Source organism: Cricetulus griseus, chromosome X (assembly GCF_003668045.3).
Source record: "Cricetulus griseus strain 17A/GY chromosome X, alternate assembly CriGri-PICRH-1.0, whole genome shotgun sequence".
Lineage (NCBI taxonomy): Eukaryota > Metazoa > Chordata > Mammalia > Rodentia > Cricetidae > Cricetulus > Cricetulus griseus.
This window is the reverse complement of record NC_048604.1, coordinates 68,882,625-69,004,520: the sequence shown is the minus strand read 5'-3', so window position 1 is coordinate 69,004,520 and position 121,896 is coordinate 68,882,625. Positions and strand designations below refer to the sequence as shown.

General features: G+C 46.8%; 5 protein-coding genes and 2 pseudogenes across 13 annotated transcripts; 4 read left to right on the top strand and 3 right to left on the bottom strand.

The window, feature by feature from the left end:
• Positions 1-4,351: 4,351 nt before the first annotated feature.
• On the top strand, positions 4,352-11,464 carry Foxo4 (forkhead box O4). Its single transcript, XM_027431745.2, has 3 exons — positions 4,352-5,241; positions 8,707-9,766; positions 10,054-11,464. Exons 1-3 carry the CDS (start codon positions 4,789-4,791, stop codon positions 10,059-10,061), a joined length of 1,521 nt encoding a protein of 506 aa, XP_027287546.1. The 5' UTR covers positions 4,352-4,788; the 3' UTR covers positions 10,062-11,464.
• A 538-nt stretch (positions 11,465-12,002) lies between these two features.
• On the bottom strand, positions 12,003-14,672 carry CUNHXorf65 (chromosome unknown CXorf65 homolog). The gene is made up of 6 exons (XM_027431749.2): positions 14,648-14,672; positions 14,443-14,529; positions 13,948-14,082; positions 12,851-12,919; positions 12,251-12,417; positions 12,003-12,095 (listed from the first exon to the last, which is right to left on the bottom strand). Exons 1-6 carry the CDS (start codon positions 14,670-14,672, stop codon positions 12,003-12,005), a joined length of 576 nt encoding a protein of 191 aa, XP_027287550.1.
• Positions 14,673-15,207: 535 nt separating this feature from the next.
• Positions 15,208-18,834, bottom strand: Il2rg (interleukin 2 receptor subunit gamma). The gene is made up of 8 exons (XM_027431747.2): positions 18,720-18,834; positions 18,366-18,504; positions 17,966-18,147; positions 17,623-17,762; positions 16,995-17,157; positions 16,429-16,525; positions 16,167-16,236; positions 15,208-15,841 (listed from the first exon to the last, which is right to left on the bottom strand). The coding sequence occupies exons 1-8, from the start codon at positions 18,832-18,834 to the stop codon at positions 15,656-15,658; spliced, it is 1,092 nt and encodes a 363-aa protein (XP_027287548.1). The 3' UTR covers positions 15,208-15,655.
• Positions 18,835-25,005: 6,171 nt separating this feature from the next.
• Positions 25,006-48,897, top strand: Med12 (mediator complex subunit 12). Of its 9 annotated transcripts, XM_027431721.2 has the most exons (46): positions 25,006-25,298; positions 25,815-25,919; positions 26,135-26,326; positions 26,459-26,618; positions 27,238-27,419; positions 27,580-27,690; positions 27,802-28,056; positions 28,563-28,709; positions 29,032-29,131; positions 29,245-29,381; positions 29,605-29,736; positions 30,524-30,650; positions 31,761-31,990; positions 32,572-32,652; positions 32,770-32,940; positions 33,145-33,289; positions 33,457-33,507; positions 33,803-33,921; positions 34,108-34,251; positions 34,682-34,845; positions 35,046-35,177; positions 35,526-35,753; positions 35,929-36,073; positions 36,227-36,347; positions 36,782-36,883; positions 36,983-37,096; positions 37,356-37,531; positions 37,693-37,872; positions 38,906-38,977; positions 39,432-39,565; positions 39,705-39,866; positions 40,534-40,645; positions 40,810-40,899; positions 41,420-41,529; positions 41,719-41,854; positions 42,428-42,589; positions 43,922-44,299; positions 44,514-44,664; positions 44,801-45,006; positions 45,168-45,245; positions 45,337-45,554; positions 47,273-47,510; positions 47,662-47,665; positions 48,023-48,159; positions 48,354-48,435; positions 48,617-48,897. In XM_027431721.2, exons 1-46 carry the CDS (start codon positions 25,200-25,202, stop codon positions 48,658-48,660), a joined length of 6,564 nt encoding a protein of 2,187 aa, XP_027287522.1. In that variant the 5' UTR covers positions 25,006-25,199; the 3' UTR covers positions 48,661-48,897. The 9 variants fall into 9 exon arrangements, with proteins under 9 accessions (XP_027287522.1, XP_035305824.1, XP_035305822.1 ...); XM_035449933.1 differs by lacking the exon at positions 47,662-47,665 and having other exon boundaries at positions 44,801-44,997; positions 48,028-48,159; XM_035449931.1 differs by lacking the exons at positions 47,662-47,665; positions 48,023-48,159; positions 48,354-48,435; positions 48,617-48,897 and having other exon boundaries at positions 45,171-45,245; positions 45,337-45,391; positions 45,467-45,554; positions 47,273-47,549.
• A 3,437-nt stretch (positions 48,898-52,334) lies between these two features.
• Positions 52,335-74,158, top strand: Nlgn3 (neuroligin 3). The gene is made up of 6 exons (XM_035450283.1): positions 52,335-54,038; positions 58,555-58,614; positions 60,254-60,403; positions 67,408-67,593; positions 70,751-71,540; positions 72,242-74,158. Exons 1-6 carry the CDS (start codon positions 53,582-53,584, stop codon positions 73,083-73,085), a joined length of 2,487 nt encoding a protein of 828 aa, XP_035306174.1. The 5' UTR covers positions 52,335-53,581; the 3' UTR covers positions 73,086-74,158.
• Positions 74,159-79,199: 5,041 nt separating this feature from the next.
• On the bottom strand, positions 79,200-79,570 carry LOC100755206 (annotated as a pseudogene).
• A 28,172-nt stretch (positions 79,571-107,742) lies between these two features.
• On the top strand, positions 107,743-108,185 carry LOC107977722 (annotated as a pseudogene).
• The last annotated feature ends 13,711 nt before the right edge of the window (positions 108,186-121,896 follow it).

Sequence of the window (121,896 nt, the reverse complement as noted above, 5' to 3'; positions counted from 1 at the left end):
CAAACACCTGGTTCTACAGCATATCATTCATGTGTATGTGTGTGTGTGTGTGTGTCTGTTCCAGACCAGCCAGGACTACATTGTAATACTCTTTCTCAAATATATATATATATATATATATATATATATATCATCTTGTGACAGCTTAACAAGTTTCTGTTGATTGATGGAAGAGTTCACAGTCTGATGAAGGAGACAATAATACTCCCATGAAATAAAAAGTCATGTAACGGGACTGGAGAGATGGCTCAGAGGTTAAGAGCACTGACTGTTCTTCCAGAGGTTCTGAGTTCAATTTCCAGCAACCATATGGTGGCTCACAACCATCTGTAATGTGATCTGGTGCCCTCTTCTGGCACCCACTGTATACATGATAAATAAATAAATAAATCTTTTTTTAAAAAAAGTCATGTAACTACAACCACAACATTCAAAAAATATAAACCAAGTTTATAGTGGTTCAGAAGGTACAAAATAAATAAAAGATTTGTTAGATTGGACTAGTTAAGGAAAGTTTATATGAGCACTCAAGTTTGGAGATTTGAATTGGAGCTGTAAGGGGGTAATGGACATGAGTTAGAAGAGAGGTGGGCCTTTTCAAACAAATACACAAAGGAGACAATGAAAGACATAACTCAAGCCAGGACAGATTCGTGCCCCGCCCTACCATTTCCCCATCTCAGCAACTCTACATGATCTGACACCACACCTGTTTCAGTTAGAGAAAAGCTTCCTGTAACGTAATGCCCACTAGACTCTTGGCCATCAAATTTGATATTCACGAAGCAATTATCACGAAGGACTCTAGGCGGAGCTGCAGGAGGAAGAAGCATATGCAGAAGATGTTTACAGGCATTGTGAGCAAGTATTTCCCATCTTCCTACTCTAGACCTCATGTAGAAACATATGGCCTTCCGTATGCAACCAAGGTAGTCCATAGGTAGGGAACAAATCCATGTTGGAGAAGGACAAAAGAATATAGAGGGGCTAGTTCAGGGCTTGATGTACATGCACGAGGACCTGAGTTCAAATACCCAACATTCAGATTAAAACAGAGCTCAAGGTATACATCTATACCCCAAGATTTGGGAAGAAGGCAGAGACAGAAGGGTCTTGCTTGCTGGCCAGCCAGTCTAGCTGAATCAGTTCAGTTAGATCTGGTTTTAAAAATAAGGTGGAGAGTGAGTGATCGAGGAGAACACCTGACATCAACCTCTGGCCTCCCCACACATATATACACAAACGTGTACACAAATATGCATGCATTCATACACACACACACACACACACACACACACACACACACACAAATACACAAATATACCCCCAATATTATTTTAAGAATATGGAAAATCAAGACAATTTCTCAGGGCTGGAGAGATGGCTCAGAGGTTAAGAGCACCAGCTGCTCTTCCAGAGGTCCTGAGTTCAATTCCCAGCAACCACATGGTGGCTCACAACCATCCCTTATGAGATCTGGTGCCCTCTTCTGGTGTGCAGATATACATGGAAGCAGAATGTTGTATACATAATATATAAATACAATCTTTTTTTAAAAAAAGACAGTTTCTCATACCATGAACAGGCTAATACCACTTTGAAGGCCCAAAGTGTCAAAATTGCTGAAAAATCATGGTTGTGTGGACATTCTTCCTCACAAGAGGAGAATCTTAACATAACAGAAAATCAACTGAGCAGGTAAGATGGCTCAGCGAGTAAAGGCACTTGGCCCCAAGTCTTACAACCTGAGTTTGATCACGGAAACCCACATGGTGAAAGAAGAGACACCCCACACACACACACCCTGCCCGGTGGTGGCACATGCCTCTGATCCCAGCACTTGGGAGGCAGAGGCAGATGGATCTCTATAAGTTTGAGGCCAGCCTGGTTGCCAGAGAGAGTTCCAGGATAGCAAAGGCTGTACACAGAGAAACCCCATCTCAAAAATACAAAAACAAAACAAAACAAACGAAACTATTTTTTTTTTTAGTTAGCTGTATAAGTGCTGGACAAATGACCTATTACACCAGGACTTGAGAGGTGGAAGCAGGATGATCAACAGTTCAAGGCCACCCTGGGTTTGTTACATGAGATTCTGTTTCCAAAAACCAAAGAGGAAGGAGAGGAAAATAATATAGACAGCAACAATTCAAACAGTAAGCAAATTAAATTACAGTCTCTCTAGAACCTTGCTATCTAGCAGAAAAATTGCAATATGACCAGGCAAAGAAACACGTATTTGTATCTAAGTGTAATATTTAATTGTTGATCTTATTCATTCATTCATTTGGCCAACATTAACTGTGACCCAGAGCTGAGATCACAGATACATAAGACTTGTTTCTGCCCTCAGGAACTCAGTTTTTTATAAGACACAGACCAGCAAGCAAATATGGCCTGCAGCTATATAACAAGAGCTTGCCAGAGGTGCTTTAAAATGCACAAAGGGAACAACAAGCTGTACCTGAGGAAAACATGAAACAATGGATGGGACTTTTCCCAATATAGAAACTTGAGGGAAGGATGAGAACCGAAATCCATTTTCTTAAGTAAATCACTTCATCTCTGAAATCAACAACATTTTCATCTATAAAATAGCATTATCTACCTTGCAGGGTTATGTGTGGAGTAAGTGAGCTAACATTGGTGTGGTAGTTTAAATATGAATGCCCCCCCATAGGCTCATATATTTGAATGCTTAGTCACCAGGGAATTGCACTATTAAAACTATTTGATTAGAAGGATTAGAAGGTGTGGCACTGTTGGAGGAAGTGTGTCACTAAGGATGTCACTTTGAGCTCAAGCTATGCCCAGTGTCATACACTTTCTCTCTCTAGATCTGCAGACCAGGATGCAGCTTTCAGTGACTGTCCTAGAGCCACATGTGCCATTATGCTCCCTGCCATGATAATGATGGACTAAACCTCTGAAATTGTAAGTAAGCCCCCAATTTTCATAAGAGGTGCCTTGATCATGGTGTCTCTTCACAGCACTAGAACAGTGACTAAGACAATTGGTAAAGCAATTAGAACAGTGACTGGTACATGTTTTAACTGTTATTTACTAGATGTTTTTTAGAAAGGTAATCTTGGTAGCAACATAAAACAACCTGTAGTGGGGGTAGTGGGATGAAGAATGAAAGGAGATCCAGTTAGGATAATAATGCCATTTAAATGCAGAGATTGTTATTGTTTGTTGTTTGGGGTTTTTGTTTGTTTTTTCGAGAGCTCAGGCTGACCTGAAACTCACTATATAAATCAGGATGGCATCTAACTCACAGAGATCTGTCAGTCTCTGCCTCCTGAGCGCTGCAATTAAAGACGAGCACCACCATTCCACGGCCCTTAAATGCAGTCATTATGTCTCCATTTGGGATTTGGAAGTAGCAAGTTACAAAAATGGAAAGGTGACAGGCAAGTGTGATTTGGAAGGCTATGTAGACCCAGGACAGCTGCTAACCAAACTCAGAGGTTAGGAGTAGCTAGAGGGTAAGGGTGTGGGTGCAGGAAGAGATTGCTGAAAAAGTTCAGTTGAGCTTCTATTGAATGAGAAGCTGTTGAAGATCGGGAAAAGCAGACTATCAGTATTTCAGAGGAGACCGGTAGAGCCGACGGAGGAAAATGGCTTAAGATGTCTGTGAACTGCACAGGGAGGGTGGAGAGGCTAGGCGAGAACACCACCATCAGTTAACATCATTTGTTATGCTATACAAGTTCCCCACTCAATGCCCCAGCATTCGTGAATGTATCGTATTTTCTAATCAGTTCCCTACTTGTTGCTACTCTTCCTGCTTTTTATAGGGACAATATTTTTCATTTTGCTTTCTTAACTAAAGACGGAACGTCTAGTGTCTCTCAAAACCGTCACTTGGGCGACCCCGAAACTCGAGTTAGCGGGTGGTAAGGGAAGAAGCGAGGGAAATGATTTTTAAGAAAAGAAAGCGAGTCCGGGACGACCTCTAATCATTAAAGTTCCACCTCCCCATATCCTGCCACGCGCCTCGGTCCTGCTGCCGATATCGGACTCCTGATCGCAAGGTAGGACGGGAGATGTAGTCCTCGAGACCGACCTGGGTGGCACGACTGAAGAACTCGGTTTCCCAACTGGCTCTCGAGGCGCGTGCGCAGATGGCTGCCCCAGCGAGTGGTAAACAGAGACGTCAGGCGGGGGCTGCTGCTTGGAGCAAAACAAAAGGGAAACCCGGGGGGCGGGGGGTGGGGGGGTTCGATAGGGGATTCTGTACTGGAAAAAGAGAGGCTGGGGCCGCGGGAACCTTGACCCTATCAAGAGTGACCTGGAGGGAAGAGGCGGGGGGAGGGGGAGCCAGGGGAGGGACAAGTGACGCCGGGGAGCGGGGCGTGGGGGAGGGCAGCGATCCGGGTGGAGGAAATTTGGGAGGAGTGTCCGGGGGGCAGCAACTTAAAAGGGGGAGGGAACTTCGCTGAGACGTTCGGTGATGGGAGCGCAATGTATGAGGGGATATGGTGCCTCAGGTTTAAAAGAGCAGGAAGCTGAGTGAGAGGGTGCAGAAAGTGCCTTCGCTAGGCGGAGGTTACAGGTGGTGCCTCAGAGTAGCGCTCTGAGGCTGCAGCCTGTAGTCGGGCAGGAGATCGGAGACCTGAGTGGAAGGGACAGTTTGGGGTCTAGAATCCCGAGACTTTCGTGACTTTCTGAGAACTGGCAGGAATGTGCCTCCTGGCCCTCGTTGCTTCCCCCCTGGGGGGAGGCATGGTGAGGGACGGTGGCAGGCTCCACTGAACGCTCAGCTGCAGAGGTTCAGCTCCACGTATGGATCCAGAGAATAAAAAGTCAGCCACAGAGGCTGCCGCGATCATAGACCTCGATCCCGACTTCGAACCCCAGAGCCGTCCGCGATCCTGCACCTGGCCCCTTCCTCGACCAGAGCTCACTACGGAGCCACCCGAACCGTCCGAGGTGGAGCCAGGTCTGGGACAGAAGGTACACTCGGAGGGACCCTCCGAACCCATCCTGTTGCCCTCTAGGCTCCCAGAGCCGGCAGGGGGCCCCCAGCCGGGAATCCTGGGGGCTGTAACAGGTCCTCGGAAGGGAGGCTCCCGCCGGAATGCCTGGGGAAATCAGTCGTATGCAGAACTCATCAGCCAGGCCATTGAAAGTGCCCCGGAGAAGCGGCTGACACTTGCCCAGATCTACGAATGGATGGTCCGCACGGTGCCCTACTTCAAGGACAAGGGTGACAGCAACAGCTCGGCGGGATGGAAAGTAAGTATAACTCCCTTACCTTCACGCCATCCACCCTTGAACCCCCTCTGGTTAGTCTCACTCCGGGGGGGCCCATTATCGCCTCTCTACTCGGTTGGGAAGCCCAAAGATCCACCTTCAATCCTCAGTTAGACAAACATTTACTTAGTACATAGTATATGCCACACTCAGAGCTTGAAGCGGGAGGATCAGCGATGAATAAGACACTGTCCCTGCTCTGAGGAAAATCGAATTCTCTACCCGCTACTCAGCACTTTGGCTTGAGCTGCTCCAAACATTTATTCCCACAGAGAAGTCTTTATCCTATGTACAGCAGGAACTGTGTGGATTCTCCACCCGCACCTAGCCTTCCCCCCTCCCTCACCTCCCACCCAACACCTTTTGGCCCATTCCTGCGGGATTACTCGGATTCCCTGCTCGCCTCCCAATACCTCAGTGAACAGGAACTGTTACAGGATTGCTCTGCCCAAGGGGGAGTGGGCGGTGAAGGGGGGGAAAGTGGTTGGTATCCATGAGGAAAGGCAGCTTATATTGTGCACTAAGGAAAAAGGCTGTGAACTGCTATCTGCCTCAATTTACCTTCTGTTATCGAAAATTCTTCCTTGCAAGGAGCTATCCAAACTCTCGGCGAAAGTCTTTGTTGCTGGGGAATACTACTCATGAGAAAAGAGGTATCATAGAACTCTGATTTTAGAGTCCAGGTTGGGAGTTCTCTTGGTCTTCTTGAAGAAACTGGGAAGATCTCAAACATAACCGAAAAAATTTGCCAGAGAAATACAGACTCTAAGGAATCAAAGAGTTCAAGCATATCAATGCCTTGTACCTCTGTAGGTAGTTAGGATTGGTGTACCAAGTACAGAGGACAGAATGAACAGAGGATCTTCCTGTAGATGTTAGGGAACAGATCTGCAGTATGTGTAGAGGCCAGACAGAACAGAAGATGGGACAGCTGACTGAGACCCTTGGCACTATTTCTGGGTAGACTGCCATGCCACAATCTCAAGCTCACAAAGAGCTCCCCTCCTTGGACCCAGCCCGCACAGCTGTTTTTCTTTTCTCTTAAGTTGATTTTCCAGGGTAGAATGACCACGAGTTGCTTGTTATACTGTGGGAGTAGTCCCTCCTTATGATTTACGCTTAACACGGCCTTTATAGTTTATGAAATTCTTTTTTTTCCCCTTTTGGTTCTGGGAACTGAACCCAGGGCAGTGCGGTTGCCACTAAGCTGACTCTAAAACTGTGAAATAATGTTAAGATTCTTTTCATTTTGTTAGTCTGCGTGGCAGTTCTGAGAGTCTACATTATGAGGAAATTAAGGCACTGGAGGTTAGGTACTTAGCCTACTATCAGAGTGAGGACTTGAATGCAAGTTTTGCTGAAGATGCTGTTTCTCTAAGGAAAGCCTGGCTTGCTTTCATTGCCAAACATAGTCAGAAGGGGTCTAGAGCTTCCAAAGCCCCCCAGCAGGAAGCTTCACACTTCCCTGGTATTGTGCCAAGGTCACTCCCACCCCACCAGGGGGCGGCACTCACTTGAACAAGAACGCTTAAGTTAGGTGGCTGTAGTGAGCAGTTTGTCAGCCCCTCCCCCACACACACCTCAAACAGTTCTAGGCACCTGGAAACTGACCTCTCCTACTTGCTTGTTCGCCGGAGAGGGGATGTGGACAGAAGTATAGATTAGTAGTTAATCCTTTGCACAGCATATGTGAGTCTCTGGACTTGAACCCCAGCACTACACACACACACACACACACTTCTGTAAACCCACAATTAGAGAAAAAGAAGGGAGAAAAATCACGGAGCTAGAAGACACAATGGTGCTCAGTCACTAAGAGCCCAAGGTGGATGGATGGGCTCAGGGAGGCAAGGAAATCTTTCTGGCACAAGAGGCTGGTCAAGCCATGCTCTTCAAGACAAGGGTTGCCCTTTTACCATTCAAATAGAAATGGTTTCTCGATGTCTAGAGCCTCGGTTTCTTAGTGGTTCCTATCATGTCTCCGCTTCCTCCTGAATTTATTTCTAAAATAAAGAGATCCGTATGGGAATCAAATGATCTTTAGTGTAGAGAGATTATTCTCAAATACTTAGACTTCCAGGGTGAAAAACTGGGAAGAAGGTAGGGAAGCGATGGGAGGTGGGGGGCACAGCATATACCAACCAGTAAAAACAAGTAGCACAAGGGACTCAAGAAGTGTCAACCTCCATCTTGAACCCTGGACTACTAGGGGGGAAAAGGTATATTTATCTAAATGTCACTAGTGAAGAAAAACAAATAATAGGTAGGTCCCAATATCCAGGGCACCCAAGAGCTGACAGAGCTTCAAGGAAAATGTCACTATAGACATCTAGGGGCTACCTACTGGTTGGACAAGTATCGATTATGTATTGTGTACTTGATATGCTGTGGCCTTGGCACTCTGAGGGGGCATTGTTGGGGACAGTGGGACTGGAGGGCATTGTTTGTGCCTTTAGTACTTACAGTTGACATGACTAATTACATGAAACCATAAACCATGCCATATAGATTGGGTAAAACTGTGGGAAACAGATACAAAATACTACAAGAAATTTGGCTATGAAAGATAAGCAAACTTTATTTAAAAGGCATAGGATTTAAGCTTGGCCTCCAGTAGAATTTAGAGAAGGAAATGTCTCCCTAGGAAAAGGGGACAGAGAAATTACACCTCATAAAAGTATTGAGTAGGTCCCAATTGGCACAAATATGGATAGGATCTTTTTCTCTCTCCCTCTCTCCCTCTCTCCCTCCCTCCCTCCCCCCTCTCTCTTTGGTGTTTTGAGACAGAGGACAGAGTTTCTCTGTGTAACTTTGGAGCCTGTCTTGGAACTCACTCTGTAGACCAGGCTGGCCTCAAACTCACAGACATCTACCTGCCTCTGCTGTCCAAGTGCTAGAATTAAAAACTTGACTTGGGATCCAATTTTAGAGAGTTATCTGGCTGGCCTAAAGACCTAGGGAAGAATGGAGTACCAGCTGTACTAAGCTTCTAGCCCCTAGCCTATTTAGAGAACTGACCCAGGACAGGTCATTCCTGGACTGGTATGGCCACCATCCTGTATTCTCCACCCAAGCCTGCACATCAGGAAAGGAATGGTGCTATGGAATGCTTTTCCCCATCTGAGCCTAGTTCTTCTAGGTGGAATAATCCACCATGCCCACCAACCCAACACTACATTCAGAGATTTGGGAGGAGCCTTTCTAGGGAAGATAGTAGCTCTCCCTGGAAAGTATGTTGTTACTTTGTCACCCTATGAGAAGCCTGGAGAAGACACTGAGCTTGGGAACTTTGTATAATTTCTTCTCCTTGGCACATTCTAGTTTCCTTCCTGGATTTGACTTTGGAGTCTTCTGCTTTGTCCCAGCCTCCCCGTAGATTAGACTGCTGCCCACCAACCTCCCCTACACGTTTCAATGCCCCTTTTTCTACACCTCTGTCCCATGCAGAATTCCATCCGTCACAACCTGTCCTTGCACAGCAAGTTCATCAAGGTTCACAACGAGGCCACTGGCAAGAGCTCTTGGTGGATGCTGAATCCCGAGGGTGGCAAGGGTGGCAAGGCACCCCGCCGCAGGGCTGCCTCCATGGATAGCAGCAGCAAGCTGCTCCGGGGCCGCAGCAAAGGCCCCAAGAAGAAACCATCTGTCCTGCCAGCTCCACCTGAAGGTGCCACTCCAAGGAGCCCTCTAGGCCACTTTGCCAAGTGGTCAAGCAGCCCTTGTCCTCGAAATCGGGAAGAAGCTGATCTGTGGACCACCTTCCGTCCACGAAGCAGTTCAAATGCTAGCACTGTCAGCACCCGGCTGTCCCCAATGGGGCCGGAGTCTGAGGTGCTAGCAGAAGAGGAAATGTCAGCCTCAGCCAGCAGCTACTCAGGGGGTGTCCCTCCCACCCTCAGTGAAGATCTAGAGCTGCTGGATGGGCTCAATCTTGCATCTCCCCATTCCCTGCTGTCTAGAAGCAGTCTCTCTGGCTTCTCTTTGCAACATCCTGGGCTTGCTGGCCCATTACATAGCTATGGTGCCTCCCTTTTTGGCCCAATAGATGGGCCTCTGTCAGCAGGAGAAGGGTGCTATTCAAGCTCCCAGTCTCTAGAGGCCTTGCTCACCTCTGATACACCACCACCTCCTGCTGATGTTCTCATGACCCAGGTAGATCCTATTCTGTCTCAGGCTCCCACACTTCTGTTACTGGGAGGAATGCCTTCCTCTAGCAAGCTGGCTACTGGAGTTAGCCTATGCCCTAAGCCGCTAGAGGGTCCAGGTCCCAGCAACCTGGTTCCCACCCTTTCTGTGATGGCTCCACCTCCCATCATGGGAGGTGCTCCGATCCCTAAGGTCCTGGGAACCCCTGTGCTCACATCTCCTACTGAAGCTACCAGCCATGACAGAATGCCTCAGGATCTAGATCTTGATATGTATATGGAGAACCTGGAGTGCGACATGGATAACATCATCAGTGACCTCATGGATGGCGGTGAGGGACTGGACTTCAACTTTGAGCCAGGTATAGCACCCCCTGATCACTACATCATCTCTGTTCTTGAATGCTCAGCTAGTTCTATGATCTGAGCTAGAGAGAGCCTTATAGCTGATAACAGGAGTTACTGGGGAGTTGATGGGAGGATGTCATATTCTAAGTGGGACTTCCCAGCGGCTCCTCATTGCAGAAGGGAGAGCTGTGGCACCGGGAGGGGGGAGGGGTGGGGGGAGTGCCTTTGCTTAGTATGAATCTGGATCTGGATGGTGCCCCAAATGAATCTTTTTATCTTGTCCCCCATTTTTTCCTCACAGATCCCTGAGTCACAGCCAGAAGCTTTGTCCCCTGCTTCAGAGGTGGAGCCAGGCCTGCCCTTATCTACTTTTTCTCCTTGAGCCCTCCCCAGAAGTTTGGGACCCTGCTTTAGAGCCAGGGTTGGGTGGTCACATACATGAGTGTTGAGGAAATTATAAAGATAGAGCTATGGCATGTGGGGATTGTGGAGGAGGGTGATGGGAGGAAGAAGGGAAGAGGGCTTATTCTCACTGTGCCAATTAGGGGGAGTAATTATGGCCCTTTCTCAGGAGCCATCATTGATTTCCCCATTCCCACCTCCAAGGCCTTGTAGCAGGGGCCAGCAATGCTATTAGAAATGTGAAGTCACCAGTGGCCTTATTACCCCTGCCTTTGGGAGCAGGATTATTATTTTTTTTGTAGAGAGTCTTACTAGAGCTGGGCCAGGCTAGGTCAGGCCTGGGTTTTTATGCAGTGGGTGGGGGGCGGGGGGTTGGGGGAACCTAGAAGGGCCAAGTTTTGAGCACTGGAGTGGCTCACCAGGCCAAATCACTTTTGGAAGGATGCAGATAACAGACAGGCTTTTTATAAACTTTTAAAGAAATATAAACACAAATATAGAGATTTTTAACAGTGGTGAGGTGCTAGTAATGGGAGAATGCTCTTTTTCTTTCTGAAGGCTTTGTCATAGTGACATGATACAAACACTACAGATTCTAGGAGGGAGACAGACACAGGAAGCTGGGGAGAGGTGGGTAGCAAAAGTGACTGGAGGGAAACCTTCCCTCTTGGACCAGGTCTAGGCAAAGCTCTCTGCAGACTTAGGTTAGAGTTTAAGAAAAGAATACAAAGCCAGGCCCCTGCATTGTGTGCCTAGAAGAGGGTGCTGTTGCGGGGCATGCACACTCTTGTTTGACCAGTGCGGGTTAGTGCTACCAGAGAGCATCCAAGGCCTGGAATTGGCTTGGGGCCTGGGAGGGGCGTGAAAGAAGGAAGGATTTAGGGTAGTAAAGTTAGGTACAGAGACCTCCCTGTTCAGGGCTTGTGACAGCTGTCCCTGCCCTTCTTCCCAGTCATGGACTGCCAGGGTTATGTGGGAGACTGTGTGGTGACAGGCAGGGCTGTGGAGAGGAACAGGGAAGGGGGAGCTTGGAGAGTTTGGCCGAGGGTCTGGGAAATGAGCAGGGATGGGGGGAATGTGGATCAGGTTTACTAGCACCTGCCAGAGAGGCCATCTGGGGCTCCTCCACCCCAGCCCCCAAGCAGCCCCTCCCCCAGTGCCCTTTGCATTGTCCCCTCCCCCACCCCTGCTGTGGGTTCCCATCATTTCCTGTGTCAGCGCCTAGCCTACCCAGATTGTATCATGTGCTAGATTGGAGTGGGGAAGTGTGTCAAATCAATAAATGAGTTCAATAAATGTCTATAATCAGATCTGGTTTCTGGTTTCTGCTGCCTTGCTGCCCCCCTCCGATATAGGGGAGGGAGGGAAGGAGGGAGGGAGGGAGGGAGGGAGGCGGAAAAGCGAAGGGCAGTTAGTTGAAGGGCCGGTGGGAGGGACTGCCTACAGGCTGGGAGGTGGGGGAATTTCGGCCTGGGAGGTAATGGTGTGTGGTGGGGGAGGGACACCTAACCCCAGCAGGAGTAGGCGGCTGCAAGATCGGCCTCCCTCGAGGGGAGGTAGTCTGGTTTGAGAAGACCCCACCCCCTTCTCTGGCCCTCAAAGGCTCATTGTACTAAAAGTCTAGTAACCAGACTTCACAGTCTCCCTCCCCAACTCCAAGTGCTCACTCCAGCCCTCTGTTGTTGCTCTGGTCCACCCTCAGCCTCCCTGGTGCCTGCAGCCTACTGAAGCCTTTGTGCAGATATTTGGGAGAAGGAGTCTTTCGAGAAAAAGAAACCTCACGTTAAATTCCAGTAATTTCATACTCTCCCCTAGTAGTTGCTGCTCTCACTTGGTCACTTTATTGAGTTAACGATGTCTCTTGAGAAAGTCTGCTCTAGTCTTATAAAATGGTCTGCGGGTGGCAGGTGGTCCATCTTCATCGGATCGTGCAGATTTAGACTAAAAAAGAGAAATAAACATATTAATGTAGAGGCTCTGCAGGGAAGGTTTCTACTGTCTAGGGCCAAGTGAGGGAGAAAAGAACTTGGAGTCAAGTGGTGAACATAGACATCAGGGTTAGAAAGGAACTTCTTGGGGGTCAGCAGTGCACGGACCTTCAGTTGGCTGCTTGGACTAGGGGTCTGCTGGGTTCCACCACTCTTGGGGGATCTTGCTGGGAGATTTACAGAGGATTCCATGGCTGCCAGTCTCTTAGCTTCTAGAGTTCTAAGCATCTTTATTCGGCTCCTCTCCAGGAAGTCACATTGTGTGCGCAGGGACTCTAGAAAACAGTAAAAAGCACTGTCACCTCTGAAGAACAAGAGACAGAAGCCATCGTGATCATTCAGTTATCAGTCAGAGTAACTTGGCCGAAGACCGAAATGATGAGAGGGTGATTGGGAAACTGAAAACATGACAATGAAGTGGGGAAGGAGTGACATATATGGCTCACATAATTTCAACTAGATAGCCCCCAAAGTTTACCTAGACCCGTGTCCCCCTTTTCCTTGGCTCCTATGATCCCACCTACTCCACTATGCTAGTCCCATCCCTACATTCATACCTTCCCTTCTCTGACAGAGTCCTCCACACTCAGCCAAGGCTGTCTTTAACTCCAAATCCCCTGGAGAACTGGGGCTTCCAGTGTATGGCACTATGCCCAGCACACAGCTACATGCACCACTTCCTATGCCCTCCCCCATCACATGCCTTACCAACTAGTTCAGGTTCTGGATTCTTCAAGAGGGGTACAACAGCTTTGTAGGAATTCTCAATCTTGGTACCTGTAAACATAGCGTTGTGCTATTTCCAGCCCCTAATACATACCAAGTCTCTGCCTTTTTGAAGCCCAAGATTTCAGAATTCTAACACTAAATATCTTCTTGAGCTGGTGCACTTTTTCCCCTCCCCTTTGGCATAGACCTACATGAACCCTAGGATGAAGTAGGGTGACATGGTATATGTGAACCTAACCTAGTGCCACCAAAGCAATGCCTTTCTTTGAGCTGACTAGGCATGGTCAATTTGGATCTGTTAAGGATGCCCTATTTTACTTACTAATTTGTTTTTTTTGGGGGGGGTTCTTGAGATAGGATCACATAGAGCCCAAGTTGAACTCCTAATGTTCCTGGTTCTACCTTGTGGGTGTTTTCTGAGGTAGTGTCTTGCTATGTAGATGGCCTCCAACTCTCAATCCTCCTTACCTCAGTTTCTAAGAATGTATTTATATTGGGTGGTGGTGGCACACACCTTTAACCCCAGCACTCAGGAGGCAGAGACAGGCATCTCTGTGAGTCTGAAGCCTAGCCTGGTCTACAGAGTGAGTTTCAGAACAGCCAGAGCTGTTACACAGAGAAACCCCACCTTAGAAAAAAAAAGAATGTCTTTATTTATTTTGAGACAGGGTCTTATGCAACCCAGGCTGTCCTCAAAGTTGCTATATAGTTAAAGATGACCTCGAACTTCTGATCCTCCTGTCTCCACCTCCCAATTGCTAGGATTATAGGCAAGCCCCACTACACCCAACTTTATGCAGTGCTGGGGATGGGACCCAGAACTTCATGCATGCTAGGTGAGCACCCTGCCAACTGAGCTACATCCCAGCCCTGCTTTATGTTTGGTGGTGGTGTGTATATGGTGTTTGTGTTTGGAATAAGATCTTGCTATGAAGCCCAGGCTGCCTTTGAATTTACAATCCTCTTGCCTCAGTTCCCTGAGTGCTGGGATTACAAGAGAAAGCTGCCTTATGTTAAGGGCAAGTTTCATAATCCATCTTGAGAAACTCCATGGAGTGTACCCCCCAAGCCTCTACCTGGTGCTCCACGTTCCACTTTACAAACATAGTAGATACTTCGAGCTGTAAGGAATTTGCTGGCATAGTCTCCAGGTGTCTTTGACAGGAAAAGTAACTTCATGGTCCCAGTTTCATCACACAAATCAATGGTGTCTAGAGTAATTGGGACAAGTAAGAATAGAGAACAAGCCAAGCAGTGGTGGCTCACACCTTTAATCCCAGCACTGGGGAGGCAGAGGCAGGCAGATCTCTGTGAGTTCCAGGCCAGCCTGATCTACAAAGTGAGTTCCAGAACAGCCAAAGATACAGAGAAACCCTGTCTTGAAAAACAAAAACAACAACAAAAGAATAGAGAACATGAGTAAAAAGGGCCACTGGTCTTCTACAGAATGGGTTTGAAGATGGTTCAGGGATATGAGGATAACTCTTCTTGCTGGGAGGAAAGTTTAGTGGTTAGAGGCAGCCCATTGCTTTTGACCTTCAGTCACCCATATGCCTCCCCAAACCACTAACCTGTTTTACGCAACCCCATTTTCTTTTTGGTGTAATGTAACAACAGGAGAACAGAGCAATTGGTGTTGACCAGAAACTCTTGATTATCTGAGAAGAGAAGTGATGAAGGTATGCAAGTCCTTCTCTGGTTCCATCTCCTCTGTGATCTCTGCTGTCCTCAACCCTCCCATGTCCCTGCCCAGACTTGCTCTGTGCTGCCCCTCACCTCCATGTTTGATGAAGATAAACATGCTATCAAGATCATCTCACTCTTCAAAGATCCCTTGATGAATCATGCAGAAAGCAGGTGTTCTAGTGGCCCTGGGGGCCTGAGGGTGCCCATAGGGTTGGATGACCAAAGGGGCAGGTGTATCTCATAAGTTCAAGGAGGCCCAGCCTAGGCAGACAGGAGAGCGCTTTTGGCAGTTGGGGGATGGTCAGAGTCTGTAGGGGTGGGGCCTGAGACTTCAGTTGAAGGATTGTGATGTCAGAAGTGATATAAACAGTAGAAGGTAAAGCCCAAGAGAGAAGACACTGGGTGGGATCTGTAAAAGAGCTCGTAGGAATTGGGACAGCACAGCAAGTACGACTAAATGGCCCCTGGAATGAGCACAGAAATTTACCAGAGCAAAGTGAGTTACCAGAACAGTTAATTTGTAGGGCTCTTGATTCTGCAGTGTGACTGTACTGCCCCTTTTTCCTACCTTCACACCAGTCCTCCCAACTCCATGTTTCCCCTGCTTCCCAACCCCACAACAGATATTCTTGATCATCATTGGTAGAAACTTTATTTCTCGTTGATTCAGGAACAATTGAATGGTAGGTGGGGAAAGGGAGGGAGGATCCTGTAAAAGAGAAGGACCATGCCAATAACCCAAACACTCTGGAGGCTGAGGCAGGAGGATTGCCTGTGTGTTATAGGCCAACCTAGCCTACACAGCGAGTTCCTAGCCACCCAGGGCTACAGGGTAAGACTGTCTCCAAAAGCAGGGGAAGGTGCCAGACTTGGGGGTGAGGGTGGGGCTTGCGCAGGGAAAAGGGGCAAGGGGCATTTCTCAAGTAGGGCATATTGAATGAAGGAGCAGTTACATGGATCGTGAAATTGAAAATTAGCCACTGGGGGGGGGGGAGGGAATGGGCATTGGATCCAGATTGTCAAGATGAGCAGGGGGAAGTTAGCGTCTCTTAGAGATATAGGACCCTAAGTTTCCATCAAGGGATTGAGGCTCAGGCTTCAAGCATCAGGTTTCAGAGAATAACATGGGGGAGGCCAGTAGGGGGTATGCAGACTGCAAGGAGAACCTCCTGGCCCCTCTCCTAGGGCCCCTCCTTTGGGAGGAATCTCACTGACGTGGCAGAACCGTTCGCTGTAGTCTGGCTGCAGACTCTCAGTCAGCCCTTTAGACACACCACTCCAGGCCTAAAGACAGATATCTCCAGGTCAGAGGTCAACGAGGGGCAGGAAGCAAAAAGACTCAGGCTCCGGCCAAAGGAGCTCTCACAACTCTAACTATTGTGATTACAGAAGGGTTACCAGGCTCCAGGGCCCCTAATACCACAGTTTCCATCTGCATCACACAATCTCTTTTGCTCTGTCTCTCTGCCTAGCCCACCCTCCATTCGGTCAGCCACATCCTGGTGGTGTAGGCCCCCTCCTCCCTCCACCCTGCCCCCCTCACAGTCTGTCTTGCTAGCTGGCAGTTGGCAGTTGATCGACTGCAATATGTGTATGGCAGTGTTCTCACCGAAAAGTTCCCGTGGTATTCAGTAACCAGATCCTCTAGATTCTTGATGGTGGGAATTCGAGGCATTGCTCTGAAGCAGAGAGAAAGAGGGGAGCAGAAGCATTAAACTAAAGCTCCTTTATTACCCTTCATCCAACTGACCAGTGTGGAACCTATAGCTTCCTTTCAACACCCTCATCCTAGCTCTTGATGATCTACCACTGGAGATCCTGAAATAACCCTGCTACCCCCACCGCATTTTAAGGGCTTCCTGAAATCTCACCGTTCCAGCCAACAATACACAAAAATCAGGGTAATAATCAATCCCATGAAGCCAACTGGGATGAGCACAGCTTCCAGTGCAAACACAGAAAGAGTCTCTGGAGAAAAAAGGAAAGGAAAATGAGCCCTGCATTTATGACACTCATAAGACATGGATGCCAGGCACCATGCCAAACACACTCCTTATGCTTACTTTCCACACAGCTCCTGAGAGGGAGGAACAGTGTTTATCTACATTTTACAGATGAATAAACCAAATCAAAGAGGTCAGCCCAGATCCAAGGTCATCTCTACTATGCAGACTCTATGGAATGTTGTAGAGACCTCCTACACATTCCATATTCTCCTTGAGTACCCTTTGGCCTCCTTGGGGAGCCACTCTCCTATTCTGTCTGCACCCCTTCTCATCCTACATAGAAAACCCTGCTTCTTAGTGATTGAATTTTAACAGTGGGTGGTGGTAGAGGCTTGGGGATAGAGAGATAAAGCAAACAGTGATGGTAGTGTGTTACAAAGGTTGGGGTACTGGGTTCATGATTTAGGGGTCATATATTTAGGGCACTTTACCCTTTGTAGTATGACTGCCCCAGTGAATAGGTTGGCTCCATTTACTCCAGTGTTGAGCACTTCCACAGAGTGGGTTAAAGCGGCTCCGAACCCGGAACGTGTACAGTTTCTGCCCATCCACACTAGGCAGGGTGAATCTAGGGTTCTGATCCACTATTTGTTCCTGGGGAGAAGGGTGAGGGAAAAATGGTTATCTTTAAAGGAAGAGAGAATGGAAACATTCTTGCCTATACCTGAATGTCATTTTCTGATTCTTCCAATTTTTGGTTCTTTCCCATTCCGGGAAAACAAAACAAGAAACCGGTTCTGGTTCCTCCCAGTTCTACTTCTCTCCTTTCCTGGCTACTCACAACGCACTGCTCCCTTCTCTAACTTGACTCAGAAGTGGATCTCTCCTCCAGATCCACTCACTGTCTTACTTCATGTCTGCATCAGGAAGAGGATGGGTGAGAGAGCCAGAATGAAAGCTCACTGGGGATGATAAAAATAAAAGAAATGAAAGTATGGACAGAGGAGCTGGGAGGCAGAGACCTGGGGCTTGGTATTAGGTCCTTCTATCTGGCTAGTTGAATCCTTTCTTCTCTCTTGCTTGGCGTTAGTTACTGCATTCATTCCCCGAGTCACTCACCGTCCAGCTTCGATCTCTGTCGCTCCGGTACTGCACCAAGTGTTGCAAACAGTGTTCTGCGTATCTGCTTTTCCAGCTCAGCTCTAGCTGGGATTCAGTCCGGTTGTAAACTGTTAGATTCTCCGGAGCCCATGGGATCACTGGAGATATGTGTGCGTGTGGTTATTGCCCTGGCTTAGACAAGTCAGGATCTTGGAGGTAATTCCCCTTATTCCTCCTCCCTTCCCCATTCCAAGCCCCTGTCTTCTCCCTTCTGCTCATGACCAACAGGAAGGAAAGAAAAAGCTTTAATGTCCAGTGCCCTCAAGCTCCCTGACCTCTTGGTCACTTCTTTTCTGATTACCAAGGTTCTGTAGGTTTAGCTTCTGTTCAGCCTGCCTCTGGGGTCTCTGGGGGTCCCGGAGCTGGATGACAAATGTCTGGTAGAGCTGGATCTCCTCTTTTTGAATCTGACATCCAGAAGTAATCGCTTCTGAGAACAAATAGTGGCCACACTCCCGGAATTTATTATCAGATCTCTGGTACCTAGAGAACGGTTACAAGGAAGAATGATGGGGCAAACATGGGTACTGCATATGCCTATGACCTGGCTTCATCTCATCTGAACTGACAACTTATCCCATGAGAAACAAGTAGGGTGCCTGAGAAGCTGGCTACCCTCTTCTTTGATTCCCATGCAGTCTGTCTCAGCTAGTCCACCTTCTTTTCTTTCTTGTGCTACTACCCACTCTCCCTTCTCATACCTATAGTGCAGAGTCAGGTTGGTCGGCTGGGGCTCAGAACTGCTATTCCAAGTGCAATTCATGTACTCGACATTGAACACAAAACATTGAACCTCTGGGAGGGGCAGAGTAGGAACACTGATGTGTCCATGGAAGAAATCTAAGTTTGAGAACAAAATGAAATAGTGGAGTGAAAGAAAATAAATCTTGGTCAGAAGCAGCAGAGTGAGACAGAGAGCCCTTCCCTGTGCCCTCCCCACTCTACTCTTTCGAGTCATTATAATGGCCACTATCAGGCTCCAGATTTCTTCCATACAGCCCTTTCCCCATTGCCTTTCTCCTCTCAACAACCCCCTCTGGTCCTAGATTTCCTACCAGCTTTGGTGTCTTCATTCCCACTGGGCATGAGAACCTTGGAGCTGCACCCTACCCCTAGCAGGAGCAGCTGAAGGAGTACGAAGGATCTAGATGGCAATAATGGTTTCAACATGGCGCTTGCTCTTCTTTCTCTGGGTGTAGTCTGTGTCAGAACCTGAACCACTCTCCTATAACCCCTCCCCACCCATACATTTCCTTTTGTCGTAGCTTCCGGTGGAAAGAACCTTAGAAACCACGGCAGTAGAGGGGGGTTGGTAAATGGGTTCAGTGACATAGGCTAAGTCCTCTGGGAGATTGGGTTCTGCTGTAAGGTGATGTTAGGTCATGATTAATAGTTGATCAACAACAGTGTCACAGAATCAAGAATCTTCAGGCCACCTAGGTCCAGAAAGGATCTACTGAACACCCACCCCCATCACACACTCTCCTCCCAGTCACCTTCTCTTCTAAGTCATTTTTTAGAGTGTAGGGTCTGAACACCCCCATCCTGTGTTATGATCCTTCCTTGACTAAGTCACCCTTAAACCTCTGTCAAAGTTCTGCAGTCTTGGGAGGATGGAAAATAGTGACTTGATTCATGTGAGCACACATATAGCTGTCTTTCCTCTGACCTAATCTAAACTAGAATAGCCACAGCTAGCTGCTGACGGAGCTTGGTCCCTGTTGACACTGGTGAGAGCTAGCTTCAGGCTCCCCTGCTCCCTGCAAATCTGCTTCTCTTCTTGTCTTCCTTGTCTTGGTTAATAGTATCATCACCTGCCAGACTTGAAACCTCGGGATCCTCCTCATGTCCCCCTTCTCTTTCATGCTGAGAATCCAATCAGCCCTGTTTCTGTGGTATTTCTCCCAGCAGTTTCCTCTTTTCTGTTACCACAGCCACTGTGTTAAATCAACCTCTCATTACCTTTAGTCATGATTATTCCTGGAACCCACAAACTGGTCCCCTTTCTAAAGAGCCTCTGCTCTCCAGTCCATCCTTCATTCTGTGGCTAGATTTACCTTCCCTCAAAGCACAGGGTTGATTAGAGAAGCCATTTACTGAAATTGTTTATCCAGTCAACATTTATTGGGTCTTTAATATGTGCTAGGTACAGTGTTTATGTTCTGAGAACATAAGACAAATAAGATGTCATCATTTTAGAAGCACATAGATAAGTGGGGAACATATAAATAATACAATATGCTGTAATGAGTTCTACAGCATAGATGTGGAGATTCTCCAAAACACAGTTGTACAAAGGTAGCAACCAGCCAGCTGCTTTTTTCCTAAGCCTTATTTGCTACTCCATTTTCTCTCTGGTAAAATTACACTCATTTTTTTTCAGATTCTGCTTTAAAAGCATCTCTTTAGTAAAGTGCCCTTGAACTATCCTCTTTCCATCTTGGTCAATTTATTACTTCCCCTTTTTCTGGGAAAGGTGGTAGTGGTGATGTTGAAACAGGGTCTCATGAACTCAGGCTGGCCCCAAACTTGGTTTGCAATGAGGCTGTCCTGGAACTTCTGATCCCTATGTCTCCACCTCCTAAAGTACTGGGATTACAAGGAAGTGCCAACATGCTCGATTTGTGATCCTTACCTTAATCATACATTCTAAAACCCTTTTTGCCAAAGAAAACCACAAATTCTGAGTGCACATATCTTTTTGGAGGCCACATTTGGCCCACTACAGAGGGGGTTATTCACCTCAAAAATCTTCAAACGCTATCCATAGCCTTTAGGATTCGGATTCTATTAATCTATATTAGCCACACTGGATACACGAGTGCTTATTCTTTGACTAATTTAGCCACTGCCTAATTTAGAGAAGGATCTCCTCTTAGAATGGCCAAAATCTAGAATACTGATACCACCAAATCTGAATTGCCAGGGGAATCAATGGGAAACAGCGCTGGTGGGAATAGGGGACTCTAAGTTCATTCTCATTCTCACTTCATGGTCTTGAGACAGGGTTGCTCTGTGCTGGAACTCAGGTGGCCTCCAACTCAGAGATCTTCCTCTGCCTCTGGAATGTGGGGTCTAAAGGCCTGTGCCACCATGCCTGTCTGCATTTTTCTATTCTTTCCCCCCCTTTTTAAAAAAGCCCTCTGTACTTGGGGTGATAATGATGTACCAATGTAGAATATAAATTCACCAATTGTGACAAAATGTACCACTCTAGGGTGAGATGAGGAGAGGCAGAGGGAGTGAATTGGAGCAGTTTCAGGTTCACTGCAATATTAAGCAGAAGGAACTAACTCTACCTTGCTGTGAACCAGAAATTGCTCCAATTTTTTTTCAAAGTCTCAAATTTACCGAGTAGCTGATGATGATCTGGTATCCTGATCTTTCACCTCCAGCCTCAAGTGTTGGGATTACAGGAGTGTACCACTACATTCAGCTGCTATTTCTGGTTCTAAAGGCCTTCAGAGTTAAATCTAAAGTCAGCACATCCAGTACATTTGCCTCTACCCAATCAGATTATATTTTAAGGCTGGTCTTTGCAATTCTCCTCCTCTAGAGGCCCTACTGCTAAGGGTTCAGACTTATGGACCATTATCACCATTTCACTTGCTAATTTATTTTTACCCACTTGTCTTTGTTACTTTCCTTGAAACCGTTCCACTATGTATCCTAAACAGCCTTTCTTGGCTTCCCAAGCACTGGGATTGCAGGCTTGATCTCCATAGTGGATTTTGTCATTTTGTCTAATTTATTTACTTTTTGTTTGTTTGGGTGTTTTTTGTTTTTTTATTTTTTTTGTGTGTGTGAGACAGAGTCTTTCTATGTAGCCCTGGCTGTCCCCAAACTCTCTATGGGACTCAAACTCAGAGATCAGTCTGCCTCTGCTTCCAGAGTGCTATGATTATAGTCATTGCACCACCGTGACCAGACATTTATTTATTTTGTGCTCGTGTGTGTATATGTATGTGGATAAGTAAGTTCTTTCCACCATATGTATCCTGGGGATTGAACACGGACTATCAGGCTTGGTGGCAAGCACCTTTACTTGATGAGACATTTTGCTGGCCCTGATTTTGGTACTTTTATTATGACACTTAGCTGTCTTTTCCCTTAAAAAATACTATAAATAGACAGACTATCAGTTGTATAATACTAGGCAAGCAAATTATCACTTTTTGAAAATCAGCTTCCTCGAGCCAGGTGTGGTGCCATGAACTCTTAATCCCAGCACTGGAGAGGCAAATGCAGGAGGATCTCTGTGACTTTGTGGTCTACATAGCAAGCTCCAGGACAGACAGCCAGGAATTCAAAGAGAGACCCTGTCTCAAAGGAAAGAGAGAGAGAAAGAAAGAAAGAAAGAAAGAAAGAAAGAGGAAAGAAGGACATAAATCAGCTTCCTCGTCCAGAAAATGGAGACACTAACAGTCCCTAAATCATGGGGACTGTGGATTAAAGGAGTTACTGTCTAAAGCATGTGACACAGTAGGTGCCTCTCACTACAGCAAAGGTTCTTTTTAAAATTTATTTTTTTTATTTATTTTCGGGTTTTCGAGACAGGGTTTCTCTGTGTAGCTTTGGAGCCTTTCCTGGAACTCGCTCTGTAGACCAGGCTGGCCTTGAATTTACAGTGATCCACCTGTCTCTGCCTCTAGAGTGCTGTGATTAAAGGTCTGTGCCACCACCACCCAGCTCTAAAATTTATTTTTAATTTTAAAAAGATTAATTGCTGGGTGGTGGTGGCACAGGCCTTTAATCCTAGTATTCAGGAAGATCTCTGTGAGTCCGAGGCCAGCCTGGTCTACAGAGTGAGTGAGTTCCAGGACAGCCAGGGCAATACAAAGAAACCCTGTCTCAACAAACAAAATCAATTTTTAAAATTTTTAGATTTATTTACTTTACTTTTATGTGTATGAGTGTTTGCTTGCATGTACATGTGTGCACTACATGTATGTCTGATACCTATGGGAGTGAGAAGAGGGCATCAGCTACTCTGGAACTGAAACTGGATGCTTGTGATCTACCATGTGGGTGCTGGGAGTCCAATTTAGGTCCTCTGCAAGAGCAACAAGAGCTCTTAAGCACCGAGCCATTTGTCCAGTCCAAGATTTATTACTTTTTATTTTATGTGTTTAAGTGTTTTGCCTGCATGTAAGTCTATGACCACATGTTGTACCTTGTACCAGAAGAATCCAGAAGAAGGCATCAGAATCTTGGGAACTGGAGTTACAGACTATTGTTAGCCATCATATGGGTGCTACGAATTGACCTCTGCCCTTTGGAACAGCAGGCAGTGCTCTTAATCCTTCAGCCATCTCTGAAGCTCCTCTTTCTTAAATTAATTATTTATTGAGACAGGGTCTCATTGTGTAGCCCTGGCTGTCCTGGAACTCACAGAGATTGCCTGCTTCTGCCTCAGGAGTGCTGGGGTTGATACCCTTTGCCGCCAGGCCTGGCAAAGATTCTGTTTTACATGTATTTATTTGCTTGCTTATTGTATGTGTGTACATGGAGGTCAGAGGACATTTTGTAGGAGTCTGTTCTCTGCTTCCATCATACAAAAACTGAGGATTCTATTCTGGTTGTACACAGTGGTAAGCATCGTCTGCCTTCTGGCTGGCCCTGCTGTAGCAAACTTTTTTTAACTTGGAGTTCATAGATACTTGTGGATACATAGATGCAATGCTTCATGATAGAAAATATCTGATACTTTGTATAAATACTGTTCTGTGAAGAAGATGAGCATTTCCTCCTCCTCCTCCTCCCCTTTCCTTTTGATAGGACCTGGAAGCCTCAAGAGGCAGGTGGTTCTGGGCTTTCTGTGAGTTCTAGGTCAGCTTGGGCTATATAGAGAGTTCCAGGCCACCTGTGGCTACAGTGGGATGACCCAAAAAGGAGGGGTGTGTATGTATCACTATGTAGTTTGGGCTGGAAGTAAACTTGATATCCTCCTGTCAGTCTATTGAGTTGTGGGATTACAGGTGTGCAACACACATATTAAGCTTAGATGGTTTTCCCTGTACCCTTTGAGACAAGGTGTCACCATATTGCTCTGGGTGACCTGCTTACCTCACCACATCTGTCTCTTTGTTGGCATTTTTTTTGTTTGCTTGGTTGGTTGGTTGGTTTAGTTTTTGGTTTTTGAGACAGGGTCTCTCTATGTAGTCTTGGCTGTCCTGGAGCTCACTGTGTATTCCAGGCTGGCCTCAAATTTATAGAGATTCTCCTGCTTCTGCCTCTTCAGTGCGGAGATTAAAGATGTTTACCAGTCAGGTAGTGATGGCACATGCATGCCTTTAATCCCAACACTCAGGAGGCAGAGGCAGAGGCAGGTGGGATCTCAGTGAGTTCAAGGCCAGCCTGGTCTATAGAATGAATTCCAGGACAGCCAGGACTGATACACAGAGAAACCTTGTCTTAAAATACAAAACAAAAAAGGTGTTTACCGTCGGGTGTTGGTGCACACCTTTAATCCCAGCACTCGGGAGGCAGAGGTAGGTGGATCTCTGTGAGTTCGAGGACAGCCTGCTCTCTAGCGTGAGTGCCAGGATAGGCTCCAAAGCTACACGGAGAAACCCTGTCTCGAAAAACAAAAGAAAAAGAAAAAGGAAAAAAAAAGGTGTTTACCATCAACCTGGCTTTTGGTTTTTTTTTTGTTTTGTTTTGTCTTTTAGGGGACAGGGTCGCAATATGTTGACTTGGCCGTCCTGGAAGTTACTAAGTAGACCAGCGTGGCTTCAGACTCAAAGAGATCTGTTCCCTTTTGCTGGGACTAAAGGTAAGCATCACCAAGCCTGACTAAGGGTTAATAAACAACGACAACAACAACAAAAGGATTAGGGAGTTTTGGTGCAGAGGGGCTGTAACTGCCTGGAGAGATTGGAAACAAGCATTTCAGATTTATACGGGTGCTTTCTTTTTTGTGAGACCGGATCTTTTCGTATCTCAGACCACGGGTGCTTTTTAAAACAATAGTAGTCTCTTATCTTTACAACTGTCTTTTAAAGGAAGCATTAACACACCCATTATCCAGATGCAGGAACTAAGAAACTCAGTGATTAGTAAAAGATGCAGTTATTAACCAAAGTAAACATCCCGAGCACTTATTTTAGGCCAAAAATTGAGTGAGGCGACGGGAACCCAGTTCCAGCTAGAGCTCAGATTCGCGGCAGCCTCCCCCATTTCGGATCTGCGCCTCTGGCAAAGCCATGCGGGTGGATTTCTAGTAGGTGAAATTGACTTTCCCTCCTAGGGCCCGAAGCTCCCGGACCATAGGGCTCCGCCCCGCGCTGCCGAGGCCCCACCCCCTCTGCAGTCAGTATTGTCCGACGGTACCCAGCGTCCCTCGGCAGTTTCCGGCAGTAATCGAGAGTTTCTAACGTGCCCCGCCTCCGCCACCCCCCTTCTCTCGGCCTCAGTCCTCTTAACCGCCGCCCGGCTTGCTGTCCCCGCGCTCCCTCCCGTCCTCGGTCCTCCGCCCCTTCCCTCCCCACCTCGCCTGGCCCTGCAGGCGCCTCCGGCGGTACGGGCTGGGCAAGATGGCGGCTTTCGGGATCTTGAGCTACGAGCACCGACCCCTGAAGCGGCTGCGGTTGGGGCCTCCCGATGTGTACCCTCAAGATCCCAAACAGAAGGAGGTGCGTTCACAAATCCCGGCTCCCGCGGGGTCCGGGCAGGTGATTAGTACAGGAAGAGACACTGACAGTTCAGGGAAGGGGGGGCGGGGCGATTAGGTGTGAGCAAAAGTCCCAAAAGGGGGAAGAGTAGAGTGGACTGGTGCCGGAGAGTAGGGTCTGTCGGCAGTTCCGGTTGATGAGCCGGCAATGGTTCATGAGCCACGCCAGAGGTGCCCCCCTCCACACTCATGCGGGCGCTCACACACAAACCTCAGAAAGTTGTTAGGGCCAGCTTGGTGAGGTGCCGGCAAGGGAAGAGTGATGTTGAGGTCGCTCTGGGGGATGTGGGAATCTCATTGACTGTGGGGGTGAGGGTGGGGTCCAAATGAACATAAGGGCTGGGCTTTAAATAACAACCTCTTCTACTCGGGAACCTCCTCCTCCCTTTTTCCCTTGTTATCTTCCTTTCTGCCCTTTCTTACAAGCTCTTCTACAAGGCGAATGGGGGTGAGCTGAAATGCTGTTTTTCTGCCTCAGGATGAACTGACGGCTTTGAATGTAAAACAAGGTTTCAATAACCAGCCTGCTGTCTCTGGGGATGAACATGGCAGTGCCAAGAACGTCAACTTCAATCCTGCCAAGGTGAGATAACCCTGCCAGGCTGAAGGAAAAGGCTGGAAGAATCTGAGGAGCAAAGGCTCTAGATTGGGAAAACTTAAAAGGATAACCTAAACAGCAGAGTTCATAATCCAGTGCAGTTGTTAACACAGTGCTACAACATTGGCATTTTTCCACATAAAGCAGAACCACCTGTCTGCCCCTTCTTACCACCCTGAGGTATACTTTTCTTCCTTTAGATCAGTTCTAACTTCAGCAGCATTATCGCTGAGAAGTTACGCTGTAATACTCTGTCTGACACTGGTCGCAGAAAGTCCCTAATGAACCAGAAGGACAACTTCTGGCTGGTGACTGCACGATCTCAGAGTGCTATTAACACCTGGTTCACTGACCTGGCTGGCACCAAACCACTCACACACCTAGCCAAAAAGGTGAGGTACTGTTTCCTGTTCTTAAAGTCAAGGTGGGGAATGTGTCAGGTATCTACCTATATTCTGATATTAAACTACATGGTATCAGCTCCTGGGGTAATAGAGACCTTGCTGTTTGTGACGCCCATCCAGGTCCCCATTTTCAGTAAGAAGGAAGAAGTGTTTGGGTACTTAGCCAAATACACAGTGCCTGTGATGCGGGCTGCTTGGCTCATTAAGATGACCTGTGCTTACTATGCAGCAATGTCTGAGACTAAGGTTAAGAAGAAAAATACTGCTGACCCCTTCACTGGTAGGTAATTTGTACACCTGGTATACCACTGATGGCTTCAAGGAGTGATAGAGCCTTAGAGTAATTCTTCTTCCCAGTCTCTATTCCTTGCTTCTGCATGAATCTTGCACTCATTCAATTGGTAAGCATGGAGTAATTTGGTTATCTGCTATGGTCAGGTACTGGGCTGTAAAGGTGACCGGCTATAATCTCTGTTCTTTGGATCTTAGTGGAGATTCGAAGGCATATGTATCCTAATTAAATATAAAAATCGCTAAATGCCAAAAGAGTAGACAGAAGATTCTTTGAGACTTCAGTGAACATAATGATTACTTGCTTTAAGGAGGTGGCATTTGTCTACAGGCTAAGAGGATGAATAGAGCTCAGAAGTGTGGTGATTGTGGGAGGAGGTAGGGGATATGAAGTATTCGAAGCCTAAGAAGCCTATCAAATAGGCTGGGAGGTGGTGGTGCACGCCTTTAATCCCAGTACTCGGCAGGCAGATCTCTGTGAGTTCAAGGCCAGCCTGGTCTACAAAGTGAGTTCCAAGACAGGTTCCAAAACAATACACAGAAACCCTGTCTGGAAAAACAAAACAAAAGAATAGTATCAAATAGTTCCCTTTCCATATTTTCTTTAGAATGGACCCAAATCATCACAAAGTACTTATGGGAACAGCTGCAGAAGATGGCTGAATATTATCGGCCAGGACCTCCAGGAAGTGGAGGCTGTGGTTCTACTATAGGACCCTTGCCCCATGATATAGAGGTGGCAATCAGGCAGTGGGACTACAATGAGAAGCTCGCCATGTTCATGTTTCAGGTAGGAGCAAGAGCATGTTATACATGGGATTCAATTACACCTTATCCTGTGCTGTTGGTATAGAATGGAATTTGTCTGTTACCTTGCCCCTGTTGTGGCTCTCTTCATCCTTCCATTTACTTTATCTGCCTTACCTCTAATAGTTCCCTGCTATCCATAGGATGGAATGCTGGACAGACATGAATTCCTGACTTGGGTGCTTGAATGTTTTGAGAAAATACGCCCTGGAGAGGATGAATTGCTTAAATTGCTGCTTCCTCTACTGCTTCGAGTAAGATCAAGACCTAGGGAGGGAATGTTTGAAGGGATTCGAGGAATAATTAGACATCAGAGCGGTGTCTCTTGGAGAAAACTAGGGGCTCTGTTGGTCATGTCTTCACAGTACTCAGGGGAATTTGTTCAGTCTGCCTATCTGTCCCGCCGCCTCGCCTACTTCTGCACCCGGAGACTGGCTCTGCAGCTGGATGGCGTGAGCAGCCACTCATCTCATGTTATATCTGCTCAGTCAACAAGCTCTCTGCCCACTACCCCTGCACCTCAACCCCCAACTAGCAGTACACCCTCGACTCCCTTTAGTGACCTGCTTATGTGCCCTCAGCACCGGCCCCTGGTTTTTGGCCTCAGCTGTATCCTTCAGGTAGGTACTAGAGGGCCCAAGAAAGTGTAAAGAACTGACTGCTCATCCTGGAGAATGGGGTGAGTCCAACTCAGAGGTGGGAGCAGGCACTGAGCAACCCATTTAAGAATTGTGTTTCTCTGTAATAGGATGCTCCCATTCAGAAGTTTCGGACATCCTCTCCCAAGACTTAAGTATTAGGCCCAAAGCTTCTTAGGAAAGTGCCTGAGAATCTGGGTATGGTAGTGTATGCGTGTAGTCCTAGAACTTGGAAAGAAGATGCAGGAGGACTGTGAGTTCAAAGTCAGCTTAAGCTATATAGCCAGATGAAACCTTGTCTGAAAATACTATAAAAATGATAATAAAAGAAGGTGAGGTAGAGGCGGATCAAGAATGATACTTGCCCCAAGGACTCAGTCATAGTAAACCTAAATCAGATGCAAAACCTAAAGGAGGTGGGCCTTAAGTGGGGGATTCTAGAAAGGTAGCCATGATAATTGGGTTTGATTCATCTATTTGTCTGGCAGACTATCCTCCTGTGTTGTCCTAGTGCCCTAGTTTGGCACTACTCATTGACTGATAGCCGAATTAAAACTGGTTCACCACTTGACCACCTGCCCATTGCTCCTTCCAATTTGCCCATGCCAGAGGGTAACAGTGCCTTCACTCAGCAGGTAAGCTTAAATACTACCCTGGTACTTTGAAGTTGAGATGTAATGCTAGATTCTTTTTCTAGAAATAGTGACTTGGAGTCTGCTACTGTTTTCTGCTTTTGTTTGTTTTTTGAGACAGAATCTTGCTAAGTAGCCTTCACTGACCCGAAAGTTGCTGTGTAGACCAGGCAGGTCTCAAACTTAATAGTGATCCTTCTGCCTCTGCCTCCCAACTGCTAGATTACAGGCAGGCATATACTACCACGCCCAGCTTTCGGCTACTCTTCTTTTAGCTTTTCATTTATTTGGGTGTTTCCTTAAAGCTTTTTAAAAAATATTGCAGGTCCGAGCAAAATTGCGAGAGATTGAACAGCAGATCAAGGAGCGAGGACAAGCAGTTGAGGTTCGCTGGTCTTTTGATAAGTGCCAGGAAGCTACTGCGGGTAGGTGTCAGAGGGAGGGAACTAAGAAAGGATGGGTGATGGATTCATAGATATCTGAGAATCTGAATGCATTGACTCTCTAGTTAATTCTAGTTAATACTGTTTGTCCTCAGGTTTCACCATTGGACGGGTGCTCCATACTTTAGAAGTGCTGGACAGCCATAGTTTTGAGCGCTCTGACTTTAGTAATTCCCTTGACTCCCTTTGTAATCGAATCTTTGGATTGGGGCCTAGTAAGGATGGTCATGAGGTGAGTAAGAAGAAAAACAGAAAGAGCAAAAACATTACAGGAGAAGCGGTCTGTATAAGGGTAAGGTTAGTAACTCATTGAAAGCAGCAGATTCCTGAAGTGATGATTTTCCTGGTTCCTGGGGCTATGATATTTTTAGGTGGGGCCTATACTTGAAAAAGGAACTCGTTTCTTTTGTTCCTAGCCTTCCCTTACTTATCCTTGTCAAATCCTTTGGTTACAGATTTCCTCAGATGATGATGCTGTGGTATCATTATTATGTGAATGGGCTGTTAGCTGCAAGCGTTCTGGTCGGCATCGTGCTATGGTAGTAGCCAAGCTTCTGGAGAAGAGACAAGCCGAGATTGAGGCTGAGGTTAGAGGCTAAGAAAAGGGAGTGAGTTGCCCAATGGAAAGACTCTAACTGGGTTTGGACATATTGAGGTAGTAGTGGGAATGGGACTGGACCCGAGGGATTGGAAAGAAACCATAGAGAGCTCTTGTCTTGGCACATACCTGAAATTCCAGCACTTGAAAGGCATATACAGGAAGATCATGGTTACAAAGCAACCAGGACTAGCTAGAGAGACTGTCTCAAAAGTTAAAAAAAAAAAAGCCAAGCGTGGTAGTATATACCTTTAATCCCAGTACCTCAGATCTCTGAGTGCAAGGCCAGCCTGGTCTACCTTTCGCATTCTAGAACAGCTAGGGCCACATAGAAAGATTCTGTCTCAAAAAAAAAGTTTTACAAAAATGCTGGGCATTGTGGTGCATGACTTTAATCCAAGCACTCACTTAGGAGGCAAAGGCAGGCTGATCTCTATGAGTTTGAGACTAACCTGGTCTACATAGTGACTTCCAGACCAGCCAGAGCTGCCTAGGGAGACCTTGCCTCACAAAATCAAATAAACAAAATATACAAAACCAAACAAAGAAAGAAAAGAAAAGTGGTAGAGAACTTATAGGGATTGTTAAGGACATAGGCACAAATGGAAAAGAGCTGATGGATTAATTGGCTAGAGAAGAGACCAAGGCTGTAGTTGAGAAGTGGCAAAGGAAATGAAAAGTGTGGGATGGAAGACAGGTGACACTTCGAAGGTTACATATTGAAGAGTGAAGAAACAGGGAGAAGTCACCGCTCAGTTTGTTCTCTCGTCTTGCAGCGTTGTGGAGAATCCGAAGCAGCTGATGAGAAGGGCTCAGTCGCCTCTGGTTCGCTTTCTGCTCCTAGTGCACCCATTTTCCAGGATGTCCTCCTGCAGTTTCTGGATACACAGGCTCCCATGCTGAGTATGGACACCTATAATCTTCCAGTTCCTTTGCCTACATTCAATTATAAATCATGTCATCAGAAAACATAAAGAAGGACCTTCTGGCCTCTGGGTGGTGGTGACACCACCTTGAATCTCAGAAGAGGCAGAGGCAGGTGGATTTCTGAGTTCAAGGCCAGCCTGATCTACAGAGCAAGTTTCAGGACAGTCAGGGCTACACAGAGAAAACCTGTCTGAAAAATAGACCAAAACAAAAGCTGGACAGTGGTGCACACCTTCAACCCCTCAGGTGACACAGGCAAGCGGATCTTGAGTTTGAGGCCAGCCTTCTGTACAGAACTAGTTCCAGAACAGCCAAGGCTACACAAAGAAACCTTGTCTCAAAAAAAAAAAATCAGGAAGAAAAAAAAGAAAAGAAAGAAAGAGCTGAAAGAGGAGGGGAAAGAAAGAAAAAGAACGAGGGAAAGAAAGAAGAAAGTGAGAAAGAGAAAGAAAGAAAGAAAAAAAAAGAAAGGAAAGAAGGCCCTTCTGGTCTACATTTCTGTCTTGGGTTCTGTGCAGAATTACTTTTAGGCGTAGTTCTTGATGGTCTCACAATTTTAATAGAATAGAGAAAAGCAAAGAATAAACACAAGAACATTTGAGCAAAGCATTTCCAGTATATACACAGGAGCAAAGATACTTTGTTCATTCCACGGTGGTGGTGGACAGCATTAAGCGGTGCAGCCAACCATCCTTTTTAAAATATTTGTGTATGTGAATTTTTCCTACATTTATGTTTGTGCCCCATGTGCATGTCTGGTACTTGCAGAGGCTGGTGGAGGGCTTCGGATGCCCTGGAACTGGAGTTTATAGACAATTGTGAGCTGCCATGTGGGTGCTAGGAATCAAACCCTCTGGAAAAACAGCCCTCTGGAAGAGCAGCCAGGGAATGTTCTTAATTGCTGAGGCATTTTCCCAGACCTACCAACCACCCGTTATCAGGGTTTTCTTTTGTTGTTCTTCCTGTTATTGCCTCAGGGGTGTCTGTCTCTGCCTGGTCTAAGAGCGCCATTACTGAGATGTGTCCCTATCTCTTTTGTCCGTCTTGTGTTCTGCTAACTTATCTCTCCTCATTCCCTCTTTCTAGCTGATCCCCGCAGTGAGAGTGAACGAGTGGAATTCTTTAATCTAGTACTGCTGTTCTGTGAACTGATCCGACACGATGTTTTCTCGCACAACATGTACACCTGCACTCTCATCTCTCGGGGAGATCTTGCTTTTGGAGCCCCTGGTCCTCGGCCTCCCTCTCCCTTTGATGATCCTGCGGATGACCCAGAGCGCAAGGAGACTGAAGGCAGCAGCAGTAGCAAGCTAGAGGTGTGTGTCCTTTTCATTGCTCTTAATTATTACTTTTGACGTTCCCATTTTTACAGCTTCTAGAAGCCTCTGAGCATCTCTTGTACCCAAGAATAATGGTATTTTCTCAGAACTTCATGATTTATAGAATAGTCTCATGTCAGTTTTTCACTTAATCTTCAGAAAAGGCTTGTGAGGTACTTCTCCTGCTTTCCATTTAAAGGTGATGGAAACTGAGGCTTTGCCTACTGGTTAAGTAAATGAACAAGGTTTGAATCCATAACTTGGGCTTTCCTCATGCCCCCTTGATCCAGTTGTTTTTTTTTTTTTTTTTGGTGTTTTTTTTTTTTTTTTTTTTTTTTTTTTTGGTTTTTCGAGACAGGGTTTCTCTGTGTAGCTTTGGAGCCTATCCTGGCACTCGCTCTGGAGACCAGGCTGGCCTCCAACTCACAGAGATCTGCCTGTCTCTGCCTCCCGAGTGCTGGGATTAAAGGTGTGCGCCACCAACGCCTGGCCTTGATCCAGTTCTTAATGAACTTTCCTGGACAGTGAGGAAGCACTTCCAGGACCAAGGCAGCTCTTGATTTGTTGTGTGCCTGCAGGATCCAGGGCTCTCTGAATCTATGGACATAGACCCTAGTTCCAGTGTGCTTTTTGAAGACATGGAGAAGCCCGATTTCTCAGTAAGATCCCAAGCATGGAAGAATCCAGCACCTTGGTTCTCCCCTTATGCCTCCTTTTGGAATTTCTTTATGCCTCCTTTTGCTTCTCCTGAATGTTCTGCCCTTTCACCCTCTTAGTTGTTCTCCCCTACTATGCCTTGTGAGGGGAAGGGAAGCCCATCCCCTGAGAAACCAGATGTCGAAAAGGAAGTGAAACCCCCACCCAAAGAGAAGATGGAGGGGACACTTGGGGTTCTTTATGACCAGCCACGACATGTGCAGTATGCCACACACTTTCCAATCCCACAGGTACTGTTGTCCAACATTTGTGATAGTCTGCTTTGAGCCCAGATTTCCATCCAAGGAGTTTGCTGAGGGGCTAGACCAGTTCCCCAGGGTGTGGGTGTGTTTGAGAAGGGGCTTGAACGTGGGAGCTTTGAGAGATACAAAGCATGCTCTTAAGAGGAGGGCAGGAGACCCATGATGGAATCTGATGGTGCTGCCGGGATGCAGGAGGAGTCATGCAGCCATGAGTGCAACCAGCGGTTGGTCGTACTGTTTGGGGTGGGGAAGCAGCGAGATGATGCCCGCCATGCCATCAAGAAGATTACCAAGGATATCCTGAAGGTTCTGAACCGCAAGGGAACAGCAGAAACTGGTGGGTTTGAGTCTCCTTAAACAGAAGTCTCCCCAAAGAATGCCCTAGTCAGTCTTCCCATGCCCAGTGTAGGGCACTCCCCAGTCATGTCCCAATGTCCTGTCTCTTGGAGTCTCCTGAGAGCTCTAGTCCTTTTGAAACTTCCCCCTCATTCCCCCCCTCTACAGACCAGCTTGCTCCTATTGTGCCTCTGAATCCTGGAGACCTGACATTCTTAGGTACCTCACAGTAAGCCCCTTACTGCCCTCCCCCTACCCCCTTAACCTAGCGCCTCCCTGTACACATTCCTCAGAGGTCCACATAGTCTGTGGCCCTTTAAACCTGTGCTTCATTGTCCCGTTTATCCCTACCCAAGCCCTTCCTTGACCACCCTTCCCTTCTCTTCTCCTTCCCTCCTTCCCTTTTCCCCTCCTCCCTCCCTACCATAGTCCGTTCGCCACACCCCTACCCCAGCCCCTAGTCAACTGGTTTTCTTTCATTGTCCTGACTCATTGCTTTCAACTGTCCGCTCAGGTGGGGAAGATGGGCAGAAGCGACGCCGCAACCGGCCGGAAGCCTTCCCCACTGCTGAAGATATTTTTGCTAAGTTCCAGCACCTTTCTCATTATGACCAACACCAGGTCACGGCTCAGGTGTGGGCCTAAGCCAGCCCCCTTCCCATTCTGGCCTCTTTTCCTCTTTTCCTTTTTGTTTTATCTTCCCCCCCCCTACTAAACAGGCTAAGCCTGCTGGTCTCATCCCCTTCCACCATCACCCTTTCCTGCTTCCCTAGGTCTTCTTTCCTTCCATTCCTGTCTCACTCCTACTGCCCTTATCAGGTCTCCCGGAATGTTCTGGAGCAGATCACGAGCTTTGCCCTTGGCATGTCATACCACTTGCCTCTGGTGCAGCATGTGCAGTTCATCTTCGACCTCATGGAATATTCACTGAGCATCAGTGGCCTCATCGACTTTGCCATTCAGGTGGGGAAGTTGGGCCAGATAAGGGCGGAAGAAGGAATTCATGCTCTATAGGGTCATGAAGAGGAGTAGAGGCTCCAGCCAGTTTCCTAGGCTATTTGGATGGCTGAAAGACTAGCACAGTGGGAGTGGAACATGATCTAAGACTGCTGGAATAGAGGTTTAAGTGCTCCCTGGGGAGGCCCAAGAGACAGATTAGAGCTTTGGGTACAGACCATCCTCCCCCTGTGGAGTTTATAGCATGCTGTCCTGGAGACTGCTTAGAGATACTGCTAGTAGAGTGCGACACTGGTACATGGTAACCTGACCCTTCTGTGCTGAAGTGGCTGCAGCAGGAAGGAGCTCAGGCTTGGCCATGTCAAGTTCCTTCCAGAAAGTGGGGTTATGGCCAATGAAAGGGGCCTCTTATGTTTCACCTCCATGTCTCTGATAGTTGCTGAATGAGCTGAGCGTGGTTGAGGCCGAGCTCCTTCTCAAATCTTCTGATCTGGTGGGCAGCTACACAACCAGCCTATGCTTATGTATCGTGGCTGTCCTGCGACACTATCATGCCTGCCTCATCCTCAACCAGGACCAGATGGCACAAGTGTTTGAGGGGTAAGCAGGGTTCTGGTAAATGCCAGTTGTTAATGGCCTAGGAAGGATCGTTATACATGGGTCCACACAGTGGGGCAGAGTCTGCTGCTAAGGTATGGGTAGGAATAGCTGTACCAAGACACTTGAATTTATTTCCAGGGCTTTTGTGCCCTGGGCCATGTATACCCCTGTTGATCCTCCCTACCCTGCCTCTGTGACAGGCTCTGTGGTGTAGTGAAACATGGGATGAACCGTTCAGATGGCTCCTCTGCAGAGCGCTGTATCCTTGCTTATCTCTATGATCTGTATACCTCCTGTAGCCATTTAAAGAGCAAATTTGGGGAGCTCTTCAGGTAAGAGCGGTGAAGGGGTAAGAGAATGGGGCTAGTCCTACCTCCTTCCCATTACCGCACACCTCAGCGCCCAGCTGTCTGTGCGGGATCGCTTAAGGACTATGTCCTTCACTTGTTACTTCATTGCTGAAAGTGAACCTTCTTCCTCCTTGCCTTCACAGGCCACTCTTTCTTAATCACATGTGGTTCCCTTCCTGCCATGTCTGCTGTGGCCCAGCTCCCTTTTTCTTCTCCCAAGGTCCTCCATCCTTCACTCCTTTTCTTTTTTCTTTTCTCCCCTTTCCTGCCCATCCCTGTACCCTACCAGACCTCCTTCAGTATTGCTGTTTCCTTTCCCTACCCCTGCAGTGACTTTTGCTCAAAAGTGAAGAACACCATCTACTGCAATGTGGAGCCATCAGAATCCAATATGCGCTGGGCACCGGAGTTCATGATTGACACTCTGGAGAACCCTGCTGCTCACACTTTCACCTACACGGGGCTAGGCAAGAGTCTTAGCGAGAACCCTGCCAATCGCTACAGCTTTGTCTGCAATGCTCTTATGCACGTCTGTGTGGGGCATCACGATCCTGATAGGTATGGGGCATACTGAGTTGAGGAATGGCCATCAGGCCTCCATCTGATACTGGGAGGAGTGGCTTACCTGAGAGATACTAGACCTTCCATTGTTACTAGGGCAGAGACAGAAAGTTGTGAGTCTGAGGTTTTGTAGACCAAGACTTTTCCTGAGGACTTTTGTACTTTTCCCTAGGGTAAACGACATTGCAATCCTGTGTGCGGAGCTGACCGGCTATTGCAAGTCACTGAGTGCAGAGTGGTTAGGAGTACTTAAGGCCTTGTGCTGCTCCTCTAACAATGGCACTTGTGGTTTCAACGATCTCCTGTGCAATGTAGACGTAAGCTTTTGGGTGGGGTCTTGCTGGAGAATGAGACAGTTACCTATATGGTAGGGATCTGGCCATATTCAAGACCATAGCGGGTCAGAGTTGGGAGTGGAGGCCTGGCACACTGGCTAGGGCTCCTCCCGCCACACTGATTTTGTTTTTCAGGTAAGTGACTTGTCCTTTCATGATTCCCTGGCTACTTTTGTTGCCATCCTCATTGCCCGGCAGTGTTTGCTCCTGGAAGACCTGATTCGCTGTGCTGCTATCCCTTCACTCCTCAATGCTGGTAAAGTCCCAGTTCATAACCCTAGAATATCAGGTCTCCATCAAGTGCTGATTCATGCTCCATAACCATCCTCTTGATTATGGAACACCCTGCCACAGTTCCCAGGCCAGTGCTTTGTGGCACACCAGGCTGCAAGGCTCAGAGGGCCTATTTTGAAATGGCAGCCCTGATAACACCTCTGCACTGTATGTGTATGTCTGGGGATGGAACCCAATACCTCCCTCATGCTTGAGCATGAGCTTCAGCCCAGTCTATGGACCTTTGTGGGTTTTGACCCTTCAGCTGTGTATCATTGCTCCGCTTCTCCGTCAGGATTATCTTGTTTCTTGTCCTTTCACCTCACTTGTGTTTCACCTTATTCCCCCTCCCAACACACATACACATTCATAGAGTTTGGCTTCGTCCTTTTCAGATGTGCTCTGTCTTCATTTTAGCTTGTAGTGAGCAGGATTCTGAGCCAGGGGCCCGGCTCACTTGCCGCATCCTCCTCCACCTGTTCAAGACACCACAACTTAATCCTTGCCAGTCTGATGGAAGTAAGTGACTCTGATTGAAGCCAGGCAGCTATAGAAACTGTGGCTCTCCCAACCCCACTGCTTTTACTTTTGCTTCCCCTGACTTCGGCTCCCTTGTAGACAAACCTACCGTTGGAATCCGGTCCTCCTGTGACCGCCACCTGCTGGCTGCCTCCCAGAACCGCATCGTGGATGGAGCTGTGTTTGCTGTTCTCAAGGCTGTGTTTGTACTCGGTATGCAAGGCGGCAGGAAGAGAGACATGCCAGAAGTGTATATAGGGTGGAGTGCCAGCAAAACTACAGGGACAGTCTTTCTCCCTCCCAAAGGTGGTCTCTGTGACCTTTGGAGAAAGGGGGAGGGAAATATATTTCTGTATATTTCTGTTTCATAAGGCAGCATTTGGGGAATTTCTGCCTCTGTGGGCCAGGGAAGGTTTCCACACAGTGTTCTGATTGCACTCTGCCCTCCCTATCTCCCACCCATGAACCACAGGGGATGCGGAGCTGAAAGGTTCAGGCTTCACTGTGACGGGAGGAACAGAAGAACTTCCAGAAGAGGAGGGAGGAGGTGGTAGTGGTGGTCGGAGGCAGGGTGGCCGCAACATCTCTGTGGAGACAGCAAGTCTGGATGTCTATGCCAAGTACGTGCTGCGAAGCATCTGCCAACAGGTCAGTCTCACCTTCCCCCCACACCACCTAAATGCTTCTGTGTAAGATAGTCTTGTTTCTAGCCCATGACCACACTACCTCCCTGCTATACATTGGTTTCTTTGCCTGCCCCTGGCACAATTTCCCGGAGTTGCCTGTAGTCTGATTATCAGTCTCCTTAGGAATGGGTAGGAGAACGTTGCCTTAAGTCATTGTGTGAGGATAGCAATGATCTACAAGACCCAGTGTTGAGTAGTGCCCAGGCTCAGCGCCTCATGCAGCTCATCTGCTACCCACATCGACTGCTGGACAACGAAGATGGAGAAAACCCCCAGCGGCAGCGCATTAAGCGTATTCTCAAGGTAGGCCAAGGTGCTGGGTGGCGGGGAGAAGCAGCAGGACCCTACCTGGAAACAGCGGGAACTGTTCGTTAAGCATGAATAAGCATGTAGGAGAATGGTAGCAAGGAAAACAGCTCCAGCTTGGACTTAGAAGCACATCTAGTGGTCTGGTCTGGACTCGAGAGTTAGGCTATTAGATAACTGCACAACTGTTTGCAGTGAGTATAGCTCATCGGTGGGAAGAATTGCCTCTTGGAGGCCTGGATTCTGCTTTGCATATATGGCACTTTGGTTGTGATTCAGGGAGTGAATGGTAATAGCTACTATGGTTGGAATTGTATTTCATGCACAGGTACTATATGCATGGCAACATGCATTCATTTTTTCATTTGCTCTTTATGACCTTGTGAAGTGAATAGGAATATCCTTATTTGGCCAGCGAAGAAATTGAGGCTTGTGAGGTTAATTACCTTGTCCAAGGCCTCATGAGCTAAGAAGTTTAGGGCCAGTATGAGAACTCAGGTGTGCCTGTGCCCTTTCACATTGTCATACTTCAGACATATGGCTGACTCGGGGGTGAATAAATAAGGCCATGGAAGAAGAACTAAAGGAATGAGGTCTCTTTAGCCTGGAGGAGCTAATTCGAGAGGGAGATTACCTAACAGTAGCTTCCAGTCTCTACAGGACTGTGAGAGAGCGTCCTGTAAAGGCCCTGTGGGGGACTTTGAGCAGCTGATGGAAAACAGCAGAGTCAGATTTCAACCTTAACATTAGGGATTTAAAGGTTAGGCATGGAGCACAACTTTGTGAGGCCCCAGGACAGGAATCTAGGGGGCTATGGAATCATTTTTTTTTAACAATACGTAAAATACGCTAGTTTTCAGTGATTTTGTATTATTATTTAAATGTAGTCTTTCCAAAAGATAGGGACATAGAGGTCCCTTCCCAACTTCTAGGAATCTGTTTTGGACGATTAGGAATTAGCCATGAAACAGTAGGTAGCTAAGAGTGGTACAGTTATGACCAGTTTGGGAATGGGGTTTTTAACCGCCAGAACTTGGACCAGTGGACCATGCGCCAGTCCTCCTTGGAGCTACAGCTGATGATCAAGCAGACCCCCACCAATGTAAGTAATGTTCCCAGGCCCTCCCTTTCCCAGGCCCTCCCTTTCCCAGGCCCACTTCCAGTTCCCCTTGTCAGGGATATCAGCCATCTTAGAAAAACTGAGGTCTTGCCCTCAAGCTCCTGGCTGAAGGAGATAAGAGAGGAGGTGAGAATGGCAGGCGCATGGAGCTGTTGATAAGGGAAATGGGTTGAGAGTGTTGGGGCTTTCAGCTGTGGAAACAGTAAGGCTGGGCTAGGAACAGAACCTGTTTCTGTGGCCACAGATGTAAGGAGGTCTGCAAAGGAGAAGACGGTGGGGAACTGTAAGACTGTGGAGGTACAAGAAGGCGCAGCACCCTATATGTTATGTCCCTAATGTTGACTGCCACGATGCTCTCCTTCAGCCTCATCTCCTGTCATGTTCCCCTCACCACTAGCTACTTAGTTAGCACTTTTGCACTTTTTATCCTCCCCAGGAGATGAACTCCCTCTTGGAGAACATCGCCAAGGCCACAATCGAGGTTTTCCAACAGTCAGCAGAGACAGGGTCATCTTCTGGAAGTACAGCAAGCAACATGCCCAGCAGCAGCAAGACTAAACCTGTGCTCAGGTGCATAGAAACATGTTAGGATTTGTCTCTCCTGAGCTTTTCCTAATGGTGATACTGGACATGCACAGGGAAAAGAAATGATAGATTGTTCAACCTTGCTTACCTGGCTCCTCTGAAGCCCATGTCCTCTGTCTTCTAGCTCTCTAGAACGTTCTGGCGTATGGCTGGTAGCTCCTCTCATTGCCAAACTGCCCACCTCAGTCCAGGGCCACGTATTGAAAGCTGCTGGGGAGGAATTGGAGAAGGGTCAGCACCTGGGTTCCTCTTCCCGAAAAGAACGAGATCGACAAAAACAGAAGAGGTAAAGGGGCTCTGTGGGTGAGGACTGAAGAGTAGAAAGGAGAGGAGGCGGCAGGCCCAGGGAAGAATAAACTTTGGGACTCAGGGTAGAGAATAGTCCTCATGAGAAAGTAGCAGTTGGGTGGGATGTGGTAGTACAAGTTTTTAATCCCAGCACTTGGGAGGCAGAAGCAGGCAGATCTGAGTTTGAGGCCAGCCTCCTCTACAAAATGACTTCGAGGACAGCCAGAACTGTTATACAGAGAAACTCTGTCCCAAAAAACCAAAAAAAGAAAGGAAGGAAGGAAAGAATAGAAAAGAAAGTGGCAAGTCAAGAGCTGAATATCATGGCTAAGCAGGAAGTCACATCTTAGGGGTAGAATCTAGGGTTCAGCAAGGTGTTTCCACGGGTAAAAAAAAAAAAAAATGCTTGCTGCCAGCCTTGGGTTTGATCCAACCTAGGGACCATATGGTAGAAGATGAGAACCAATTCCTGCACGTTTTTCCTCTGGCCTCCAAATGTGCAGCATGGCATGCACACGTGATTGCACACAAAAGAAAACAAATACATAGAAAACAGAAATGAAATGTAAAAAAAATGTTTTAAGAGTAGAATCTGGGACAAGAAAGTTGGAAGTTGCTTGACCTGAAGTCTCCTCTACCTGCCCTCCCCCTCCTCATGGCTTTAGCATGTCCCTGTTGAGCCAGCAGCCTTTCTTATCACTGGTGCTGACATGTCTGAAAGGGCAGGATGAGCAACGCGAGGGACTCCTCGCCTCTCTCCACAGCCAGGTGCACCAGGTATGGGTGTCTGGGCCATGGAGATGGCCTCAGGGTGGGGAAGGATGTACCTAAGAGGCCACTACATGCTTGGACCCTTCATTATTTTCTGATAAAAACATTTGATGACTTGGACTAGAAAGGAGAAGATCCCTGAGCACGTGTTAAACTTGTTTCTATCCTAGATTGTGATCAATTGGCGAGAAAACCAGTACTTAGATGATTGCAAACCAAAGCAACTAATGCATGAGGCACTCAAACTGCGGCTCAACCTGGTAAGGGGGAATCTGGCATGAAGGAAGAAGGGATGGGCCTGGAAATACAGTTAGGAAGCCCCAGGTTGGGGAAGACAGGATTGAGAATGGAGGCCCTAGGTTCTTTGAGGTCTTCCAATATTAACCCTGCTTTCTCAAGGGATACGGGACCTTTTAAAATGGTTAGAGGAACTGAACCCCTGTAGCCAGGATCCAATAGACTGAATACCCTGTGTGCTTCAGGCACGCTGCTTCAGTATTGGACATTCTGGCTGAGCCCTAGAAATACTAGAAACCTATTTTAGAATGGTGAATGGAATTATGGAATTTGTTTAGTACAAGTCCCATCTCTTTATAAGTAATGAAACAGATCCTGATATATCAAATTCAGCCACTGACCCAAGACTGAATAGTAAATCCTAAGTACAAATGATGAGACATGGCCTCAGGGGTCTCTGCTCCCACCCAACCAGGTTCGAACCTAAGCTTTTCTCAAACACTTATCACCTTGCACCATCTAACTGATTTGTGGTTCTGGCAGGTGGGAGGCATGTTTGACACAGTGCAGCGTAGTACCCAGCAGACTACAGAGTGGGCCCAGCTTCTCCTGGAGATCATTATCAGCGGCACTGTGGACATGCAGTCTAACAAGTGAGCATTCTCAACCCTGCAGGCCATTTTCCTGGAGTCCCTACCACATAACAGCTGCAGGAACCAGTGACTCCATGCCCTGAGTTCCCCACACAGTCTCACACCCCTTAGGATAACATCATGAGTATCCCTTCCTGCCTGTTTTTTCTTAACCTCTTGCTTCTCTGGTTTTCTCCATACCTGCCACAGTGAGCTTTTCACAACTGTGTTGGACATGCTGAGTGTGCTTATCAATGGAACATTGGCTGCAGACATGTCTAGTATCTCTCAGGGCAGCATGGAGGAAAACAAACGTGCATATATGAACTTGGTGAAGAAGCTTCAGGTGAGCAAGGGAGTCAAGAACAAGATTGGGGTGCTGGAGACTCAACTCTGCCTGTGTTTACTGTGTGGCCTGGGAGCTGGGAGTGGGGAGTGAGATGACTGGTTTTGGTCTGAGCCCTCTTCCTCCCCATTTCCTGTCTGTTCTTTTTTGTCTGTGCAATGCAGATTTACTAAATGCCTTTTTTAAAATTTACTCTTTGTTTGTTTGGTTTGAGACAGGATCTCATTTGGTAACACAGGTTGTCCTGTAAGGGATATGTCACTACATAGCCCATACTGCACTTGAACCCATAGCAATCCTCCTGCCTCAGCCTCATGAGTGCTGAGATTATCTTTGTTTTTTTTTTGTTGTTGTTGTTGTTTTTGAGATGGGTGGCTCTTTATATAGCCGAGGCTGGCCCTCAAACTGAAAATACTCTTGCCTCAGCCTCCCAAGTGCTGGGATTATAGCTGTGCACCACCATGCCCAGCTCTTAGTGTCTTTATACATACTATGTTCTCTGCTACCCTTGAGACTTCCTACTTCTCTTGTTCTGTATCTTTGAACTCATGGCCTATCTTCTTGTTCCTGCAGAAGGACTTGGGGGAGCGCCAGTCTGACAGTCTGGAAAAGGTTCATCAACTGTTGCCACTACCCAAGCAGAACCGAGATGTCATTACCTGTGAGCCACAGGGCTCCCTTATCGACACCAAAGGCAACAAGATTGCCGGCTTCGATTCCATCTTCAAGAAGGAGGCATGTTCTGTTGTCTTGCCATGCCCTCTACCCCCTAGCACCCCATTTTCATTTCTGATCTCACAATTCCAGCTAACACACTGAGTTCAGGAGCCCATTAGGCTCTCCTCAATAAAACCTACAGACCACCTGGGCTTTAAGCAAATCACTTAGGTTTCCTTGCACTTTATCTCCCCTTCTTTTGTAATCTCACCCTTTTCTTGAAAACTGCTCTACCTCCACCTATCTCTTCCTGACCCTCTCCCACTTTCCCTCCCCTCTGCCCCACCTCTTTTCTTGTCCTCTTACCGCTCTGCTGACCCCTGCCTCTTTTCCTCATGTCTCTCTACTTGCCCAACTCTACTTCCCTTTTTTCATGTTGGCTTCAATATTTGGATTAAAAACATTATATGTGCATATGTATGCCACTTATGTGTACAGATGCCCATGGAGGTCAGAAGTTGGATTCCCTAGAGCTGGAGTTATAAGTGATTGTGAGCCGCCTGATGTGGATTCCAGAAAAATAATAATAATAAAAAAACCTAGGTCCTATGCAAGAGCAGCAAGGGCTCTTAACCATTGGTCTATCTCTCCAGCCCTTAGTTTCAGTATTTTCTTGATTAAATGTATTACTCTGCATAGAAGAGGGAGAAAAGGGAATACAGAGTTTCAAATGCAAAGTGAAACCCCTTTGTGTATACACTCTCTTGATTCCTTTCTGCATCAGTGTGTCTCTCTCTCCCTCCTGCCCTCCCTGTTTCTCTACCCCTACTCCTCTGTCTTTCTCTTCTCTTTCTCTGCCATCTTTAGTTTTTCCTTGCCTCTCCTCTCCTTCCCCTCCCTTCCCCCTCCTCCCCCTCTTCTCCCCCACCTCCCTCTTATCCCCCTCCCCTCCCTTCCCTTCCCTTCCCTTCACTCTCCCTCTTCTCCTCCTCTCCTCTCCCCTCCCCTCCCCTCCTCTCCTCCTCTTCCCTCTTCCTCTCCTTTCCCCTTTCTGCTCCTCCCTCCCCAATGGTTTCTTTGTGTCCCTCACATTTTCTGTCAGCCTCTCCCCTCCCCAGCACCTCTGTTTCCCTGTCTGCTCCTTCAGTACCTCTTTCTGTCCTGGCGTTACCTTTCCCCTTCACGCCTTTCTCCTGCAATTCAACTCTGTGCCAGCAAAAATGGTCTTTCCTGCATATGTCTGTGTCAGTGTTTGTCTTTCCTCTTCTCATCATGTCCCCTGATCTACTTAAAAGTCTTTCCTTGTTTGAAAACTTGTCAACAGATATTTTACTCTTTCTATAAGTTCTCAAGTCCTGCCTCCTGTTTCCAAGGCTCAACAGCTCATTGTTTTCTCATTTTCTGGAGCAGGGTCTACAAGTTTCCACCAAACAAAAGATCTCCCCCTGGGATCTTTTTGAGGGCTTGAAGCCATCAACAGCACCACTCTCCTGGGCCTGGTTTGGCACAGTCCGAGTGGACCGCCGAGTGGCACGAGGGGAGGAGCAGCAACGGCTGCTTCTCTACCACACACACCTGAGGCCTCGGCCCAGAGCCTACTACCTGGAACCACTACCACTGCCCCCAGAAGATGAGGAGCCACCAGCCCCTGCCCTACTAGAGCCTGAGAAAAAGGCTCCTGAGCCCCCCAAGACTGACAAACAGGGGGCTGCTCCTCCCAGCACTGAGGAGCGCAAGAAGAAGTCCACCAAGGGCAAAAAACGCAGCCAGCCAGCCACCAAGTCGGAGGCTAGTCCCCCATCCCTACCTACCCCCTTCCTAATTTTGTGTGGTAGGGAGCTAAAGTTCCTGGTTTAAGGGAGGTATGGGGTACATGGGGAAGGGGTGCCATTAGAATCGTGATAATAATGTATCAGTGCCACTCCTGCTTACACCCTTCTCCCTCCTTCTCCTACCTCCCGACCCCCAACTGCTGTAACCTTTGTCCTCTGCACCCATGCAGGACTATGGCATGGGCCCAGGTCGGAGTGGCCCCTATGGTGTGACAGTACCTCCAGACCTTCTGCACCATGCAAATCCTGGTTCCATATCCCACCTTAACTATAGGCAGAACTCCCTAGGCCTGTACACCCAGAATCAACCACTACCTGCTGGTAAGTGCTAGTCACTACGAATGGTGGAGTTGAACATTCCTCCCTCTCCAGGGGAGATGTGGATGGCTGGAACTGTATTTTTTAACAGGCTGAAGGGATGAGGATCTCAGAGAGGTCAATTTGCTCTCCTTTCCAGGTGGCCCTCGTGTGGACCCCTACCGCCCTGTGCGATTACCAATGCAGAAGCTGCCAACTAGACCAACTTATCCTGGTGTGCTGCCCACAACTATGACTACTGTCATGGGCCTTGAACCCTCATCTTATAAGACCTCTGTGTACCGGCAGCAGCAACCCACAGTGCCCCAGGGACAGCGCCTTCGCCAACAGCTCCAGGCAAAGATAGTGAGAGGGGCAGTAGGGAGGACTGTCAGGGAGAGGGATTTTGGTGGGTCACAGGACTGAGGAGATACTTGGGAACTTCACAAGAACATGCAGGGTAGAAGGTATAAAAGAGACATGACAGAAAGCATTTCCTGAATTTGACTTCTCCTTTTTCCCTTTAGCAGAGTCAGGGGATGTTGGGACAGTCATCTGTCCATCAGATGACTCCTAGTTCTTCCTATGGTTTGCAGACTTCCCAGGTAAGTGCCTAAGACTATGAACATAAGGGAGAGGGGAGCAAGCTGCTTTACACACTCATGCCCCAGCTCTGTCTCGCATCCTTCTCTCCAGGGCTATACTTCTTATGTATCACATGTGGGATTGCAGCAACACACAGGCCCTGCAGGTACCATGGTGCCCCCCAGCTACTCCAGCCAACCTTATCAGAGCACCCACCCTTCTACCAATCCTACTCTTGTAGATCCTACCCGCCACCTGCAACAGCGGCCCAGTGGCTATGTGCATCAGCAGGCCCCAACGTATGGGCATGGACTGACTTCCACTCAAAGGTATCCAAAGTTAGTGGTGAACTGGGAAGGGACACTGAGATATAAGCAAGCATCTGATTTGGGAAATCCCATACTAGAGGTAATAGATGAGCCTGAACTTTGGGAGACATCAGGAATACTACTTTTGTCCCATCACCATTACCACAAACAACCTGAGTTGGAACGGACCCTGGAAACCAATAGTCTCACATTTACAACCCTGGTACTTCTTGAGGACCAGAGAGAAGAAACAAATACAGCTAACTTTGATAAGAAGGGATCTAGGGTTTTTAGACATAGTAAAGAATAAGAAGTCCTAAATCTGGTATTAAATAGTCAACTCTAGGGCTGAGGATATGGTTTACTTGATAGCATGCTTACCTAGCATGCATGAAGTCCCAAATTTAATCCCAAGCAACACATAAATCCTGGCATGTTATTACACACCTGCAATACCAGCACTCTAGAGAAAGATCAGAAGTTCAAGATCATCCTTGGCTACATAATGAGTTTGAGGCCAACCAGAGCTACATGAGACCCTTGTCTCAAGGGAAGAAAAAGCACTTGAACTCTAGAATGGAGTAACAAATAAATTTCATAATTAATTCTAGTCAAATCTTAGTTAAGACTTGGGTAACTGTCATGAGGCTCTGCAACTTAGGATTCAGAATACTCTAGAGTGGGCTGATTAATTGCCTGCTGTGTAGCCAACGTTATGTTAGGACTAGAGTGAGGAAAGAGTGAAAAAAAACATACAAGGTTCCTCACCACAAAGATTTTTTTACCCTAGTTGAGAAGTAGAGGTCTTATACAGAAGAAGAAGAAGATACCATGCAGAAGAATGTTTAGAGAATGGTATGAACAAAGACATGATCAAGTGTTCAGTTGGGTGCCAACAAACAAAATGGGACTTGAGAAAAGATGGGCTACTGGCAATGTAGATCAGAGTCACTAGGGAAAGATTCACGGATTCAAGCTGACCATTAAGGATAGCTATGATTGGGATTTGTAGAGAAGGGGAAAAGGAAGGGCATTCCAGGTAAAGACAACAGCATGAGCAAAAACATGGGACTGGATTGAGTGTCTAGAGACAGAAAGGAGCAGATCTTAAATCTTAAATGTAGTGTGAATCTTGAGCTAGGGAAGGAGCAGGGGCTAAGTTAGAGGGGACAAGCTGACATATGACATTGAACAGTGAGATATAGCATTGAGAGACAACCCCAGAAAGGACTGCTTTGCTCAAGAGAGTGATAGGAGGAGCTTGGCATGGTAAGAGATCACTGTGGAAAGAGTGGACAGAGTGTAGGGGAAGGTGGGAGAAGACGAGCGAGGGAGCCCAGCTGCAGATTGTCAGGGATGGGCAGACTTGGGTAGAACAGGCATATGGAGTAGCAGAAAAACTGGGGGTGTTTCTGGGGCACAACAGCAACCACAAAACCCTTGATAGGTGTTTATAGACTGCTTATCGTGTGCAGACTGTTTTTCATAAGAGAAAAATAGCTGAAACAGAATCGAAAAATTCCTAAGCATTAAGGTTATGAGACAGTAAAATGGAGTATTGTCTTTGTGTTTTATTCCCTGACCTAGAATTCTGTCAGACTCCAGAAGGGCTCCTCTAGTTAGTGCCAAGAGGAATGAATACAATGACTTGTTAGTTGCTTTCAGGTCAGGGACCCAGGGTTTGTACCACCCCCTTTCTCTGCCCTGTGCTTTGACCCCTGGACCTCTTGTCTTTGGAGGTTTTCACACCAAACACTGCAGCAGACACCCATGATGGGTACTATGACTCCATTGAGTGCCCAGGGTGTCCAGGCAGGCGTCCGTTCAACTTCCATCCTGCCTGAGCAGCAACAGCAGCAGCAACAACAGCAGCAGCAAACAGCAGCAACGCAGCAGCAGCAACAACAGCAGCAGCAACAGCAGCAGCAGCAGCAGTATCACATCCGACAACAGCAGCAGCAGCAGCAAATTCTACGGGTAAGGCCCTGGGGTTGCGTGTGAGCCTTAGGAGCCCAGGAAAGAAAGGATACATTCTTCCCATACTGTCCCCAAGATGAAACATGAGGTAATGTGCTAAGCACCCAGCAGAATGGGTGATGTAGTACTAGTTTTCTTTGGTTTCTTCAAGCAGGGTCTCATACTCATGGCTATCCTCCTGCCTCAGCCTCCTGAATGCTGGAATGACAGGCCTGCACCACCATATTCAGTTTGATCATGGTGCTTACTTAGGTGGTTTCCTTTCCCCTCCTTTTCATTTCCTAAGTATCATAGGAGAAACATGGACACTGTCTGCCAAATACACTGTTTGGTTTCTTTTAGATGTGGACCAGAGTTCTCTCACTGTTCCTTGGCCCCAACTCCCTTTTCCCTACCTGCAGCCATCTTTTCAATACGAAGTCATAGCTCCCTTACTCTCCTTAAAATTTTCTTGTATGCCTATAGCAACAGCAGCAGCAGCAGCAACAGCAGCAGCAGCAGCACAGCAGCAGCACAGCAGCAGCAGCAGCACCAACAGCAGCAGCCGCAGCAGCAGCAGCAGCAGCAGCAGCAGCAGCAACAGCAGCAGCCCCATCAACAGCAGCAGCAGGCAGCTCCTCCCCAACCCCAGCCCCAGTCCCAGCCCCAGGTAGCTGTGGAACTACAGGAGTAGGTCCCAGGATAGCTAGCTGCACAGGATGGGCACACAGCCAGCCTAGACTAGGAACAGTGTGTGATGGGGTAATGCTGGGAGGATAGGCACAACACTAATAGGTTAGGAGGTATGGGTGAAGACAGAGATGGAAGGTTGGAGTTCATCTTCCACTTTACATTTCTACCCAGTTCCAGCGCCAGGGGCTTCAGCAGACCCAGCAGCAGCAACAGACAGCAGCTCTTGTGCGGCAACTTCAACAACAGCTCTCCAGTAAGCCTTCCTCCTTCCCAAGAAGAATCTGGGAGCGAAGTGGGGATGGGGTAGGCAGAGTTGGCTGAGGTGCTGGCTTCAGGCCCAGGTTCTGGAGGTCCCTTCCCATCTGACTAGCTTTTCCTCATGAATATGAGCCCTCATTGGTCTTCTGCCCCTGACATTCTCTCATTTTTCACAGATACCCAGCCACAACCCAGTACCAACATATTTGGACGCTACTGAGTCAACTGGAGGAACTGCTTGTACACTGGATGTGGCCCAGCTTTTCTGCTTAATTCCCAGTCCCCTTCCTGGGCGAGCTCCAGTAGTGGTTGGGGTCCTTCCCTCAGGCTCCATTTTTAATGAATTTTTAGTATTTTTGTTAATGTGAAGCATTGAACTGTTGGGTTTTTGTATATTATTTATATAGAGACCCCAGAGCTGTTGCACACAATACATAGAGCTTCTTTGCAAAGGAAATGTGTGAATCTGCACATGGAAGGGTCTCCCCTGAGAGTGCCAGGGAAACGATGAACAACTTAGAGCCTTCATGCCTTCCATATTCTCTCCCGCCATTCACCCTCTACCCTCTCCATTTCCGGAATTCTAACTACTATCCTTTCTTCCTGCTCAAAAGCAACCTTCAATGAGCTCCAAGCCCTCAAGTCCTTTTGGGGTTGCTTACCTCCTCAACTAAACAGTGCAGCTTCATAACAACTGTCTTCCACTGGGGACATAACATTAGAAGAAGGGGGTTCATTGGGCTGGAGAGAAATCAGTGGAACCCATCATCCTTCAACAACACTCCATATACTGGGTCTCAAGCTGAGAGTAGGGACAGAGGCCTGACAATACCTTTCCTTTTGTCATCTCACGTGGTCCCCATCATACATTAGGCTAGCTAGAGAACTTCCCCAAAGGTAACGTTTCTGGGCTAAGAAATTGCTCTCCAAGGGTATGAGATGTCAAAGAATAAGTGACAGAAGTCCAGAGTGGCTGTAGTAGGAAGAGAGGCCAGCAAAAAGCCACACCTGCTTCTCTCTGGCCTGCTGTTGAAACTTCATGTTTTCACACACCCACCTTGGCAGTTTCCCATGCTAACTGTTGCTCACTCCCAATTCAAAACTTCCTTCAGAGTTACATTTGGAACAAGGCCTGGGTCATTCTCACCTTCTTTGTGATCTGTTTGCTTTGGGCCTTTGACCCAAGGCTGTGCTGGAGATCCCAATTGCTTTATGACAATGGTGATTTCTGGTCTGCTCAGCTGGGGCTGGAAGGGGCTACACTAGCCTGGAAGGGGTGACAACTGGAGGGGACCCTCCAAGCTGCAGTTACACCCTATCACTGGGAAGTGTTCAGTGTGCTGATAAAAGCAGGAGTGCCAATCAATCAATATCCAAGTTGTTTTTAAAAGTCCTTCTGAGCCCACAAAGCTCTCCTACACATGGGATTTGTCCAAGTCATGAGTAAGGAATGGGCTCCCAGGTATGATAAAGCCAACACATCTGAAGCACTTTTTCCTGACTATCATGGCAAATATACTCCAGGAGCCCTAGTGGGTAGAAGTTTAGCTGGGATAAGGGACATTCAGCAGGGATTTGAGGGTGTATGTGTGCTAGGTCAAGTGGACAGGTGCATTACTGAAACTAGATAAAGGAATTAGCTGTTGGGGTGGGGTAGAAACCATAATGGTCAAACAACTAGTGTTCTGACAGTCTGAATCCTATCTTCCTTAGTAGAGCAGAAGAGAATGACATTGACCTCTGGGAGGGTAACAGGATGAGAACAAAGCAGCCCCACTGGTGGTTGCTGCTTGGGTGGTGCTGGAGCTGAGAAGAGGTGATGGTTGCCACGTGAGGTCTCTGTGGCAAGAAACTTGGGTCTTCTGCATATAGTGCCTCAGTTTCTCTCTGTGTGTCAAGGTCTCAAGTTTTGAAGTTTGGGCTTGCTGTCCTAGAAGATAAACCTACCTGTCTGACAGCTTGGGGTGTGAGGTGTGGAGGGGATGGGAAAAGTGGGAGCAGAGCTTGCTTCAACATGGGGTGAGGGTATTGGGCCATGCCCCAGGACTTGAGCCATCACTGGCACAAAAGGAGTTAATGCCAGGGACCGCGCCCCCCGTGTCCGGGCACGCGCAGCGCGCCCCCTCGGTGCGCGGGCACAGCAGCCAGGCTGCCGGAGAGCTGATCTCGGGGATTCGGGTGCGGAGCCCTTGGCCTGGAGGCGATATGGGTGGTCCGTGGCCGGGTTCAGTCGTTTGCAGCCGCCTGGGGAACAGGTGAGGCCGCCTGCTCCGGTCTCTCATCCTCTAGCTGCCCATACCTTTCCTCAATCCTGTCCCCTCCCAATCCCGGGTCCCTCCACCTCCCCAGCCAGTGGCTCCCATCCTTCTCAACCCCGTGTTCTCCATAGGTACCCCTGACCTCCCCACCCTCTCCCTGGCTTTGCTTTTCTCCTCTATCTCCTCCCTAAATCCTGCATCCCTATCATCCTCCCGCCCATGGTCCTTCTATTTCTATGGTCCCGCTTGCATGCTCATCAATATACCCCTAATCAGAGCCCCTAGTCCCAATTCCAGTATTGCACATTGCTAATACCCCCTCCCCTGCAGTGCACCCCCATCCCCCTTCCATCATAGCATCTTATAGCCAGGTTCCCTCCCCCACTCTCTGCAGCCCCCCCACCCAATGGAGGCCTTTATTCTATCCTCATTCTAGGGCAATCTCATCCTCCAATACCATTCCAAACCTACATAGCTCCCAATTCTGCAGTTCTCAACACTGGTCCATTCCAACACAATGCCCCTTACCCAATACCGCTCCAACCCCCAAAGTCCCCTTAGATGCCATTCTCATCCCAGCATTGCTGCCTCCCCTTGTCTTCTCCCAAATTGCAAGTTGGACCAGAATGGAGATCTTGGCCTTGGGAACTCACAGTGGGTCCTAGGGTACAGAGGGCATTTGGGGGTCGGTTGGTTTGCCTAGGTGTTCACCAGAGGGAGGGGCTGCAGCGAACTGACTCAACAGGGGAATTTGGCATTTGGCGCCGAAGGGTTGCTGGAGAGGAAGGCCTCAAGAAAGGGTTAATGGAATTTATGAGGTGGGGGCAGCATTGAGGGGGTTAATGGGGGGGTGCTGGCAGGGAAGCCGTGTGAATGAGCGGTCTGTGCCCCAGAGTTGCCATGGAGACGGTGAATGGGGGGATTGTGTGAACTCAGCTGCGGACTACCCCCCCATATACACACCCACCCACTCCCTCCTGCCCCACCTCCCTCTACCCCTTCCTTCCCCTTCCCCTCCTCCTCTCCTCCTCTCCACCCGGGTGCATTCTGGGCAGTGTCTGGGATCTCCCCACCCCATACTTTGCTCCCCATTTCCTCTGAGCCCCCATCCCTTTAGTCACTTTTTCTGCCTGCCTGCTTTCCTGCCTTTCTCTCTATCTCTCCTCTCTGTCTCTGTCTCTCTGTTTCTGTCTCTGTCTCTATCTCTCTGTCTCTCTGCCTCTCTCTCTGTCTCTCTCTCTGTCTCTGTCTCTCTCTCGCTCACACACACACACAGATACACACACACACACAGACACACACACACACACACACACACACACACACACACACACATTCTCATTCCCCTCCCTTGGTGGCCGATTGCCGGTTGTTCCCAATCTCCCTCCCCCACCTCTTCAGCCACTTCTTAAAGGAACATGCCTGAAATCTCGGAAGGCGGGAGAAAAGGGGGAAAACTAAATGTGCCCCCCCCCTCTCTCTCTCTCTGTGTGTGTGTGTGTGCGCGCGCGCCTACGTGTGTGTGTGTGTGTGTGTGTGTGTGTGTGTGTGTGTGTGTGTGCACGCGCGTGCGCGGCGCACACATGCTCACATGCACGCGCGCCTGGGTACACAAGTGCGTGCGTGCTCATTGTGTGCATGTGTCCATGCGGGACACACATGTCTGTGTGCCTGTGTATGTGTTGACTGTAACTGTGTCAGAAGGCCTGTGTGTCTGAGTGAGTTGCTATTTCTGTTTCTGTCTCCACCTATGTGTCACCATTATGCCGCTTGTGTCTGGATATTTACCTATGCGGGTATGTGTGATTTTGTTTCAGTAGTTCTCTGTGTGTGTCTGAATGTATCACTGTGAGGCTCTGGCTGTGTGAGGCGGTCTGTTTTGGAATGTGGGACTAAATGAGGGGATCTCTGTGGGTTTGGAATGTATGTCTCTACCAGTGAATATTGCAGTGTCTGTGATCCTGGCTTGGTCTCTCACTCCCTCTTTGAGTCTTTGTGAGTTTATTTCATGAGTTCCAAGTGTATGCCCCTACACCCTGTTGTTTATTTTACACTGGACTAGCATCCACAATGCCTAGCGTGCTCAGCAGACCAAATTTTGCCTTTGGTTCTGGCATTTGGCGTGAATGAAGAGCTAGGCAGCAGCAATGACAAAGGTTTAAGGACTTGGCAGCAGTGAAGGCTGGGGAGAAATGTCAAGGAGGGGCATGGAAAGGTCTTTGGACTTAGGTGAATGGGTGTTGTGCTCCTTGCCCTGCCTGAGGGTAAAAGGCATCTCTCTGTGGGACCCTCTGCCTGTCTGCTGCTTTTCTTTTCTTATACCTTCAAGTCCCAGAATGAAGTTGGCAGCCATACTGGAAGCTCTACTTCCAGATTTCCCTATCACTGCATGTTGGCTCCAGAAGACCCTGGTGAACTCCACCAATGATAGAGTTGGAGTTGGGGACCGTGAATTTGCAATGGCAACAACTGTCACTCTGTTCATCCCCTTAGATTTTTTTCCAACCGTGGCCAGGCACATAAAATAGTTCTGAAAAGCAATAGATCACCTGTAAGTCCCTGGAACCCTGGGCATGTGAAACCTCTAACTGGGAAAATAGGCCAAGCTCACCAGGGTCCCAAAGACGGACTCTCCAGCCCTTCCAGACTATTTTGGATGACACATGCTTCCCTCTTTCCACAGGCCTGTCTGGCCCTAAGGGAGCCCTCTTTCGAAGTGGTGGTGCTTGGACGACCGGCTCTCTGCATTGCTGGGCACCTGTAGGTGTCCCTCGAGAGCTCAGTTTTGAGGTTCAAGTCAGTGTGGCCATGAAGGGGCTGCCTATTGGGCTGATGCTGTGACCCCCGGAGTCTGCCTCTCCTGCCAGTACCCCTGCCCGGAACATGTGGCTGCAGCTTGGCCTGCCCTTGCTGTCCCCGAGCCCCACGCCCACAGTTGGCCGGAGTCTGTGCCTCACGCTGTGGTTCCTCAGTTTGGTGCTGAGGGCCAGCACCCAGGCCCCAGCACCCACAGTCAATACTCACTTTGGGAAGCTAAGGGGTGCCAGAGTACCATTGCCCAGTGAGATTCTGGGTCCTGTGGACCAGTACCTGGGGGTACCCTACGCAGCTCCCCCAGTCGGCGAGAAACGTTTCCTGCCCCCTGAACCACCCCCATCCTGGTCGGGCATCCGGAACGCCACACACTTTCCCCCAGTGTGCCCCCAGAACATCCACACAGCTGTGCCCGAAGTTATGCTGCCAGTCTGGTTCACTGCCAACTTGGATATCGTCGCTACTTACATCCAGGAGCCCAATGAAGACTGCCTCTACTTGAATGTCTATGTGCCCACGGAAGATGGTGAGTGCTGCGGCCAGGCATTGTGCCCTCCTTGCCTCCCGCCTGCCCTGTTGTGTTTGTGGCTTGCATGTGGTTGTGTGCCCTGCAGCATGCGTCTGTCTGTCTGTGAAAATGCTTCTAACCATCACTCCGCTTGGCCTTTCCCCTCCCTGTTCTTCCCTCTCCCAGCATTGTCCGAGCTCCCATGTGTGAGTGACACTGATGCCAGAAGGGGGCTGGCCAGGCCTGAGAGCTTTGACAGGTCTAGGTCCAGTACTGGATGGGGGTACCCTGGGGGAGTATGGGTGACTGCTGGCAGCTGCCCGCGGGAGGATGCTGGCTCCACCAGGCCCCCCTGTTGCCATTCCACCTGCTTCGAAAGGTGGTAGGTGTGTGTGGCTGAGGGAGCTGGGTGTGTGTGGGGGGTGGGGGGGGCAAGCCTGGTTGGCGATGCTTAGGTGCCTCCTCTTCCACTAGCTGATGCCTCCTCCCGCGGGGGTCACATTAAGGTAAGTGACAGAAACAAGGAGATGGTGGGACAGGCTCTCTGCCATGTGCCGCTGCAGAGCAGCTCAGCTCTTGGGGCCTGGGTGGGGGGGATGCATGCCCCTGGGCAGAGGCCTCCTGTTATTTTTTAGTTTTTTATTCATTTTACAGTAAAGCGGATTTCCAAGGAATGCGCCCGAAAGCCCAACAAGAAAATTTGTAGGAAAGGAGGTAGGTAGCGAGCCGGCGGGGAGGGAGAGAGAGAGAGAGGGAGGGCTGCCTGCCCACTGCCCCTGCCCCTAAGGACCCAGCCTTCCTTCAAGTAGGCCAGGTTGAGAGGGCTGTGAGCAGACTTAAGGTCCCAGGCTTAGGGTCCCACCTCCTCCAAGGGCCCTGGCTGCTTTGCAGAGAGGATCCAGTGGCCTAAGGCAGGTTCAGAGCAGAAGCAGAAAGTCCACTGCTTTCAATCTTCCCAGCTTCCCTAAGGAGTGTACCAAACATAGAGCCAGTGGCTCTTTTGGTAACACCTCAGAAGAAAGCAGGCAGTCAAGATGGAGCCAGAAGCTCCTCCTTCCCCTGCAGCCAGTGCAGATACAAGGAGCATCCCTCCAGTAGTCAGTCCTGGGTTGAAGGTCTAAACTTAACTCTCCCCAACTGCAGCTTAAGAGAAACTCGGGCACACAGATTGATTTGCTCTTCTGCAGCACGCCCTGCCCCTGCCTCACCACCTCTGAAAAGACCCAGGCTATTCCTGTGGCAGAAATTGGAAATCTCTAGAAACTGCAGACTCTAAAGAAAGCCAATTTTAAATTCACCCTCCTGCTAAAAGGACTTTGTTTTTTCATATAGTAATGTTTCCTGTTTGCACGCCAGTTAATGTTTTCTACAAGGGTTCTCATATTTACCTTAACTAGGGAAGCAAGCAAGGCAGGAAGCAGTATTCCGATTTTACAGATGAGGAACCGAGCCCAGGGGAGTGACTTGCTGCACAAGGCCCTGTTGCCAGTCTAGAGCAGATGTGGGGCCAAAACCTAGGGCTCTTGACCCTCAGGGAATGTTCTTTCCACTGTAGCCCCATGGAGGCAACTACCACCTGGCTAATCCCACCTCCCTGAAACATAGATCAGATGTGGCTAGGTTGGGCGAATCGGCTCTGGTAACAGCCTAAGGAACAAGGACAACCACAACCCTTACAAGTCTTTGGCAAGCTTGGCTTTTGTTTTCCTTTGATGCTCTAGGGCAGGGTTTCTCGGGTGTCATCAGGATTCCTGGGCTGGAACGATCCCTACTGAATGAGAATCTCTAAGGACAGGCGCAGAATCAGCACATTCAAAAGCTCAGATATGGAGGGCTTTTGATGCACACTAGAGCAAGGAGTCAGACTTGCTGCCCTTAAGAACAGTGTTTTACCTCTCTTCACATCCAGCCCAGGCCCTCCCACGCAGTAGGAAGCATGCAAGCCTCTCATGCAAATGAAGGATTTCTGTAGTACCGCCTGAGCAAGAAGAGCACTTGTCTAGGAAGCACAACCCCTGACTGACTCCTGGCCTCTGCTGCCAACTCATAAGCCATTCTCTTTATTCCCTTTCAGTTTTCCTTGCTTTGCCGTGTTTTGTTTTGTTTTTTGGAGCCGGGGTCTTGCTCTGCAGCTTAGGCTGGCCATGACCTCTTTATTTGGCCCCGGCTCAAAGCCTCCATTTCCACATGGGAAGGCAGAAAGAACATCCTGGCTATAACCCTCCATTAACCAATACCTGTATTCAGAGAAATGGTTTCAAAGCTGCTCTCATGAGTTATTACTTAGTGGGATACAGTGGGGTGAGGAGAGAAGGCATTACGATTAGCCACTGCTTAGGAAAAAAGATCTTTCAGGGCTCCAGTAAGAGCCTAGGGCAGGCCAAGCTCATGCTGAGATTTTGGCCAGATTGCTGACTGGAAGCCACCATGCAGTGTGAATATTTTGCCAATTGTAATTGTGGATGATAGGCAAGGTGCTGTTGGGATATGAACGGAGTCTAATCATTGTTCTGAAAGAGCTCCTAGGCTGGTATTAAAACGCTGCTGGATTCCTTAAGTCAGTAGGCCCTTCTGGGAAGTGGGCTTTAGATAGGATAGGGGAGATCATTTGTTTAACTGTTCAAATTAGTTCCCTATCCTGGGCACATGATTTGTGTGTGTGTGTGTGTGTGTGTGTGTGTGTGTGTGTGTGTGTGTGTGTAATGTACATGGCAGCTGGGGTGGCTTATGTGGGATCCTACATGGCATCATTTCTGTGGGTGGTGCCTGGTAAAGCCCATTGCAGCAAGGAATTGTCCATCAAGGACATACTGAAGGAGGATGTACAGGGGATGCTGGGGCAAGGCTGGGGTGATGTAGCAAGCCAAGTACCCTTAGAGCTTCATAGAAGCAGACACCAGAAGTGAAGGGTGTCCTGGGAAGGATTTGCCCCAGCCCTACCTCCATGGAGTTGAAAAGAATTTATGTTTAGGAATGAATGAGTGATTCTGTTTGGTGGCTGATCCACTGTGTGGCCATGTCTCATTGAGATTCTGAGGGCAAGACTGGTAGGTGTTAAGCTAACGTGTTAAGACAGTAGGTGCCACTGGAAGTTCAGGAAGCCAAAGGCTATTTCTACAAGAGCTGGGCTTTTGCCCAAGTTGAAAAGGCGGCTTGGAGTTTGAGGGTAGTTCCTATTTTGATCCATAACTAAGAGGATATTCAGTCACCAGAGTGCAGACCAACAGAGAAAGAGGGCCATTTGCTTGCACCAGGTTCAAGGTATCTGTGAGCATGGAAGCAAGAGGGTAAGGTGCGGGGCACCAGCAGAGTTACTTCCATTTTGGCACTGACCAGCAACCAGGCAGTAGATCGTGGCTTTTCACAGCCATTCCAAGATATCTTTCTAGTCTCTTCATACCAGGAAAGAGGAGTGGTGCCAGCCTACCCCTCAGGGCCTAAATACCTTCCTTCCTCCTCTAGTCCCTTTTCTACCTTCTCCGTTCATGCTCCCCCTCTTGTCTATTTCTTCCTTCCCTTTTCCTCACCCCTGAAAGGTGGCATGATGCAGTGGAAAGACCATAAGGGCTTTGGAGTCAAGCAGACCTGGGTTTGATTCACACTTCTAGCACTTCCTAGCTGTGTGATCTTGAGCAAGTCACTTTACCTCTCTGAACCTCAGTTTCCCCATCAGTGAAAGAGGAATAAAGATGGTGCCTACCTCATTGGAATGTAAGGATCAAACAGTACAGCAGAAGTAGAACGTGTGGCATGTGTTAGATGTTAAGTACTCAGTTTATAGTAGGAACCATTTCTCTCTCTTTCTCTCTCTCTCTCCCTCCCTCCATTCCTTTTTCCTTCCCTCCTTCCCTCCCACTCTGGCTCTCTCCTAGAGCAACACTTGCTGCTCTTAAAACTGGTTCCTGTGGGCAGGAGCCCTATTTGCCATTAACAAGAGCGGGGGGGGGGGGCAGTGAACAAGGCCAGAGGCAAAATTTCATTTCCCATCTTCTCCTGTGGGAATCAGGGTCAGCTGAAGCCCGGCTCGAATCTGCCCACTGGGACTTGGGAGCTCAGACCTGGGGTCCCTGGTAATCACCTCTGCCCCAAGTATATCACCAAGCTATCCGCAGATGCTGGCAATGTCACTCCTCACCTTCAATACCTATCCCTGCCCTCCAGCTCAGCCTGCCTGTGTCTAAACATGCAGCCCTTCCATCCAGAATGAAGTTTTCACAAGTGGGCCTCTGGCTCTGTGCCCCAGCCCACCTGCTGCTACCTCCTTCCTAACTGAATGACCTTGATTGGGGACAGGGAGGCGGGGCAGGGAGGTGCAGGGAGGTCAGCACAGCAGAGGCCTGCAACACCATCATCCTGATGAAGGTCTGGGCCTCAGCCCACCCATTCCCTCAGTTCTTGCCATCCCTCCTGCCTGTCCTGGGCCCAGGCCCAGAGCTGGCTTGCTGGGCCACACTGCAGTCATGCTGTTTTTGAATTCTCTCTCTGTTTTGTTCTCTGTTCTGTGCTGTTGTGTCTCCCCGTGTCTGGTCCCCAGGATCCGGCGCTAAGAAACAGGGCGAGGACTTAGCGGATAATGACGGGGATGAAGATGAAGGTATTTGGGGGCTGCAGGGCGCGGCGGCTGGTGCATGGCACAGAGCCCCTCCCCTTCTCAATGGGGAGAAGCCCCGTCTGTCTGTCTGTCCGTCCGTTGGTGTGTTTCTGTTCCTGTACAAGGCCGCTGGGCTGTTCCTCCGTCTTTGGCCTCATTGGCCACTGGGACTTCTGGGGTAATGGACACGGCTGGCAGGAGCAGGGGAATGACCATAAGTTGAGCCATAGGGAGGGTGTCTTCCTGGCCCTGGCCCCTGACCCTCTCCCATCTTCTATGACTCACGGGCACCTGCCCATATGTGGCAGCGGAAATGGTGAAGAGCAAGCAGGGCCAGGGAGGGTGGGAATAGGCACAAATTTTAAAAACTTGGATGGTGAGAGGATGCCTGGAATTCACTAAGGAGACCTCTGCTCTCCTGAGGGGCCTAGCTCTTGGGAGAGTGGCTCTGCTAGAGCACACAAAGGGGCAGGACAGGGAAATTCAAGACTACCACTTCCCCAGCTTTCTCCCCGAAAAGTAAGATGGCCACAGGGCCAGAGGTTGCAGTAGGTTGGGGACAGAACAGAAAAACTGTGGCCTAACATGACAGACTGAGGCCCAGACACCACAGCCATCAGTAGGTGAACTAAGATTCTCGGGTGGTGATGGGACGAGCCTTCCTCCTTGGGGTGACAAGATTGTTTGTGCTGCAGCAGAGAGCATTCTCTACTCCACCCATGCTCTGGGCCCGCCCCTTTGGAGGCCCTGGAGGGGCCAGGCAGTTCAGGGGATCCACTGGTGACCAGCAGGGCTGTGCCGGTGTGCCAGCTCACAAACTGATGGGTGACAGGCAAGTCAAGGTCGGGCCTGGAGCCTTCCCTTGATTGCTCCAGCCCAACACCATGCTGACTGGGCTCAGGAGCACCCCTTGATGAGCCCTCGGGCACTGGCCTGGGTGGAGACTTTTACATCATAATTCTGGCTGAGAGGCTTTCTCATGCCAAGTTCTGCTCCACCCCAGTGTTTACAGCTAAGTTTGCCCAGGAAGGATGGGGGATATGGGCATGTGGTTAAGAAACCATGTCTATAAGGTTCCCCCACCCCATCTCTACCATTCACTCGCCCTTTCCCCACCTTCCTGTTCTCTCCCTGTGCCACCCCTTATCCCCACCCTTCTTGTCTCTGTCTGCACTGGGGGGATCCAGCTGCTGCCAATGGCCGTTTTTCCATGTAACTGGTCTAGTCCTGGGGGTTTCAGGGCTCCCCAGCTCCTGCTTTCTAAAGCCATGTCAGGTCCCAGGACTCCTGGGTATGCAGGGCAGGAACTCACCTGATGCTGCTGAGGGACCACCAAGCCCTTGTTACTCCTTGTTATCTCAGAAGCCAGCCGTGGCCACCCAGGCCCAGATGAACTATACCCACATGGTCATCTTCAGTTGGGAGGTGCTTTAAAAAAAAAAACACTATACAAGTTCAGCTCTCTCTGGCCAATACTTGAACTCTGGGCCTAGCAGCCCCATGAGTCCTGCCCTCAGGGATGGCAGTGGTGTCCTGGCACCTGGAATAGCTTTGCTGCCCGCACCTCCCCCCCCCAGGGCTGGCGGGGGTAGGGGAGCAAGGGCATCCTACCTAGCCTGTGTCTTACCCCTTCTCCTTACAGACATCCGGGACAGTGGTGCTAAGCCTGTCATGGTCTACATCCACGGAGGTTCTTACATGGAAGGCACAGGCAACATGATTGATGGCAGCGTTCTTGCAAGTTATGGCAACGTCATCGTCATCACCCTCAACTATCGGGTCGGGGTGCTAGGTATGGTTCTCTGCCAGGTGTCTAGAAGGAAGGCTGGCTTTGAAGGGAGGGGGAATCAACCTGGGGAAGTCAATTCAGGCAGTCTTAGTTCTCTAGCTGGTGTTAATGACCAGAGTCATGTTGTTATTCTGCCACCCTTAACCAAATACCAGGGGTTTTTCTCATCCCCAGGCCCTTTTTCTGAATATTTAGGTGCCAGTGGAAATTCATTTCAAATTTTATACTTTTTTAAAGGCGGGGTTAGACAGGGTAGTCTAGGCTGGTTTTGAACTCCTGGTCTTCCTGCTTCCACATCCCAAGTGCTGAGATTATGGGCATGGGCCACCATGTATAGCTCAAACTTCACACCAAGTCTCAAGCCAGGCCTCTGTTACAATACCTTTTCTTGGGTGGGTTTTGTAGTCCCTGTTAATTTCCTTGAGTCTTTTGTTTGTTTGTTTGTTTTTTCCTTGAGTCTTATCATCTTCAACACTACCCACCCAGACCCACAGTCCTAAGTACCTATTTATACACAGATTCCTTCTCATCCACCCTGTAAGCACACACCCTTATACACTCACACATCATGTCCATCCACCCACTCCCACGCATACAAATACTTCTCATTCCCTGAGGTACATGCGCACACAGCTCCAGTCCACTCCTACACTCACCCTCACAGAGCGAGACACACAGTCTCACTCACACACATATCCACATACCCACACACTATATGCTCCATATGCACACCCTACACAGATTTCTCTCACCATATATATATATATATATATATATATATATATATATATATATATTATACAGTGTATAATATATATAATATATATATGATATATATATATATATTATACACTGTGCATACCACATAATCCCAGAGTCACAATTTCAGCAGCCCCTATATTGGCACCTTGTACAAATACCTAGACTCTGCATCCATACCCAAATTCCTCATACCTTACATATACATAAATATGCCTTCCACTAGCCCCACACATGCACACACACCCCCGCATCGTCCTACATGCCCGACTTGTGCACTCCCTTTCACACATGATGTACTTCACATATGCATACATCTATCTCTCTCCTACTCTACATACTGCAAACCAATATGCTTTCTCCCTGCACGCATTTCACTTCTTACATGTCCACAGCACCCGCCCCATAAATTTACAACTACACACACACACACACACACACACACGCGCGCGCGCGCGCGTGCGTGCAACCTCTGCTTCCACACTGGTGAGTGCTCCATCCACTGCACATACATCCCCTCATACATGCACACCAAATGGATCCCCTCCACATCCCTAGATGGATATACATGTACACAGTCTTCCCACGTATACTCTGCTAGTAAATACCTAATACATACACATGTGCTCATCCCCTTACCTCTCAAATACACATACATCCTTGTACCTAGAGCTGCATTTGCACGCGCACGTGCATGCGCTTACGCGCGCGCGCACACACACACCTCTACCTACCCTCGTCACATTCATGCTCCCTCATCTATACACATGTACACATTCATCCCTTCACTCCTACCCATTATGTGTACCTGTTCATACTCATACACATGCATTTCCCAAAGCTTCCCCCCATGTACCGCCATGTATCCCACCCACCACATACTCTGGCTGTTTGGGTGATTTCGGCTGTTCCTCTATCTTATACCTTCTTTGATGACTGCTAGTACTCCTCTGGGGCCAAGGTCTTGAGATAATCAAACACCCCAGAGAAGGTAACAGAACATAAAGGACCTTGGCTCCCTTTTAGATGCTCATCCAGGTTCCACGTTCTGATAGTGGCATAAAGAAGCCATCTTCTTCCCTGGGGAATTGCGTCCTCCGGGTTTCCTGGGGGGGGGGGTGTCTGTGGACCCAGATGTTGAATCAGCAGTTTGTCTGGTTGCTGGGCAGAAGCTTCTTTGAATTTGCTCTTGGCTATGTTGCTTTGCCAGTTCCAGTCCCAGCAGCCCTGGTACTGCATTTTGCTTCTGGGCAGGGTTATACACACAGAATGGCAGTCTCCTCTTGACTTAGCCATAATTCTATGTGGGATATCCACCTATTTGGGGTCAATCTGGAGAAATGAGGCTAGGTGTGGTGGTGCATGTCTCTATTTCCAGCAGTTAGAAGGCAGAGGTAAGTGGGTCTCTGTGAGTTCAAAGTCAGCTAGGCCTGCATATTGAGTTCTAGTGTATCCAGGCCTACATAGTAAGACTCTGTCTCAAAAACAAAAATACCAAACCTCTAGAAAAATGATGTACCTGAAAAAATGTTTTGGACTGTGTCTCCTTCAGTGGTTCCCTGGGGCCCTACTTATGGAACCTGTGGGACACCTCTCTGGTCTCTTCATGATCTGATGAGCTTTAGCTTCCATGGTTCTTCCCTGTTCCCCCATCTTCCTATGCTGCCTCAGTACCATGGCAAGGCTCTCCCATCCTGTTTAGAAAGGCAATCGAAGTGTCAAAGTACCACAGAGGTGACTGAAAACTCATACACCGGGGCTACTCAGTTCTGAAAGAGCAACAATAGGCCCAAATGTAATCACACACAGATTAAACAGACATACATACACAGTGACTGATGGCCCAAAGCAATTTGCTTATTTCTTCCCTCTAACTAAAGGGAAAATACTTGCTTCAGGCTGCTTTCAAGGATTAGAAGTACAAGAGTTTATTTTACAGGCTGTATGGGAATGTGCAGAGAACACTAAGAATATGAGCAGATACTGTTATCAGAACAACAAAGAATGGAATGGAAGAAAAGAAAGACGGGAGGAGAACAAAAGTGAGGGGAAAGTAAGGAAAAGAATAAAATGACTGATGAGTGAAAAGAGGTTGGGAGCAGCAATGGGATACAAGACGGAGAGGAAACACTAGATTTCACTAGGTCTCCGTGGTATCAATCAGGAGCTGTGGGCTGCAGGAAAGGCAGCTGGTTGAGAGCACTCTGTGTGGTATCCTGGTTTGTTTGTTTGTTTGTTTGTTTGTTTGTTTGTTTCTTCAACACAGGGTTTCTCTGTGTAACAGCCCTAGCTGTCCTGGAACTCGCTCTGTAGGCCAGGCTGACCTCAAACTCCCAGAGATCCGCCTGCCTCTGACTCCCGAGTGCTAGAATTAAAGGAGTGCACCACCACCGCCCAGCCTGGTGTCCTGGTTTTAATGTTTTAATGGTCACCTCTCATCAGTCACTCTAACTTTTCAGCTTCTCTATGAGAAATTCTTAATCTTTTGAGGAGGCCTCACATGCTTCTGAGATAATAATGACAGCTAGGGATTCTTCATCAAAACAATACACACACACACACACACACACACACACACACACACACACATTTTTAAAGTATTTTAAAACACTTAGTTTTTAAAGACTAAGTCTTGCCTGGGGTTGGTGGGGCACACCTTTAAGAGGCAGGCAGATCTCTGTGAGTTGGAGGCCAGCCTGGTCTACAGAGAGAGTTCCAGGACAGCCAGGACTACACAGAGAAACCCTGTCTCAAAAAAACCAAACCAAAACAAAAACCTAATCAACCAAACAAACAAAAGATTAAGCCTCACCCTGTAGCCCCGGCAGCCTTAAACTTGAGACCTTCATGTTTATGCATCCAAGTACTGGGATTATAGGCATACACCACTACACTCATCACACAAATACTTAAAAAGAGAACTTCACAGCTAGCTCCCACTGAAGCTCAGCCATGAAACTCAGGCTGAAAGCACTGACTTTACAACCTCCTCTCATTTGGATAATCAGAAAGGCTCATCTTTGAGCTTAAGCAATTAATGTTACAAATAACATTAGTCCACACTTAGGAAGAGTTATAAAGTGAGATTTGGTCAGGAGTTCCCATCCACTCCTTACATACTCTTCAGTGCCTATTCTGGAACACAAATGTAATCAATAAGCCACTGATTGCCTTCTGGGGACATACAAGATGTTTTTGTCTTTTGGCACTAGATGTAGAACATGAGTTTGCTCCTGAGGCTTGGGGAGTTTGCTGTGTAGCTGAGATTATGTTGTTTTGTTTTTCAAAGATATTTAAAAAAACAAAGCAGGTGGCCAGCTTTGGACTCCAGTTGTATACATTCACTTGCCTTCCCTCCCTTCAGCATCGCCTGAGCACTGAATGCAACCAGTCTGTGTAAGTAGCTTCTCTAAGAGTCTTGAGAATGTGGCAAGTTAATTCACGGAGATCTGACCCACCAAGGCAGAGGGGTAGCTATTTTTTTGAGACACTCCCACTGGGCTTGGGGCCAACAAAACAAAAGGAATCCAGCAGGATATAGGATGTGGATATACCTAGAAGTAGTGGCTAGACTGAGAACACAATGGCTTGCCAAGTTTTATTCTGGGTTCCAGAATTAACTTAATTCCACATCGTTGCTCAGGTATCTTCCAGGCAAGCTGAAAACATGGCAAGTGACAATCCTGAAGTGACACATATACCTAGTTTTGATACGATCTGCCAGATTCCTCCATCTTCTGTTGACAAGAAGCTTATGTATACTGCAGTATAAACTTGAGTTCAAGGAGGCTGACTCATATTTATTTTGACAACTTGTGGATTAGAGTATTTGAGTTTCTATTCTCACATAGTTTCTGTGAAGGGCCAAGATCCTAGGGAGCTATCAAGGAGTGGCTTCTCTCCTAGGCTGCAAGGCTCTGTGCACTCCTGGTCAGTCAGTCATGCTTAACCCATCACCTTCTAAGCCTGTTGGCTATAGTACTTGCAGAAGAACTCTCTGTATAGTGAGGGTCAATGGCATGGGCCCAGCCACATACTTCACTATTCCTTATCTGGAAGCTCATGAGGTTTGAGGGAACAGAGCTATGGCTAAACCCTCTACTCAGGCTTTTAGGGCAGATCCGTGTGCGTGTGTGTCTCTCTCCATCTCTCTGTCTCTCTGTCTCCCTTCCTCTCTCTCTCCCTCCCCCTCCCCCTTTCTCCCTTGCTGTGTAGTCCAGACTGGCCTTGAACTCAAAATTCTCCTGCCTCTGCCTTCTGAGTGCCATGGAAGTATGTACCAACCGTGTACAACTAGGACAGGCAACTTTAGCTTATCTCACCAAATGATGCCTTGACAAAGATTGACACCAAATCAGTCATTGTCGAGGTGAGAGAAAGAGAGAGAAAAATATAGGGAAAGGAGAGAAAAGAAGGCAGACACATGGTAAATTTTGCTAGAAGATCTCAAGGCTTGGGCAGCTGAGTTGGGTGTTGGCTGGCATAGGGTTCTTTATTGTTTTGTTTTTGTTTTCATTTTTTTTTGTTTTTGTCACCACCCCCAGCCCGGCATAGGTTTTAAGATTCACAGGAGTCACTTGCATTTCTGAATAGGACCTCCTCCAAGACTCTGACCCCCCCCTCCCCACCTACATCTGAAGGAAGTAGAGTTCTTCCACTCATCATTGCTCAAACTTACTCTAATCCCCTCTCCTTTCCTCATTCGTAACCTGGGGTTATGGAAGACATGTGCCAAGGTTCTGGGGGGAATAAATAACTACTTACATACTGAATTTTACCACAGCAAATTAATAACACCCTCGAGGATGGTAAGACGAATTCTTTTTCAGAAGCTAGGTACAGACAGACCCGAGAAAGATAGAGATGTGGTTTCTGTCTGCTTGGCTCTATTTGAATTAAGCTTCTGCCTGCAGACTGTCGGGACTGCCAGCCGGCTCTCTGTGAGCTGAGTGCTCCTCCAACATGTCCCTGAACAAGCTGATTCCAGGTGCTGCGAACAGTCCTTTAACTGTGGAGTCAAAGAATACTGATCCAAGTTTGGGTTTGCAGTGTGTAGGAGCACAGCAATTACACCCACCTGGAAAGGACCCTTCCAGAAGCCTAGGGCAGGAGAAGATAGATGGAGCCTTCCAAGAAACCCAGGGATCAAGGAAGAGACAGAGAAAACGAGGCAGCAGGATCAGTCTAAAATGGAAGGGGGTGATATAGGACATCTCTGTGGCAAAGCCAGCAGGTGGGCGGGAAGGTAGTCTCCATGGTAACAAGTCTCCACAGCAGCAAATCCCAGCAGGTGGGTGGGAAGGTAGTCTCCATGGTGACATGTAGTCTCCTCAGCAGCAAATCCCAGTGGGTGGGCGGGAAGACCTGTTTCTGTGGTAACGCAGTGCACTGACTTCCTCATTTCTCCACCAGATGAAAAAGATGATCTGACCCAGTGGCTTCTCAACTTTAGCAGGCATCAGTATCACCTGGAGAGCTTGTTAACAACACAGATTGCTGGGCTGCATCCCCTAGAGTTTTTGATTGCTTAGGTGTTGGAGGAAGGGAAATGAGGACCTGCCCTGAGAATGATGAGAAGGGGGCCATACCAAAGCCCTAGAAAAAATTGGAGATGGACAGATTGGCACAGGAAGGGCAAGGCAAGCTCAGGGTCTTGCTGCCTGTGGGCTCTTCACTTCAGAGAGAGAACGAAAGGGGAAATGTAACTGTAGATCTACCATGTGCTTGCCTTATGCTCATTTTATCCTCGTTACAACCCTTTGAGGTATTTTTATCCCCATTTTACAGAAGAGGAAACTACAGCCCAGAGATTTTAAATAACTTGCTGAAGGCCACATGTCTAAGATGCTGGATTTAACCAAGGGCTGTTTGGCTCCAGGGTCCTTGCTGTCCTCACTGCATCTTGTCTGATGTTAGGATCACATCCCCAAATTCTACATCAGGGCAGACAATGCTGAATTCTGGCCATTTGCAAGCCCTTCCACCTAGAGGAAACAACCACTTCAAATGCTCTGTCCCCTCCTTCCAAATTGGATCATGGGTGGGAAGCAGGGGTTTACTCTGCCTATATTGGTGCTGCTGGGCCTTGCAAAAAGCAGTGGTTTATGTTAGCATTAGTGAGATGGGAAGTGCTACATGGCTGCATGTTTATCCTCCATGTGACACCTTCCCAAATTCATTCGTACCATCATAACCCAAATCCTGCATCCTTTCACCTTCATTATCCTCATGCCTTTTGTTAAATCTAGGTTTCCTGAGCACTGGGGATCAGGCTGCCAAGGGCAACTATGGGCTCCTTGACCAAATCCAGGCCCTCCGCTGGGTGAGTGAGAATATTGCCTTCTTTGGAGGAGATCCTCGTCGAATCACTGTCTTTGGCTCGGGCATTGGTGCATCCTGTGTCAGCCTCCTCACGCTGTCTCATCATTCTGAGGGTGAGTAGCTCTTGAGGACCAATGTAGAACAGTTTATGCTGGTACACTTTGAGCTCCAGGTATCCCAGGCTCTGGCATGTCTGGCTCCATATCCCAGATGTGTCCAGGGGAATTGGTCAGCCCTCTACCACCAGCTTCTTGGGGGAGAGGGAGTGGGAAGGAAATCTTTCTGTGCAGGGAGAACTACTTCTCCTCATGTGAAAGAAATCCTCATTCACACCCCAAGAACGATGCTTGTCTCACATGGGAGTCTTATTTGGGAGAGTGGGAATAGAATGTTTGTCTCTGAAGGGAAAATAGTTTGTTGTAGGTGAGGAAATCTTTCAGTATGAAGGGCATGTTACTTCAGAGTCAAAATATAAGGTGAAAATTGGTTTCTAGGTACTCATTGTGCACCTTTCTTGAAAGAAATACATCTGTACAAGAGGAAAACTGGCCTAGCATGAGAGGTGGTTCTGTAGTGAGACTCTCTGGCCTGGGACATGGGCTTCTCTGAGGGAGCAGACCATTGTTGGACCACAGAGTCCCTCCAGGACTATACACCTCACTGAAATGACACTCATTTTTACCCTGTTTCTGGTGTGGGTCCTTCTGCTAGTGAGTTTCTTAAGGGCTTGCATAGGCCCTATTTTGATAGGCAGGGGATGTTCCTTTCTGTCTAGACTATAGAGAACATTCTATCTCTGAGAGGCAAAGCTAAGCTTCTTATGGAGAAAAATTGTCCTTGAAATAAGTGCCCTTCTCTAAAGTGAGGGAAAATGTGAGCGAGAACATGTTTTTATAGTTGAGATTGACCCCATGAGGGAGTACTCTTACAAGAAGCCTTGCCATCTTTTGAAGAAGGCTTGTCTCTAAACTCGAGGAAGCACCTTCATGGCACTGCTGGAAGACTAAAGTGCCATTTGCATCTGCAAAGAGAGGGGATGGGAAGCCAGACATGGTGGTGCACACTTGCAATCCCAGTGCCTAGGAGGCTGAGGCACGAGGACTGCCACAATTTTGAGGCCAGCCAGGGCTTTTTTTTGTCTCAGAAAAAGAAGACACACACACACACACACACACACACACACACACATTTGTCTCAGAAAAAGAAGACACACACACACACACACACACATTTGTCTCAGAAAAAGAAGACACACACACACACACACACATTTGTCTCAGAAAAAGAACACACACACACACACACACACACACATTTGTCTCAGAAAAAGAAGACACACACACACACACATTTGTCTCAGAAAAAGAAGACACACACACACACACACACACACACACACATTTGTCTCAGAAAAAGAACACACACACACACACACACACACACACATTTGTCTCAGAAAAAGAAGACACACACACACACACATTTGTCTCAGAAAAAGAAGACACACACACACACACACACACATTTGTCTCAGAAAAAGAACACACACACACACACACACACACACATTTGTCTCAGAAAAAGAAGACACACACACACACACATTTGTCTCAGAAAAAGAAGACACACACACACACACACACACATTTGTCTCAGAAAAAGAACACACACACACACACATTTGTCTCAGAAAAAGAACACACACACACACACACACATTTGTCTCAGAAAAAGAACACACACACACACACACATTTGTCACACACACACACACACACATTTGTCTCAGAAAAAGAACACACACACACACACACACATTTGTCTCAGAAAAAGAACACACACACACACACACATTTGTCTCAGTCTCAGAAAAAGAAGACACACACACACACACACATTTGTCTCAGAAAAAGAAGACACACACACACACACACACACACACATTTGTCTCAGAAAAAGAACACACACACACACACACACACACACACACACACACACACACACGCGCGTGCGCTCGGAAGAGAGAGAGAGACAAAGACAGAGAGACAGACAGAGACAGAGACAGAGAGACAGAGAAACAGAGAAGAATATGAATGAGCAAATGAATGGATGAAGGGAAGGAGGCCTGAGTTACATCCCCAGCACCACCAGAAAGAGTATCTGTTTCTAGGTGACAGTAGAGAGAACAAGAATCCTCTTTTTTCCTCTAGAGGAGGGAGAGATGACTGGCTGTAAGGGTGCCTGTGTCTGAAGAGAAACCTGGCACCTCTTCTGACTGGGACTCTTTCCTGGAATGACACTGCGCTGTGTATCTTAAGGGGGACTGTGACTCTAGAGACCTGACTTCTCTAATGATTTTTTATCTCTGGAAAGAGGTGTGGTTCAGTGACAAAGCAATTGCCTACCCTGTGGGATGCTGAGGGTTCCATCCCCAGCACTAATAAATGTCTCATGGAGGATATCTGGGAAAATGACTCTCTCTTTAGCAGTAATTCATACTTCTCCCCCCTCTCTCTGCTCTTATAAAAGCATCTTTCCATTGGCCCTGCATACCTGAAAGCCAAATTCTCCCTTGGGAGTATTGCAGCCAGGAAAAGATAGTTCTTTCTTTGGAGAGGTGGAAGACTCTTCTTTTTGAATTTGGGGGATGGGGTCCTTCTAGCTATGGAGAATCTGGATGTGATGTGTCTGTAGCTTCAGCAAAAGAGGATCTGTGCAGAGAACACGCTGCCAGGGCACGTGCCAGGAGACTCTCAGACCCCAGGGCCTTTGCTCTTGGGACTCATCCCTAAACTCCCAGAATGTGGGGCTCTCTCCTGCCTGCATTTCTCATCTCTCATGAAAAAGACCCCTTTGTGGTGTAAGCGCCAGCTTTCTGGTGGTGCGTTGGCACAGAACTGGGCCCAGCTGGGCAGGAAGCAAGAGGGAGAGACAACGAGTGATAAAGAGAAGGAGCATAAGGAGGCCCATTTCTGGGACCCAAGGGGTTAATTCTCCCTAGCATTTCCCTTAACCCCCAAGTTACCAACCACTGTACCAGGACTGGGAAACAGTGTGGGGGGGTAGGGGGAGCTCCACAGGGAAGCGATCAAAGGAGGGAGGGGCTCAGCAGCCCCACTCTGGTCCTGCCCTGTTATCTCCTGCTAAATGACCAGCTCCTCCTTCCTAGTCAATCCACAGCACAAGGTGACCTCAGTGACAAAGGATAAAAGTGTTTTATGGTCATATGTGACATGACAGCTCTGACACGGTGCCACCTATATTCTGTAGGGCTTTTCCAGAGGGCCATCATCCAGAGTGGCTCTGCTCTATCTAGCTGGGCTGTGAACTACCAACCAGTGAAGTATACCAGTTTGCTGGCAGACAAAGTGGGCTGTAACGTGCTGGACACCGTGGATATGGTGGATTGTCTTCGACAAAAGAGCGCCAAGGAACTGGTAGAACAGGACATTCAGCCAGCCCGCTACCATGTGGCCTTTGGCCCTGTGATTGATGGTGATGTCATTCCTGATGACCCTGAGATCCTTATGGAACAGGGAGAATTCCTCAACTATGATATCATGCTAGGTGTCAACCAGGGTGAGGGTCTCAAATTTGTAGAAGGGGTGGTGGACCCTGAGGATGGCGTCTCTGGCACTGATTTTGACTACTCTGTCTCCAATTTTGTGGACAATCTGTATGGCTATCCTGAGGGTAAGGACACCTTGCGGGAGACCATCAAGTTTATGTACACAGACTGGGCAGATCGTGACAACCCTGAGACCCGCCGTAAAACACTGGTGGCACTCTTCACTGATCACCAGTGGGTGGAACCTTCAGTGGTGACAGCTGATCTGCATGCCCGATATGGCTCACCTACTTACTTCTACGCCTTCTACCATCACTGCCAGAGCCTCATGAAGCCCGCGTGGTCAGATGCAGCTCATGGGGATGAAGTGCCCTATGTGTTTGGTGTCCCTATGGTAGGTCCCACTGACCTTTTCCCCTGCAACTTCTCCAAGAATGATGTTATGCTCAGCGCTGTTGTTATGACCTATTGGACCAACTTTGCCAAGACCGGGTAAGGAGAAAATGGGGTGTCTTCTTCTTGGGGACCTCAGCATGCCCTCCCTTTTGCTCCTCAACCTAACCTCTTCCATTATCTCCCTTTCTGGGCAATTCTCTAAATCTTGCTTGTTAACAGCTTTATCCCCCTTCTTGTCTTGATTCTGTGCTATTTTCCTTCCTTCATTTTTGTTGTTGTTGTTGTTGTTGAAGGAGGTAGTGGAGCTCCTGCTTAACACACCCCAGGCCCTGGTACCCAGCTCCACCAAATAATAATTGTGTTGAGAATCAGAACTGTTAGCTTCAGGACTGAGCAGGAAGGCGTTACTGGTAGAACTGTGGGATTCAAGGTTAGCTGGTCAAAAGCAATATGAAAGGAGAAGGAACACACATTTGGAAAGAGTCTTCCAAGGGCTCTTGATAAAACTGGGCAGCTGAAAGGACTAATAGATAGATACTCAATCGCATGTGAGAAGACAAAGCATTTGCATAGCCTGATGGCAGCGGATGAGCTCAGGGAAGAATGAGATGTTTTCATGCTGCCTGCCATGGGAACTAGTTCAAGCCCTGGGGAAGAAAGGAGTGGGGGAGGTGACAGGACCCTGAAAAAACATGGAAGCGTGGGAAATTTTGGACTGTGGGAGTGAGAGGAAGGAGGCTGGGCCTTTTCTTTCTCCAGGTAGCATGGTGACCCCAGGTTTCAATATGGTATTTCAGGGATCCCAACAAGCCGGTACCCCAGGATACCAAGTTCATTCACACCAAGGCCAACCGCTTTGAAGAAGTGGCCTGGTCCAAGTACAATCCCCGGGACCAGCTCTACCTTCATATCGGGCTGAAACCAAGAGTTCGTGATCATTACCGAGCCACCAAGGTAGCCTTTTGGAAACACCTGGTGCCCCACCTGTACAACCTGCATGACATGTTCCACTATACATCCACGACCACCAAAGTGCCGCCCCCGGATACCACCCACAGCTCCCACATCACTCGCAGGCCCAATGGCAAGACCTGGAGCACCAAGCGGCCAGCCATATCACCTGCCTACAGCAATGAGAATGCCCCTGGGTCCTGGAATGGGGACCAGGATGCAGGGCCACTCCTGGTCGAGAACCCTCGAGACTACTCCACTGAACTAAGTGTCACCATTGCTGTGGGAGCCTCCCTACTGTTTCTTAATGTGTTGGCCTTTGCTGCCCTTTATTACCGGAAGGACAAAAGGCGCCAGGAGCCCCTGAGGCAGCCTAGTCCCCAGAGGGGAACTGGTGCCCCTGAATTGGGACCTGCTCCAGAGGAGGAGCTGGCAGCATTACAGTTGGGTCCCACTCACCATGAATGTGAGGCTGGCCCACCCCATGACACATTGCGCCTCACAGCATTGCCCGACTATACCTTGACCCTGCGGCGCTCCCCTGATGACATCCCACTCATGACCCCCAATACCATCACTATGATTCCCAACTCCCTGGTTGGGCTGCAGACCTTGCATCCCTATAACACCTTTGCCGCAGGGTTCAACAGTACTGGGCTGCCCCATTCACACTCGACTACCCGTGTATAGCTCTAACCCAGAGCACAACCCAGCTCCCAGCTCCCTCCCTCCCTCCCAGACCCACAAACACACATGCACACATATACACATATATGTACACGCACGCACCCACACCCTACAGCAGACCCATCTGCACAAACACAGACAGATGTGGACATGCACCCGCATGTACAAAAACACAAATCCAGAAGTGAACCTGAACAGGCCCTTCAAATGGGGACACATATGAGTTCTTGGTACTAAGGGCCCATGGAATAGCAGCTGGAGCCAGCTCCCTGAACCCGACCACAGACACTCCTGGGGCCCTGGAAGCCACAGCCGGACACCCTCTTGGTGCTTGCCTTCTCGGAACTGCACCGTCTACCAACTGCAGACTCGGGAGCTTTAAAGAGCAGGATAGCTCTTCCTCCCCCCAGACTTGGTCTTTTCTCTGGGTCTTGTTTTTGTTGATTTTTAAAAAAAATTTGGAACCAATGTTTTTCCAGCCGGTTGAATGTTAAGCCCCTCTGGAAGGGAGGGCTCCAAGATCAGGACTCTCTGGTTCTGAGACTCCCGGTGTTCATACAACCAGACCAAGGAAAAGGACCCTCCAAGACAGTAACAGATGGGAGTAAGACTATGGGGTGAAAGGAGGAAGAGGCTAGCAAAGGATGGGGCTGGAGGGCCACCAAGGACAGAGCACCAACTGGCTCTGTGTTCCCATAGAGGACTGCAGCATTAAACTGGCTAGACCAGGGGAGCCTAGGTTTGGTAAACTAAGTACTGTGGAGGCCTGGACCTTATTGGGCCTCTGGGTATATAATGTGGGTTCTGCCTATATCCTTGGGGAAATGATATCAGAAATTTGCCCCGTTTTCTTTACAGTCTCTTTGTGTCTGTCATTTCTCTTTCAAAACAGCTGTGGTTTTTTTTTATTTTTTTATTTTTTGGCTGTTGTTGGCTTTTTCTTTTCTTTTCTTCCTTCCTTTTTTTTTTTAAGAAAAGTTCTTAAAACACTAACAGAAACCCATGGAGTTTGTCCTTTGTAAAAAATTTTAAACAGTGTCTTGATATAAAAATAAAAAAATCCAGTTAGCACTCCCAACCTGCCTCCCGTGCACAGGCCTGCCCCGACAGCCCCTGGAGCCAGGCGCCTACTCAGGCTGGAAGCACAATTCTCCAGGAGCCTGAGGCCTCCTGCCTTGTATCTCCTACAAGTCTGGGCTGTGCTCTGCCTTCCCTGGGCCCCCTGCATAAAGCCTCTCTGATCCTAATCATGTTGCTGTACCATCCTCCTGGCCCCAGTGCTCTGAGTTCCTGCAGCTGAAACCTGTCATCGCCTGGCCTCCTAATGAAACAGCAAAAATAATACTTCCTTCCTACTCTGCCACCGGGCCATCACCACTGCTGCCACTGCCTCCTCCAATGCCACCATTACCATGGTCATCACCCTGCCCCCAACTTGGACTGGTGGCTAGGGGGAGGCTTGACCTCTGACCTGCTGAAATTCTTTCTCCTTTGGAAATGCAGTGCATGTAGCATCAGCCTGTGGCCGCCTCTGCCTCCATTGACTTACAGAACGGCCAATCTCCTTCCCTCAAGGGAGGCAGGGTTCCTTTTCTGTGAATTGGAATAGCAGAAGTCATGGGAGATCAAGTTCTCTGGGGGACTGTCACTAGTGGCTCCCTGATAACTCTGGGGGATGTATTCAAGAAGGGTCCCCACAGGGTTAGCATTGTGGGGTTTCCTATTGTCCTCTGTGACTTGAAGGGCTGAACTTGAAATCTGTTCATCAAGTGTGACAGTTGGGCAGGGTTGCTGATACCTCAGAAGCCAGGAATAGAATTGTTCCAAGTGACCCTGAGAAAATAGGGAGATGAGCCATCACAAGGCAGGATGATGTGCAGAGGGAACAAGAGCAAGGTAGTGTATACAAGGATCCAAACCCAGAACTAATACACTAATGTGGTGCCTGGGACAAGATCGGGGGAGGGGGAGGCAATGGTTGTTTCAGCACACAGGAATAGTTAACAGAAGGGTTGGGAGATGGAGTGCATTTTGAGTGATTTCATGATTGGAGAATAGCTTTAGGCCCCTTCTTCCTTCTTTCCTTTATTCTTTCTGAAACAAAAATACTAGCATATAGAAACAAAAACATCAGGGAGGACCTGGGAAGTAACCACAGAGTGTTACAAAAGAAGTCACCCCATCGGCATATACTTCAACCCACTTACACCTGGGAGGAGGAGCAGAAAAGGGAAGACCCAGGAGAATCAAGGTTATCCTCAGCTACAGTGAGCTTGAGGCAAGTCTGGAATACCTGAGGTTCTTTGTGTGTGTGTGTGTGTGTGTGTGTGTGTGTGTGTGTGTGTGTGTGTGTGTGTTACATATGCAGGTGCCCTGGAGGCCAGAAGAAGGTATCCAATCCCTGGGAGCTGGAATTACAGGTGTTTGCAAGCTGCCAGACATAGGTGCTAGAAACCTAACTTGGGTTCTCTAGAAGAGCAGGAGGTGCTAATCACTAAGCAATCCTTCCAGCCCCAAAACTCTGTCAAGAAAAAACAAAAAACAAAAAACAAAAATGAGACCTAGAATTTGACCCAATAGTTTATGAGCCTGTGGTCACCCTCTTGTCCTGCACTGGCTAGGAATCCCAAAGCATCAGTGGCTCTAGCTTTGATGGGCACACTCTAAGTTGGTGGGGAAGCAGAGAGGCTCTGGAGAAAAGTGACATCTCTAGGCTAAAGGCTGTGCTGTTGAGTTGCTTCATTTGGTTTGATTTTGATTTATTTGTTTGTTTCTTATCATTTTTTTTGAGACAGTGTCTTAACTGGGTAGCCCTGGCTGGCCTGGAACTTGCTGTGTAGACCAGCCTGGCCTGGAACTCACAGAGATCCACCTGCCTCTGTTTCTGGAGAGCTGGGATTAAAGGTGTACACCACCACATTCAGAAAACTGTTCTCTTTTTAAAGATTTTATTTGTATTTTTTTAGATTTATTTATTTGATTTTATATGTATGAATGTTTTGCCTGTACATATGTATGTGCACCATGTGTGTGCCTGATGCCCATGGAGGTCAGAAGAAGGGGTTGGATCCCCTGGAGCTGGAGTTATGGATGATTGTGAGTCACTATGTGGGTGCTGAGAACTGAACCCAGGTCCTCTGCAAGAGTAACAAGTGCTCTTAACTATTGAGTCATCTCTCCAAGCCCGGATTTTATTTTGATGTATATGTGTGTGTACATCAGATCCCCTGGAGCAGTAGTTACAGGCAGTTATCAATTGTAGGTCAAGTCTGCTAGGAACTGAACACAAGTCCTCTGCAATCATAATACATGCTCTTAACCACTGAGTCATCTCTCTAGCCCCCCGGGTTGTTTTTTATGTTTGTTTGCTTGTTTTGTTTGAAACAAGGTCTCTCTATGTAGTCCTGGCTGTCCTGGAACTTGCTATGTAGACCAGGCTGGTCTTGAACTTACAGAGATCTGCCTGCCTTTGCCTCTGAGTGCCAGGATTAAAGGCCTGTACCTGTACCATCAAGCCCGACCCTAGGTTGCTTTTTCTTTAATATAGAAAGAAGGAAGCTGATGAGGAGCATCCAATGGTTTGCCAAATGCCTATTATGTAACAAGTGTGCTATGACCATCTTCAAAATGTGACTCCTGAATAAAGACTGAGCTGTGTTCTTTCATGGCCTGTGTGCTGCACTCCTTCTGAGGATGACCGAGTGGAAGCAAGACTAAGAGAAAACCAAGGAGTGATGGAGGTGTGGTCAGGAGGTGTTGTGCTGCCAAATAGAATGACTGTGCTATGTCTTTCACCCTCTGAGAGCCTGGATAATGCTACCTTTTGGGTCCATTTTGTCTGTATTTTCATGTTTAACCTTTAGTTGCTCCATTTCAAATATATTCCCTCTGGGGCCTCTCATAGTAGAGAGACTCTAAATCAGAAGACTGTCTCACAGGGGTAACTTAGACATTTCTTCTCACACACTCAAGATGCCTTAACAATGCCAGGCCCCCTTCACCCCAGTGAGAAGCTTCACTTGCTCCTCACACCTTTCAAAGGCCTGAAGGGACAAGGTGATCTCCAAGACAGACAGGATTTCAAGATGGCTGACAGCCATCCAAGACCCAGGTTTTTTCATGGTCTGGGCCTCATTGTTGAGCAGCAACCCTGAGCCCACATCTCACAGATGTTTAATTATAGGGTGCTGGAGACAACTACCTTAGGATCTGTATTTGTAGTGTATGTGAAGGGTTAGAGGGTTAAAGTCCCCATGCAAGAATGGTAACCCTGGCTGTAGGGCTGTCCCTGTGCTATCTTCTATAACTATCAGGTAAAGACAGGCATCCAGGCACATACTATCAGGAACCATGCTCAAAGGAAAGCCAGTCTAGCCTCAGGGAAGCTCTGGCTGCTCAGACAGACTCCATGTCATGGTCTGCTTAGTAACAGCCCACACAGCATATTTGCAGAGCACCTGGCGGTGGTTATCTCAAACCCCACAGAAAATGGAATGAATGTGTTTTTCAGCCTCGGGATGACCTGTTATGGATGAGGAAAGGTGAATCCCACGGTTACAGATCAACAAATGTGGACTCAATGGATGGCAAATGAATGAAAGGCTCCTTGGGGATCACTCACAAAGCAAAATAAAGATTGCTCATCCTTGCACAGAGTCAGGAAAAACAGACCATTCCCCCATTCAGTTCACCCCCTTTGATGGGGAGACTAGAAAAGTCTGTGTAGAGATGGTCATGCCATGGTTGCCTGGAATTAGACAAAGCATTCTTGGGACAAGACAAAATTTCACAGTGGGCAGATGTAGGGGGCTCTTAACTGCTCAATTGATCATAAGCATAAAGATTCTGTTTTGGTCACTAGGTCAGTTTTACTAACTAAATTTACTAAAGGGAAATTCCCTTTCCTGAAGTCCAAAATGTAGGATATGAGAAGTATCAATAAAAGTATATCCAATGGGCGATGGTGACACACGCCTTTAATTCCAGCACACAGGAGGCAGAGGCCGTTGGATCTCTGTGAGTTTGGGGCCAGCCTGGTCTACAGAGCAAATTCCAGGACAGCCAGGGATGTTACAAAGAAAAACCCTGTCTCTGAAAACAAAACAAACAAGCAAACAAAAAGGTAACACTGACTCTCCTTGCAGAGTATATAATGGTGTTCTGTCCCCATCAGATCACACCTCATACCCTCTGTCCAGTTTGAGGAACCAGACTTCAACAGAGATGATCACAAAGTATGCTCAGAAAAGAGTGGTGGGGACAGCAAGAGGACTGGAGTGTGCCTAGAAAAGTGTCTAATGTGGGCAAATCATTATGGGATAGCAGGGGGGGTTTCTGTAGGTTTGGTATATTTGGTTTGTTTGAGATGGTATCTTAATATGTAGCCTGGAATTTTCTATGTAAATCAGGCAGGTCTCGAACTCACAGAGATCCTCCTGCCTCTGCCTCCCAAGTCCTGGCTTGAAGCTGTAGGTTTGTTTTGTGGATCTGATTACAAATGCTCCAAGAGCTGATGGGAAGTTTTAGGAAAGCAGATTTGGAGTCAGCAGTAAAAAGCTGCTATTTCTGCCTTTTTTGAGACAGGGTTTCTCTGTATTTCTTTGAAGCCTGTCCTGGAACTCGCTCTGTAGATCAGGTGGGCCTTGAACTCACAGAGATCTGCCTGCCTCAGCCTCCCGAGTGCTGGGATTAAAGGTGTGCATCACCAACGCCCGGTTATTTCTGCTTTTTAAAAATATTTATTTATAGCCAGGGATGATGGTGCATGCCTTTAATCCTGGCAACCAGGAGGCAGAGGCAGGTAGATCTCTGTGAGTTTGAGGCCAGACTGGTCTACAAAGCTATACAGAAAAACCCTGTCTTGAAAAAAACAAAAAAAAAAATATTTATTTACTTGTTCATCATTATTTTGTGGGGGGTTTTGTTTCATTTCGTTTGTGGGTTTCTTCTTTTTTATGCTTTGTTTTTGGAGACAGGGTTTCTTTGTATATCCCTGGTTGTCCTGCAACTCGATCTGTAGACCATGCTGGCCTTGAACTCACCGATCCACCTGCCTTTGCCTCCCAAGTGCTGGGATTAACAGCATGCTCTACCACCACCGAGTACTATCATTAAATCTTAATCTTCAGAGAACATCATTTCCACAAGGTTGGCCTGACTGCACTCAGATGCCACAAGTTTTTGGGGTGTTCCATATTTAAGTAGTGTAGGCACTGCAGTTGCTTTCAGTTTTTGTCTGAAGTCATTATTTGGGTCTTTCCAGTAAGATCTGTCTCCTACTTGGCACTAGATGAACACACAATCTTCAGGAACCTGCTTCGACCTCTCTCCAACTACAAGCTCAGCTTCCACGTCGTCCAGACACCAGCTCTTCCCTTCAGCATCCTGAGAGCCACTGAAGTAGGCGAAATGGTCTCGCCCTTGTGCTCCTTCACAGCCTGCTCGAACTCCTGGAAGCCAGTCACCTTCACCTCCTTGATGGTGGCCATGGGTACAGTCCAGAGAGTTGCCTGGAAGGCACTCTGGGGTCCTGCTGCCTCAAGCCCTTTTGAGTCTTTTGAAATTTCTTATCAATGGTTTCAAAATGGGGGGAAAAAACAAATGCCCTAAGATCTTAAGATGTGCACTTTGATGTGTTAGTAGCACTCTGCAATTACAGTGGACTGCCCAAAGGGCAACAGTCCCTATCACCAGAGACAGTCAGGCGGTGACTGGACTAGCATACGTGGGGCTGATGCAAGGGTGGTGAAATGTCTGATTAAAGGGCTGACCAGCTAACCTCTAGGCTCACTGAGATCTTGTGACACTTGATCTGGAAGGTCTCATGAAAAAGTATTCAGGAAACTATTTCTGGAACAGAGGGCCAGAGTAGGCCAGAGACACAGATTGGAAGCAGAGAGAACAGCTGGTTATGAGGTACCTTCTCTGAGGGCTAGTTTTCACCTCTAGTGTCTCTATTTGAATTCCAAGTTCATGCTGTAAAATATGGCCTCACTAGGTTAGGCAAACTCTTCACCAAGTACTGATCTTGCCCCTGCTTAAGTAATTCCCCAGAAGGGAAATCTCATTCTCTCAATTCGGACCATTGCAGACTGGATCTTCTCAAAACTATTCTGGAGTCCTTTATTGGAATGAGTCCGAGTCCATTTCCCATATTACCTACCCTCTGCTCTTAACGATGCCTTCTTAAGCAAAACAAGGTGAAGCCTTCTGCTGTGCATATTTGCAAACTGGTCCCCAAACCAGCACACTATCGGTCTGTCCATCTCTTCTCCAAGATAAACAGCTCCAGCAGCTGGTGCACAGTCCTCTCACAACCCTGCATTCTCTTTTCTGTACTTTGCTCCAGGTTGCTAATGCCTCTCTGTAGTGTCCAGGTCCAACCTCAGAACAATCCTCAGTGGCCTACTGTACATAAGAGACGGCAGAGCTGCACCTTCCCCTCTTGGAGAGCTGAACTGATTAGCAACTGGGGAGCAAATGCCCAAAATTGATGAGCACACAGTCACCTGCAACACTTGAAAGCATGGACCCAGATGGATGGGAAGTCATGTCTCTCCTACCAAGTGTTGGAACATCTGCATTTGATAAACTGGTTTCTGAAGATTTACATTTCATTTCAGGTTTCATGATGGCCTTTTAGGAGCTTTCTGAAAGCAGGTTCATGGCATTCACAGTGTGTGTGTGTGTGTGTGTGTGTGTGTGTGTGTGTGTGCTGCTGGGGATTGAAGCATGAGTTTTGCGACTGCTAGGCAAGGTCCCTACGTATTTGGTGCATCCCTTATCTTTTAAAATTTGAACAGTATGCCATCAATACCTCATCCTAGTCATTAATTAAATTACTGGGCAGAGGTGGAGAGCTGGTTTAGCGGTTAAGAGTGAGTACTGCTCTTACAGAGAAGCCAAGTTTAGTTCCCAGTACCCACATCAGGTGACTCACTGCACAGACTCTCACACATAAATAAAAATAAATCTTTAACAGGGGGTGAGGGCTGGAGAAATGGCTCAGTAATTAAGAGCACTAGCTTCTCCTCCAGAGGACCCAGGTTCAGTTCCCAGCACCCATATGATGGTTCACGACCATCTGCAACTCCAGTTCCAGGGTATCCAATGCTCTAAGAGAAGTCCACAGACATACATGCAAGCAACAACTCATACACATAAAATAAAAATAAATAATTTTTAAAAATAATTAAAATTATCAGACAGTATGGTAAGTCATGCTTCTAAACCCAGTACTTGGGGGGGGGGCAGGAAAATCTTGAGTTCAAAGTCAGCATGGGTTACACAGTGAGATGAGATGCTATGCCCCTCCCCCAAATCGGATGAGCCAAGGACTACTGTCCAGCTGACAAAAATTTATTAGTCACCAGCTGTGAACACACATTCTTGCCTGCTTTACCCCAGAGTTTTCCCTTCTTATCCACAAGGACATCTCATGCCAGTCATTCTGAATCAAAATAGGATTTCACTGAACACCTTTGGAAATAGGCATAGGGACGATAGGGGAGCAGGAATGAAAGGAAGGCAGGGTGCCTTTAGATGGCCTCCCTCCTCCCCAGGTCTCAGGATGAGCCCACATGGTTTCAGACTCCAAGAAAGAATTTCCAGACAAGAACTCAGGCACAGACAGTTGGAAGAAGTAGACAGGGGCTTAGGAAAACTGCATACGGATCGGCCTCTGCCCCCTCCCAGCAGGATAACCCTGGGCAAGTTGCTTAACTTGTCTGTTTGTTCATCTGTAAACTAGACAAGATAACACCTACCTCACAGGACTGTCATGAGGCTTAAACGTGAGAAAATGTACGTGGATGTGCTTTGTAAAGTGTAAGCACTGTACAAATATAACATATTGTTCTGATGATTGAGTGGGCCCTGTTTTCGTCAGAATAGGGTACAAAAAGAGAAATATGACCTGGTCCTTGCCCTCCCCCAGGGAGCTCATACTTTTGTAGCGCAGATTTGTTCATAAATCATAAGATAAAGCACAAGAACAGGGCACGTGGCACATGTTGTTCTAAGAAGAGGGAAGGTCCACCTGGGTGTGGTGACACATACCTGTAATCCCAAAGTTCAGGAGCTAAAGGCAGGAGGATCATGAGTTCAAGCCCAGCCTGGGTTCCAAGTCTCAAAAATAAAAACAAAAAGAAATGTGTGGGGAGTCCATCAGACTCAGGAACAGAAAAAAAGGCTTCCAGGCATTTGATAGGTACTCCAACAAACTGAACTGATCTAACGAAGGAAATGGCCAAGTGAAGACAGTATTCTAGATAGAAGAGTCCAGGAGTGAGTTTCTGAAGTGTGACTGAGGCCCTGGGAGCAGTCGTGGCTGACAGGAAGACTCAGTGGGGTGGGTGAATCACATCACAGTGTTTTTAGACCATGTCACTCTCAACGTGCCCAAGATACAAGCATTCTGCCTTTCACAGGAGGCAGCGGCAGAATCTGAGCAGAACCACTTAGTTCTCATGTTTGAGTTTCTGCAACTGACTTCCTTGCACTCTTCTAGGGGGCAAAGGCATCTAGAAACATTCCTAGAAGATCACCTTTCTTCTTCTTCTTCTTCTTCTTCTTCTTCTTCTTCTTCTTCTTCTTCTTCTTCTTCTTCTTGTTTTTCAAGATAGGGTTTCTCTGTGTAGCTTTGGAGCCTATCCTGGCACTCTCTCTGGAGACCAGGCTGGCCTGGAACTCACAGAGATCTGCCTGTCTCTGCCTCCCGAGTGCTGAGATTAAAGGCGTGCACCACCAACACCCGGATCACCTTTCTTCTTTTAAAAGACATTTTAATTATTGTTTTATTTGTTTGGGTGTTTTGTCTCCGTGTATGTGAATCACCTCTATGTGGCATAGAACTGTCGTTTCAGACTATTTTGAGCTGCCATGTGGGTGCTGGGAATGGAACCCAGGTCTTCTGGAGAACAGTCAGTGCTCTTAACCTCTGAGTCATCTCTCTATCCCGTCTTTACCTGCAGCTGAGAAATAGGGATCTGCAAAGAGCAGGAGCTATGGCCGTGTTTCAGGCAATAATCAGTGTTTCAACAATTGGACAGATCTAACAGACAGAGGTGGCTGGAAGAAGACAGCACTCCCGGTGAAGGAGTCTAAGAAGCTTCAGCTGGAAGTGGCTCCCTGAAGGATCGTTATCCATCACACCTGAAAGGCTTCTTATTCTCCAGCTCCATGCGGGGAGCAAGGAGTAGGAAAATAGTTCAAGGGCTCTCAAGGTCCATTTTCCAGAAGGGTTTTTTTCAGAACTACTGTTGTGATTTAGTGCCACCTGGTGTCCAAGATGGGATATAGCCGCCACCTTTCTAGCTTTTCCAGCACTCAGGAACAAGACTAACTAGGTCCCTTCTCTAATGGATTTTTAAAGATGCTGTTTGGGGTCTGTGGAATGGGACAAAAGAAGGAGAGGGCAAGTGCTGCTTGGAGCCTTGAGGATGCTCTTTTCTATGTTGTCAGGGTTTCCATTTCCCCAGAATGTGTATTTTTCTGGAGCAGTACAGCATTGGGTTTGCCATATACTCTCGCATATGATGATGGGTATCTGTAAATCTCTCAGCCAGACCAGAGAAAAGGGTCTGGTTCTCCACGAACTCAGGCTTAAGTGATGTTTCCTCCTAATTGGGTTAGATTTATCCGTATGATCCCTGTAGGCCCACTGAAAGGTTGAGAGAGAAGCCTCAGAAAATTGAACAGAGAGATGGCAGCCCTGCTTTCTCTCAAAATCCATTTTGTAATAAACTCCTAATGAGCCATGAAATAAAACCTGGAGAAGGTAGGGCTCAATGCAATCTCAGATACTTAAGAGGCTGAAGCAGGAAGATCACAAGTTCAAGACCAGCTTGAATATCACAGAATGATCCTGTCTCAAATTTTAAAAAAACACTAACATTGCGGTGAGGCCTCATAGTGTGGTATCAGATAGCATATAGGAGTAATAGCTTGAGTGAAGACGGACAGAGCATGACAAGACTATGTTAGGGAAGATGTTACTCTCTCTGCTGGCCTCCAGTTACCCTTGAAGTTTGTTTCTGTCACAACCCACCCCAGGATTAGGCTTTTTAGGCTCTTCTGTTTGCTTATGAATTCTGGGACAGCTCTCAGTTTAGAATACTGATGGACAGGGCACGTAGTTGCAGAGGGTATTGAAAAACAGCAGAAAGAACAAAGAAAAAGAATAATCTTTAGGCTGTTTTGATTCCTAGGTAACTGCTTTTTAATTCTTTTGTTGTATAGGCTCCAACTCTTACCTGGTCCCCACAATACAGTTGTCCATGAGTAAAGGCCCCTTTACTATACTAGCCAATAGGTGAACAAATCCCTTTTTTATCCTTTAATTAAGGTACTTTTCAAGCCCAGTGTGGTGGTACACGCCTTTAATCCGGACATTTAGGAGGCAGTGACAGGCAGGTCTCTGTAAGAGAACAGCAAGGTTTACAAAGGAAAGTTCCAGGACAGCCAGAGCTGCATAATAGGGAGACACCCCCCCCCCTCTTTTTTGAGACAGGGTTTCTCAGTATATCCCTGGCTGTCCTGGAACTCTCTCTGTAGATCAGAATGGCCTCAAACTCAGAGACCCACCTGCCTCAGTCTCTGGGTGCTGGGATTATAAGTGTGCGCTACCATGGCCCATGGGGGTGGGGTGGGGGAGTTTTCCAAAGTAATGTTTGTGAGCAACTTCAGAAACAGTAACAGATGAACAAAAGTTACATAGATTGACATATTTCACCTGCTAAGTCGTAAAGTTTTAAGATTTCTGACCCTGAATTAGCCACACTGTACCCATTCAAGGAGGTTACCTAATACAATGAAATGGGCACCAAATCATAGCAACTTTTCCAAACTGGAGAGGGCTCAGACATGAGACCTCACTACCTGGAAGTAAGCCTCATATGGGCCTTTTGGGAATTGGCTTCCCTTTCTGTTCTCCCAACTGCCAAGACCTGGGTGGGTGCCTTCTGTCTGGCACGTGCTGTCCTGCAGTTTCTACCACCCTAGCCTGGGCTTCGCCCCACCCCTTTCCAAGCTTGCTGAGGAAAAAGAACCCAGAGAAAACCCCGCCCCTTCACATAACTGTATGACGTGTTTAGAATATGGGTGATAACTAAGACAAATGTGCTTGCGAATTGAAAAAGAAAACACTCGGAATCCAGACAGCTTCTGAAAATCAGGACCTATGATGGCCGTCCCTACTGTTCTCCGCTAGTCTTTCGTTTCAGTGCCCTAAAGTGGCCATGTGACCTTGACGGCAAACGCCATCTTCCTGCCAGGGGGCCTGCGCGTGTCTGGAGCCTCCGCCAGCGCCAGCGCCAGCGCCCCAGCTTTTCGGATCTCTGCGGCTTTAGACCTCCTCCCAAGACCCCCTTTCCGGTCTGCGAGGCCCAAGAGACTCCCAGATCATTGGTGAAGAAAGTGTGATTGACACGGTCTGGGTCTAATGACTGACTGGCTCTTTCCCAGCTCTGATGACTAGTTCCGCTCTCTTTCCCGGAGTCTTTTTGATGATTCATCCCTCTGTCTTCGCACGGTGGCCTTTCCTGGCCCCGCCCCTGCTGTCCGCCACCCGCCACCCCCGCGGAAGAGAAGGAGCTTCGGGAATACGTGTGTGCTAGTGTGTGTGTGCGCGCGTGTGTGTGTGTGTGTGTGTGTGTGTGTGTGTGTGTGTGTGTGTGTGTGTGTGTGTGTGTGTGTGTGTGTGTGTGTGTGGTGTGTGTGTGTGTGTGTGTGTGTGTGTGTGTGTGTGTGTGCTTGGTGTGTGTATGTGTAGTTGAGGCACATAGAAAAAAAACACTATTTCTGCACCGGAAGGAGGCTCATTTCCTTATAAGGAACTTAACCCTTCATTGTCCTTTGAGGTTTCTTTTGCACTTGTTAGAGGCTGGAAGGGAGAAAAGATTGTGCGGGTTTTGCCTCAGCTTCCAGTTCAGCCCCGTATCGTAGTGGGGACTGAGTTGCCAGGACAGGTCAGCTTCCTGCTCCAACAGTTAGCCACTCTGAGGAAGGAGTCTGGGAAGGTGCAGTTAGGTGGATCCCTGTAGATCCTTGGGGACGCGCGTATCAGGCATCTAACAGAGACTTCAATCCTAAAGAGTAATCCAGCCTTTAGTTGATAATGGGAGAATAGGGAACCCAGCCCGAACAAAGAAGCTGACTGGACCCAGATGAAAGAATGGATGGTCACCTGAGCCAGGGGTCCTAGCCATGTTACTGCATGTCCTTACAGCAGGTTTTCCTGGACTGGGTTAAATGAAGCCACCAGGTCTGTTAAAGGAACTGGCTACACTTGTCTCCTTTGGCCTGCTTCCTATAGTCTCATTTACTCTTTTATGCAGCCATCACTTCGCCAAGTTTTTATCCCACGGGTAAAGCTCACTGAAAGTACCAGTCTAACCTAGGTCTTAATAGGCTCTGTGCACAGTAGGTGTGCAATAAACATCACTAAACCTGAGTATCCCATCAAAGACCGGAGACTTCGGAACTGCAAGGTGGGCAAAATGCTCTGAACTTGAGTGTACAGTGGTGATGGTGATGGGGGGGGTGAGTTTGGTATCTCCCATAGAGGAGAATATTTTGAAGCTAGAGGACACGAAGAAGATGGTAAGAACTACTAGCACTAACACCTTCCTTCCTAGCCAGCCTCCCCTGCTTTCCCTGTAGAGGCCCCTTGGCTAAATCCCATCCACAGTTCATTTGCATTATCCAGGCTTGCCCCTCTGACCTCTGAATGGAATGTAGCCAATGAACAGGAAAGAGGCAGCATACTTTTGCCCTTGCTGGGGTGAAGAGGAAATGGACAAACAAATCCTACCCCTCCTTGGCTTCTGCTTCCAGTTTCTCATCTTTATCATAAAGCATTTCTCCTCTCACTGCCCTGCCTTCGTTAGTTTACCCACAGTACTTGCTCTGATGGTCAAAGACAAGGGCTGAGTGACACTGAAAAATGCAGAAAGCACACACATGTTGGTGGGGAGGATGGGGAGCAGGTGAGTGCAAAATAGGTAATCACTATTTTTATACTAGCCACGTATCTGGGAGTAGTGCCAGCGGGAGGCAGATAATCACAGTAACTACAATGATTGTGGCAGTTGTCAGTCTTAGATATTTCTAGGCAGATTGGGAACTGCAGAGTCATTGGCTTTCAACTGCAGGAGAATTCCTAGAGGAAATTGGATTCATTTTACATATTTACTAATTGTGTGTTTGTGTATGTATGTGGGTGGGTATGTGCATGCCATTGCACAGGTGTGGAGGTCAGAGGATAACTTGGGAGTCTTTTTACCATATGAGACTCAGGGATAGAACTCAGGTTGTCTGGCTTTGTGGAAGATGCTTTAGGTAATGAGCCATCTTTTCAAGATGTGGAATTTAAGCCCAACAGAGGCTGGAGAGATGACTCATTGATTAAAAACACAATTTCCTACAGGAGCTGGGTTCAATTCCCAGCACTTACATAGCAGCTCACAGCCATTCATAACTCATCCAAGGCCCTCTTCTGGTATCTGCAGGATCTATATGCACATGCAAGCAAAACACCAATTCACACAGAAATTTTAAAGGGGGCGGTGGTGAAGAGATCATCAATTAAGAGCACTTGTTTTTGCAGAGGATCAGGGTTCAATTCCCAGCACTCACTTGCCACTCACAGGTGTCTGTAATTCCAGTTCCAAGGGATCTGATACCTTTTTCTGAATTATGAGGGCACCTGACATGCACGTGGTTCTCAGACATACATATAAGCAAAAATAGACATAACATAAAACCAATAAACCTAAAATAATTAAAGAGCAAAAATGAGAATAAGAACTAGGACAATAACAGACCTAAAAGGCCTTAAGGTGTTTGCAACCTGCAGTGGGAATGGGATCAGAAGGAATTGTTATTCCTTCACCTTTCTCAACACATATTTGTTAAGTGCTAATCCTGTCCTCACTACTGGAAATGTATAAACAGTAATACTAGCAAACAGTTGCTGTATATATTCTGTGTGCCAGACAACACCTTACAGGGCTACTTAGGAGGCATACCTCTTGCCCTCTACTGGAATTTGAATTTCATGTCAGCACTGCAGAAAAATGGACTTTGGGGTCACTGGACCCTTTATTTGTTTCACTTCTTAATGTGGCCACAATAAACAATAAATTAAATCTCCTCTCTTAGCTTTTCCCTATTACTCGTCTCTAGTTGGTGTATTGGAGACAAGCAGCTGAGTCTAGCTTGTTAAGACTGACAGCTGTGGCTTTTATCTAAGAACTACTGTGAGCAGTGGAAGTGAGCGCATTTCCCAATCAGCCGAATGATTGGGATTTTAAGGGGGAGCAGTATTCCACATTATACTGGATTCCACAGTGTATTGAACCATGATGCTTGGTAGGTTCAATATTTTCATCCTAGGATATTTCCAACTTATGAGGCTGGCCTGGAACTTCTGATCCTCCTGCTTCTGCTCTGAATGTTGGGATTACAGGACTGTGTCACCATATCTAGCTATGTATCACTCAATTCTCATAGGGGAGCTAGGGATGTAGTTCACTGGATAGCAGTTGCCTAGCTCTAGCATGTGTGCAGCCCTGGGTTCAATCCTCAGCACCACAATAAAATAAATAAGATCTCACAGTGATCTTATGATATAGGTATTAGCCTGCCTTTTTTTTGACACAGTTTCTTTGTGCAACATGGCTATCCTGTTATTTGCTCTGCAGACCAGGCTGTCCTCAAACTCAGAAATTAGACTGCCTCTGCTCAAACTCAGAAATTAGACTGCCTTTGCTTTCTAAGTGCTGGGATTAAAGGTGTGCACCACCAAGCCCAGCTTATCCTTCCTATTTTTAAAATATTTATTTTATTCTTTTTATGTGTCAGCTTGTGTGTATGCTGCCTATGCGTGTGAGCCTGCAGAGGCCAGAAGAGGGCATTAGATCCCCTGGAGCTGGAGTGGTTGTGAACCACCTGCATGCAGCGGTTGCTGAGCCATCTCTCCAGCTCTATTCTGTCCATTTTGCAGATAATCAGGCTGCGATTCAAAGAGAGGAAGTGAGCTGTCCCAAGATCATACAAGTGGTTGTAAGCAGAAGAGTTGGGATTCAAACCCTGACAGTCACAGTGCACAGTCTATGAATGTAATCAGTAGGCTCATCTCAGTCTGTTAGTTGGACATTATATTAAAAGCACTCGTTTTGTGACAAGAGAAAGCAGGGAGAGTTAACATTTTTTTCAAGATAGGCCTCTCTGTGTTACCTTGGCTGTACTGGAAGTCGCTCTCTGTAGACCAGACTGGCCTTGAACTCACAGAGATCCACCTGTCTTTGCCTCTCAAGTGCTGGGTTTTAAAGGTGTGTGCCACTACCACCCAGAAAGAGTTAGGAATTTAAGAGCACATAGATGGGCTGGGCTAGGGTAAAGCAGATAATCCTGGAAGTAGCAGCAGAGATCCTAGTTGGCTGTTCTGACAGTCAGGTAGAACAAGCACCTGGCTATGCAGAATGCCCAGAGGGAGCCCAGGCAGGCAGGTGGTTGGCAGTCACAGTGTCTGGCAAGCAGTGATAGAGGCCCAGCCATGGAGTTTGGGCTTCCAGAACAGGATGTCATATCTCAAAAGGTCTGGCAAGAACTAGATGAAAGATTATCCCTGTAAAGACAAAGGTACTTCATAAGACACCAAGGTAGGACTCTGGAGTTGTGAACATCAGAATAGGTGCCTAAAGCAAGGGATTTTATCCAATAGACAAGAAATAGCCCAGTTATTAGAGTTAAGGACTAGCTCCATTATTTCTCCTGTCCAGCTGTTTTTTCCACAATGTTTTTGGCACTTAGGTTCCAAATGCTATGCCAGATACTAGGCCAAGGCACACTCAAGTAAAGGAGTAAAACCTGTAAAACAGGCATGTACAATGCTGTGTGATAAGTTCTGTATTAGAGACACAGACTGTGGGAGTGGGGGAGGGAGATCCATTTATTGAGAGAATTGAAAAAGGCTATATTGATCACAAATTGTAGGCCAGGCTAGATTACATGATGAGAACCTATCCTAGAAAACACACACAGCAGAGGTGGTGAGATGGTTCGGCAGGTAAAGGCACTTACCACCAACCCTGAGGACTTGAGTTCTGTCCCCAGGCCCCACATGGTAGAAGGAGAAAACCAACTCTGCAAGTTGTGCTCTGACTTCCACTCATGCTCTGTGGCACACACACACACACACACACACACACACACACACACACACACACACAAAATAAATGTGTCTTGGTCCATGGCCCAGTAGCAGCCAGGGTCTGGGTTGATATCCATGTCTCCTGTTGCTACCAGGGGCTGTGGTGATTCCTGGAGTCTGGACAGCAAAACCATATTGATGTCCAAGGGTCTTGCTGCTGCTGGAGCCATACTGATCTGGGTGGCCTGTGCTGCCATGGGGAGCAAAATGACATCTATGACCAAGCTGCTGCCAAGGGTTATGTCGATCATGTCTGGGTTCTTGCTACAGCTAGGGTCTGTGATGATGTCCATGGCCCATGTTGCCACAGGGGGTCATAGGAACAATGTGTGTTGAAATCTGAGAGCTGTGCTAAGCCACCCTGGCCCTCACTGGCCCTGGAAGAGCTGGCCCCACCTTCCCATGGGAGAGCTCCCCCCACCACCAGCCCTCATTCAGGAGAAGTGGCCCCACCTCTCACCATGGTTGTGGAAGTGCTTGCCCAGATGGCATGCACCTAGGAGAACTGGCTCTGGCCCTCACCTGAGAGGGTCAGTCCCAGTGGCATGGATCCACCAGCTCAGCCACCACCCAGACCCACATCCTGGGCCTTGAGTTGGCCCACCCTAACATCTACCCCATTTATGACCTACTGGAAGACATGAGGGGCCTGGTGCTGCTGAAACCACAGGATCACCATGACTTGGGGCAACATCAGGATATCCAAGAGGAGTTTTGGTGAGGGTCAAGGGATGATGGTGTGCCAGAGAGCAGGGGCCTTGAACTAGACCAATGACTCACTACAATGAACATTTGCAGGCAGGGCTAATTGGACAAAAGGGTATACTTCGTGAAACACTGTAGCTCCCAATGCTACTAGGATGAATGAAAGGGAGTTGGAAAGATGGAGGATTGAGGTGTTTTTGTTTGTTTGTTTAGTTTTTAATTAATTTTGGGGGGTTCTTTTATGGGGGCATACTGCAGGGGTGAGGGGCAGATATAGAGGGCCTGGGAGGTGAATGGGATTGGGGTACATGGTGTGAAATTTTCAAAGAATTAATGAAGAATTATGTAAACAAATTAGTGTAAGAAAAGAGAAAAAATGGGCTGGAGATATGGGCTTCTTTTTTTTTTTTTTGGTTTTTGAGACAGGGTTTCTCTGTGTAGCTTTGGAGCCTATCCTGGCACTCGTTCTGGAGACCAGGCTGGCCTCAAACTCACAGAGATCCACCTGCCTCTGCCTCCCGAGTGCTGGGATTAAAGGCATGTGCCACCAACGCCCGGCTAGATATCGGCTTCTTAAGAGTACCTACTGTTCTTCCAGAGGACTTGTTTGGTTTCCAGCATCCATGCTGATCAGTTCACATGCTGATCTGTAATTCCAGCTTCAGGGGATCTGACACCCTCTTCTGGCCTCCTCGGGCCCATACACAGCATACACAGATAGACACACATAAAAATAAACTGAAAAAGAAAATATATATATATATGCACGTGTGTGCATGTTTGCGTGTGTGTGTGTGTGTGTGTGTGTGTGTGTGTGTGTGTGTGTGTGTTCTGTTCTAGGACTTTAAAGAAGAGACATCTTCTAGGCCCAAAGTGTGCAAAAATAAGGGGCCAAGGCCCCAAATTGTAAGATAGTACCCATTAACCATATGGTGACCAGTGAACAGTTCATGCTGGGAAATTGGTATTTGAGAGGAGTAGTAGGGTTACATGAGTCTGAAGCAGACCTGAGGCCAGGATGTGAAAAGCTTTTGTGGGTGCTGCTGAAGATCTCAGGTTTCTCCCAAACATAAAGTAGAGCTAGGTGTGGTCTTTATATTGGCAAGTGATTGGATTGCATCTGGGTATTTTGGGAAGACCACATAGAAAACAGTATCCAGAATCATTGGAAGCAGGTCTCCCAAGATGTTACTACAATTGTATAAATAAGGGTAGTAGGGGTGAGCATGGTGGGGACAGGAGAGATGGCTCAGTGCTTAAGAGCACTGGCTGCCCTTCCGGAGGACCCAGGTTTGATTCCCAACATCCATATGGCAGCTCACACATGGTAATTCACAATCGTCTGTAGCTCTAGGATCAGGGAATCTGACTCCCTTCTCTGATATCCATAGACACTGAATGCACATGGTGCACAGGCATAATGTAGGTATGACACCCATACAAAGGAGATAAATACATAAAAACATTTAAAGGTCAAATGAGCTGGCTCAGAAGAGAAGGCACTCATCAACAAACCTGTGCTACCAAGCACTTGTTAAGCTGAAAAGCTAAGTTCAATCCCTAGACCACACATGGTGAAAAGAGAAAACTGACTCTTGCAAGTTGTCCTATGACCTCAACACAGGGATTGTGACATGTACCCATATACATGTACATACATACACACTTCTAAATACATAAATATAGTAAGAGCCTGACAAGAGAAGATTCATTTAGGGAAATGTTTCTGAATGGGAATGGGTATAACTTGATGATTGCTATGGTCAGTGGTCAAGAAAGGGGTTAAACAATTTGAAAGATTTTTTCCCTTGAGAAACTGTTAATATAGTGGCATCCTTCACAAAGAAGTTAGGATTCTGGAATGTGGAGCAGGTTTTCTTCGGGGAGGTGAGGAGGCTGTTTGTGCTCGGAGTAGTTGGAAATGCTGGAAGGTGGTTGTATTAGTTAGGGTTTCTATTGCTATGAAAAAACACCATGACCATGGCAAATCTTTTTTTTAAAAGATTTTATTTATTTATTATGTATACAACATTCTGCTTCCATGTATATCTCACTGCACACCAGAAGAGGGCACCATATCTCATAACGGATGGCTATGAGCCACCATGTGGTTGCTGGGAATTGAACTCAGGACCTCTGGAAGAGCAGTCAGTGTTCTTAACCTCTGAGCTATCTCTCCAGCCCCCCCATGGCAAATCTTTTAAAGGAAGACATTTAACTGGGACTGGCTTACAGTTCAGAAGTTTAGTCTATTATCATCATGGCAGGGAACATGGCAGCAAGCAGGCAGACATGGTGCTGAAGAAGGAGCTGAGGGTTCTACATCTTGATCTGAAGGCAAAAGGAGTTTTGTGTTCCTCAGTGGGTGTAGCTTGAGCAGAGACCTCAAAGCCTACTCCTACTGTGACACACTTCCTCTAACAAGGCCACACCTCCCAATAGTGCCACTCCCTTTGGGGGCCTTTTCTTTCAAACCACCACAGTGGTTCATTATTATCTTGAAATGCTGAAGGGAACCTTCATTTTCAGATTTCTGTGATTTAAACATTCACACTATAACCACTTTCATGCCACCAATATGACATCAACCCACACACAAAATTTTTGAAATTAGAAAGAACTGATTTAGGTACTTTATAATACAAACTTTTAATAATGTTGCTTAAATAACTTTGGAGCCACACTGCTAGACTCCAATGGAGAAGCTGATGGGTTCACAAGATTACTAAGGTCAGATCAAGTAGAAGGAGAATTACATGGAGTTGGGGATGTAGCTCAGTGGCAGAGGGCTTGTCTAGCATACACAAGACTTTGGGTTCAGTTACCAGCAGGACCAAAAACTATGTGGGACTAAATCAACACTGAAGGATTACCAGGGTTTTGGTTGGACTACTGCTGCTGAGTTTAAGGAACTCTCTTTCCTCAGTTTACTCATATGTACTCATAGCTACTATACTACATTTTTGTTTTGTTTTTCGAGACAGGGTTTCTTTTTTAATTTTTTATTTATTTTTATTTTATGTGCATTGTTGTTTTGCTAGGGGTGTCAGATCCTCTAGAAGTGGGGTCACAACGCCGGGTGTTGGTGGCTCACGCCTCTAATCCTAGCACTCGGGAGGCAGAGGCAGGTGGATCTCTGTGAGTTCGAGGCCAGCCTGGTCTCTACAGTGAGTTCCAGGATAGGCTCCAAAGCTACACAGAGAAACCCTGTCTCGAAAAACCAAAACAACAACAACAAAACTGGGGTCACAGACAGCTGTGAGCTGCCATATGAGTGCTGGGAATTGAACTCAGGTCCTCTGGAAGAGCAGTCAGTGCTCTTAACCACTGAGCCATCTCTCCAGTCAAGACAGAGGTCCTTTGTATAGCCTTGGCTGTCCTGGAACTCTCTGTGTAGACCTGGCTGGCCTTGCCTCCTGAGGGCTGGGATTAAAGGTGTGTGCCACCATTGCCTGACTGATTTATTTTATTTTGAATTATGTGGATATGTGCACATGAGAGTGCAGGTTCCCAAGGAGTCCAGAAGAAGGTGTCACTAGACTTCCCAGAGTGCTGGGAACTGAACTCAGGTTCTCTGGAAAAATAGCAAAGTGCTCTTAACCACTGTGCTCCAGTACTAACAGATACATCTACAAGACAACTCCCATACCTAAGGGATCATTATGGAAGAGCCAGAGGAACAAAGAATTTGCTATGAAATTGTGTCTCCTAGGAATATCAAAAGCTACACTCGGAACCCCTCCCTCATCTTCCCCTCAAGTACCAGGACCTAAGAAAAATTTTTTTTCCTAAATTTAACTTTGTCCTCTGCTCTGCCAAATCTTGTCAGGTCTAAAGAGGTGCCAGAGTTCCATACAGTCAGGACTTCGATGAAACAACCAGCTACGCCAGGACGTGGCAGCATCCCAGCTTTCTCGGGTCCCCCAAAGATGGTCAATGTCCCCCAGGTCAGCAGGAAGCAGTCTTGAGAACTCAACGCCCTTATTCCTTAACCTGCCATGCCTAACTCCCCACCTTTTTAATAACAATAAGAGGTGAGATTGTTGGAACCTCGGCATTTTGCTGATCCTGCCCCCTGACATTGGGTGAGACAAGCATATTGGCATTCAGGCAGATGCTTAGGCAGCTCAAAGGGCTCTGTGTTGTGTGACCACATCATGGCTACGTCATGTGTTATGGGGCTACATAAGGACTCAATATGCATGTGCAAGCTTCCCCTTTGAAGTGAGAACCTCCACATGTTCACTCTCTCCTCTCTTCTCTCTCTCCCTCTCCCCCTTTTCTTTTTCCCTTTCCCTTCAATAAACTCCACATGGGTTTGTTGGAAAAAAAAAAAGCTACGCTCAAAGTCTTACCAACATGACTTTCCAAATGTGAACTGAACAAGGACAACTATAGACACACTAACGTGGAAGGGGAAATCCCATGAGGCCTCAACCCTATACAAAGAACTACAGGCAACAAAGGATGCTGAGAGCAGGAGAGATAGTCTTCCTCAGGGAAGAGCACACCAATTGGTTATCCAATACCAGAGGGTCATCTCTGAAAACATACAAGTAATATTATATAGATTGAGCATGTTGTGCTTATTTATTTAGGAATATATATGCATATAATAATAATTAATGAGAAAAGAAGCCATGAGTTTAAAAGAGAGAAGGAGGCATATATAGGAGAGTTTGGAAGGAGGAAAGGGAAGGGACAAATAACATAATTATAATATCAAAAAAATAAAAGAACGCTGGGCAGTGATGGCTCACACCTTTAATCCCAGCACTTGGGAGGCAGAGGCAGGCGGATCTCTGTGAGTTTAAGGCCACCGTGGTCTACAGAGCAAGTTCCAGGACAGCCAGGGCTGTTACCCGGAGGAACCCTGTCTCAACCCCCCCAAATAATAATAAATAAATAAAATGAATAATTTTTAAAAGCCACTAAGGCCACATGTGGTGGTGTGCACCTTTAATCCTAGCACTCTGAGAGGCAGAGGTAGGCAAACCTCTGTGATTTAAGGTGAATTTAGTCTCATAGTGAGTTCCAGGACAGCCAGGACTAACTACATAGAAAGACTCTGTCTTGAAAACAAAACAACAATAAAAATTAATAACAAAAACCACTGAGCTACCTCACTAGCCTACTGATGTTTTTGAAATAGGGTCTTGATATGTATGTAGCTGAAGCTGGTTGTAAACTTGGGGTCTTTTCCTAGCTTCCTAAATTTTGGGATTATAGGTATAAACTACTAAGCCTGGCTCTCTAGAGAGAAATTTTGTGTTTCACTAGGAAACTATATAGCACACTCTTGTGGGTATTGGATTCTAGTCTAGTCTTTGAGTTATTTCTTGCTTCTTGGCAAACTATAATTTCAGTGTTGTTATCCTATGCTAGACCAGGGTCTGCTGTCTTGCATGTTTTGTCAATCTTAACCAAATTCTTAATTTGCTGCTTCTTTCAGTATCTAGCTACAGCTTTCCAAATTGATATTCCCAGTATTGTTACCACCCTCCTGACTTGGTACCACTGAGAGCTAAAACCTGACTGCCTAGATCCTGACTGAGTCTCTGGGCTGTCTTACAGATGGCTTTTCCAAAGCAGGATCTAAAGAAGGTCCTAGACACAGAAGCAAGGTGACTTGCTGTATGTTTCAAAGGGCTAGTTACCACAGCAGATCAAGTTTGGGCACCTCTTGTGCCTGCTGCTATGTGAGCAGCAGAGGAAGCCTCAGGCACAGACCTTGGCCGGGACATCCAGATCCCCCAAGCTGAGCCATGGGAAAAGACAGCTATGCAAACTGCAAATCAGAAATCAGTTAGAATTGCCACACCCATCCTCACATCTCTGTCAAAAGATGCTTCAAGCTGCTGGGGCACTAGCTAGTTGGTAATGTGCTTGCATTGCGTGAGGACCTAAGTTTGATACCCAGCAGGCTCACAAATAGCCAGGTGGGGTGGTGCAAGCCTGTATTCCCAGCACTGGAAAGATAGAGACACAGGATCTCTAGAATGCACAGGCTAGCCAGGCCTAGCCTAATTGGTGAGCCTCCGGTCCCTATGAGTGACCTTGTCTCATAAAACAAGGTGAGGATGAGTGAAATGGCTCAGCAGGTAAAGGCATCTGCCACCAATCCTAATGACAAGTTTGATCCATAAACCCACATGGTAAAAGGCAAGAACCAACTCCAGAAAGGTGTCCTCTGCATTTGTATGTGCCTCCCATGAAATAAAATGAAATAAAGAAAAAAATAAAATGATCGGCTCTTGAGGAACAATATTTGAAGTTAACCTCTACTCTCTCTTTCTCTCTCTTTCTCTCTCTCTCTCTCTCTCTCTCTCTCTCTCTCTCTCTCTCTCTCTCTCTCTCTCTCTCTCTCTCTCTCTCCACACAAACACATAGAAATCTCATGCCCAGCGGTGGTACACACCTTTAATCTGGGCAGGCTGAGGCAGGTGGATGTCTGTGAGTTTGAGGCCAGCCTGGTCTACAGAGTGAGTTCCAGGACAGCCAGAGCTACTAAATGAAAGCCCATCTTAAAAAAAAAGAAAGAAATCTCAGGCTATGATTGTAGCTCAGGGGTAAGTAAATACTTGCCTAGCTTGTGGGAGGCTCTGGGTTTCATCAATAGCTCCACAAAGAAAAAGAAACATCAACAGGTTACGTGCTGAGCTCAAACTGGGTCTGTCTACACCAATCTTTTTTTTTCTTTATTTTTTGGGATAGAGTTTCTCTGTGTAGTCCTGACTCTGGGAACTCGCTCTGGAGACCAGGCTGGCCTCAAACTCACAGAGATCTGCCTGCCTCTGCCTCCCAAGTGCTAGGAATAAAGGTGTGCACACCCAGCCTCCAAACAGTTTTAAAAATATTATCACAACATGAATGCAGGGCCTCAGTCATGTTGGGCAAATTGTCTACCTCTGCACTATATCAACAACTCTCTTTTATTGAGACAGGATCTCACCACACTATGTTGCAATGACTGACTTTGAACTCTATAGTCCAGTCTGACTTTAAACTTTCCATCTTCCTGCTTAGGCCTCCTCAGCCACTAGGATTAAAGGTCTGCACCACTAGGCAGGTGTAGTGGTGCATGTCTTTAGTGCCTGAACTCAGGAGGCAGAGCCAGGAGAATCTCTGTGAATTCAAAACCAGCCTTATCTACATAGCAAGTCCAAGGACAGCCAGGGCTACATAGAAAGACCCTGTCAAGAAGAGGAGGAGGAGGAGGAGGAGGAGGAGGAGGAGGAGGAGGAGGAGGAGGAGGAGGAGGAGGAGGAAGAGGAAGAGGAGGAAGTAATAGTAGAGAGATGGACTCAGTGGTTAAGGGCATTTGCTATCCTTGAAGTCTTGAAAAGGATACAGGTCAGTTCTCAGCACCCATACGGTGACCCACAGTGTCTGTAATTCTAGTTCCAGGAAATCTGATGCCTTCTTTTGGCCTCCCTGGGCACCAGGCATGAACATGGTACACAGACATGCATGTAAGCAAAACACACATACAGATAAAATAAAAGTAAAGCCGGGCCGTGGTGGCGCGCACCTTTAATCCCAGCACTCGAGAGGCAGAGGCAGGCAGATCTCTATGAGTTCGAGGCCAGCCTGGTCTACACAGCAAGTTCCAGGATGGCCAGGGCTACACAAAGAAATCCTGTCTCAAAAGAAATGTAAAGCATAAATGAAATCTTTTTTAAAAAGGAAATATCCTTTTTTGAAAGCCCCCTGGCAACACCATCTAGCAAATATACTCTGCTACCAGTCTTAACACATGGCTCAGCTGCCCCTTACTGAACAAAAAGCAGCTGGGCATGGTGACAAGAGAGAATGACGAGTTCCAGAGCATCATGAGCTACAAAGCAATATTGTTTCAGAAAATAAATAAATAAAACAGGATAGGCACAATCATGATTCACATGTGTAACCCGAGCACTTGAGAGGCAGACGAAGGAAGATTTCTGTAAGTTCAAAGCCACCCAGGGCCACATAGAAAAACCTTGTCTAAAGAAGAACAATCAACCAAAAAAAAAAAAAAAAGAAGAAGAAGAATCAAAATGAAGGAAGGGGAGGAGAGGGTGGATAAGGGTGGTAGGAGACAGTGGTCAGCATGCAAGGCATACGTATGTTAAGTAATAGAAACAAATACAAAAATGAAAACTAAAACAACAACTCTGGGCTGGAGAGATGAGATGATGCAGCAATTACAAATGGGTACTTCTCGCCAGGCAGTGGTGGTGCACACCTTTAATCCCAGCACTCAAGAGACAGAGGCAGGCAGATCTCTGTGAGTTCCAGGCCAGCCTGATCTACAGAGTGAACTCCAGGACAGCTGGGGCTACACAGAGAAACTCTGTCTCGAAAAACAAAACAAAAAAAGGAATGGGCACTTCTCTTGCAAAGGAGCTAAGTTTTGTTTCCTGCACCCGTATCAGACATCTCACAAATACATATAACTCCAGCTCCAGGAGATCTGATGCCTCTATAGGTACCTGTACTTATATGTACACAACACAACACACACACACACACACACACACACACACACACACACACACACACACACACTTGGAAAAAAGGAGTCTGCCAAGCAATGTGGTACATGCCTTTATTCTCAGCACTTCAGAGGCAGAGGCAGAGGCAGAGGCAGAGGCAGAGCAGAGGCAGAGGCAGAGGCAGAGGCAGAGGCAGAGGCAGAGGCAGAGGCAGAGGCAGAGGCAGAGGCAGGCAGCTCTCTGCCAGCCTGCTCTACTTAGTGAGTTCCAGTCTGATCAAGGCTGTACAGTGAGACTCTGTCTCAAAAAAAAAATCATTCTTTTGCTGTAAGCCAAATTTCAGTGACTGTCAGACATATCCAATGAATGGTTAGAAATGTGAATTGATTATAAAAGGAAAGTATGGGCCAGAAATTTATGAATCACCTTATAGAAATAACAGTTGATGTGGAAGATTGTGGCTGAGCCTCCGTGTAAGACAGAAAACTGGACTTTGTAGAATGTCCACAATGGCAGGGGCAAGAGGAGGGGAACAGGAAATTAGTGGCATCTTTGGATTATTCAGTGCAGTGGGTTCCTCTAATTGCTCAGTCCCTGCCACCTCTGCAGTGGTGGATGTGAGCGACCTCTTCATGCCTGCTTTTAGAAACCCTTCTACGGTTTCCATGGTATTCTGCACTCTTCGATCTTAACTGATTATGCATAGATGTCACAGCTGAAAGCTTCATAACACTTCCTTCAACCCCCTCATTTTACAACCGTGGAAACTGAAGAGCCAGAAAATGGAAGTAGCTGTACCGAGGTTTACAGGCAGCCAGTCCTCCTTTGTCTTTCCCACCCCCTCTCTCTTTGCCTGTGGCCCTTCACTCTTTTGTTTTCCTACGCTCCTGGCCTCTTAGGAACTCATCTGTTTGTATGCTTTTAAGCTTCTGATTGCCGATTGGAAATTTTCCACCCACCTCTCTTCAGAGCTGCTACCTCACCCTTCCTGCAGCCAGCTAAGTGGTCCTTGAACACCTCACACCAGGATGTGTGCATCTTTTCCCATAGGGCATAGGGTGAAGCTTCCCTCACTGGCTCCACTCTCTTATTATTGCCACTCCATTCTTCTAGTTGGCTAATTCTTTGTCAACTCTTGTTAGTTAATCCTATAAAAGTGTCCACACATGAAGACTGCATGTGTGTGGTTCAGTAATACAGTGCTTGCCTAGCATACACAATGCCAGCACCACAAAAAAAAATGCCCACAGCAAGCCACATGCCATGGAGAAATTTGCCTGTAATCTCAGTACTAGTAAAGCTGAGGCAAGAGGATCATGAGTTCAAGATCTATCTGAGCTAAGAGACCTCAATGATAAGGATTCTCCCAAGCTTCATCTTTTCCAGATGATAAAGGTGCACAGTCTGTCAAATGGAAGTCTACACTAGAATCTAGGGCCATTGGAGCTGGTGTATTTGGGGATTCTGGTGGTAGGTAGTGGTGGTGATTTTGTTTTGAGCTTCTCCTGCCAAGGCAGTCTTGGATCACTGACACCACCTCCTACCTACTTTTGCTTCTTCTCATCTCCTCCAACCCCAGCTTGTCCTGCCAAGACAATCTCCCTAATGCATCATTTACCTCATCAAAACGTTTCTAGTCCTTCCTTCTTGCCTACTAAATCAACTTTTCAAAATTTCAAGCCAAGCTTTACAACTCCAAAATCTGGTGCCCACCCACCTCTTCATGCCTCATTAGCTGCACTAACCTTTCATGTTCCTAAATCCTAAGCCCTATGGGCAGCCATGCCCAATACTCTGTGTTCCTTGAATAGCTCATGCACTTTCATGCCCTACTGCTTTTTTACATACTGTTCTCTCAACTCACAGTGATGTTCCTTTGATTTTTTTCCCTTCTACAAAGTCCTTATCTCCCAAGGCCCAACTGAAAACTCCTGGGGAATAGACTTCAGTTAATTCTGCTCCTCGGGATTAATTTCTGTTTGAGTCTGAGATGAAGCTCAGTTGGTATGGTGCTTGCCTGGTGTGAATGAAACCCTGAATTCAGTTCTCAGAACAGCATAAATGACTGCAATCCTGGCACTTGGGAGATAGAGGCCGTGGGATTAAGAATTTAAGATCAACCTCGGCTACACAACTAATTTGAGGTCACCCTGGAATACATGGGATCCTGTCTCAAAAGTATATTAAAAACAAAAAGAAAAAAAAACAAGGTGGTTATAGTGATGTATGCTTTTAATCCCAGCATTTAGGAGGCAGATCCCCGTAAATTCAAGGCCAGCCTGGTCTACATAGCAAGTTCCAATATAGTAAGACCCCATCTCAGGAACAAAACAAAGAGCAGGAGAGATAGCTCAGTGGTTAAGAGCACTTAACTGCTCCTGCAGAACCATCAGGTTCGGTTCCCAGCACCACGTGGTGGTTGATGGGTACACCTGTTACAGCTCTCCTGGAACTCCAGTTCCAGGAGAGACAGTGCCTTCTTCTGATTTACATAGGGCAAACTACATATACAAATAAAATAAAGATATATAAATACTTTTAAAAAAACACAGTGGGTGAGGAGCTGGAGAGATGGCTCAGCACTTAATAAAAGCACTTACTGCTTTTCTAGAGGGCCCAAGTTCAGTTCCCAGTAATCACATGGTGGCTAGTAACTGGCTACAACTCCAGTGCTAGGGGACCCAACATCTCTTCTGATCTCTAAGGGCTCCTACACACACTGCGCTCAGATATACACTCTGGCACACATGTAATAAATAAATATTTTAAAACAAACAAGGGATTGGAGAGATGGTTCAGTGCAGTGAAGAGCAATTGCGACTCTTCCAGTAGTAATCCAATACCCAGCACCCATACCAGGCAGCTCACAACTGCCTGTAACCTTAGCTCCAAGGGGTATGACAACCTCTTCTGGCCCGCACAGAAACACAGTACACACACACACACACACACACACACACACACACACACACACACACAGGTAAAAATAAAATGAATCTTTAAAAATTAAACAAAACAATGAATTAGAGACAGTAATGTGCTTGTTGTGCAAGACTGAGGACCTATGTTCGATCCCCAGAACCTAAATAAAAAAAGCCAGGTATGAGTCAACCTTCCAGCAAGATGGGAAAGGGGCTCATGAGGCTCACTTGTAGCTGGGGAGCTATTGGCAACTGATGTCTGCTGGAGGAGATGAGCGGTTTTTTGTTTTTGTTTTTGTTTTTGTTTTTTACTAATAGGTTGCCCATGCTCTGGTGCACAGTCCAACACTCACGCATATGCAGGCAGCACTAATTAGACTCTGTGGGTCATTTTTTAAAAAGAGATCATATGGGCTGGAGAGATGGCACAGCTATTCAGAGCACTGGCTGCTCTTCCAGAGGTCCTGAGTTCAATTCCCAGCAAGCACATGGTGGCTCACGACCATCTATGGTGGGATATGATTCCCTCTTCTGGTGTGCATGAAGACAGAGCACACACATATATAAAATAAATAAATAAATAAGTGCATATAAATGTGGGAGGGGTGTGTTGAGAGGCATGAGGTAGGTGAAGGGAACTTTCAGTTAGATATGGTCAAGGTAAGGTATTTTGCATATATGAATGAAAAGTAAAGGTAAAATGGTCTTTAAAAAAACAAGAGCTGGGTGGTGGCGCATGCCTTTAATCCAACCACTATGGAGGCAGACTCGGGGAGATCTCTGTGAGTTTGAGGCCAGCATGGTCTACAAAGGGAGTTCCAGGACAGCCAGGACTGATACACAGAGAAACCCTATCTTGAAAAAAACAAAACAAAAAGCAAAGCAAAACAACAACAAGCTGGCTGTGATGGCTACCTTGTAATCCCAGGTCTGGGTTAGTGGAGACAGAAAGAGCTCTGGGACTCACTGGCCAGCTAGCCTAGTGTAACTTTCAAGACTTGGATTCTAGTGAGAGACTTTGTATCAAAAATAAAGTAAGGGGCCAGGCAGTGGTGGCACACGCCTTTAATCCTGCACTTGGGAGGCAAAGGCAGGCAGACTTCAAGGAGTTCCAGGCCAGCCTGGTCTAAAAATCGTGTTCCAGGACAGCCAGGGCTGTTTCACAGAGAAACCCCTTGTCAAAACAACAACAAAAATAATAATATGGTCAGGGGCTGGAGGGATAGGGTGACTTATGGCTGCCCAGTAGTACTCCAGCTCCACCAGATCTGACATCTTTGGCCTCCATGTGCACCTATACTCATGCACACACACACACACACACACACACACACACACACACACACACACACACACACACACACACAAAATAAAATAAATAATTTTTAAATATAAGTTTTAAAAAAAGAGCTGGGCAGTTGTGATGCACAACTTTAATTCCAGCACTCAGGAGGCAAAGACAGGTGGATCTCTGTGAGTCTGAGGCCAGCCTGGTCTACAGAGCAAGTTCCAGGATAGCCAGGGCTGCACAAAGAAACCCTGTCTCAAAAAACAAAAAAAACAAGCAAACAACAATGAAAACAAGAACTGAGTGCAGTGGTGCACACCTTTAATTGCAGCATTCACTTAAGAGGTAGGGTCAGTAGGATCTCTGTGAGATCCAGGCCAGCCAGAGCTACATAGTGATACACAGATAAATACGTAACTAAGTGGGGGGGGGCACCTGAAGAGTGGCACCCAAGAGTGACCACTGTCCTCTACATAAATATGCATGCATACCCACACACACCAAAAGAGAAAAGAAAAAGTAATTAGCTTCAGTGGTAATACATGTGACAGGGCCTGCCATCAAAGTGAATCTGAGCTTCCTCTCCCCTTTGCACACATGTTCCCAAGCATACATGGATACCTGCTTGCCAGTGAGATTGGTCTCATTCGTGTTTGCATCCTCCACAGCCCCGAGATCCTGGCACACAAAGGGTACTTAACAAGTATTTATTGAAATGAGCACTCTGCAGTCTTGAAATATCGCCTCATTAGTATTGCAGCAAGGCCGGCTCCTGTTGCTGATCACGGAGCGACACGATGCAAGAAGAGAAGTCATGTTGGCAAGTCTCCAACAATGTGCCTCCGAGCAGCCACAATCACTTTCAACCTGACAGTTTGCTTAAGGGTGATGAGGTAGGAGGGGTGACAGCTCAGATAAGGCTTTTTTTTTTCACAAGAGGAAAAGCTCAAAACTGGAATGATGTTAGATCCATTTTGATCTACTGGTCCAATCATGATCCAATTTCTAACATTTTGTTGTCAGAACTTTCACTGTGTATAATGATTGAACAAAAGGATGGGCTTCATTTCCTTACGATATCTCATTCAGATAAGATTCCTGTCCACATGTTTGTTCACATACACTGTGGTCATGCCCACCATCCTTATCTGGGGACCATAGGTAGTTGGAGAGAGAAGGGATTGGCACTGAGCATGAAATGAGGCAGAAGCAGAGCTCCCTGGAGCTTTAAAGAACACTATCAGGCCCCAGAAAAGAATCCTCCCCTGGGAAGCTATGACTGACTGAGAGCCTTGATCATTTCCCTCAGAAGATTAATGGTGATCGGTAACGCTGGGCAAGTGCTTGGCATGTGTGGTGCACCTTCCTGGTCTCTGGGTAGCAGGGTCTGTTTCAGGCCAGTCAGGACACCGCTTTGCACTCAAGCTGCTGTGTGGACCATTCTAGTTCTAGAAAAAATGTTTGGTATGAGGCCAAGATAAAAGGATGACTACCAGGAGGTGGAGGGATGACTCAGTGGTTAACAGCATTTGTTGCTGAGCAAACCATGAGGAACAAGCCAGAAAGCAACACTCCTCCATGGCCTCTGCATCAGCCCCTGCCTCCAGGTTCCTGCCCAACACTCACAGAATGTCTCACAACCATCCATAACTCTAGTTCCAGGGAATCTGACACCTTCTTCTGACTTTCTCAGGCGGCATCAGGCACACATGATGCACAGACATATAGGCAAAATACTCATATACAGCTGGACGGTGGTGGCGCACGCCTTTAATCCCAGCACTCCAGAGGCAGATGCAGGTGGATCTCTGTGAGTTGGAGATCAGCCTGATCTACAAGAGCTAGTTCCAGACAGCCTCCAAAGCCACAGAAAAATTTAAAAAATCCAAAAAATGCCTCATATACATAAAAATAAGTAAATCCTAAGCAAAAAATTTTAATAACTTATTCTTTTAAATTTCATTTTACATTCCAACCACAGTTCTCCCTCCCACCCCTCCTCCTGCTCCTCCTCTCGTCCTCCCTAGCCCACCCCAGTCCACTCCTTCTCACGAGTAAGGGCTCCCATGAGGAGTCAACATAGTCTGGCACAATAGGTTGGGTCAGGGCCAGGCCCCTCCCCCATGCATTAAGACTGAGCATGGCATCCCACCATAGGGAATGGGCTCCAAAGAGCTAGCTCATGTACCAGGTTTGTATCATCATCCTACTGCCACTGAGCATGGCATCCCACCCTAAGGAATGGGCTCCAACAACCTAGCTCATGCAACAGGAGCTAGCTCATGCACTGGTCCTGCTGCCAGGGGCCCTTCTGCTAGTCCAAGCTTCACAACTGTCTCCCACATGTGGAGGGCCTACTTTGGTCCCCTGGAGTCTCCACAGCTGTCAGTCTAGAGTTCATGAGTTTCCATGAGCTTAGTTCAGCTGTTTCTGTAGATTTCACCATCATGATCTTGACCTCCCTTACTCATGTATTACTTCCTCCCCCTCTGACTGGATTCCTGGAGCTCGGCCTGGTGCTTGGTTGTGGATCTCTGCATCTGGTTCCATCAATTACTGGATGAAGGCTCTGTGATGATAGTTGGAGTATTCACCAATCTGATTAGGGTACCCTCTCCAGTATTGCTAGGAGTCTTAGTTGGGGTCCTCCTTGCGGATTCTTGGGAGTTACCCTAGCACCAGGTTTCTCCCTAAGCCCATAGTGGCTCTCTCTGTTATCTCTTCCATTGCTCTTCCACTGCATCCCTCCCCACCTAGGCCATCCCCCGTCCCCTCCAGCAGTTTACCCAGTATATCTCATCTAATTTCCCTTTCTTAGCTTTCTCCTTGTTACCTAGCTTCTCTGGAACTGCGGACTTTTGCTTTATGTCTAATAATCACTTATGCATGAATATATTCCATGTTTGTCTTTCTGAGTATGGGTTACCTCAGTCAGGATGTTTTTTTCTAGCTCCATCCATTTACCTGCAAATTTCATAAGGTCATCTTTTTTTTTTTTTTTTTTTTTTTTACAGCTGAGTAGAACTCCACTGTGTAAATAAGTGTACCATATTTTCCTTATCCATTCTTTGGTTGAGGGGGCATCTAGGTTGTTTCCAGGCTCTGGCTATTATGAATAATGCTGCTAAAACATTGTTGAGCAAATGTCCTTGTGGTATGATTTAGCGTTCTTTGGATATATGCCCAAGAGTGGTATTTCTGGGTCTACTCGCAGGGTAAATTGATTCCCAATTTTCTTAGAAACTGCCATACTGATTTCCAAAGTGGCTGTACAAGTTTGCACTCCCACTAGGAGTGGAGGAGTGTTCCCCTGACTCCACATCCTCTACAGCATAAGCTGTCCTCAGTATTTTTGATCTTAGGCCTTCTGATAGGAGTAAGATGGTATCTCAGAGTCAATTTGATTTGCATTTCCCTGATGGCTAAGGATGTTGAGCAATTCCTTAAATGCCTTTTGGCCATTTAAGATTCTTCTCGTGAGAATTCTCTGTTTAGTTTTGTACCCCATTTTTATTGAGTTATTTTGTATTTTGATGTCTAGTTTCTTGAGTTCTTTATATATTTTGGAGACCAGCCCTTTGTCAGATGTGGGGTTGGTGAAGATCTTTTCCCATTCCATAGGCTACCATTTTTTTTATTGACAGCGTCCTTTGCTTTACAGAAGCTTTTCAGTTTCAGGAGGTCCCATTTATTGATTGTTGCTTTCAGTGTCTGTGCAACTGGTGTTGTATCTAGGAAGTGGTCTCCAGTGCCCATGCATTCCAGGCTACTTCCTACTTTCTCTTCTGCCAGGTTCAATGTAACTGGATTTATGATGAGGTCCTTGGTCCACTTGGATTTGAGTTTTGTATAGATATGGATGTATTTGCATTCCTCTACATGCTGACATCCAGTTATGCCAGCACCATTTGTTAAAGATGTTTTCCTTTTTCCAATGTACCATTTTGGCTTCTTCATCAAAAACCAGGTGTTCAGGTGGATGTGTGACATCACTTCCTGCATGTGGCTTGGCTTCCTGTGCTTTTTCCTCCCTTGTTGCTGCCAGACCTCTGCCATCATGGGTTGCATGCACGCTCCCGGGAAGGGCCTGTCCCAGTTGGCACGGCCCTACTGCCATAGCGTCCCCACATGGCTAAAGCTGATGTCTGACAATGTGAAGGAACAGATTTACAAACTGGACAAGAAAGTCCTGACTCCCTCCCAAATAGGGACTCACATGATGTGGCACAGGTCCATTTTGTGTCTGGTAATAAAATCTTGAGAATCCTTAATTCCAAAGGCCTTGTCCCTGATTTCCCTGAGGATCTCTACCATTTGATTAACGAAGCAGTCGCTGTCCAAAAGCATCTTGAGAGGAACAGAAAGAATAGAGATGCTAAATCCCACCTGATTCTGATAGAGAGCAGAATTCACCAGCTGGCTCATTACTATAAGACTAAGCAGGTCCTCCCACCCAATTGCAAATATGAGTCATCTATAGCCTCTGCTCTAGTGGCATAAATTCTCTTGTGTACACAAGCACTAAAATCACTTTGAATAAATAAAAAAATCAGGTGTTCATAGCTGTGTGGATTAATGTCAGGGTCTTCTATTTGATTCCATTGATCTACCCCTCCGTTTTTATGCCAATACCAAGCTGTTTTGTTTTTGTTGTTGTTGTTGTTGTTGTTGTTGTTTTTGGTTTTTTTGTTTGTTTGTTTGTTTTTCGAGACAGGGTTTCTCTGTGTAGATTTGGAGGCTGTCCTGGAACTCACTCTGTAGACCAGGCTGGCGCCAAACTCACAGAGATCCACCTGCCTCTGCCTCTGCCTCTGCCTCCTGAGTGCTGGGATTAAAGGCATGTGCCACTAACACCTGACATCAAGCTGTTTTTATTACTATAACTCTACTATAGTAGAGTTTGAAGTCAGGGATGGTGATGCCTCTAGAAGTTCCTTTATTGCACAGGATTGTTGTAACTATACTGTTTTTTTTTTCATATGAAGTTGAATATTGTTTTTTTAAGGTCTGTAAAGAATTGTGCTGGGATTTTGACAGGGATAGCATTGAATCTGTAGATTGCTTTTGGTAGGATTGCCATTTTTATTATGTTGATCCTACCTATCCAAGAGCATGGGAGATCTTTCCATTTTCTGATGTCTTCTTCAATTTCTTTCTTTAGGGACTTAAAGTTCTTGTCATACAGGTCTTTCACTTGGGATCAGTACTAGATCCCAAGAATTTTATATTTGTGGCTATTGTAAAGGGTGATGTTTCTCTGATTTCTTTCTCAGCCCCTTTATCATTTGTATATAGGAGGGCTACTGATTTTTTTTTTTTGCATTAATCTTGCATCCTACCACTTTGCTGAAGGTGTTTATCAGCTGTAGGAGTTCGCAGGTAGAGGTTTTGGAGTCACTTATGTAAACCATCATATCATCTGTGAATAGTGATAGCTTGACTTCTTCCTTTCCAATATGTATTCCCTTGATTTTCTTTTGTGGCCTTATTGCTCTAGTTTGAACTTAAGTACTATATTGGATAGATATGGAGAGAGTGAACAGCCTTATCTTGTTCCTGATTTTAGTTGAATTACTTGAGTTTCTCTCCATTTAATTTGATGTTGGCTGTCAGCTTGCTGTATATTTAAGCGAAAATTGTTAAAATGTCTCTAGTCTCTCGGGGCGTTGGTGGTGCACGCCTTTAATCCCAGCACTCGGGAGGCAGAGGCAGGAGGATCTCTGTGAGTTCCAGGCTAGCCTGGTCTCCAGAGTGAGTGCCAGGATAGGCTCCAAAGCTACACAGAGAAACCCTGTCTCGAAAAACCAAAAAAAAAAAAAAAATGTCTCTAGTCTCATGCTAACAGCTTAAGGACATTTTGAAGGCCATGAGTGTTTTCTTTGTTGGTCACTTTCATTCACTATCACTCATCAAATTTATTCTAAACACCAATATGTGCCAAATATAGAAGTACTGATCCAGGGATGAATGGTCCTTTTGTTTGAAACTAGTTTTGTCTAATGGAAGGAACACAATAAAGTGAACTATGATAAGTGCTATCATGTAGATACACAGAAAGAGGAGGAGAGACTGAGAATTAGGTGGGAACAAACTCTTAGTTATGTTTGGTGGCTCATGCTTATAACCACAACACTCAGGAGACTGAGACAGGACGATCACTACAAATTCTCTCACAGCCTAGGCTACAAACAAAAACCTAAACTCCTAAATGTGCTGATTTGTGTTTTGAGGGGCAAGGAAGGAAGCTGCCATACAGCCCAGGCTGGCCTTGAATTCGTTTTGGCTGTGTGTGTGTGTGTGGGGGGGGTGATGTGGATGTGAGTACAGTGCTGGAGGAGGCTAAAAGAGGGCATGGGATTCCTTACAGCTGGAGTTACAGGCAGTTGTACTATGATAGCAGAAGCAGGGCAAGTGTGGTGTCTCACACCTTCAGTCTTAGAGACAAAGGCAGGCAGAGCTCTTAAGTTTGAGGCCAGCCTAGTTTACATAGCTAGTTCTAGACCAGCAAAGGCTACATAATGAGACCCTAGTGAAAGGGTGGGGGACTGACCATTGAACAAGCAGAAGGGAAAATAAAGGCAACCATTGAAGGGGAGGGGTCAAGGGGGGAAAGGCAGTTGCAAATGGGAATAAATGAGACATTTATATGAAGATACATATGTGTGCTGGTTAGTTTTATGTAAACTTGGCACAAACTATAGTCATCTGAGGAAGGAATGTCAATTGAGAAAATGCCTCCAGGTGACACAGCTATATGCCGGCAAGCCTATAGGGCATTTTCTCAATCAGTGATTGCTGTGAGATGGCCCAGGCCATGGTGAGTGGGGCAAACCCTGGGCTTGTGGTCCTGGGTTCCATAAGAAAGCAGGCTGAGCAAGCCAGGGGAAACAAGCCAGTAAGCAGCACTCCTCCATGGCCTCTACATCAGCTCTTGCCTGTGGGATGCTGCCCTGCTTGAGTTCCCATCCTGACTTCCTTCAGTGGACTATGACCTGAATATGCACACCATATAAACCCTTTCATCCCTAGGTGGCTTTGATCATAGCGTTTCATCACAGCAATAGTAACCCTAACTAAGACAGGTGTATGAAGATGCCACTAAGAAACCCATTATTTTGTATTCAAACATAAAAGTGGCAAAAGAAAAAGGAATTGAAATCATCATTCTATGTATCCCATAAAAGTACAAATATTATAGATCAATCCAAATATATTAATCAATAAAAATAAAATAATGGGTCTGATTTACATACACTACCTTGGAAGACTGATCATATCATTAAGTAATAAAGCAGAATTGCTTACCAAAATGCTTAGAAATAAATGACTCTACATTTGTGAGACTGGCTAGAGATGCAGCTCAGTGGTGGAAGGCATATGTAGCATGCATAAGGCCCTGACTCAGTCCTCAGCAACAAAACCCAAATTGCATAAATGCACATATTTCTTATAGTGTTGTGGAATACTTTTATAACATGCCACAGACATTGTCTTAGTTACTTTTCAATATACTGTGATAAATGCCCCTACAAAAATAATTTATGGTAAAGGGGTTTATTTTGGTCCAAATTTTAAGGTTATGGTCCATGATGGTGGGAAGGTTACAGCATCAAGAACTTGAGGTACCTGGTCACCTATATCCACAGTCAAGAAGCAAAGATCTGGACCTTAGCAGCAATAGGTTACTACATTGGGCTTACACAAGACTGACCCTGTCAATATCAGTCATAGGTAGGAGAGGGACTCAGGAGGCCCCCCACTTCCTTGCTGAACTATTGGATACTGAGTGATTGTGGAAGAGGGGAAGTCATTGTCTTCTGTTATGTACCCACTGGTTATCCCACCAAGCTCCAAGGATGGTTAGTTCCAATGCCACAGTCACACAAATGACTCTGATCACAAACAAACAAACAAACAAACAAACAAACAAAACACCATGAATGTGGGAAAGGAACTTGTAGAGAGATGAGGGAGATTGACGAGAATGAAGGGAAATTAAGGAGGGTGGGGGTGATACTAACTAGAATGCATTATAGACAAAATGGTCAAAGACAAAACATCATGCTAAAATTTACCTAAGAATAAACCTAACCAACAAGGTAAACATCTCTACAATGAAAAATATCAGACTTTGGAAGAAGAAATTAAAGGTGATGGAAGGACCTTCCATGCCTATGCATTGGTGAAATTGTGGAAATGGAGTTGAAGATATAAATTAATTGGCACACAGGAAGCCAGGCATGGTGGCACATGTCTTTAATCCTAGCATTTGCAAGGCAGAGGCAGGTGGGTCTCTGTTTGACACCAGCATGCTCTACGCTATGAGACCCTGTCTCAAAACAAATCAAGACATAAAATTGGTAGCAAGATCCATAGGGAGTGAGGGGAGGAATTGGAAAGAGGGAAATTAAAATGATTTTATACATGCATGAAACTGTAAAGAACAGATTTAATTAATAAAAGTGGTTAAAAAATAAAAGGTCTGGCAAGGTGGTTTAGTGGGTAAAGGCACTTCCTGCCAAGTCTGACCACATGATGGAAGGACAGAGATGATGCCTGAATGTTGTTGTCTGACCATTACATTTGGGCACACTAGAGCACGCACACAAATAAAATAAGTAAATGCAATATAAAAATAAGGAATTTATATACGAAATTCTAAAAAGAAAACTTTGAGAGTCTTTAAATGTAAAAAAAGACATGAAATACTAAAGGCATAACTAAATGGAAAATGATCATGTTTGGGGGGGGAAGAAAAGAGAGCAACCAACTTTGTGTGTTCAGCTCACTTTCTCCTTTTTATGCAGTGTAGGTTCCTGGCTCAGGGGATGGAGTCACCCACAATCTTCCTAGTTTAATTAACCTAATTTCATGTGGGCATCCCCTGAGGCTCATCTCCCAAGTGGATCTAGCTCTCTTTAACTTGACAATTGAGATTAACCATTACAGACACTATGCCATTAAAATTCACAACAGGTACCAGAGTGATGGCTTAGCAAGTAAAGGACTTGTCCACCTGCTGTGGAATAATCCCTCCATACATGTGAAAACTGTGCTCTCATTGTTAATAAAAAGCTGATTGACCAACAGCTAGCAGGATTTGGGGAAGCAGAGAGAATGCTGAGAAGAAGGGTGCAGACACAGAAGAAGCAACATGGGAAGTTCACAGATGAGGTAAACGAGCCTTGGGGCAGCACATAGAATAATAGAAATGGGCTGATTTAAGTTGTAAGAGCTGCCTGGAGACAACCCTAAGCTGTCAGATGAGCATTTATGATTAATAATAAGCCTCAGTGTGGTTATTCGGAAACTGGCTGAATGAACAGAAAAGTCTGCCTACAGCCACCTGTCCTGTACCTGAGTTCAAGAGCCTGTAAAAGAGAGAAGAGAACTAACTCCAGAGTTGTCCTCTGATGTCTACACATGGGCCACAGCACACACAAGCCTACACTCACACATCAACATCTTTTTAAAAATTCACAACAATGCGACTAAACCAGGTATCTCATACCTATAATCCTCACACTTAAATTCAAGATATTCCTCATCTTCATGGGAAACTCAAGGACAGCCTGGGCAACATGAAACTGTCTCAAAAAGAATCCAGCAATACTGTGAATATTCTGCTATCACAAACCATACTCCATAGATGGAGGAGTAGAGCTAAAGTGGTTAGAAAACCAATTGCATTTGCACAGATTGATGAAATGAGATTCAGATGCAAGTTTATTGAAATCTGAGTATATGTACTTGACAAGTGAAGTTTAGAAGCCAATGTTTGAGAAAATTTACTACTGTTTGCTTATTTGTTTTGGTCTTGTTGTTGTTTTGGTTTTTCAAAACTGGGTTTCTCTGTATAACAGCCCTGGCTGTCCTGGAACTCGCTCTGTAGCCCAGACTGACTTCAAATTCACAGAGAACCGCCTGCCTCTGCCTCCTGAGTGCTAGAATTAAAGGCAAGCACCATGTCTGCTTTTTAACATTTTGACTGCTTAGTTCTTTTTGAGACAGTATTTTATTCTGTAGCCCTGCCTGGCCTGGGCTATCTAGACCAAATTTATTATGATCCTCCTGCCTCAGCCCCCTGAGAGTTAGGATTAAAGGCATGAGACACCACACTACTCTTTGGTTTGATGTCTTAAGGGAGTTATTTGCCAGCACTGGAGGGTTTTGCACATGCTGGATGAGGGTCCACTATGTGGCCAGTTTGAGACCAACCTGAACTACATGGGACCCAGCCTCAAAAGAACATAACAAAATCAGTGTATAGTTAATACTTAGCGTGGATTCACCCCATCACACACATACACTCACAATTAAATAATTGTTTACATTTAAATTTTTATTTGTGTGTATGTTACATTGTACATGTTGAGGTCACAGGACAACTTGTAGGATCTGGTCTTCTCCTTCCATCATGTGGGGTTAGGAGATGGAACTCAGGTCTGGCTTGGTGGCAGGCACCTTTACCTGCAGAGCCAATCTCACAGCTTTACCAAATCCAAATTGATTTTTTGAGACAGTGTCTCACATAGCTCAGACAGGCCTTGAACTTCCTATGTAACAATTCCCTATGTAACTGAAGATGGGCATGAAATTCTGATCGTCCTGCTTCCACTTCTCTAGTGTTTTGAATTGCACCATTACATCAGGGTTATGCAATGCTGAAAATCAAAACCAGGGCCACAGCCGGGCGTTGTGAGTGTATGTGTGTGATGGAGTGAGTCCATGCCCGACTTTAATCCCAGCACTCAGGAGGCAGAGGCAGGCAGATCTCTGTGAGTTCGAGGCTAGCCTGGTCTCCAGAGCGAGTGCCAGGACAGGCTCCAAAGCCACAGAGAAACCCTGCCTCAAAAAACCAAAGCAAACAAACAAGCAAACCAAAAAACCAGGGCCTCATACATTCTATCAAGAATTCTATCTTGTGACCTAAATCCTTAGCTCCACCTCTCTACAATTTTAAACCAATGAAAAGCAAAGCATATTTGGGGTGGGGTTGTCAGCAGCAGCAGCGCCTAAAGCACAGCTACACTCTGATGCCTGAAGCAGCCTGAAGACTTCTTTAATCTTTTGGGGACCTTGAATTAGGGACCCTTGTCTTCAACACAAAAAGAGAATTTCGGGATGGAGCCAGTATGAAGCAAAGTTGGAATGTATTAAAAATGGAAAGAAAGGCACTCAGGGAAAGAATAAGTCATAGGTGTGGAATTCTCAAAGGAGAGTCACAGTTTATTAAAAGACTCTGTGTGTTCTGAAGTGTGTGTGTGTGTGGGGGGGGGTGCACGCTAGTAGAGGCCAGAAGAGGATAACATTGACTGTGTCCTTCAATCACTTTCACTGAACCCAGAGATCCCATTTCAGCTACACTGAATGGAACACAGGGATTAAGAGAGATGTGTGGGGGGGAACAGTGGCTGCTCTTTTTTTAGATTTTAAATATTTATTATGTATACAACATTCTGCTTCCGTGTGTATACCTGCACGCCAGAAGAGGGCACCAGATCTCACAACGGATGGTTGGGAGCCACCATGTGGTTGCTGGGAATTGAACTCAGGACCTCTGGAAGAGGAGGTCAGTGCTCTTAACCTCTCAGCCATCTCTCCAGCCCCAAGCAGTGGCGGCTTTTGAGGAGGACTCAAGATTAGTTTCCTCACACACCATCAGTAACTCCACTTCCGGGGAATCTGTTGCCCTCTTCTGGCATTTGTGGGTACTGCACACACATGGTACACATGCAGGCAAAACACTCATACATAAAATAAAAACAAATGATATATTTTTGTTGTTGTTTGTTTGTTTGTTTTGTTTTTCGAGACAGGGTTTCTCTGTGTAGCTTTAGAGCTTATCCTGGCACTCGCTCTGGAGACCAGGCTGGTCTTGAACTCACAGAGATCCACCTGCCTCTGCCTCCGGAGTGCTGGGATTAAAGGCGTGCGCCACCAACGCCTGGCCAAATGATATATTTTTTTAAAAATAAAGAAATCAAAATGCTCAGAGAAGAACCGAGACACACTCAAGTGTGGGCATAATCTTCTCTGGGAAAGTCTCACTGAAGTGTCTCACCAGTAGCCATATGTACCGTTAGGTTGCTCTCATGTTGTATCTTGAAGGATTGCTGGGAAACTTTCCCCCTCTATTCTTTCTGTTTTGTAGTATTACAGGGTGGCTCCAGAGGTGACTTGGATAGGATTACAGAAGCCACCAGGGTTACACAAGGGGGTTACGACACATTTGTTTCTGTAGTGGGGTTTCTGGTAAGATTGGGTTTAGAACTGGGAAGGGAGAAAGGCCTTAAGCAAAGGTCACTAATTGTGTTGGAATTCTTGCTTCTCAATTTGAGAGAGGAATGTGAAAGCATGTGCACACACACACACACACACACACACACACACACACACACACAGAGAGAGAGAGAGAGAGAGAGAGAGACAGAGAGAGAGACAGAGAGACAGAGAGACAGAGAGAGACAGAGACAGAGACAGAGAGAGACAGAGAGAAACAGAGACAGAGACAGAGACACAGAGACAGAGACACAGAGACAGAGACACAGAGACAGAGAGAGGACTCCTAGGTGAGAGCCCCTTTTCCCTTCATGTCTATAGTTTCTCCTATTCTATCCTGCCTCAGGATAAAATGGGTACAGTATAATTAGATTTTTTATTTTACATGACGTTGAAATATTGTGGTTATGTGGCTTTTATTTCTTTCTCTTTTCCCTTATGTGTTTTACATTCATTTATTATGTGTTTGCATGTGTGTGAATATTTGTCTGCCTGCTGCCTGTGTGGAAGTCGGAGGGAAACATGAAAACAGGCTATCTTTCCACCATGTGGGCTCTGAAAATCAAACTCAGGTCCTCAGCACATGCCTCTTCCTGCTGAGCCATCTCACTGGCCTTCCTACAACTGTTTGTTTTCTATTTCAAAAGACCTGTTTCTTGGTGTTTTGGTTTGGTTTGGTTTTTGGTTTTTCGAGACAGGGTTTCTCTGTGTAGCTTTGGAGACTATCCTGGCACTCGCTCTGGAGACCAGGCTGGCCTCGAACTCACAGAGATCCTCCTGCCTCTGCCTCCAACGCCCGGCGTTTTGTTTTTGTTTTTGTTTTTGTTTGTTTGTTTTTTAAACAGGGTCTTACTCTATAGACTTGGCACCAGACCACTCCTGGAGACAGCAGTGACATGGCTGGACAGAGAAAGGAATAGAAGGAGGAGGAGACAGGAACTCAGAACTTTTGCCTCTGAGGATTCGTGGAGACTGGATTGCTATTTCAGCTGGGCAGGGTAAGAGCTACTGGCTTGGCTGCTTTGCTTTCTGAACTCTCAGGCAAGCTTTAATAAATCATAAATAATATATCACCACACATCACACTCTCTATGTAGACCAGGCTGGCCTCAAACTCAACAGAGATCCACCTGCCTTTCTTTGCTTTCTGCATGCAGGGATTAAAGGTGTGAGCCATCATGCCTTGTTTAAAAAAAAAACAAAAAACTAAGTTTCAAAATAGCTTGGTGCTGATAATCCTAGCTATTAAGGAGGCTGAAGCAGGAACAACACTTGTGAGTTCATGTGTTCCAGGCCAGCCTGGGCAACATAGTGAGACCCATTTCAAAACCAGAACAAACGTTCCCAAAGAAAAGAACATTAATAATTTTAGAAGTGACAAATATGTTCAATATCCTGTTTAATTATCGTATGATTTGTAATATAATAAAACATCATACTGTACCCCATCAACATGGACAATTTTTCTTTGTCTCCTATAGTTTGGATATTTGTTGTAGTTTGGATCTTCAATACTCCCAAATGCCCATATGTTAAAAGTGTGATCCCTGGCCTGGTACTATTGAAAGGTAGTGCGATCTTTATCCACAGGAAGGACTGGCTTCCCATTGGTGAGCATGTGCCCTGGAAGGGGAAATGGGATGCTAGCCTCTCTGTCTCCCTCTCCTTCTCTGTCTTATTCCCAGCTAGAACATTGAAAGGATATGCTCTGCCACATACTCCCACCATGATGTGCTGCTGCAGACTAAGAGTGACACTGGCCTCAGACTGCAAACCAAAACCAACCTTTCCTCTTTAAGAGCTAATTTACCTGAAGATCAGGAGTTCAAGGCTAGCCTTGACTACATGACAAGGTTGAGGATAGCCTGAACCATATGAGATTTTTTAAAACAAACAAACACCCCCCCCCCCAAAAAAAGAAAAGAACAAAAAAAGAGTTGATTTACCTTAGGTATTTGTTAGACTAATAGTTGAAAAACTGAGTAGAACAGAGTCAATTAAAAACAAAGTGAAATTTAAGCTGGGCTCAGTGGTACAGACCTGTAATCCCATCATTGAGTCATAGAGGTAGAAGGATCGGGAATCTAAGGCCATTCACAGCTACATACTGAGCTTGAGGCCAGCCTCAATTACATGAGATCCTGTCTCAAAAACAAACAAATAAACATGTTTAGGAGCTGGAGAAAAGGCTCAGCAGTTAAGACTATGTACTGCTGCTCCAGAGGCCTTGAGTATGGACCCCAACCCCTGCATTGAGCATCTCATAGCCACCTGTGAACCCCACCTCCAAGGGGTCCAACATTCTCTGGCCTCTAGGAGCACTCATACACATGAAGTATTCACTCACACACATAAATAAAGATAATACAAATAAATCTTCAAAGGAAAAATTAAAGGGTAAAGAAAAAACCGAGCAGAGGAAAAAAGCAGTAAGTAAAATTAACAAGACATTTTCTCTTTAAAATTAAGTTAAAGGGATGGAGCTGTATGTATCTCAGTTAGTAAAGGGCTTGCCTAGCATACAGGAAGCCCTGAGTTTGACCCTTAGCACAGCATGGGTTTATACCAGGTGTGGTGGTGCATGCGCCTATATTTCCAGCACTTGGGAGGTGGAGGTAGACGGATCGATCAAGTGGAGGTAGTGGTTCAAGGCCATCCTCCCCGACACAACAAATTGGGAGTCAGTCTGGGATACATGAGACCCTGTCTCAAACAAAAATTTGAGAACTGGGCCTGATGGCACAGCCTTGTAATCCTAGCTGCTTGGGAGGCAGAAGCAGAAAGATCACATGTATGGGGCCTGTCTGGGTGACAGAGTGAATTCAAGGCCAGTCTGGGCTAATTATTGAGCCCTTGTCTCCAAATAATAAATAGAGAACGTTGTCTATATAGCAGAGTGTTTGTCTAGTGTGTGGGCAGTCCTGGGTCCAGTCCCATTCCCCACCCTGCCACAAATTAGTTGGACCTGGAATAGTGGTGTCTGCCTGTAATACTAACTATTCAAGAGTCTGGGGCAGGAAGGTCAAGATCTTAAGGCCAGTCTTAGGTTACAGAGCAAAACCTCACTCCAAAAATAAAAAAAGGAAGTGAATTTTAAGAAGCTGAAGTCATGAGAGTAGATGGAACCTCTCAGGAAGAATTGAAAAGAACCTAGATATGCTGGCATATACTTGAAATCCTACCATTCAGGACAGTGAGGCAGGAGGATTAGAGTTCCAGGCCAGCCTGTCATATAATAATGAACCCTTGTCTCATCCTTCCTATCACTCAAAGAAGTATAAAAAGTAATAAGAACAAAGAGCAGAGAATGAAGACCAGAATCTGAGGAACATCAGCATTTAAGTGTCACAGTGAAAGGAAAGCCTGGAGCAGTCAAAGACGGCAGAAAGACGTAGCCAGACAAAAACACAGGGAACTAACAGGCCATGGCTGCAAGCCTGCAGTCTCATCACTCTGAGACAGGAGGACTGGCCACAAGTTCCAAACCAGCCTTGGCTACATAACAAGACTCTCTCTTAAAATAAAACAAAACATAAGAAACTATGCAACAGCCAGGCATGGATGGTGGTGCCTTTGATCCCAGCACTCAGAAAGCAGACAGGTGGATCTCTGCAAGTTGAAGGCCAGCCTGGTCTACAGAGCAAGTTCCATGATAGCCAGAGCTGTTACCCAGAGAAACCCTGTTTCAAAAAGAAAAGAAAAGCCAAAAACCCATGAAACCAATAAAATAGATGTTTAAGAGAAATATTCAATGGCATCTGTGACAAAACACCATGACCAAAAGCAAGGTGGAGAGGAAAGAGCTTATTCTGCTTACTCTTCCTCATCACTGTTCATCATTGAAGGAAGTCAGGACAGGAACTCAGACAGGGCAGGATCCTCTGATGCAGAGGCCATGGAGGAGTGCTGCTTATGGGCTTACTCCCCTGTCTTGCTCAACCTGTTTTCTTTTGTTGTTGTTGTTTTTGGTTTTTTGAGCCAGGGTTTCTCTGTGGTTTTGGAGGTTGTCCTGGAACTAGCTCTTGTAGACCAGGCTGGCCTTGAATTTACAGGGCTCCACTTGCCTCTGCCTCCCGAGTCCTGGGAATAAAGGTGTGTGCCACCACCGCCCGGCATCAACCTGCTTTCTTATAGAACCCAGAACCACCAGCCCAGGTACAGCACCCTCCACAATGGGCTGGGCCTTCCCCATCATAAAACTAGGCAGCACAGCATTCTAATATGGTTAAGATATAATGGCAAGTAAGAAAAGCAGGATGCAGCAGAACATACAGTATGTGACAGCTTCCTTTTTTGATGGTGGAGCTAGATATGAAGCTTAGGCAAGTACCCCACCACTGGGCTGGATCCCTAGCCCTAAAGGTGTATGTGTATATTTCTCACTGAAAAAAAAAATCTCTTCAAGGTTTCACATCTAGTATCTCAGGGGAGGAGAGTTGTTATAGACTATTTTTATTTTCATCCTTGTGGTGGTTTGAATGCATTTGGCCCCTATAAGCTCATAGGGAGTGGCACTATCAGGAGGTGTGGTATGGCCTTGTTGGAGGAAGTGTGTCACTGTCGGGGGGGGGGGGCGGGAACAGGCTTTGAGGTTTCCTATGTTCAGGATATCACCCAGTGTCTCAGTTGATTTCCTGTTGCCTGCGAGATGAAGCACTCTCAGTTCCAGCAGCATGTCTGCCTGCATGCCGCCATGTTCCGTGACATGATGATAATGGACTGAACCTCTGAACCTGTAAGCCAGCTCCCTCAATTAAATGCTTCCTTTATAATAGCTGCTGTGCTCGTGCTCATGGTTGCCTTTTCACAGTAATAAAATCCCCAACTAAGACAATCCTTACAGAACTTTAAAAATATTTTTTTAGTTTTTCTGGAAAACCTATGCATTCCTTGAATAACCAGCAAATGTAAAAAAAATATTAAAAATGGAGAGGAAGACTGGAGAGATGGCTCAGCAATTAAAAGCACTAACTGATCTTCCAGAAGACTTGAGTTCAATTCCAAGTACCCACGTGACTATAAGTCTATAACTCTATTTCCAGGAGATCCAGTGACTTCTGGTCTCTGCAGGCAGTGCACATACATGTTACACAAATACACATGCAGATAAAATATCCATACACATAAAACACTCTAAAAGAATTAAATAAAATCATTTTTTAAAAAGCACGTGCTGGGGCTGGAGAGATGGCTCAGAGTTTAAGAGCACCGACTGCTCTTCCAGAGATCCTGAGTTCAATTCCCAGCAACCATATGGTGGCTCACAACCATCCATCATAAGATCTGGTGCCCTCTTCTGGTGTGCAGATATACATGGAAGCAGAATGTTGTATAAAAATAAACAAATAAAATCTTAAAAAAAAAAAGCACGTGCTGTTCTTGTAGAAGACCTGGATTTGGTTCGAAGCCCCCATATAACATCTCACAACCATCCGTAACTCCAGTTCCAGGAGATGCAGTGCCTTCTTCTGGTCTCTGTTGGCACCAGACACACTTGTGGTACACAGACATACGTGCAGGCAAAACATCCATACACAAAATAAAAACAAATCAATAATTTGTTTAAAGACAGCTCCTTAGGATGTATCCCTGGCTGTCTTGGAACTCTGTAGACCAGGCTGGCTCTGAGCTCACAAATATCCAACTGCCTCTGTCTCCTGTGTGAGCAAGTACTGAGATTAAAGGCATACACCACCATGTCTGGCCTAAAAATGAATAAATCTTAAAAACAAAACAAAACAGGAATGGGCTAGAGAGACAGCTCCATGTTGAAGAGTTTGCTTCCAGAGGACCCAAGTTTAGTTCCCAGCACTAATGTTGGGTGACTCACAATCTCCTGTGACTACAGCTCCAGGATTCAACTCTGGCCTCTATGGGTGCTTGCATTCGATCGCACATTTCCACACACATATCTGCATATAATTTAAAA

Excerpts from the sequence above, each read along its gene's own strand:
- Nlgn3 (XM_035450283.1), top strand. The coding sequence starts at position 53,582 with ATGTGGCTGCAGCTTGGCCTGCCCTTGCTGTCCCCGAGCCCCACGCCC. Across the intron at positions 54,039-58,554 it reads CTATGTGCCCACGGAAGATG|GATCCGGCGCTAAGAAACAG; the intron begins GTGAGTGCTGCG and ends TCTGGTCCCCAG. Across the intron at positions 60,404-67,407 it reads CTATCGGGTCGGGGTGCTAG|GTTTCCTGAGCACTGGGGAT; the intron begins GTATGGTTCTCT and ends TGTTAAATCTAG.
- Med12 (XM_027431721.2), top strand. The coding sequence starts at position 25,200 with ATGGCGGCTTTCGGGATCTTGAGCTACGAGCACCGACCCCTGAAGCGG. Across the intron at positions 32,941-33,144 it reads CACACTTTCCAATCCCACAG|GAGGAGTCATGCAGCCATGA; the intron begins GTACTGTTGTCC and ends GCCGGGATGCAG. Across the intron at positions 44,665-44,800 it reads GAATCAACCACTACCTGCTG|GTGGCCCTCGTGTGGACCCC; the intron begins GTAAGTGCTAGT and ends TCTCCTTTCCAG.
- Foxo4 (XM_027431745.2), top strand. The coding sequence starts at position 4,789 with ATGGATCCAGAGAATAAAAAGTCAGCCACAGAGGCTGCCGCGATCATA. Across the intron at positions 5,242-8,706 it reads ACAGCTCGGCGGGATGGAAA|AATTCCATCCGTCACAACCT; the intron begins GTAAGTATAACT and ends TGTCCCATGCAG.
- Il2rg (XM_027431747.2), bottom strand. The coding sequence starts at position 18,834 with ATGTTGAAACCATTATTGCCATCTAGATCCTTCGTACTCCTTCAGCTG. Across the intron at positions 17,763-17,965 it reads GCTAAACCTACAGAACCTTG|TGATCCCATGGGCTCCGGAG; the intron begins GTAATCAGAAAA and ends ACATATCTCCAG. Across the intron at positions 16,237-16,428 it reads GTGTATTGTTGGCTGGAACG|AGCAATGCCTCGAATTCCCA; the intron begins GTGAGATTTCAG and ends TCTCTGCTTCAG.
- CUNHXorf65 (XM_027431749.2), bottom strand. The coding sequence starts at position 14,672 with ATGTTTATCTTCATCAAACATGGAG. Across the intron at positions 14,083-14,442 it reads AATGGGGTTGCGTAAAACAG|ACACCATTGATTTGTGTGAT; the intron begins GTTAGTGGTTTG and ends CAATTACTCTAG. Across the intron at positions 12,920-13,947 it reads AGTGGAACGTGGAGCACCAG|GTACCAAGATTGAGAATTCC; the intron begins GTAGAGGCTTGG and ends CTATGTTTACAG.